Consider the following 120,895-nt stretch of genomic DNA (forward strand, 5'->3'; position numbering starts at 1 on the left):
AATGATCTTGGCATCATTATCATTGAAGATGAAGGTTATAAATCATTTTGAGAGCAGCAAATCTAAAGTAGAGAAATTTTCTCCAAGGAGACAAATTTAGAAACATAGAATTGATAAACAGCAGTACATGTATCTGTAATGTCTGAGCATATCCTGTTCATTTTCCTCTTTATGAAGTATAATCAAGAGCATTTCTTGTTTTTCTAGAAAGCTGTAGCTAGATTAGAAAGCACAGCTAGGTCAGTTCTTAGTCTGATAATAACATAATAGCTTGAAGTCCCAATGATGACCACTGAAGTGCTTCTTCAAATGTCTCTTTTGAACAGTCTTGGCTGTAATGACAACAACAATCACTCTTGGAGGTCTGCATGAGGAAAATATGTCTATGTAATAGGTCAAATTGGAGTTCTGTTTCTCACATCTCTTGTAAATACACATTAGAGCAGTAGTCACTGGCTAAATTTATTATTATGATCTGTTAGTAAGAGCCTCTAGATTATTCACACAAATGATGCTTGTTAAGGCCAGCCTTGTGGGGCTAGGTGTCTGGTTGACCAAATATTGTGTTAATGGAAAGAGTTGTCTTCAAAGAAATTGCATCTCTTGACCTTTTTGTGAAGAAAAGAACAGGCTTCAAAGATTAGGCAAAAAATGCAACCATCACAATGTACAAGATTGCATTGCTTAATAGTACAGTGTTCCACAGCTGGAGAAAAATGACTATGATGGTTTGCTGAAAGAAAAAAAAAAACAACCTACCCAGACCTCTACCACCTCTTCTGATTGATAGTCATAAAATCTCAAACAGGCAGAAAAGTTGTTTGGCTCTAAAAGCTGAAAGAAAATAAGCGGGTGGTGAAATGAGGTGGCTTAGGTTTTCTAGAATTCTGTGGAAACACTTTTGTCTTAAACATTAATCTTTAAGCACCATTTGTCAGGTCTCATTGGGCAGCGCCTCATTACTGACTCCATAACTGTATTACTGGTGGTGCTGGTTCACCTCCAGAGCAAAGGCACCTTTGCACATTTCATGTGTCTGTTTTGAGCAGTGACTGTGACACTAACCACAGCTGCAGCCACAACGGGCTTTCCACAACTCTTAATGGCACCATGCGATTCAAAAGGCATTGGTCTTTTTTCAGAAGCTGCTGTAATTCCAGGTGCAGAGGCAACCCTTATCTAAAAGGTTGAGCTCAGCCAGGTTACATATGGGATGAGGTGCTGCTGGTGCTAGTGTAGGCTAAAAGACCTCCATACCTTCTCACGTCCCTCCTCTTAACCTCTCACATCAGATGCTACCTGGTTTCTGGCCAGCTAGTTTTCTTGGTGACTCTATTTGTTTCCGTAACTCATACTCTTATTTTTGTCAGATTCTGGGCCTTTTTCCTGAAATGTCCTTCTTAATATAGCACGTCACTGCTTTCCGTCATGTCATTCCAAACTCTCGGCTGTACTGTCCCACGGGTCCAAGCCCTCTTACCTCTCTGTGTTTGTTCCAGTTGAAGCTCGAACAGTGTGTGTGCCATAGGCTTTAATTTTCTTGCTCTTATAGGGCAGAACTTTTATTTAACATAGCCCACCTTGCATTAAGGAACCATTTCCAGTGACGGCCTACATAGGGAATCTGATGAAGAATTTGAGGAGGCATTTGATAGGGTGAAGAGAAAAGACTTCATGCTCTTTTGTACAACATTTTGGACTATAGCTTTTTTTTTTTTTAAAGAGAATAATTTATTTTAGAAAGTTTTCCTCTTCAGATATTTATATTGAGAATCATTCAAAAAAATTACCTATCTCTCTTAAAAATTCATTTTGAATTTGAAAAACTGTTTTAAATCCCATTTTGTCTTGCTTTTTTCCTGCTCACTCCTCTTTATACATACAGATGTGTATATATATACGAAAATGACAAATGGAAAAATAAGCCTGTTATGTCCATGTGAAAGGATCTCTGTTAATATAGGAACTAGTAAAAGGCAGTATTTCACTTTATAATTTCAAGTTCTACTTGTAAGAACATGAAAGAATGTATTTTTGTAGTCCAGAGATTTTTGCAAAAGCTTGTTTTTACAAATTCTCAGGAACTGAGTAGCACTAATTTGACAATATTTCTTCAAAACTGAACTGTTGAAGGGATAAAAAAGGAGTTATGTTATCTTTGAGCTTTTATGGTTACTTTTCTTAGGCATTAATATGTAAAATCCAGTTACCTTCAAAATGCCTCACAATCATCATCAATTGCTTGACTATCATTATATGAACTATTTATTTTGGCTGATGTTAGTTATTATGCAGCATCTTATCTAAATAGTACCTGATCTTAGTAAAAAAAAAACAAAGCAAAACAGAGAACCAAAACTTAAAATCTGGCTTTTTTAGGAACAGAAATTTCAATTCCAAAGGAAACACCATAATTTCTAATGCATGTGTCTGAACTTCAAAAGAAAAGCCAAATATTGTGTATTTCTTGGAAAACCAAAAATTGCTTGGTCTTCAAGTAAAGAGTATGAAAGTATTTAGATACAACAGTGCCAAACTGATCCTTTTTTTTTTTACAGTGTTTTTATTTATTCTGTATGCATTTACTTTTAAATTATAGCAAGATAGCAGTAATATTAGATATTAGTAAGGGGATATCTCAAATTATGCTATTTAAAATCAAAACTATGTACCCACTTCCCTACTGCACTTTTTTCAGGATGAGGCTCTACAGAAACAGTGTGGGTTGGTTTGGGAATTGATGTCATGGGCATCAGGAACAGAAAAAGGGTCTTCCACAGACCGATGACATCTGGGAAAAATCTGTGGCTTATAGCAGAGTGCTGAGCAGATAGCCACAGTCCTGGAGTTCAGAAAGGCGCTTGACATACACATGGACTCATAATATGATATTTAAAATTACATGTTTATCCTAAAGTAAAAGAGAGACATTTCAGTAGTGTGCTGAAGAAATACTCCCACTTTTCCTGCTGTAGAATACCTTTCTTATTTCTATGTGTCTTTTGAAATTTCTCTGTTCAGAACATCCCGCAGTTGGAACATCACAGGCGTGCCTGCAACCCTCCGGAGAAGACAGAGTGAGTCAAAGGACCTTCTTAAACTGTAAGGTGAAATGGAGAACCAGACTTCAGGTGTAAACTGGAGAGGACTTTACTGCCAGCAAGACATCCTTTGAGGTAGTTGCAGCTCAAAAGATTGTTGAAATGAGCAGAGCTGGAGTTTGACTAGAAGCCAAGAAAAAGAGTAGCTCAGGTCAGTTAATCTACCATGTTGCATGTGGGGGATCTATGATACTAAACTGTCTCTGCCTGCTTTGAAATAGTGTAATTGAAGGGATATGGTCTTCAAACAGATCCTTGCCTGAACAGTAGCTGTTAGAGCTTGCTACACATCACTGATGTAGGACTTTTTGCCTCAGTCTTCACCGACAAGAGTTCCTGTCCCACCACCCAAGCTGTAGAAGGTGCAAGCAGGGACTGCAAGGATGAAGAACCGCCCATTGTACTCAACGAGCAAGTTCGGGATCATCTGAGGAACCTAAAGGTGCACAAGTCCATGGGACCGGATGAGATCCATCCGCGGGTCCTGAGGGAACTGGCGGATGAAGTTGCCAAGCCACTGGCTATCGTATTTGAGAAGTCGTGGCGGTCTGGTGAGGTCCCCGATGACTGGAAGAGAGGGAACATAACCCCCATTTTTAAAAAGGGGAATAAGGAAGACCCGGGTAACTACAGGCCGGTCAGCCTCACCTCTGTGCCTGGCAAGGTCATGGAGCAGATTCTCCTGGAAACCATGCTAAGGCACATGGAGAGCAAGGAGGTGGTTGGTGACAGCCAACATGGCTTCACCAAGGGCAGATCGTGCCTGACTAATTTGGTGGCCTTCTATGATGGGGTGACGGCATCGGTGGACAAGGGACGAGCAACTGACATCATTTACCTGGACTTGTGCAAAGCTTTTGACACTGTCCCGCACGACATCCTTCTCTCTAAACTAGAGAGACATGGGTTTGATGGACAGACCACTCGGTGGATAAGGAGTTGGCTGGATGGCCGCACTCAGAGAGTGGTGGTCAACGGCTCAATGTCCATGTGGAGACCGGTCATGAGTGGCGTCCCTCAGGGGTCCGTGCTGGGCCCGGCCCTGTTCAACATCTTTGTCAGCGACATGGACAGTGGGATAGAGTGCACCCTCAGCAAGTTCGCCGACGACACCAAACTGTGTGGTGCCGTCGACACGCTGGAAGGGAGGGAATGCCATCCAGAGGGACCTTGACAGGCTGGAGAGGTGGGCCCGTGCCAACCTCATGAAGTTCAACCAGGCCAAGTGCAAGGTCCTGCACCTGGGTCATGGCAATCCCAGGCACAAATACAGGCTGGGCGGGGAATGGATTGAGAGCAGCCCTGAGGAGAAGGACTTGGGAGTGCTGGTGGATGAGAAGCTTAACATGAGCAGGCAATGCGCCCTTGCGGCCCAGAAGGCCAACCGCATCCTGGGCTGCATCAAGAGAAGCGTGGCCAGCAGGTCGAGGGAGGTGATTCTCCCCCTCTACTCTGCCCTGGTGAGACCCCACCTGGAGTACTGTGTCCAGTTCTGGAGCCCCCAACACAAGAAGGACATGGACCAGTTGGAGAAGGTCCAGAGGAGGGCCACAAAGATGATAAAAGGGCTGGAGCACCTCTCTTATGAGGACAGGCTGAGAGAGTTGGGGCTGTTCAGCCTGGAGAAGAGGAGGCTCCGGGGAGACCTGATAGCGGTCTTCCAGTACCTCAAGGGGGCCTACAAGAAAGATGGGGAAAGGCTGTTTAGTAGGGCCTGTTGCGATAGGATGAGGGGCAATGGTTTTAAAATAGAAGGGGGTAGATTTAGGTTGGAAATTAGGAAAAAAATTTTTTACAATGCGAGTTATAGAACACTGGAACAGGTTGCCCAGAAAGGTGGTGGATGCCCCATCCCTGGAAACGTTCAAGGCCAGGCTGGATGAGGCTCTGAGCAACCTGATCTAGTTGGGGATGTCCCTGCTTCTTGCAGGGGGGTTGGACTAGATGACCTTTGAAGGTCCCTTCCAACCCTAACCATTCTATGATTCTATGATTCTATGACTTGGGAAACTACCTCAGAAGAACCATGGAACTGTCGAGAGAAATAGTTGTGTGGCAGCTTGTAGAGCTCATAGGGAGGGGTCTTTGGGGAGGGAGAGAGAGAGAGAGACCAAGCTGTTCAAAGGCATGAAACAACCTCTGTACAAGCAGCAGCTGAGCAGTTAGACTCTTCATCCTGTCATGAAGAGTCATGTCATTCTACCATGAAGAGACTGATAAAATCATGAGTATGAGCTGCTTGATGACTTGAAGGTGACTTCAAATTTTGTTATTATTCTTAGTTGATATTTAGACACTCCCAAACCTGAGCAAATCTCCTTTGCTTTCCATACAACTTTCTTGACATGTCTTAGCTATAGCTTAGTATACTTATTTTGCAGACACTTATAAAATCATGTTAGGAAGGGATGCAGGAAGCAGAAATGCTCAAAACTAAATGGATGATGGAGCTTGGAATAACAAGCATTCAAAGGGGTGAACTGAAACTATGGGCAACACATTCACCATCACCTCTCCATTCTAAAGAGATTTCAACACCAAAGTGGTGGTATTTCAGTACTCTGCTGAAATGACAAAAATAAAAACAAGCAGAGAGAACTGTAATTATTGAAAGAGGAAATATTTAAAAAAAAAAAAATCTCACTTTCTTGGAAATTATCCTCTCTGTCTTTTCCTCCCTTTCATCACACACACACTCTCACACCTATCCACAGTCTCCCTCCCCCAAATCCTAAAGGGAAAAATCCTCAATGGATGAAGAAGAAATTGAGAAGTCTTAGCCCAGCTGCACAAGAGGATATCAGCTGATATCAAAGTACTTGTCTGGCATCCAGAAAGGGTACAGGGTTGATGTATTTCTGGAAGATACCTCTGTGTTTTTCCCTTAACCTCCTCTGACTTCTGAGAACTCTTGCATAATTGCTTATTTCACAAATCTCTAGCTGTACCAGAAAAATTTGTTGCCCTGCGGTCAAGATTCAGTTGTGTTCTGTCATCACTGAAGCATGTTCTCATTTCTGGTTCTGGCAGGCTGGCTACCTGGCTTCAGAGAAGGTGATTTGTGTGAGCCCCAGATATGAAGACTTAAGCAGAAAACTCACAATGGTGGAACTGGATCATCTGAATGCAAATCTGAGCATCACAGATACATGTCTGTAGCTTCTTCCACAGATTTTTGGAAACGTGATAGACATTTCCACTGAAAATTTTGGCTGATTCATAACGGTTACTGCTAGGGCTTGAAGTGGGTCTGCTGACTGGATTTGTTGATCCCTTGAGCAATAAACTTTGCAGTAGAAACAAGCAGAAAGCAGGAGGATTCTAATGGAATTTCTACCCATAAAATTTCATGTGAGTCTAGGAGACATGCACAGCAATGGAGAGTCTGATCTTACAAACAGCCTACTTTCTTATTCCTTCCATCATATTTGATGGTACCCAGCACTTTGTGTGATCAGCTAGTCATGAATTTCTTCATGTCAGTAAGAGGTAGCATCAGCCAAAATTTTCCTCCATAATAAGTGATGATCCAAATGAAGTTACTCTTCCAATACTGTTGTTATTCTTCCAGTACTGTTGTTACTGGTCCCATGTTGGTGAAACAAACATTTGCTCTGAACAAAATTACTTGGCTCCTTCCAGACAAAAAAAAATTGAGCTCTGCCTGCCCCCGATATGCTAGGGTTGTCATAGTGTCTCAAAGGACCCAGGAAGAAGGTAGAGAGAGCTCCTAAGTAATTTGGCACTAAGAAAACTGTCCTCATATGATAAGGTTTTCCTTAGCACTCTAGAACAAGCTCCATCCATCTGACAAATAGTTTATTCTAGTTTAAAAGGTAAAGACAGGTTCATGTTATTTTACTAAACTTCTTTTAAATATACAGCAATATATGTCCTGTGTGGAGATAGTCAGACAAGGTGTGTTGCTTATGAGACTTATTTATCTCAAGTCTCATTCTTGGGACATGCTACTCATATCTGGATTGAATTTACATGAACTTTTCTCCTCTGTGAGTACTGGACCACATCACACTGAAATGGCAAGAGCTGGAATTATATTTAATTTTCATCAAGTATATTTGAATGATCTTTCTTACCTTGGCAACCGTATCAATGTTTCTTGTCAATCCTTCCAAAAGCATTTTCTCCTATTGTTGTTTCATGGCTCTTCTAATTGCAAATTCAGCTAGGCTAAATTCTTACTCAGCTTTCATTTGGGAGAAAACTCCCACAGAAATGCCTTTGTGAACTTGTGTAAGTGGGGGCTCATTAAAAATGTAAGCCAAAATATTTGCTCTGGTTAAAGAGCTATAGAAAGCTGCATCTATCAGGAGTCCCATCCCTGTGCTATTACTGTTTTCCCCAAATGTTGCAAGTGATGAGCTTTTTTTTTTGCATGTCCACTCTTTAAACTCTGCCATTCTTCCTTGAATTCCTTCATGCACTGAGTGTCAAGCTGAAGCTTTTCGCAGTCAAGGCCCTTTACTACTACACTGCTGCTGACATTATTGACCTTCCGTCTTACTAAATGCCCTGTGTTGCGTGACACTTCCATCCTCTTTTTGGGTGCTGTATTTGTAGGTCTCTTCTGGGCATTGCAGTCCAGAAAGGCTGTGTGAGAAGCCCCTGAAGACTGTCTCTCCATGATCTTATGTCCCTCAAGTCCTCTGTATTTTTTCCTTAGTGGCTCCAATTAGAGTACACAGCTTCTTTTTTCATGTGTGCAGCAAGGACTTGTGGACTTGTGGAATAGGTGGCATCCATCAGGATAGTAAGGTGTCTGGCTCTCTTTGGGTGCTGTCTTTAGGGTGCCCTGAGTTTCTGAGACACCCTGAGGACCATCACATGGGCATTTCTTGGGAAACTCTGAAAGAGAAGCCAAGACGTGGCCACTCTGGATTAGTCACCAACCATGCATGTGATCTGTATGGAAAGAGTTTTGATGCTGGAGTATTTTTGTCCTGTGAGTGTATGTGCACACAAACACACTCGGGGACTGTGTGATGCTGTGGTTGGTGTAGGTTTATATGTATTACTTGGGCTGTGGCTTTGCCAGTTGAATGGCTTATAAACCACGTGGATTTTCCCAGAACGTAACTCAGTAGAAGTAACCAAGAACTATTTTAGACAGATTTTGAAAATATGTTGAAACTGATTTTCTCTGTTCATAAAGACAAATACTTGAGTTAGAAGTTCTAATTTTTAGAGTTAAAAGATTACCATAAAATCCCAGAAAAAAAATTAAATGACCTCATGACACTAAATGGAAGCTTCAGGACTTTCCGGGACTTAGTTAAGTCCTTTCTGCAGCCTGGAAAAACAGAAAAGTTCCCCATATCCTTTGTCACAGAGCTCTTATTTCAGTATTGGCAGGATGGGAGAAAGGAAACTATGAAAAAGTCCCAAGTCTCGGGCTGGAGGGTAGGCAGCTCATTTAGAGCAAGAAGGAGAAAAGCTTTACCAGATAGGCTGATTTATATACTGCTACTGTTTGAAGCAACCTGTAGGATTGGGATGTGTTATCCTATAAATTGCAGAGAGATGGATGACTAGACAAAAGACGAGGAAGCCACAGGAGAGATTTACTTATTAAAAATCTCTATGATTTACTGTGTTGTGATCCCAGATAACCCAACGGACATCACCTTCACATGGTAGTAAGGGTCATGTGATATACAACTAAAAGGTTCCTGTAAATCTGCAACGGACTGTTACTGGCCATTTTCCTCTCTAATTTACAAACATTTGCCCAAGAAAAGGCAGTAAAACCCTTTAAGTGAAGCCCTTTTAACAGTGGCAAAATATTTCAAGAAAATACGTTTGGGGCAATTGCTGTTCTAAATCTCCTTGAGTTCTTTTCTTTCTTGTTTTGTGAGATTACTTTGTTATGTTTGTGGTTTTTTTATCAGTATAATGCTTGTGTTTGGTGTGAGGAAAGGGTCCTATGGTTAATATTTTATTCTGGCAAAGCTCAGATCAATACATTGTGCTCTCTTTTTTAAATTTAATTTCATATAGGCTGCTGCTTTTCCGGGGTTGGCAGTTTCCTCCACAACCTTTCTGTCTACAGGTCTTTGAAACCGATGTGAGTTTATCTCTCACAACTTTTGACTTAATATTGATGTTGTGACTTGGAACGAGAGCTCCAAGAGAAGGCGAGACGAGGTGTCCAGCTTTTATTTGCAGTGCAGCCCTTTTTGGCATGTGAGTCTCAGCTCTCGTAAACTACGTGGAGTCCAAATTGACCCCAGCTTGTCAGGAAAGCTGTAACCTTCCTGCACATCCTCACTCCCTCAAAGAATACTCAGGAGAAGACACAAGCAGGGAAACAGAGTAAGGAATTTTTGAAGGGCACAAACATGTGACCTAGTTTTCACTGCCTTTTGGTGAAAAGTGTTTGTCTGACTGCTGTTTCTAAGTTCATAATACTTTTTTCCATGAAAAAAATAGTCTGAATTGTGTTACAGAAAATCCCTTTTCCTGCTGTCTGCTTGTACATCTACCTGGTAGAGAACTTTCTGTTGCAGTGTTCAGCCAACAAATGGAAATATTTAACAGCAACACATATTGGCTCTATTGACATTTTCATTTCATATATATTCTATTCCATTCATTTATGTAAAAGTCGAAAAGATAATGATTTTATTTAAACAGTGCTTTCAGGCTTTTCAAAAAGCATTCAAATGAAATATTTATAGAGGATTTTGTTTCATGAAATATTTGGAAGTTTTGACTTTGAAAGGTTGTTTTTAAAGCACTGTTTTAGTTTTGGGGTTTTTTTTTTGTTTGTTTTGAATAAATCTAGATGTTGGTATCTTGGAATTTATTGCATGACAGAAAATTCATCTTTTAACTAGCTTTATTTGTAATTAAGAAATTTCCCATCTCTTTTTCGTAAGAATAACAGTGTTCCCTCCTGTTAAGTGACTAAATTCCACTTAGCATCTTTCAGGCTGTAAGAAGCATTAATTGAATGTGATATTCTTCTTCACTTCTTGACCTATGATTACATGTAGTCAAACAGCAGTGTTGTTTTGCCCTCCAGTTGAATGCATTTTAATTCCAGATTAAATGAGTCATTGTACATGGTGATACAGAAGTGTTTGTATTCTATAGATGTTAATAATACTGATGCGCTAAAACGCAGAGCTGTTTAATTATCTGCATTTATCCTGCATCATTAAATACCTAATTTCTACTCAATCTGAAACCTGCTAGGTCTCTCAAGAATCCTCAATTATCCAGAGCAAGAGCTAGAAATGGAAGCGCAGTACTGCTGAAAAGCAGAGATGACCAGCATTACAACATGCTGTACAGCTTTTTTTTTTTTTTTTCCCACACCAGAAGATTCTGAAATGAAAAGCTAGTTTATCTCATTTTTGGTGATGTTTATTTTATTATCTCCTTCTTGTTCTTTCTAAGATCTGTAGAGTTCGTAAGACAAACAGCATGTTGCCGAAATCATTCCAGTAAAACAGAGGTGATACTCTAAAAAACTTGCTTAGCTTTAGTTCATCCAGTTATATATCTAGAATGTGCCTGTAAACTTGGGGGCAGCTTAAAAGCTTTTCTGGCAATTGTTTGGGGTGCCCTTCCTAATGGGTCAGTCTCCTGGTGAGAGACAGGATCAGACATCATAAACCGATTGCCAATAAAATTTTTCTGAGGTTCTCAGTCTCAGGGACCACTACTGACCTGATGCAGTGATGACCCTGCAGCCCTCTGCTTTGTGCTACAAGAAGGGATGCAGTAGGGTTCCCTTTTGCTGGGAAGGTACCACTGAAGAGAATCCCACTGTGAAAAAAAAAGCTGAGGACTAATGCTTTCTAACACCCCAGTCAGTGTGGCTGAAGAGATTGGAAAGCTCTCAAGAATTTAGGTCTCGACAGTTTTTGTGTTTTTTCATCGTGAAGAACAGCTTTGTAGTTTTCAAAGGATGGCCTCTGCAAGCAGATGTCACAAACTGACAAATATTTGCCTGTGAACTTCCTAGCTAAATGTCAGGCTGGGCTTCTACCTGTGCTTCTGAAATGGACTCTGCCAGAAGAAGAGACAAAGGACTCCGCTTTTCTTCCTGATTTTTATCTCCCTTTGCTGTTTTTATCCTTACAAGGATCTTTCACACAGATTGCCCTGCCTTGCTGCACTTGAATGTAGCAGGAAGAGCAGGACAGGCTCTCAGACCTAGCCTGCTGCTCATCTTGTGCCTTGCTCTTCTCTGAGCTCTGAGGAGCTGCCCAGGAATGTCCAAAGAGTGTCTGTGGCTTCATCCATGTGAAAACCTGTGTTGTGTAGACAAGCTGATGAGATTTTAAATAAATGAAGTGAGTGCAGGTAACGATTGTTATATTTTATCTTCTGAAGATCGTAAAGGTAAGAGCAAGATGCAAGAATCAACAGTTTTAAAATATTTATACTCTGAAAGAAGACAGATATATGTGTGCTGAAAGGAACAGAAAACTTATGTTCACTGATCTTCCAAATAGCTCTTGTAAGGGTATAAAATACTTAAGCAGAACGGACCCTGATCCTTGACTGTCACCGACTCACCTGGAAGCTTGTGATTTGGAGTAATATGCAAAGTGGGCTTTTAAGCTAGGGATAAACTGCAAGTTTATAAATTTCTTAGTTTATCTTCTCTTTCTTTTTCCCTGCCTCCTGACAGATCATCATGGACAGACTCTCCTTCCCACCATTGGTCACATTACGAGCGCACTGAAGGCTGCTCCTTCTTCAAGTCTTCTAGTAAACACAGGAATCAGTTGCTAGAAATCCCTTCCCCATTTGCCCTTCCTGGTGGATCACATGCAGCACTCCACTAGGAAATACCTCACTCTTCCAGCTCAATCCCATCGTTCTCATACACGTGGCTAGGCTCTGTCCTTTGCTTTTCTGTTGCCTTCCACAGCACATCAGTGAGGTGCATGATGGTGGCCTTTCTTTCGCTCACTTTGTGAGTCATAGCATGATTTTACTAAGAACCACGTATGGTAACTCAGCCTGGCATTGGTTTGCTATTTCAGTACTTACTTTTTCCCTGCCATTATGGATAGTCTGACAACATATTTTGGTGGTCTGTCATACAGACTCTTTTTCATGTTTGCTCAGCGGGCTAGGCATTTATTGATTTGTTTGGGGTTTGTCACAACAACTGGGGAAAAATATTTTTAACAGTATTTTGGACAATGTCTGCCTGAAAAGCTGTACAAATTGGCAAGGGAATTAAGAGACCTGAAATAACTTTTAACTCTATTAACAGCGTCTGAAGGAATATACTTTTAGATAGACTTCTAAAATCAGGAGAGGAGATTGAATTATTTTGTGTTTATAAGTAGGACTCACTGTCAATAAAGATATGCAGTCTCTGACTTGACTGTGCATTGCTTAGGTTGGACTCAGAAGGAAGGGCAAAAAGGAAAAATGAGACTAGATGTGGACGTCAGTAAAGTCTTCAAGATTCCCATTTACATGCCTGGTAAGAATAGGCCTCCTAATGATAATGATTACAGAGAGAAGAATCAAGGCAAGGAGGAAAGTACGAAACTATTAAGGAGAAGCAGGCTTTAGAAAAGCTGAATTTGTTGATTTATGAAGGACACAATCTTTTCACTGAATGAAGACAATATATAATATTTTTGTATTTTTGTATTTTGAAGATTGGGGTGGGGAAATTGAGGATCAATCTAGATTTATCTCCTTTTATTAATGTCGTGGTTTTGTAAGAATATATAGAGATTTCTTTCTTATAACAGGCATTCTGTATTACTTGCAAAATGATCAAGAAAGGATTCCCTCCATGCAGAAAACACTTACTTTCCACACTCAAGGTTCACTTGGCAAGGAGAGAGAATCAACTGGTGCTGTAATGACTTGCTGATTCTAAAAAAAATTAAATAAATTGGAAGGGCATGGTGAACAAAGAAAGAAATGTTCATAAATCCAAGGTGTCCTTGAGGAGAACAAGGCTTCTAAAGCTTAGAAGATAAAGCAGCAAGCTCTGAGACTCATGGGGGCAGAAATTAATGGCAAACAGGAAAAGAATTAAAAGGATTCAATCGTTAGTAGTTTCAAAGGAACAGTTTCCTTTGTTTTCCTTGCCTTAAATGGAGGCTGATGTGGATCCTGGAGAACTAGGCTTAACCTTGATGCAGAGTCTGAAAAGAAGTTTGAAAGAAACATTTGTGGCTGTTGACCCAAATAATAACCTAACATTGAGCATGATGTTGCACAGAACCCCACAGACCAGTGCTGAATGTGCCCTTATGCTCCTCACAACCTCATGAGGACACCAGAAATTACCACCCCGCACTGCCTTCAACTTGAAAGTGAAAATGGAAAGGAGAGGACATCTGAGCTTCCAGAGAAGTGAAGCTCTGGGTAAGTCAGTCAGTCAGTTTCTCTCTTTCAGATCTTTATTATTCGTGCTGTAAAGGTGACACTGCCAAACTGTAGCCATCTGAATGTCCAGCTTCCCATTTTAGAGCTTGCTGCTTGACCAGCTGCTCTCTATAAGGTAATACCTTCCCCTTTTTCTGGCATACCTGAATGCAGTGGGATGAACGGCTCTCTGGAGCTGTCTCCATTTACTGCAGAGAAAGCACAGAAAACTGATTTAGGCTATGCCAAACTCCTAGCTGTGGTGAGGGCAGAAGTATCCATCCAACTCTCGCTCACTTGGGCTAGGTCTGAGTATGATAAAGAAAGAGGAAAAAAAAGGAGTGAGTGCTCCAGTAAAGGCAAGTGAGAAGCAGCTAGGTGGAAATAAAGGCAGCAGATCCTTACTGCAGGCTCTGTAAGTGCAAAATGTGATGTGTGGATGTGACTGGGTTAATGGTACTTGCTGTGATACCGTTGCCTACTGAAAGCTGGCTGTCCCAGAGGACAGAGATACAACTAGTGCAAGAGTTATTCAAGGGGCTAGCAGAGGAAATGCCATATGAATGAACATCACATCTCATTCCCTGGTATCACTGGATGTGGTGAGCTCCAGGATGAGTTTCTAAGGGAAAGGAGAGTTGCGGGCAAAGAGGAGATGGAGGTCTGCTGACCAAGAAGGTGGACAGCGTAAGAGATGGCAGAGTGAGGAAGTGTCCAGTGAAGTCAGGGAAGTAAAAGGGTGCAGCCTTCCTGAAGAAGCCACCTTCTAGCAGGGAAGTTTAGACGTGCTCAGCTGAGGGGAACCATGTTTATGTCTTGTATCAGGCCCCCAAAATGACTTAGTGAAAGAGAGAGACAAGATATCAAAGATATTTTCAGAATGATGTGGTGTTGAGATTTGGGTCATCAGGCTGAGGTCCAAAGAGCTGAGCAGCCCCAGGAAGAAAGCAGGAGATCTCTGCCTTGAAGTTCCCACTCCCTTCACAAGGGTTGCAATATAAAGAGAGGACAGTACTTCTCCCTGGGAGAAGCAAAATTTGACTAACCAAGTACTTTGGTGCTCTGTTAATATCTGTCCTTTTCTTTTGCCTGTGATCTCTTCAGACAGTTACCACTTGAAACATGTTGTGCTGCCATTTTAATAACTTTCTTTCCTTGGAGGTGGAAGATGTGCAAAACCTGTTGAAGAATGCATGCATTCCAGAGGTTTAGGTAGCACTGGTGATTTCTTTGATAATTTTTAAAATTTCTGACTATCTCTACTTCTGCAACCATTCTACAAATGGAGAGAAGTGTCTATAATTCTCAAGCAGGGAGGTGGGGTAACCAAAAGATTTTCAGAGTTCACACCATATTGAAATAGGCCACTGGGAGTCTATGTTGCGAACATCTAGCAGTTTCCATTCTCATTTGGAAACAGTCTCTCAGGATATCTGATTGGTCTAGTACAAAGCTATTACCTTGGACAAGAACCAAGATGGCTGGTAATCCAACATCAGCTGCATCTATGTGAGTGGAAAAAGTAGATGAAGGTGGTTTGGGCGTAGTGATCCCTGAATGCTAATGAAGAGAGAAACATATTTGGCACCATTACAAGTCAGGCACTCTGAGGATTTCAAAATTGTGTCCTTTTTTATAACAATAATAAATTTGTTAGTTATGTGGGGAAACATTGTGAAAAATGAATGTCTTTTACTGCATTCAGAGCCATTGCTCCACATCCAGCGAGATAATGGCCAATAAAACTCTGAGCTGGGAGGTTGAGTTCTGCATTGCTAAAGCCTTCATTATGTGTGGTTTTAGAAAATGTACACATGTGCCAGAGTGTCTCATTGTTCTTTTGCTGTTTTATTATTTTGTCAGTATGAAGTGGCTCTGATTCCAGCTATGAAATCCAAGTTTATCTTATATTGATCCTGCTGTCCGTGTATAGGTCCTTAGCAGCTTTGCAGGATGCTGTTAAGAACAGTCAGGTTTTATTTGCAGCCGAACCATACTGTACCCTGCTCTCTATTGAAACAAATCACATCTCAGTCCAATTGTAGTTGATTTACTGGTTTTTTTTTCATTGTAGAGGTTTGTAATTGAGACACCCATTCCCACCCCCCCCCCCTCCATTTTTTGAATGTTTAGAGGGAGTCACAGGCCAACATACTTGGGCATCCCAAGGGGAATATGACTTTGCGATTCGCAGAACTGCATTGTTAAATAGCAGTCTCTGCTGTGGGCCCATAACATAGCATCCATAGCCTGACCAGACTACTCTTGTCTTTATAGTATATGCCAGATTCTTCATTAGATGTTAGGCTGAAACTCACCATTAGGTTATCTGCTGCAGCTTCTAGGATAATATAGGTTTCCTTTATATCTTTGACAAATCCAATAACTCCTTTGACAAGAGCTTATATTTGGACAGGCTGGAATAAAACTATGAGCTCTTCTCTAACCAAGTTCAGTTTTCAGCACTCAGTGAAAGTACTCCATCTCATGAGAAGTTACCATCTGAATCTGTAGGTGTGTCACATTATCAGTCCACTTGTTGGTTCTTTAAACCTTATAAACGCAATTCACAACAACAATATTTCCCATGTAGTGCCTTTTTTTTGTTCCTAACTGGTGTATAGTTTACAAAATGATGTATACGCTAGTGCCCTTCATCAGGTCTTCAGAGGGATGGGGTTACAGACACAATTACTTCAAACAGCATTGGAATACTACAGCCTTTAGGATGGGATATGTGCGGTCTATTTGTAGTGCAACCAATGCTATGCTAGGAAAAAGGTAACACTTCAGGCAGAACAAAGCCAAAAGACAAGGACACGTGCTTGCATAAAAACTCTACACAGACAAATCACAGATTATTTAAAAATAGAAGATAGATGTGGTACCCAAAAAACGAATTAAGAGCTTGTCGGTTTAGCATAAACCTGGCGATGTTCTGGCAACATCAAGGGTCTTACAGAAGATCATTAGAAGTGTGTATTAGTGCAGCATCATTGATATATCTCATCAGATCCAAACTGAACTCCTTGAGGGACTGTGCCTTGTGTTTTCTCAGTGTAGAGGGAAAAATGCTTGATGAAATGATGTTTGTAGACAGCATCAAGCCTTGGCAGGGGAACTGGGCACAGCACACTCTTTTTCCTCCACTCCTTCCTTAGTCTTCTGCTCCTCCTGCTGCTGGCCAGCAGGCTACAAAACAAGTGGTCCCTTCCAGGTTACTCTGTTTGCTGAAAACTCTGGTAAGTCCACTCAGGCCATGTGCTGGCAGAAGTCTTCTCCTCTCTCCTCACCCCCTCATCTCTGTACTCCTTTCTGGGGACAAACACAGGAACTTAAAGGGCTTTAATTACCTCCTACTAGGGCTTGCCATGTTTCCAGCTCAGGAAACAGCATCTGTAGAAGAGTGCCACTGAAGTCCTGTCACATTTTTTTGGCAAAGGAGCAAAGGGGAAGGCTCGGTTTTAGCATGAGAGGTTTAAAGCTTCTGTGCTGGTCTCCAAAGTCTCTCTAGGACCAGAGTGCTCGAATGGGAGTCTTGTGTTGGGTGGGTAGGCTTGGGTCTGCACCAAGTCACAGGATGAGTGGTGGGAAGATGGAGCGGGCTTCAGCTGGGGACATGCATCCTCTAGGTTCATTATTTTCTGATGAGAGGTTAAATGTTTAGCCCCTCTCCTTTTTTCTTTTTCCAATTGCTTTGCCCACTGCTAATTTATATCTCGGGGATAAAAGATATCTTTGCATTCAAATGAAAAACATAAAGCTTCACTCTAGAGACAATTAAAAATGAACAGACAAAATATAATATACTGAACAATATTCAAATATTTTTAAACTTTTTTCCAGAAAAATACATCTGCAGATCTGTGTGCCACTGCAGAGATTAGTCTAGAGGGATTTGATCCATCAAACAGAACAATATAATGACTTTTGATCTCTACTGAAGTGGTGAAAGAATGGAAATAAGAAAAAAAAAGAAGAAAAGTAGCACAGAAGGTAGAAATTGTGGAGAATACACTAGGAATTTCTGGAACATTTTACAGTTGAAAAATATGTACGTGTGGGTTGTGAACTGCTTCATAACTGTTATAGGACCTGCCTCAAAAAGTCTGTTGGAAATACTGGGAGGCCAAGGCACTGATTTCTTTTTAAACTGGACTCTGACAGTAGAGCAAACCCAACAGAAAGGACCCCAGAAGTGTTTTCTAGACGTAGTGGCCACTCACTACAGAGTACTGGTGCCACAGGTATCATTCAGGCATCTGTCTCCAGATATGGTTCAAATGTCCAAAGACTGTCTGAGGTCAGAAATGGCAATGACAAATTCTGTGCCGGAGCAGATATTACCTGTACTTCAGGGATGAAGGCTAACTTGATAGAAATGCAGACTTCTGCCCAGATCCAGTCCAGATCAAACTTGTACTGCTGAGTGCTCTGCTAGTGGAGAGACCCAGAGCCTGTGTCTGTGAAATCCTGGTGAGAGACTGTTTTACCCCTCTCCTCCCAGTACCAAATATCCTGGTTTTATGTCACATACATCAGGCAGTAGCATAGAAAGACAGAGCTAATGGTTCCCTCTGTCACCTGAAAGTTGTCTATCTGGTATATGGGTAGTTTCTCAAAGATATGCTTCCTGCTTTTCTTACAGCCAAACTACACTGAAGAGAAAGGATTTATTAAAATACAAACCGAAGAGAAGTGGGAGGATGGGGGGAGCCACTGGGATGGGGTAACTTTCTCCTGAAACAGTACAACTAGGTTGTGTTGTGATTGGACTTTGTCATGGAAAATTAGGCTTGAAGGGCATCTTAAGAGACCATTAAACCAACTTTCCTTCTGAAGTCAAGTGCAACTATATCAACGTCATCCCTGACAGATGAGTGTCTAACTCTTAAAGGTATCCAGAGATGGAGGCTTTAAGCTGAGGCCTCAAAGATTAAATAAGCATTAACAAGCTATAGCAATGAACAGCTGTGATTACTAGAATTAAGCCTGTATTCTAAGGAGCTGGAAAAATTAATCATCATTTTAAAATATCAGTGCGTGGGCTAATTAGCCAAGCCACAAAGCTAATTCATAATTAAGCTCTGGAGAAAGGTGAGACAGTAAATATCTTGGTCGTGCTTTTTTGTTGGCCTTTTTTTTTTTTTCCCCAAAATTGAGTGCTCTCTCTGTCTTTTATGATATTGATTTGTCAAAAGCTGCATAAACATCTTAATACCTATTGGAAATGGGGAGGGAGGGACGAATGCAGTCAGAATTTAAGGCATTCCGTGTGGTTTTATCTATGAGTTACCTTCTGCCTTCATTTCACATGGGGTGGAGGAGAGCAGGTGGTGTGTTGTCAGGCAGTAACTACTTAAGGCTCTCCAACTTCTTACCTGCCTTGACTTAGAAGCTGCTAAGCTTCCCACTATGGGTTTGCAAAAACTGCTGCTGAAAATCTGTATTTATTACTAACTTGAGTTTATCTGGTTCAGATATCTGGCCAACTGTTTTTGTCTCTTTTATGCTTACTATGGTCTTCTTTTAGCATCCTTTCTCTCCAAAATTGCTGAGGGATGTATGGGGAAAATTATTTGTGAACTGTAGTCTTAACTTCAGAATTGAGTCATGAGTTATTGCCTGAGAATTTGGTCCTTAAAACTAAACTGTCAGCAGGAATCACTGAAATTGCTAGGAAATATGCTGTTAAAAAATTCAGTTTGTTTTTACCTGGACAACTTCTTATCAAGCTCTGCTGCAATTTGATTCCAAGCCTAGTACAGCCAAAGGAGGCTACTGTTTGCACTACAGCAAGGCTGGGATTTGGACATAAGTTAGGCTTCCTTTATAGTGCAGACTTAATTCTGTCACATACCTTCATCTCTCTGATATTTTGCTCCAGACCCGATGTAGTGAAGGCTACAAGGTTTTGAGTCAAGTACATCCTTTACAGATAGAAATCCCTTTTCTAAAACAGGAAAAAGAGAAGTATATTGTGACTGACAGCTCAATCTGAGCTTTGCATCTAAGCAAAACCCCAGCCCGCTTGCGAGGCAGGAAGTGAATTGCAGAGCTTCAGAAATAGCACAGAAACCTACATTCTGCTTGCAAATGCACCTTTCATAGCTCCCACAGGGGCTGTAGCTCAGCCCCCTGCAACAAAGGCAGCAATCTGGGTGTGGAATAACACGTAAAAAGCTGTGTTATGATATCTGCTCACAATAAAGCTAACTTACAGCAGGTAGGAAATCTTCTAATTGCTTGGAATATGTGTTGGAAGGTTGCCTCAGTGCAGAGAGTTTGCATGGAAATGGAGCTGAGGGCGGCAAAGCGGGGCTTTGAAGGTTCAGTCTGGTCCCATGAAGCTGCAGTTAGCTCAGGCTTGGGGCATGCTAAAGGGAGGTGAGCCAAAATCCAGCACCTTCGGCTGAGCATGGGAAGCAAGACCTTGCATTTATGGCTAATGAGAGGTGTCAAAGTAGCTCTAGGCAGCTGAGCTCCATCCAACAGAGTCTGCTTTGCTTAGGTTTTGTTTCTTGTACAATGAGACTGGGTTTAAATTACAGTGGGTGCGTGGAGTGAAATCTGACTTTTCAAAAATGATCCAGAAAAGAGATTCATCTGACCCTGCATGCTTTTTCCCAGCTCCCAGAGTTGTCACTTCCTTTTTTTTTGCAGAATTCTGTCATGTCTAAGGCATGGCGTGGGTAAGAATACACAGGTACACAAGATGCATAAATAAATACATGCCCGCAGTTTACTCTGGTAGTGGTGGTGTCACAGTATGGGACAGGGCATGGTGAAAGCAAACCAGCTGTCAAATCCTGCTCTCTCCACACCAGTGAATGATTAGGATCACAGGCTGGATTGTGCTCCAGCTGTCCCCAAAAGATCACACAGGGTGCAGTCTAGCTACGTGCGTGTATCATCCTAGTCCAATGCATTGCCTTTAGGGATCAGTGGGAAGACAGGGTCCAAGGGTCACCAGGCTGTTGATGGTGGGAAAAGAGATTGGAGGGCTGGTAGGAGGCTGCATCCTAATTCCATCAGTGCGGCATAGGTTGTTTTTTTGCAGCTCTGATGTAGTTTGCTGCATCAACAGGCTGCTGAATCTACCAGGGAGTGTTAAGACCATGGAGGATCATATTGCTTTTTTTGGAAGGGATGAGTTTCTAGCACTTACTGTGAAAATTTGCAGATGAAATCTTAAAAATTTTGAAATTTATAAAAAAGTAGTGAGAAACAAAAGACACAGGAACATCCATGCTGTGATATTCTGTCATCATGTTTAACACAGTTCATAGCAAATGTGTGTGTGTAAATAAGTATATACACTTCTGTTTATTAAGCAGTTTTTTCTCTCTGCTTATGATTCTAGGATTTTTTTCTTATTAAAATGAAGAAAATACATAGTTTTATATCACCTATATTTCAATCCCATTGTAAAACAAAAGTTTTGTGGTAGCTTCTGTTGGTGCATCTCAAGAACAAATATCTAAATCTGGTTTATTTAGATACGCCAAACACATTTTGCCACAATGACAGAAATTGTAAAACCTTTTGGAATGTCACTTTTTATTTGCCTGAATGGAAAATAAACAAGCTCCTTGTTCATCCCCACCTCAAACAATAAAGATCTGGAAATTGTTTTAAAAGGTGGAAAATACCTGTAGGAGATACAAAATGAGGAAACAGAAGTGTCAACTTTCCCAAATGATTAATCCTGGATTTTAAACTAGACAAACAAAATTTCATTTCAAACAACAATTTTCAGAAAATCACGACTAAGTGAGAGGACTGCTTTCCATTGGCCCAGTTTAGTTTATTTTCATCTATACTGCATGGTATTCTTTTCCGTGATTAACCCCATGGGAGATCTCAATGTGAAGCAAATTATGGGAAAAGAATCTAATGAATGTAGTTTTGCAACTTTAAAAACACAACCACTCCCAGGTTTGCTGTTCAGAGAAGGCAAAGGAGACAAGTGCAGGATGTTGAGGGCTGGACCTCCACCCCCCATCAGCACCTTCCTTCTGTGCTATGTGCTACCACCATACAATGGCAGAGCCATAGGTTTGGGGTGGTGGTGGTGCTACCAACCTTATTTTAGTAGAGCGGTGCAAGGATATGTCTGCAGAGCAGACTACAAATGGGAATAACTTGCCATTGGCGGTTTCCATCAGTAGGAGAAGTTTTGTACTACTTTTCTTACTGTGCGTAACAGTTTCCTCTGCCAACAGCTTCATTGATCAAGGTAAAAATGAAGGTAGGGAGCTGACATTTGCTGTCCTCTCCACAGAGAGAGGAATGCTGGCTCTGCAACCTTGTGAATGACGGAAAAAAAAATGAAATTGCCTTGCTCCCCTTCTGCAGAGCACTCATTAACCTCGCTAACGGGGAAGGAGGTAGCTTTTTTAAACACTATGCCTGGGGGATTACACATGCGACACCTCTTAATGTCAGCTTTGATGTTTCTGAGTAAGTACGCACCCTCCTGAAAACGTAACCCAGGTGAGTAGAGGTTCCAACTGCAGATTTATCACAAGGGGATGGAGGAGAAAAGGGGATAGAAAATAAGGCCAAACCCAGCCATGTTTATGACAAAGGAATATCTACTTGTTTATATTTGTAAGTGTAAACTTCAAATAGTAGATATATATATTATTCAGTGTGAAAAATAAAAGGCTATTCACCAATATTTTAATACTATGCTTTAATAAAATGACACTTTCTAGAGCCAGCCATGACTTTAAGCCATATCATGGCTAAAAATATTAAGGAAAAAATCACCACAGCAACAATCATATTGCTCCCCTTCTGCAGAGGCAGTGGAAAAACACTCAAACTTTGCCAATCTGAATAAATTATCCAGATTGTCAGAACTGTAAGGAAAGCTGTATGTAATCAGCTCTGTCTATGTGTGCGCCCGTCGGTGTGCACACGTGTGTTAACTGGATTGCAGCCTATTAAATACGTATGTCAAAGGGGACAGTTCTGAAAATATGCTCAAAAGAAAAAAAATTACCATTGTCGTACCTTAATAGGCCAGCAGATACCATGCACAGCATGGTGCTCACTGCAGCACTGAGGGGCTCCAGTCCAGCTGCTTGGCCAGCCTCTCCTGCCTGTGGTGGCCTGGAGATGGGACAGGAGGACACCAGTGCTCTCCTGGTCTTGCTTCAGCCTGAAGCTGGGAAAGGGCTAGTTTGCTCACTCTGATTTGGGAGTACAGACGCACTCTTATTCCAGTCTGACAGTTGTTTCTATGTGTTGGGTGCAGCTTGCCAAAGAAAATAGTCTCGCTAGCCAGGGAAGGAAGAACACAGGTGGAAGGGTGAGGGGTGGGAGCAATATTGTCACTGCTTGACTTTAAGTGCCTTGTGCAGGAGCCCGCACTGGAAGCTTCCTCTTACCAGGCTGCCAGTATGGTCAGGAGAGAGAGGCTAGCTTTTTTTAGAGGCAGCCCAAGGGAAGGATGTGACTTAGAACAGCGGTAATGATGTCAAAATCTTTGCCAACTTCAGGATGCATCAAAGACTCCAAAATCATGTTAGGGAAGCCCAAATGCACATGGAGTTCGAGGACAGACAGAAAAGGCTAGGCTTGGCATGCAAAGGCTGCGTGTTTCCATTCCTGCTTCTCCTGTCGGTAGGAAGGGCACTTGTTTAGCTGTTTGTTGGTTCTGCACTAAAAGCTGGATTGTCATTGTTTTCTGGCTTGGGTTTCTAGCTAGAAATCTCCCTCAGTTTTTCTGGGACCATACATTTTAAATAAACAGTGTGTGATTGGTCTCTGTTCTTTAGCCTTTTATACTTTTCAGGCTCATAGATGTTTTGTAAAGAAGGTGTGTGCTCCTGCTGAACAAATTTAAATCTACTGATAACAGACTTTCTTCTCTTTATTTTCTTTCATGCAGGCCTGTGCAGACTCGGGCTTGGCTGGACGACCTAAGTAATGCTAGCTGTGTCCCAGCCCCATTTAGAGCACATACCAAATGATGGGCCCAGTATATACAGTAACGTTGTTGCAGACTGAATTTCAGTAATCACCTGTACCTGATAGTAACGTGGCTGGTTAAGGTGGCTGCTGTCAAAAGCGTATAGGGCTTTCTCCTGACTTGCAGTACGTGCTGTTCAGGGCCCTCAGGTGCCAGCAGCAGAAAAGGGTACATGAGCAAGTGGGAAGTTTAAGTTCGAAGAGCATCTGTGACTTTCACTGCCATTACCTTCAGCTCGCTGTAAAGAGCAGTTCATGGCAAGATTCATTACTCTGCGATATTCTGCTTTTCATTTTTTAAAATGCAAGTTTTAAAATTTGCTTGCCAATTCATTTCAAGAACCTTATGGGTCCATCCACTCCTTGCTCTCTTTTCTGTCCTTTGCTATCTGCCACCTTGCTGCGCCCACTGTGGCTCCAAGGATGGCAGCCTGCTGAACTGCAGAGTCTTGCCACACGGCATGCGCTTTTGGGCAGAATTTTGTGCTGGCTGGCAGTGGCACTGAACCATTGCAGTGGGGAAAAGCTAACAGCAGCAGCTGGAGTTAATGAATCCTACATCACCCTGCAACAGGGATGGGAATCCCAGAGCTCAGGGGGTTTTAATGGAGGACTGTGGCAATCTTGATGTGTGAGTGACTGGAGGAGATGAAAGCACATCTGGATGGGCTAAGGAATACATATGCGCTGGAATTTTTTTGCGTTACATTTTATTCAATGCTTGTGCATTAGTTTTTTTTTTTTCCCATCTCTTTTTAAGGTTCACTTGTTTTTCTGGGTAAGAAAAAAGAGTGGTGCATATGGTTAGATGAATGTCTACTATGATTCTGTTATTGTGTGCTGGACCTTTAAAAATAAAGTGTTCCCGAGGCAGTAATCAAGGAGGGATTGCTATGCATCAATGCAAGATGGCCCTTACAGTGAGCTACACACTTGTTTTTCTCTCATGTAGCCGTTATTTCTCTCCTTGCTTGTTTGATTTAATTTGAAACAAAAGCCATTCTGGTTGCAGGCAATTTTGATTTAGGTGTTCAGGAAATGGAAGATGATTAGGTCTGTGGTAAAAACCACTGAGGAAATCCTACAAGAATAGCATGTTGCTTCACCCAACAGACCGTTGCTTTCATCATCCTGTCAAAGCCAGGTCTGGTCAGGACATCTTCTCTGCACCACACTGACGTACCTGTTAGGACAACGGATTCTGAACTAGATGATAATCCAGGTTGATTTTCTTTCCCTCCAAACTAAGGTCTGTATATTACAACCAACACCCTGGTCTACAAAGCTGAATGGATTCCTAGCTGCAAAACTCACATCTGGGTTCCTGATAATGAGATAATATCTAAGAAGCCACCAAATTCTTTCATCCAGATCTACTGGCTAAAAGTCTCAAATATCAAGGCTGTATCTAGAGCAGCTGCAGGTCAGATGCTTCTACTGCATATGTATTTTTGTCACAGAATAGGCTTGCTTGTGATATAGTTTGGGAAAAAGAGACTCAGCTGCCTCTAAGCTGAATGTGGCCTGACAGAGTGCCTTCCTGGAGGCCTATTTTATTCTCTCTGTTGCACCTTCCTGTCAAACGTGATGGAAAATCAATGATGAATAGGAGATCCTTAATCTCCATGGATACTTGTCCCTGCATGGTGTCAAAATCTGAATCGGTTGTTTGTTTTCTCATATTTTACATATGACTAATTTACCTAAGAAGGGGAGGGGAAAGAAGGCGGCTATTTGGAGTTGAGGTGAAAAACGAGAGAAAGGAAATTTGGCAACGGTTCTCAGCTGGAGCTACTGGGAGGCCTCCAGAAGCCTGTCCCATACCTTCATCCCCTGAGCTTGTAGTCAGTTCTCATGCTTTGTTCTGTGCTTACAGCAGGATCTTGGGGGAACACAGCTGCTGCAGCTGCTCGTAGATGAAAAGGTGACCTTTTGAGTAGCCAAAGAATGATGCACTATTTAGTGCATTCCTGGCTAAAATGGAAATGAAGTTATTTCATGAGCAGAACAATTTGTTTGTCCTTTCACTTGGATGCATCCTCTTTGCACTACGTAATAGTATGGCATACGCACCACTCCTTGTGGTTTATTCTGGGTAAAGCTTTTGATAAGACAGGTATTGCACTTTGAAAAACACGGACTGTTAATTAGAAAGACTCTACTAGCCAAATGTCATAAACTTCAGTTTAGAGGCATTAAGTTTGCAAAAAGACAGCTTCAATTTAAATTATGTGTAGGAGTGAGAGCTTCCTGGTGAAGATTATGTCTCTAAACTATCAGCTGATACTGGTAAGTATCATAACCAGCTGTTATTTCAACATGAAGTATTTTACTTCTTTCAATTAATCAAGAGTTTCTTGGAAGGTGCCATAGCAGGACATTCATTCTGGGGATGTTTAATGAATAGAGCATTTGTCATAGCCAGGTACTTAGACACTCTGTCTATCTGTTGGGCGAAGGAGGGGAGGCAGATGGGAACAATTTTTCACAATGTCTCACTTTAAATTTTCTATGTAGTCTTCCAGACAGAGATTCAAAGAACCTGAGGCTAGAGCCTACCTCTCCTGCTGACTGGGAATGAAGACTGCAATATACTCTGCTGAAAGTCCATCTGCTTTTGAACTTTATAAATACTTTTAAAAAGATCTATCTAATAGTGTTTTTTTTCCTTTCAACACCATTTATGAAGGCTTGAAAGCAGTAGTATTCACATGTTTCAGAAGAGAGCTGAATTGTCAAGGTAACAACTACTTTGAGACCGGCCAGTTTTCTCTTAGAGTTAAGCAAGTGGATGGACCTGGGGGAAGATCCTGTGCTTACCAGGGATTTCACTGAGCTCAACAAGCCCTGAAACATAGGCTTGTTGAGAAGAAACCTGCACAAATGAAGAGGTGCTTAGCAGACCATGCTATCTCATTGGACAACCCAATCTCCAGTGGTAAAAATTCTCCATAAAATGATAGATATCTGCTTCCATGGGATTATTTTTATTAGTAAAAGATTAGATGGGGTAAGGCAAGTAAACAGGGATTCCGTAAATGACTACAAGTGTTTTGGTTGCCTGTTTGCATTGTCTTGTTACAATAGACAGCACAGGATGACAAAAAATGACCACGTTTCTACTCAGAAGATAAACTGCCTTTGAAAAGAAAGGATTGAAACCCAGCTCTATGATTTCTAGGATCCCAGTTAATTAAAATGGACGTGACTGGAGAAGCACAAACACCTAAGCAGCTTTCAAGCCATTTCTCTGGCATGTTCTTACTGACTCTGAACCCTTATTTCCAACCATTGTGTCTGCTCACCCTGTTGCAGCATCCTTCATAACCAGCCTCCCCCGAAGGATTCAGCAGACATGGTCTGAGAGAAGAGCTGAGCACAAGCTGCTAAGCATTCACTGCAGGGAGTTCTAAGTGCTGTGGGATTTAGTCAAACAGCAAAGTACAAGCTTCTACTATGACTCATCTGGTGTAAAACTAGTGCTAAGTATTGTACATAATTAAGACAACATTATTACAGTGAGATAGCACTTCTTTTTTGGCATGGTTAAAGTCTTGAAAAGGTGTAATGTTTTCAGCCTTCAGAGCTGTGAAGATGATGAAGAGTTCTGATGGGAGTTCATTTGAAAAGATATCATGGCTACAGTGAATTTAGACCATAATTTGTGTTATTCCTGAAGCTCCGAGTATATATTTCAGTCACCTTCATGAAAGGCTGTGGTTTTTGTGTGAATAAACACAACCTTAAAGTAGTATTCATTAGATAAGACTTGCAACAATGGCCTCTCTAGACATTTAAAGAATTTGCTGGGTTTTATGCCCACAAATCACGTATTTTATTTTAAGCTACATTTCTTAAGGAGGTGTTATTGGTATTTCAAGCAACAGACACAAAAAATTGTATTTACCATTGAATGCAATAGAAAATGTAGGCAACAGTGGTATCAGAGAGCTATAGATTCAACATTTGAACACTGACTGTCAACAGGTACGGAACAGAAGTGTTAGTCAGCCAATGTCTGTACCAATGGCAAGAGTTAAACAAGTAGGTAATTACAATTTGCCTACTGGCCCCAACTTTTTCCTTCAGAGGTTCACAGATCAAGTTTACTGTTTATGAATGCATGTTCTTGATTAAAATTTATAGTGGTATAATGCAAAAAAAATTCAGCTTATTGGTTGCTCAAAATCCATTTATTCAGGTTACTTGTTTCTCATTATCCTTAACTAGTAACTGTTCTTTATGATGTTACGATGTTGTTTCTGTTCCTTGATTAGCTGTCTGACTTGCAAGCAAGAGGTGGCAAATCACACTGCAAGATGGTGACATGGACCATTTTAAGGGTAAGGATTTTGAATGAACCCATTTCCATCTGTGTATTCCACTGGATGCCTTTGAAGCATGTTTATCCTCTTGCTCGAAAATGCATTGGCTACTTCTTCAACCTATTGTTGTTACCACTCTTCTTATAATTTACTAACATGCTGCTTGTACTCCATTTTCATGCATATCTCTAGGGAATTATTCAAGTAAGTTACAGGAACTACAGGGTTTCAGGAGGAATCCCAGGCAAACAAGACACTTTAGTCAAGACATCTGACCTACAGCCACTGAGCCCCTTCTTTTTGTATGAGTTGAACAAACTATAATTTTTTACAGTCTCAAGATTACGAATTCCAAAGGCCTTTCTGAGAAAATGATAGCTTAATATCAGAGATAGATCAATTCCCATTTTGTTTGCACTGCTGTTTTCCGGATGAGTTTCCAATCTATTAGTGAAGTAGTAAATGCTCCCCCAGCAACCAACCATTGATGTTTTGAAAGGAAATCAAAAGCAGTGTAAGGTTATTGAAGAAAATGGCTTGAAAGGAAAAGAGTGAAAGATCATTTCTATGATAGTTGCAAAAGTTTGTGAAGATTACAGCTGAGAGAGAGAAGGGCTGGAGAGGGATCAAGGAGTCAAGGAGAAGATACTTGCCTGCAGAGCTTTGTCCTAGCATGCCTTCTTGCAGGCTCACAGTCTAAAACTTTGTAGAGGTTGATCTGTTAGGGGCACACAGACAGAGGTAGAATTGTGGAAGAGGCTGGATAAGTGTCAAATGTAGAGGGCACCTATTGACCGTGGTTATTACCTTGGACTTTGTACGACTTTGACAGGATTTACACAGCTTCTGGACACATGAGAGAAATACAGTTATTCTTCATAACATGTAGGGTTTTAATATTAGCTGAGCAGCCAGGGACCTTGCTGTGGGTGTGTGCTGCAGTTGCCCTCCCGATGCAGTGTCTCTCAGCTAATGTGACTTTTATCTTTACTCCAACCATGAACTCACTATCATAGAATCATAGAACCATAGAATCATAGAATGGTTAGGGTTGGAAGGGACCTTCAAAGGTCAACTAGTCCAACCCCCCTGCAAGGAGCAGGGACATCCCTGACTAGATCAGGTTGCTCAGAGCCTCATCCAGCCTGGCCTTGAATGTTTCCAGGGATGGGGCATCCACCACCTCTCTGGGCAACCTGTTCCAGTGTTCTACAACTCGCATTGTAAAAAAATATTTTCCTAATATCCAATCTAAATCTACCTCCCTCTATTTTAAAACCATTACTCCTTGTCCTATCGCAACAGGCCCTACTGAACAGCCTTTCCCCATCTTTCCTGTAAGCCCACCTTGAGGTGAAGACCGCTATCAGGTCTCCCCAGAGCCTCCTCTTCTCCAGGCTGAATAGCCCCAACTCTCTCAGCCTGTCCTCGTACGAGAGGTGCTCCAGTCCTCTTATCATCTTTGTGGCCCTCCTCTGGACCTTCTCCAACTGGTCCATGTCCTTTTTGTGTTGGGGGCTCCAGAACTGGACACAGTACTCCAGGTGGGGTCTCACCAGGGCAGAGTAGAGGGGGAGAATCACCTCCCTTGACCTGCTGGCCACACTTCTCTTGATGCAGCCCAGGATGTGGTTGGCCTTTTGGGGCACAAGAGCACATTGCCTGCTCATGTTGAGCTTCTCATCCACCAGCACTCCCAAGTCCTTCTCCTCAGGGCTGCTCTCAATCCATTCTCCGCCCAGCCTGTATTTGTGCCTGGGATTGCCACGACCCAGGTGTAGGACCTTGCACTTGGCCTGGTTGAACTTCATGAGGTTGGCACGGGCCCACCTCTCCAGCCTGTCAAGGTCCCTCTGGATGGCATCCCTCCCTTCCAGCGTCTCGACGGCACCACACAGTTTGGTGTCGTCGGCGAACTTGCTGAGGGTGCACTCTCTCCCACTGTCCATGTGGCCAACAAAGATGTTGAACAGGGCCGGGCCCAGCACGGACCCCTGAGGGACGCCACTTGTGACCAATCTCCACTTGGACATCGAGCCGTTGACCACCACTCTCTGAGTGTGGCCATCCAGCCAACTCCTTATCCACTGAGTGGTCTGTCCATCAAACCCATGCCTCTCTAGTTTAGAGAGAAGGATGTTGTGCAGGACAGTGTCAAAAGCTTTGCACAAGTCCAGGTAGATCGTCCCTTGTCCACCAGTGCTGTCACCCCGTCATAGAAGGCCACCAAGTTGGTCAGGCACGATCTGCCCTTGGTGAAGCCATGTTGGCTGTCACCAACCACCTCCTTGCTCTCCATGTGCCTTAGCATGGTTTCCAGGAGAATCTGCTCCATGACCTTGCCAGGCACAGAGGTGAGGCTGACTGGCCTGTAGTTGCCTGGGTCCTCCTTGTTCCCCTTTTTAAATATTGGGGTTATGTTCCCTCTCTTCCAGTCATTGGGGACCTCACCAGACCGCCATGATTTCTCAAATAAGATGGCCAGTGGCTTGGCAACTTAATCCGCCACTTCCCTCAGGACCCATGGATGGATCTCATCAGGTACCATGGACTTGTGCACCTTGGTGGAGAATGCAGGCACTATGAGCACAAAGGGGAAAGTGTTTGTAGTCCACTGTGCACTTTGACAGTAATTTTGTGGATGTGACATGGCAGAATAGAGAGACAGATATGTGAAGCATTTAGAAGGCATTAATTTCTTCTTACGTTCTCCTTTTTCAAACCATACTGCAAAAGGTTACAGTGGGAATAGCAAAGGAAAGAACTTGCTGATTTCACAAAAATCAAAGCCTAGAGCTTGTGCTGGACAGGTATATTTGGCACACATCTGTGATTATGAAATGACTTTTAAATTGCTTTTGAACATCATCTGGATAATGATTCATCCTTTCAGTTTCCTTTCTCCCTCCAGAACATCCGCCATTAACAAACAAACCAGTTGTGATGTTTTACAATCCACATTTGAACCTGTTTCTCAAAACATTGTGAGTGCAAATTATTCCTTAAATAAGCAATTACTCAGCTCATTTGCACAAAGATAGGGTCATTCTTGGGACTGAAAGATGGATCTACAACCCACTTTAGCAACCATCTTTGAAACGAGTCAAGAAGCAGTTGCACTAGATATTTGTTAAACTGCAACATCATGTTGCAGAAATGCAACATCAACAGGCAGCTTAAGTGTTTCTGTACAAACAGATATTGTACAGCCTTGATTTGGTTGAGCTGAGCCCATTACAGGATTTAGGCATATGCCTAAAGATGGAATTACTAACATGACTGAAGTTAAGATGTGCTTAAGTGTTTTGTTGTCTACAGACCTACACACCACATCTGTGTTTGTATTAAGAGGAAAAGCTGTTCTACAAGACATTCAGGCATTTTAAAATGTATTTTTGTTCCTGAAATGAAATTTAGGAAGTCTTTAATTCCAGAAATCTTGTAATTGAGCGTACTTGAAGCATTGTGTGTCAGTAATGCTGAAATGCTTTGTGACGTTAAGATTGAAACATTGCGTGTCCACATATGTTAATTAATTAGAACCAACTGTAAACTAAGCATGCCGGGCTTGCCTATTACCCACCCCATGGATGCAGGAAGAGCACTGGTCTGATCTAGCTTCTTGGCTGAGGTGCAATGCTCCATGAACACTGTTGTTCAAACTAGCAGTAAAACAAGGATATTCTTCAGGTGCATGACGTAGAGCTGGACATACTAAACCTTGCCTAGCCCAAATGGCTTTATGTAGGGACATCTCAAGTGTCTTGTATGAGGTCTTTGATGTAAATGTTTCAGGGATGCAGGGCACAGACCTTGTGCTTGTAAGTGATTTGATCTTCCTTGGCTTATCGGTTTGGCCTGGATGTATCTAAGATTGCTCCACACTGTTCAGGAGCCATGGTAGTTTGGGCGCAGCAAAAATGGATGACCCTCATTTGCATCTATGCTGCATGTGTCAAGCAAGCCTCTCTGGAGCTGAGGGCTGCAGCTCTGCAGCAGCCAATTTGGGTGCAGGACTGAGCTACAACTACTTAAACTCAAGCTGGGTCTTGCAGAAACTTTAAGGTTGGCTTCCCTGAGCTCCCCAAGCCTGTCCTGCCATAGGGGACTGCAGCCTGGCTGCAAACTTAAAAGCTAAAATGACCAAATTGAAGCTTAGCATGTTTTGGTAACTTCTTACTCCCTGTTTTACCATAATCAATTGTCATTTTCTTCAAAATGTTTCGGTGTTGTGGAATCAGCATTCACTATAAGGAGGCTGATGCAATGGAAAAAAACTCAAGCAGCTCTGTGAGTATATAGCAAGAATGACAGACAAAGTCTTACCAGACTGAATATATTGTTTGCTCTGCCCATCTCTAGATACAATAGTTGTTCAAAAGGGAGCAGGTATCTGTCAATGTCAATATGTCAATATCTGTCAATGTCAATCCCCTCTGAAAGGGGATCATACAAATCACCTGTTTCTCCTGCTTTGCAAGTTACCGTGCCTTTTCTCAGTCTCATTGCCTAATGGACTAAGTAGGGTTGATCCCTAGGCCAAGAACTTCTCTTTGGGTACGTGAGCTTAAGAAGACAAAGTGATACTGAAGCAGTTGTTTTAGAAAAGTCTCCTTCTTTTGCCCAGACATACGGCGTGTGTGGTGAAACTTATTCAGACAGATGTTTTATCTGAAACGGCTTTTCCTGCTTAAGTCTCTGGATAGTTATGGCTCTACTTTGATATCCTGTCCTTTTCTTTTGAGGTTGAAATAAAAATCTAAGGTCCACAGCCTTTGTGTATCTATCAGCTTCTGAGTCAGCTGGCCACAGCAGAGAAGTTGTCCAATCCCATTTTTGAGAGTTGTTCTTTCATCCTTTAAGGCCTGAGCTCCAGCAAAACATAAACCAGTAAACTTAGCTGGAGTCTGTGAATATAATCTCTTATGAAAGACTCATTTGCCCTGGCTTGGCTTCTCTCTTATGGTGTTAGAAACTAGGGCAGCCCCTGGTACCCAACCAACTGAATGCTTTGTATTCAGATGTCAGTAAGGAGTGGAAACCTGCATTGTATGCTCATAGCAGACAATATGATTGTTTTCTTATTTTGCTGCAGTTATATTTATGTCTGAGGAAGCAAAACGCCTTCACAGACAAGTACAAAAAGATGCATCTGTTTTCTCAAGCCTGAACTCATGAGCTTGTATGTACTTTACTGTAATCTGACACTTATTGTAAGAAATATATTTTATATAATTGGCAGTGGCAGACACATATTCTGAGAGAAAAAAAGTGTATATAGTGTGTATCACTGATAATGATTTGCAGCGGTATCTTCCATAAAAGTAAAGGATAATTTAGTACTTGAAAGTCAGGCCTCAAAACCAAAATAAAATCCTTTTATTTTTCTGTGCCTAGGCTAGGCTTCATCTCACCTCACTGTAGACACCGACAGTGTAGACGCATATGGTAGGACCCATCACCTCAAGCTCCCTTTGCAGTCCATACAGGGAACAGGCACTTTTAGGCCATGATTCATCTGACCTATTTACATGTCTGCTGTAGGAGGAGATGAATCACTGCCTAGACTAGATCTGTGTGGAGGATAAAGGGAGCCTAAGATGGCGAGCTCAGATGTAGATGCTTATACAGATCAACAGTTTGAATTTAGACTTGCAGTTTGGAACAACAATTTTTCAGATAAGAGTTAAATTTTCTAAGCCACATTTTCCTAGCAGAATGTGTGTATGAATATATATATATATATATGCTTTTTTTTCTTCCTGCAACAGAAATATTTGCAACAATATATTTTGAAAGCTGGCCCTATATCCCCTTCTCCAAATGTTCCACCATCTGAAGAGCTGCCATTTTATCTCTCTCTGCCTCTGCCCCTCTCTCACGCATACAGACGTGTGTACACATGCAGTGTTTCAGAGCTGGGCCTTCTGAATTTTCAGCATTAACTCAAAATACACTCCTGTTTGCGGTAGCCAGAGCTGTTACACGCAGAGAGATATATTAGCTGGTTTTCTTTTTTATAAAACCCAAAGTAAAATATGCAAACAAAAGCACCAAATGAACATTTCTGAAATTTGCTTCTGTTTAAAAATAATATTTTTTGTTCGTATTTTCTGCTAGGATCTGCTCTACTCTGCCTGCAGCCTTGGTGAGGCAGGGCATCGTAGGAAGAGGAATATCAGTTTCTGGGAGACAAGTACTGATGCAGAGGGAGGGGGTAGACAGACTTGATCATCTAAGAAAGCATGCAAGTTCCCAAGTGAAGCTCTGAGAAGACAAGAAAGAGGTAATGTTGTATTGTTATGTACAGAAGATCAGACTTGAAAGAGTTTGGTTTATGGGGAGTGAAGATGATGTCCTCGCAGGTACACTTGTGCACATGCTGTAGTAAAATATCCCAGTACATCTGAACACCTATCCAGACTGCAAATGGCATGAGGAAGAAAGGAAGCCCTGTTGTCACCCTGTTGCAGAACTTTACAATGCTCAGCTGCTGCCAAGGAGTGCTTGCTGCCGCTACAGTAGTGGTAGGCAAAATATCCCTCCTATCCTGCCCTTGGCACACGGCACCCGGCACAGCAATCCATTTATGTAAGCACCTGGTTGATCAGTTTGCTTGTGACAGATCTTGGCACACCTTCTCCTCTGGCTGTAAAGCTTTAATGACTCTTGTGTCTTGCAGGATTTTTTTGCCCCCCACAAACTCATCTGGCATGGGACGACTTGGAACAGAGCAACACTGGCTCTGGAGACAACAGGAAACTGCATTTTGGATAACCCTTTACAGTGAAAGTTTTGCAGCCATTTAAGGGCTTTTCTGTGGGGATCAGGAGGAAGGGCTGTCCATCATCCAAAGTCCATTGCAGTGGGAAGGGTGCCTGTGACTGCAAGGGTCTTTGGGAAAAGCCACGATCATCTGAAGGCTGTCTCTCAGAAATGGGCATGGGCTCACGGTTCCCCACAGGGTGCAGTGAAGAAGCAGCTTCAGGAAGACAGAGTGCTCTTTCACCAGTCATCCAAGTGCATCATTCATTAAATATAAGGCCCTACAGGAAAACCAGGGCTTCGTGTTCTCCATGCCCACTTCTGCATCAGCCTTGACGTCAGTATTTTCGAACCATGGAAGTTAAATTAAGGCCAGTGCAGTCTAATAGGCAAGGGAGAACAAACACTAAGAAATCAAGGTAATGAGAAAATACCTGCCATCTGGAGCTGTCATAAGTGCAAGTTTACACTACTCCCCACAAAATAAATAAATTACAACCTGCAGAACATTACTCTCCCTGGATGCAAAGCCCTGATCCTGCCACTACCACCAAAACTTTTGGCCTCCCCGCTTTCCCCATGATTGTCAGCTTCTGCCAAAAGCCCCGGAGAGATGTGCATGGGCGCGGCGAGACATCTGCAACCGCTGGCTGTTTAAGCGCAACGGCTGGAGTGGGATCTGTTTGGCTGCATCCGCTCGCTCCCTTCCTCACTCTGACGGAAATTTTTCCTCCTGGCTCTGACAGCACTGCAGCCACTTGGGGAAGCACATGACTTCCTCGGGAGACGGCATTTCTTGTTTGTGTTGCAGGCCTCCAGCAGGCATGGCACCGAGGCAATATTTATATCAGTTTTTGTAACGTCGTCGCAGCAGCTGCAATTTTGGGAACTAAAGCGCTGGCTGGAAGCAGAGAGAGAGGCACAAAGCACACCACGCCATGTAGAAATCAGGGTGGAAGGAAAAAAAAAACCAAAACATCAGCAACCAGCCTCCTCTCGCAGAAAGCTCGCTGTGTTCCCAGGTGCCAGGGGTGCCGCTTGCCCTCCAGATGGTTACCGCAGGGCCCGTCTGCATAAAAATGAGTCAATGGAAATCACAGCTGAGGATGCCAGTGATGGGACCAGGTCTGTCCCGGCGTGTGTCTGCACTCCTGGGGGAGCAGGACAGGGGAAGGGGAGTCCCCCAGCGAGGTGGCTTTCTGTGCTACAGGCCTAGGACTTGCTGGGGGAGAGAGGAGAGACCTCCAGCGCTTTGGCTATGAGACAGCTGCCTCCAAAACTGCTGCAGCCTGATGCTGTGCCTCAGCAATCAGCCCTAGCAAGCTACGATGTCATGCAGGTGCAGCCATTCTGCTCCCAGATCTCCAGCTGGCATCTCTGCCCCACACTGTGCAGGTGTCCTGGCTTGTGTGGAGCTACCTCGCTGTGGCCTTTACTAGGAAATCCCCAGGGAACTGGGATGGGGATTCCAGACGATTTACCTGCTGCTTGATGTTACAGGAATGTGACCTGATTCTCTCCTCTTCTACCTCCTGGCTTGATTTCAATGGTGTTAATCCAGCAGAGGTTTAAGGCTTCACTGATGCTATGGGCCTGGAAGCCACAGCTGGATGAAAAACAGTGGAGTCCTCTTCACTGTGTCTCCTCGCTCCTTTGTCTGCCCTGTAACTGAGGCAAATTAGTCACCATGGCTGGTTCCATGTGTGTAAGAGGGGCTCTGCACTGCCCATGCATACTCTTAGTAGGTGACTTGCACCTCTGTTGCCAAACAGCAGTGGCTGGCAGGACAGTGGGTCTGAATTCTTCTCTGTATGCTGCTTTTTCTCCATGTAACCCCACTGGTCTGTGGAGTTATGTCTGGCAGAGGAGGTGTTGTGCCATCCCCGGTTATCTTTGAGCTTGGTAGTACTGAACAAAGCTGGCGTGGATCTGAAATGCTTCCACGAGGTACTGCTCCAGACCCTGTTTGTTAGATGATGCACATTTTATCATGGGCAAGAGCTGAAGGTAATTTGCCCTAAACATAGCTGTTTGGTGCAAAATACCTTCACTCTCCTGAACTGCACAGGATCTCAAGAAAAAGGTCCTCTCTGCTGGGCCACCAATGAGCTCTCCATGTCCATGTGCCCCACAGTCCTCTGAAAGGACAGCTATGAGGCACCAGGCAGGGGAAGCATTGCTGTGTCTCTAAAAACCAGCACCTGAAATTGCATTGCAGACACCCTGAGGTAGAGACACTGTTAAAGACTGGCAACATAGTGAGCATGGCTTCTTGGACTGTGTCCCTCAGAAAAATCTCCTCCAGTCTCCCACTTCGTATGCCCTTGTGCCATGAGCAGCTCTACCCATCTCACTAATAACGGAAACTTTGGTGCCCAAGCTGTTTCCTTAGCCCAAGCGCCCTGAAATGCTCCTGGTGAGCAGGATTGGGGTAAGACAGGGAGGGAGAGGGAGGGAGTAAGCAAAGATGTGCCAGTAGTGGTGGCAGATCTTCGGAGGTGGTGTGGGGAGGGCTTGGCAACCCTTTCAGCACTGTCCTATTGCAACAGGAGGGAGGAGGATATACAGAGCTTACTTAAAAACCCCCAACTTTTTCCAGGCTTCTATCGCACTTCAGAAATTCTGCAAGGGAGAAGAAAAAAAAAAAAGACTATCTGAAAAGAAGGTACCCTTGCTAACTAAAAAACTTCCTTTAAGAGCTTACTGCTATTAAATAATTGCTACATTTTGAATTGCTGTTTTCAGGAGCTTTGGGAACAAGTTGTGTTCTCAGCCATGAATATTTGCTTAGAAGGATGGCACAGCTCTTTCTTTCCTACATGCTTACACTGAAACAGATGTGAAAGCAGTTTTGACTAGCTCAAAGAGAAGTCTCTGATCAGCCTACATCTGAGATTTCCCTTAAGGTTGTTAGAGGGAGAGAAATAAGTGGATAAGTGCTTTTTTCTTTCCTTTTTTCCCCTTTCTGTCTCCTTCTTTCTTTCTCTCTCTCACTTTTTTAAAAAGTGAATTTTCTGGATGCAGGAGTTATCCCTTCAGATGTTGGGTGTTTGTGTGCACAGGGACAAAATTACAAATCTGCAGTAATCATCCACAGACTGTTGTAGACTGTAGTATTTGGGATGATTGCAGTGTAACTTAGAATGTCATTTTTATTAGGGGGAGGTAGTGTGTGATGCACTTTCTGGAAATACAGTTTGGTATTTTGGCTTCAATAATGCTGTCCTGGAGAATGGGAGAGTGAATGATTTTCCAGTTCTTTTACCTGAAACTCCCTAATGTTTTTAATGTCCTACTTCTCCTAGGCAAATATTTCTGTGTTAGGCTTCCGTCTCCTTCTCCTGCCTCCCTTCTTCTCTTATTCATGTGTTTTGACAAACACAAAATGCCTTCTAATCCTTGGAGAGCTGTACTCCATCATTAGACTGATGTTTTCTGCCTCTCAGTTTTTATTTATGTGAGTCTAAAAAGGTGTAGCTCACTGGCACCGCACACTGATTTTGGTTTCTCCCATCTTACATGTGCCATGCTGGCTTGTGTTTGCTTTTTCCTTGCACTCTTTCTTTCTTTCTTTCTTTCATGGTATTACAACATCTTTAATACAGGATGTCTGAAACAACGAACACCAACGAGGAGAAGAAGAAACCTCCTCTGAATGGGAGAAGAGCCCTTCCACCAAATAACTCCAATGATGAAGAAAATGAGGTCCCTGAGATGGAGGCTTTTGGATTGATACCTAGAGGATTTAATCCAAAAGGTACAGTGTACAAATAAGACATGAGTCTATTTTCACGTCTTCCATACTCACCTCTGTGCAGGTCTGTGAATTAAAACCAAACCACTTTTTGCTTAGTATTGTAATTTGTGTCCTGCATACTTCTAGAGCTCCTTACGTGTTTTTATCTCGGGTAGCTTTTATTGCTTCTCATTGAAAAAACTTATTAAAAACACCTGTGTGCATGGAAGTGTTACCTGAGCTTATGGGTAGGGAAAGTGAGGAGCGGAGAAGTTCTCAGCTTGAACTGTGGGAATGATTAAAAAAAAGGCAAGAATGGTTTTTCCAGTTTGATCACACAGAGTTGCTTTAGAAATTGTTAGCTTCAGGCATGGCTGTGGCAGCACTGGGGTGAAGGGGGCAGAAGGAACCTCCTCTCTTAAGGACCCTTCTGGTTTCTACAGCCTTAAACTGACTATGAAATCGCTGCAAAATGCTAATTGGCAGGCAAAACTTTTGCTACAGGTTCAACTCTCTCATAAAAATGACTGCAAAACTAAAAGGAATCCCCATAATTTTAATTATTCTCCTATGAAAAGTGTTTCAATCATTTTGTTGGGGAGTCAAACCAATATTATGTAGGGGATGGGCAAATCAAACCACATTCTCAGTGCCAACTTTTTGGAGCGAACCTGAAAAAAAAAAATAAAATGAGATTTGGTTTACAAGAAATCAGGATTGGCTTCTGAGTGAGTCACCAACCAAATTATGCTGATTTTTTTTGGCCTATTTGAAATGAACAGCAGAACTTGTTGAACATGGCAACTCAGGGTAGCCAGATGTAATAATACTTAATGCTCATATGGGACCTTTCAGCCAGGGTTGAAAGAGTGCTTAATAAATGTGGACAAGCATTAATTACTGCCTTTTACACTGCCTTAGGAAACAGGCAAAGAGATGTTAAGCAACAAGTTCAGATTTTTATTGCAAAGCATTATTTCTGTAATCCTAATAATGTGCCTTAACCACACCCCCCCTATTTTAATACACACATTTCTTTAAAAAACATTTATTTTTAAAAATGCCTGAGCAAACATTAGGCATCTTAAGACTGTAGAAACTTTGCTTGAACCTTTTCAAACAACCCTGTAGCTCTGGGGTAAGTATGTGCGTTTACATTGTCAAATGTAATGCAATACAGGTCCTGACTAGATATCATTTCAAAACCAGTATGCTCACAGATGCTGGAGCTGTGTAAGGGTGTGGGATACCTTTAGATGGAGTGCAGCCTGTAGCTAAAGCCCACCAGTACCAGAAGAAAGATTCCTATCGCTTTTTGATGAGCTTCACATCAGGCTCTGAATGAAGTGTGATGCTGGCAAGTGGTAGCCTCTTGCTTTTCAGAAATGCAATGCAAACTTAGGAATGTCAGGTCAAGTGAGTTGAGGCAGGAACCCAATATGTGCTTAAGGTGACGCTGCTGGTGAGAAAAACAGCTCTTGTCCAAAGCAAGAGTTTGTGTGGCCATGGGATGAACCTAACTATGGGTCTGGTATGGCAGAAAAAATAAATTTGTGAGTAACAGCAAGACTCTTTTTGTATAGCTGGATCAGCTCTGCTGTGCAGTTCAGCCCTGCAGTGCTTGTAGCAACAACACGCAAGGGGTAACCTGAAGGGCAGGGACTGCAGGAACATTCCTATTTCAGTGCACATCAGCTATGATCTAAGCCTGTGATACCAGGTGATGTCAGGGTGGTCCCTGGACACCTTGTTTTGGGGTAGGATGCTTAAGTCACCTGTCAGACCATGTTAAAGGTTTATAGCCCAATGCAGCTCAGACAGGGACTCGCATTCAGGAACTGAGCCTGCCCAGAGCACTTGCAGTGTTGTGCTTGGGGGCTAAAGTGAGTGTCTGCAGGCAGAGCAGGAGTGGCAGAGTATGAAAGGGCTCTAGTGCCTCAAAGACATCCTTGCAGAGGACTGCTTGTGCCACCTCCTTCCCCTTCTCCTGCACACCTCTACAATTCTGGGTTGTCTAAATCTTTTGTAGTGGTTCCCACATTTCATTGCCATCACACACTGAAAAAAGCATGCTAATGGTTTTATCCCTGCTGTTACAACTGAGGTGTTTTCTAGCCTTTGGGGTAGGATTGGACACCTGCTATAAACATCTAAATGTCAGTGTCTTCACCTGTGTCAGATTGTAGTCAACACAGAGCCATCCAGTGAGTGGAGGTAAGGGCACAGGCTGCCCGGAGAGGCAGCGGGTGTCACTTCCAGGGTGATTTGTACTCTTCTCTCAGCTCCACTGGCTGCAGCAACTGGCTGTAATAAGAGGTTACATACCAGGCTCTCATCATTTAGATGCCTAAATTTAGCTGAATCTTGCCCTTGATCTGTGCAGTGTAGGTGTCTACAGCTGAGCTAGTCACCCTCATTTCCCTTGACAGCCAACAGAGAGAAACAGGCATTTTTAGGGTGTGATTCATTTGACCTATTTTAGCTACTACTCTGGGATGAGGTAAAAACCCTGTGCTTGACTAGCTCTTTGCTGACACCCACTTCTACTCCGCTGAATCACAGCAGGAGCGAGTGGCGGAGGCTGCTGGGGACGGCTGCCTCCCCAGTCCGGTCAGTGGGCTGCCTGCTGCAGGAGCCCAGCTTGCTTGTGGGAGGAGATGCTCAGTGAGGAGGACACGCAGCCCCTGGGTGCTTCTTCAGCAAGAAGCTTGTGTCTCCATGAACATGCCTGTGTCGTGTCCTCCTCCTGGCTCTTCCTAGCCAGCTCATCTCACCGCAATGTATTATGAGTAGGCCTGGCGCTTACAGCCACTGGGTGGGAGGACACAGGTCTGTGGCCTCACGGTCTGCAAGCTCTCCACGCATCCTCCTTTGCAAAGTTCGGCAACTGGCCGGGGAACCGTGCTTCCTCTGTTAGCGAAGTGATGGGCACCTCCTTTGGAAACTCACACTCTTCAGTTTGTAATCCAGAGCCCTTTCTCTCTGGTCCTCCAAGAATGCCTGATGTTGGAAGGCTATTCTTGTTATTTGAAAAACAGCTCAAGCTTGTGCTCACTTATTTCCATGCAAGCTTAATGTTGCAAAAGCTTTAAGAAAGTGTTAGACTGCTGCTTCTCGTGCAGCAAACTTGCTTGCACTAAACGGCAGACCAGGCTATGGGCACACTGTCAAGCAGACCTGACTTCAAAGGAGCCCTCAATGGCCCCCTGTCCCTCACAAACAGATGAGCAGTGACGTGCGCAGCGCCTGGACCCTTCATTTTGATGCTGTTGGCACATCCCATTGCCCTGCTCGTGTTTTGTCCTCTGTAATTACCATTACTGTAATTAGCACAGGCTCACCAGGAGTGAAAGTGAAATGTGTTTTCTGCAGAAGTCTATGGCTATGTTTTGACAGAATCCGTATAAACTCTTGAGATAAAACGAAGCAAATGCTGAAGTTATGGCCCAGTGTGGCTTAGCTTTGCAGTTCCTTGAAGGGGCTAACATCTGAACAAAGGGCAGGGTCACTGTTGCCTTTTATTTCAGAACATGAGATGAAAACACAACAAACTCTAAACTCCATTTCTATGCCTCCTTGGAAGGAGGGAGAAACTGAGCCTGACTTAACAGATAGCTTCACCCCTCGCAGAGCCCCAAGACAGGCGGCTTTTACATGCAGTGCTTTCAGCCTGGGAGGGGTTGGGAGAGAGAGTCTCCCCTGCCCCTGCTTTACCCCTCTCTGAGAAATTCCTGCCTCACATAATTTAATTGGGAGCTTCGTCAGCATTATTGTGAGTGAGAACTGGTAAGTGTTGCAGGGAGGGAGGCAAAAACATGGCCCACTTCATAGAAGGGCAATGAGAATGATTTCTGAGCAAAACGCATTTACTGTTTCACACAAAAACTATCTCTGTAACTTCAGCTAGCACTAAAGCCAGTGGGGATCTACAGAAGTTACTCCAGAAGCCTGGTGAATTGAGCAGAGAATAACAATAACGTTGCCATGGGACTTTAGGCTTGCCTCAGGATTGAACAGAGTATTCCAGCCTTTCTGCAGATTAGGGTTAGCAGGAGGCAGATGCTTTTGGGTTCAGTTCTCCAGGGCTTTTCCATGAAAGAATCATCATCTTGCCTTGTTCTTGGGCAATTCCCTTTCCTTCTGTTTCCTGCAGGGTAGGGCTAGGCAGCTGATGGTGACAATGCATCAGAGGGACCTGCTCCTGCCACCCTTGTTTCCCCCTCTCCGTTAGCTGTCACCCAGAGCCCAGGCTGAGTGGCTTGGCCAGGGCAGGAGAAGGACCATGCTGGTGTCCAGGGGCGTTGCTGCCTGCGAGGCTCTGCTGATGTCTTGAACCCATCCCTGCAGAAGGGCAGCACTAACACACATGCTGCTGTAGCCTGGAGGCTATAGACTCGAGACAGAGCTGGTCTTTATGCAGTGTTTCCCTGCCTTCATGGAAAAGCAGTACACAAAGCTGTTGTCTGAGCTTCTGTGAAATGGGCCGCATTCAGCCCTCGGTGACTTGAATATCCGATTCATTCGCTGAGCGCATCGTTCCTGCTCACAGTGTACTCAGTAGCAGGCCAAATTAGCCACCATCATGAGTACGCACAACTCCAGCAGCTGCTGTAAATGTGCACCTCTTTTTGCCAGGCATGAGTTTGGCTCTGTCATCCTCAGTATAAAATGCAGAAATTAGCTAGTTTCTAACTGTCAGCACCTGGAAAGACAAGCTGAGAGCTGAAAATCAAGCTTTACTCTGTCTCTCTCCTGGTGGTGAGCAGTAACGATCCTCCTGGCAGAGGTTTTGTGATTATCTGCACAAGCACGTAGGTGAAGGAATGATGTCCAGTTCATTTTCCTGTGGTTGCTTGTTGTGTCAGAAGACTCCCATTGTGAAGATTCCCAGTATGGTACAGTCATGTAGCTCATGGTGACTGTAAGTGCCTTTGGCTATCCCAATGCCACCCCACACTGGTCATTAGCTGAGCAGACTAAATTCTAGCAGTGGTAGGCTATAACGCTTTAGGCAGCCCTAATTTGAAGGGAGCTAATCTTTACATGTTATAGATACCTACTGCTGTTTGCCTGTAACTCTATGCTGTAATTATATAGTGTAATGTTATATTTAGTTTTCATAAGAAGACACTAATAGCAGTGGAGGTGTACTGAGAAGCTGAGTCTAGACACATGCAGTACACCAAAACCTTATTTAATACAGACAATCCAAGCTCTCAGCTGAATGCAAGATCATTAACTGCCTCTCAGGCTCTTCAGCTCTCGACAGTAGCAGCGCTTTGCAAGCATTAATGTATTTAAGCATCACAAAACCCCTGCAAATTTGCATTTTACAAATAGAGGGCTGCAAGAAGGGACACATGAAGCCATAGCTGTAACAGACCCACTGATTGCACTGGGAAACTTGTGACAGCGAGGCCCAGACTTGCAGAAAGCCAATGCCAAAGGGAAGATGGAGCCCAGTTCTCCTTGGGGACATGCAGCTTTCCACCCGCAGCAACCTGCCCATTCTGCAATTGCTTTCGCCATTCACTAGAAACCTTGCCGCCTCTGTGAAAATGGCAGGTGGACAGAGAAGTGTCAGTCCATAAGTCCCAGCGCAGCCAGGAGGACATAAACCCCAAAAAGATCCAGCACACTCCGTTGCACAGTGTTTCTCAATGAAGCAGTGCTGGGGAAGGGGAGGACAGGGCCTCTAATTATGTTGGTATCAATACTGACATTCTAATACACTGACATGTCTGTTCACTTGCATGCCTCTGCAGATTACCTGCGTGTTGTGGACATTCATATGTTCAAGGAGCCCCATGAGATTAACAAGCAACAGCACCACACTGACAAGTACTACAGCCCCAAGCTGATAGTGCGTCGGGGACAGCCTTTCCAAATCCAGATTGACTTCAACCGACCCTACAAGCCAGAGACAGACCACTTCTGGCTGGAGTATTTGATAGGTAAGTGCCTGGCAAAGGCTGTGTCATATCAGCAAAGTAAGGTTGAAGAGTGTCTCATAAACAGGAACATAGCAGTACTTAATGGCTGGATCTTTTCCTGTTATGATTGATAAACCATAAAACCAGGCTTAACCGTAGGCAAAGAAGTGCTTTTTCTAAACAGGGTCTGAATCCTTACTCAAGAAAGGCAGCAGAACAGCTTGTGAGAGAAGAAGGTGCAGTATTTTCTGTTTAGCAAGAAGCTGTACTTCATTGAGCTTTCAGAGTTATCTCTGGTTAATGCTGTATGGCAATGATGAAAGATAAGTGGAACAAGAAACACCTTTTATTAGTATTTAGGACATGCAGGGAGGAGGAGTCTGTTGTTTGAGGTGGGAGAGATGACTATGTATGAACTAGGATAACAAAATGTTGAGTATGCGGGGCAGGGAAATTATGCAGGGTGGAAGAACAGGAGGCCTTGCAGCTTCGCAGCCTGCATTTACAGCCAACCTGGTAACACGGGAGAAGGTTCAGAGATTGTAGCTTTGGACCAGAGACTTACTCAGGGCCCATCAGAGGCTTTCTTGATTTACTGCAAAAAGACCAAGAAAGCATTTTTCCTTTCACTGAGAGATTTTCATCAGAGACCCATGTTGGCACAGGACTACAGAAGGGCAAGATCTTGCTAGAGAAGGAGCAAAGCAAGCAACAGAGTGAGGCTTCCTGCTATGCTCCAGAGACAGCCCCACCGAATGCTGCTCCCTACATCACACCTCTAGGAAAGCCCCAGCTTCATCTAGAGTAATCTGGGACTTTACGTGTTAAGACATCAATGTTCCCCTTATAAACCCTTTAAAGTAGATTTGAATTGATGTTTTAATTTACTTTCCTGAGTGATGCCATTCTGAAACTTGTAACATTGATTTTTTTCCACTGTTGAATTATGATGATGTGGCCATTTATTAGATTTGTTGCCTTTTAAAGCTAGATAGGCGTTTATCTCTTAAACATATGTGCAATGAAAAGGTTACTGTCTGCACATTTTTTTTCATGGGTCTCTTCTTTCTAATTTAAATTAGGATTGGGAGGCATGTTATGACAGTCCCGTGAATGATTGGCTGAACAGCCACAAGTGCCTTTAAAAATTTAATATGCATAAATATCATTAGTTCTTTTGGGATTTAATTAAATTCAAGACTGTTCCCTTAATCTTTATATCTTTAAAACAAACAGCTGTAGTGAGAAGAAGTGGAAAATGGAACATTTGTTTTTTATTGCATTGTGTGCAGTTTGCATTTGTTTTAATCAGATATTCTATATTGGAAGAAGAAATTTAACACTTCTTTTGACATTGCACAGTCCACTTAAGAGAACGTATTAACTTATTTTCCTGTTGCTCTTTCCTAACACATCTGTTCATGGTTTGTACCTTGAATCTCTAAGCATGGCTAAAAATCCCTTCATGCTCAGCCATGGTAGGAACGGGGTTAAACGCAACCTGAGCCAGGGCAAACTTTGCAACAAACTCAGCTCTGAATTATTACTTTAGAGTCAACCCTGAGTCTATGGTTGACTTCTCTTTCCCTCCTTGTTCTTCACTATTACTGTCCTTTCTGTGAAACGGTAATCCCAGTGTCCCATGTGTGGTGGCTGGCAATCAGCTGAAGGAAAGTGCTGCATAAACAGGATACTATGTAATGCTATTGCCTCCCCTATTTCGTAAGCGTCTGCTTCTGCGAGCACCACTGCTCTCTTGCTACAAGGAATTTAGCTCAGAGATTCAACTGGGAGATGTTCAAGCTCCTCTTCTAGGAACTGGTTAATACTCAGTGCTCCACAAATGTTTCTCTTTACACACATGTGGTGAAAACACAGTACATTTGTTCTCAGAGGCTAGCAACAGAAAGCAAAATTAAAACAGTCCACAAAGGAGAAGGAAGTTATTCAGAGATGATCTGCTTGACTTTTGCTACTTCTCCTTTAGTGGCAAGTCCAATGTCTAATGCCCTGACAAAGAGAAATAGATTTGTACTTAGGAAAGGACACTGAGTGCTCAAGGTTTCAGTGCTGTGCTCTCAAACCTTTGTTATGGGGAGGCGTGGCCATGTACATCGGGTTTTATCTGTTTGGGTGCCTGAAGAGCATGCACTCTGCCCTGAAAACCAGAGGCCAGCCCAAAAGCTCTTGCCTGGGCTGCCTCTGTGAGCAGCGGAGGGAGGCAGGCACCTCCAGGTGGCAGTTTAGCCCTGCTGTCTTGAAATGGGATGAACTTCTTTCTGATTTTTTTTTTTTTTCCCTTCCTCTGTTGACTCTTCCCCCACAGACCAGGCTCTGCCTTTAAGATCACCAAAGAAAAGGGAGGTGAATCCTACCCTTCAGTACTGTCGGGCAGAAGCTACACCTAGGGACTGTCTCAGGCAACATCCATACAGCAGAGGCAGCTTGAGCTCAAGAGAATCTTTTTGCACTGAAACAACAGGTATACCTTCTAGGAGAGTGCTGAGTTTGAGACATTAAGATGATGAACGCAAAGAAATATCAGCAGGCTGTGCAAAATGACATTTCCAGAGAGCTCTCTGCATGCCTGAGCAGTGGACTTCAAACTGCAGAACTGTAGAATAGCCTGGGCTGGAGGGACCTCCAGAGGTCTTGAGTTCAAGCCCTTGCTCCAAGCAGGTCCAGCCCTTGCTCAGGAGCCCACCCTGGGGACAGGTTTTGGGTACCTCCAAGGGTAAGGAGGTTACCCCAAGCAATATGGACCAGGCTGTCCACGAGCTGTAGAATTTCAAGGTGCTATTCTCAGAAGGTACAAAGATACTTTTCGTAGGGATGGCTGGCCTTGGCTCCCAGGAAAATGAGCTGGAGCTGGGAAAACTCAATGTCTCCTTTTGCAGGGCTGTGCCTACAGTGAGGACTATTTATACAACAGGACCACACAAAGCTATTCAGAAATTATTAGTTCCCAGCACTGGAAATTTCCCAGCATTGACGTTAATCCATCACAGAATTTTTATCCATTAAAGACTAATTTTGCTCCTGAAAAATGTGACAATGGTAATGACTTGATCCTGTGCGTGTGCAGAACTATTCTATTTCCTTTATTCCCTAAAATTTAGTTTTACTTCTCTTTTTTTTTCTCCTATTTTTGCTTCTTTTGCATCATTAAAAAGATGATTAATGAAACAAGTAAAGCAAGTAGAGACTGATTAATCTTTCTAATTGACAATAAATCAAGGGTACCTGGGACAAATGCTTCTTGTGTCATGTGAAACTAGGTCTGAAATGCTCACAGAACAATCTTTAGTAACAATTTTTTTAAATCTACAGTCCACTTAAAGACTATTCGCACAGAGTCTAGAATTCATGGACCAAATTGTATAATTGTAAATATATAAATAATTCACCCCAATCTCTTGAAAGTCACTTTTACTGATATTCTTCTGAGATGGTTCCTATGACTAAAGTCCTTTTTGCTTTAACAGACTGTTTTCTGTAGAACGTCAGCAGTGAAACTGGATGAAGTGCTAACATGTGAATTATTATAATTCAGTTTTGCACATAATGCTTCATTAAATTAGGACCATACTTGTCTGCCAAAGTATGGAAAACACTGAATGTGCCAAAAAATCCACATGGAAAAATATCCACTCATAAAGAGTAATGGGATGTTATTCCAGTTCTTGTGCTGGACTACAGCCCTGTCTCAGTACCTGTGGGTTGGGAGCTGCTCCATCACCCATCACCACATATTTCCTTCCTCGCAGCCCATTTCCTGGCTTTAATGAGAGGAAAGGTGAGCACCACCCCTTGGGAAATACTCATTTTATTGGTCTGGGGTTGAGATGAAAAAGCCACAAGAGAAGTGTAGATGCTGTGCTTACATTCAGTTCCTCACAGCAGGCACAATTCCAGTTTGCTTGGAGCCCCAGGAATTCCAGAGGACCCAATGACTCCTTCACCCATGTTGATCTCTCGTGACTACCGCCTTCATTGTGATGCGGAGGGATACTTTGGGCTGCTCTTGGCTTTCCTCAGTGTGGGACTCAGCCTATCTGAGCACAGCTCCTGCACCTAGGGCAGCCAGCTGGGCATGAGTGCTGCAGTTTCCACAGTCACTGCTGCACTGGCAGTGATTTCTCTGAAAATCAGATATATGATTAAATGGGCTTATATGGCCTTCAATCTTGCTTTTAGTAGTAGTTTTCTGTACATGGCTGTAAATCCTAGAGAGATTGAAGGGTTTATGTGGTGCATCCTTACTCTAATGATGTATTTCCCCACACCCACATAAATTGTTGTCTATTTGTATTTTTCTTAAATAGCTTCATAAATCCATATATATTGGTCTAGCCCTAAATATTATTATGAACACTTTATTCATTGGCATACTTCTGGAATTATCATAAATCCCAGTCCTCCAGGCTACTATCACCTTTCCACGTGTGTATGCGTGGCCACCCACACACTTGCCCATATGCACTCCTCAGTCTTCTATAAATCATTGGCTTTTGGCCTGAGATGAGAGCAGAGGCTTACTGCTCCTTTTTCTGCAGTCTTCCTAGGCCTGCTCTAGAGGAATAGCTATAAACACATGAAAGCAGCTAAGAAGATAAAGATGTTAGAGCAGATCCCATAGGGCTTATTTAGGTGACACCAAATTCCCACTTATCGTCAGAGGGGCATTTGAGTACAACCAGGGATCCAATTCAGGGCACTCATGCCAGAATCAATGGAGCTCTTCATACAGTCCTACAGTGTCCACAGCATTTCCCTAATTTCACAGCAGTTGAAGTTTTGTTCCTTTTGTCAGGCAGTAAATCTGTCTCAGTGGGAAGTATTGCTACCCATGCTGTCACCTGTCCTCTTCATCAGCTCTGAGGGAGGGCAGGTGGTAGCTAATGGAGTGGCTGGGACTTGAGGTGTCTCCCAGCACCTCACATGGGATGTCAAGCTGAGTTCTGCCTCTGGGAAAAAGTTGCTGATTGGAAAAAGTTGTATCTTTATTTTTTTTTAGGAGATTTCTTGGCGTTATACGACAGCAACTAACTCTGGTGCTGGCGGCAAAGTCTGTTGGTATTGGTATGTAACCCAATGCTGACAGTTTAATAAACCACTATATCTCTGTTTAACAAAGAACAACAAAAATTGAACAAAGATACAGAAACATCTGATCATCTGAACATGGAGTTCTATTTTGAGGGAGAAATAATAATTTATTAGCAGTGGAACACATTTCCTAGAAATTGACTCCAGACAGAGAGGAGACCTGTTTGCCAGCTCTTAGCAAAAAACAAACCTCTACACTTCCTGAACAAAGGCACTGGAGTATTTTTTTCCTCCCCTCTGGAATTCCCAGCCAGGCCCTGGAGGAGCAGAGAGTCCCTCAAGGTGCTCCATGAATGCAATATTTCATGCAAAGGAATCTTTGTCTTTATTATGCTCTCCTTTTGCACTGCTGCAGCAGCATCAAGTGGCACATAAATTCTAGCTGTATTTTTTAATGTTTTTAATAGCTAAGGTGCGTGGCTCCGATGTGTGTTTTACAACTGTAAAGTACTAGAAACATTCACTCTTGGGACAGAGTGGTCAGATGTTAAGGATTCCTAACTGGAGCCATAAGAAAAAATTATTTCAAGTTATTTGAGTTTCCTACATTTCCAAGTTTGTATGCAGCATTTCTGAAGGCAATGGGATTGGAGAGTGAAAGGAACTCAGATGTGATATTAAAGCAATGCCTTAAAGACACTATTTAAAAAAAAATAAAGATTTCTGCTTCTTGCTTGTTTTGATGGTTTGGAATTTTATTAGAGCATCTCTCTTCTTTCTTTTTTCCTTGTTTCACTTCCCCCCTCCCTCCATTTTTTTCTCTTTTCTTCTCCTTCTCGTCTTTCTTCTCCTCTTTTTCCTCCTCCTCCTTGCTCTTTTTCTTATTTCTCTTCTTCTGCTTTCTCTTTTTCTTCCTTTTTCCTTTTCTGACATTTGCTGTAGTTATTCATAGTGATTAGTAAGGCATGGTCCCAGTACGCTAACGCCCATCCCCAGGCTGCTTGCTACAATACGGCCTACCTCTGCTACACAGCTACTGCACTGTGGCCTCCAGCTCCAATTTAATTTATCAACACGTCACAATTATTATACTTCTAGGGCTGGCATTGAAATAGATTCTTTACCCCTTGTATGAAAGAGTGTATCTAGGTAAAAGAAACGAACCTAACAGGAAAATTGTTAACCTTGCTGTGTGTAATTTAAGTCACAAAGTGAGACAGATTCCTCAACTCCTTTAAAAAAAAACAATCTTCTAGGGAAGGTTCCTGAAACAAGTATAGAGAAATAGCTTTGTTCACTTCTCTCTCTTCTGAGGTACCCTACTTCCATCAGAGAGGAAATGTCCTCTGAAGCTCACTAGATCTCATCTCTGTGCTACTAAATTTTCCTTCCTCTCTTTTGAAAGTAAAACAGTTATTGACTTGCGCAGGGCCTATCCAAGGGCGCCCATCGGTCCCTACCCTCGCTGTGCTAACTCAGCAGTGGCAATTTGGGCTCTGCTTAATGCACACACACATACAGCAACGTGTATGCCTGCTGGGGACCAAGGGAAAAACGAAAGTAGTTGGAGATCGGGAGCTTCCAGGGACTGGGCAGGGGAGGAGGAGGAGGAGGAGGAGGAGGAGTATCATCTGAGCAAGGCCTGGTCCCTGTTAGTCACTGGGAAGGAACAGCAGCAGAACAGGATGACTGGAGGAGGAGCGCTCGTGTTTCGCTGACTGAACTTGCTGTACCTATCTCTCACCCTCCCTCTGTCGCTGTAGATCTCTCTCTGTCTGGTGCGGCAGTTTTACCCAGAATTAAACACAGCTTGCCTACATGCCTAACAGGCCCGGAGCTGACATGCTAAGGAGCTGAGGCATGTCTTAAAAATAACTCACTGTGAATGCATGTGTGTCTGGCCACAGTTCTGTTTTACACAGTGCATTCTTTTGCTGCTGTGTAAATAGACTTCGGTAAGCTTTAACAAACACTGCGCTCTGCTTTTTGCCCCTGTAAAGTGTGTGTGGTGTGGGGGGCATCCCATACATATCCATATCCACACATGCTGCAGTCCTGGTGCATTTCGCCACATAGACCTTTACTCATACTTATTTACTTTCAAAGCCTCGTGATGCAACACTGAGGGAGACCTGAGCTCCTTTAACAGCAGCAGCAGCTGTTTTTCCCCTCTTTTCCTGGGTGCCTGGAAACCACAGGAGGTGTGGAACTGAGTTGAAGTGAGCAGGAGCTTTAGGAGCCTGCCTGGATAGCTACAGAAACCAAGGTGGGATAAGAAAAGATAAGAAAGAAGTATTAAAGGGTTGCGGTCCTGTGCACTGTGCAGCAGGGGAAATAGATAGGTGAGTTCCATTAAACCTTCTTTATAAGGGAGGCTCCTGGAAAAATAATGTCTTCTGGCAGTATCATAGCTCAGAACCTAGCATTGAAATGCAGAGAGCTGGAGGCCCATGAAAGGGGGTCAATGTGCATTCTGTACTGCCTCGAAGGCAGGAAGGTCAGCGGCCCCTCTTCAGTGCCTCATATCTTCTAAGCTGCAAAAGGAGCCTGTAAGAAATTCACCCTGTGCCTGATGGTAACAGTGCAGCAACCTCTGAGCTTTCTGATTTCTCAGGCTGGATTTTCCCATTTCCATGTGCTGTTAGAGAGAATGGACGGGGACATCCCAACAGCGTGATGCCACGCAACAACTTTGTCTTTCATAGAGCAGTTGGCTGTGAAACGTCCTCAAGTGAGGGCCAGGGCCTCCTACACTCAAAGCACATGTGAGCATCAAGGAGTGAGGCAACCACAAAGAACTGGCTAGAGAGTGTGGTTCAGGCTGCCAACTCCTGGGTCAAGTAAGAGCGAGAGGGATCCTGAGCCAGCTGATGCTGCTGGCAGAAGCACCCTCCTATCAGCATAAAAAGAGTTTATCTTCTCTGCATGGCTCCTGGTCCTGATGTGCACCCAAACTCCTGCCTCTCTGTGGGCTGGGTTAGCACCAGGGATCCTGCAGAAAGTGCTCTGCCAGGCATTCACAGGCTTTTGGTAATGAGTCTTTGGATAAGACTGAATCTTATTCCTTAGAGACTCTAACCCTGAAAATGAAATCACCATTATCCCTTCTGAGAAAGGGCTGACATTACAGATGTCCCAAACATGAGCCAAAGTTGGCCCTACTTTTCCACTGCAGCCAGAAATGTGTGCTCGAGATGTAGATAAAAGTTAAATGGCCAAGCCATCCTGAGAGGACTTCCCTACGATATTAATACACATAGTACTGAACCTACATAAGGATTCTTTTGCCAGCAACCTTAGCATGTAATGCCAAAGTTATTCAGCTTTGCAGCACTCTAGTATCAAGACAGCAGACGTGTATATGGGACTACTGTGGCTGGTAGTGTCAGGTGTCTAGATATATGATTACAATTCAGCTCCACAAGTCCTGTCAGAAACAACAATTCCCTTGCTCTTCCATTTGCATTTTGGTTTTTGTTTCAGAAGATTATGGAACCTGTCCTCTCTTCAAAGAAAACGTTTGAAATTGCTCACTGTGCTCTTGAGGGCTCTGCCCATCTTCCCAGGCTTCCTTGTGGGTTCAAGATTTATGCAACTGTTAGCAAGCATTGAACCCTGCTCCTCTGTCAGAAGCAATGTTATCTTTTATTTACTGTTTATAATATCTGCAAATTATCCTGACTTCTAGGATATTCCTTCCCATGCATTCCTGATAGGTCTGCGGGGATGCAGGCAATACCCCAGAGCACCTCCTCCTCATGGGTGAGCAAGACAGTGCAGTGGCCCACCTCTCTTTCTGCACAGGAGCAGCCATGTGGGGCGTGCATGGCCTCTGGGCTGAAAGGACCTTGCACTCCTCAGCAGCAGCTACAGGTGCTCCCTTGTCAAGCAGCAGGTAGATTAGGGTATCTTGTGACTTTGTAAGCAAAAAGGACCTTTGTTTGGAAGGGCGAACACATTTTTATTGTTGGGGCATCGGAAAAATGAGAATAGCAGAGGCTTGGTACTTTGCCAAACTTACTATGAAGTTCCGGTGAGGGGATTTCCATAAGGATGTCTTGCAAAGGCCTCATGGCCTCTTTGGGATCCTATCTGGTTCCTATAGGCAGATGTACTGGGGAGTGATTCTGCAGCCTACCCATGTGCACGTGGCATACACGGACATGGGGGTGCAAAGCCCTCGCCACAGCACGCCTCCTTCTGTCCTTCTGTCCAGTGGGCTCCTACACTGACGTGCAGCTTCCAGTGAAGATGACAGTCTCAGTGCCTAACCACATTAAACTAGTAATCTCTCCCCCCTCCCACCTTCCTGAAGGAGGTAAGGAAGGTTTTTTAAAAAGTAGCACTTGTTAACAATTTTCAAGGATGTCAGTTCAATTACTGGGTTCGCTCTGCTGCTTTGTTCGTGTGGACTGCTTTGTTTTTTTTTTTTAAAAAAAATTATGTCAAAACTAGAAGTAAAATATCAACTGTAGAGGCAAGCTGGGTCACAACCAGTTGCACTGCAAAGAACAAGAACATGTTCAGCTCTCAGATCGCAATTGTTAGCAGACACAAGACTCTCATCTCTGTTACCTCTATAGGCTCTTCTCTCTGGACAGGCTTTACTTTGATGGCTTATATTTGAAGTGTCCAGTGCTTTATCTTCTAGTGTTTTCTATTGATTTTGCTCTCTTATTCTAGTCTTTTTTTCTTCTGTAGGTCTGTCCTTTCTGTAGCATCCCTTACTGATCTGAATGGGTCTCGGGGGTTACAGCATCCCTGGCTGACAGGGCAAAGTGGGCTATTTATGTGCACTGAACATTGCAAAATGGAAATTCATGTGCACAGAATCATCTCTTGGATGAAGCACAATAGCCCCACATTTCCTAGAAACATGGATGTCATGGCAGCTTGCAAGCTTCAGATGCAAAGCTGGAGTTGTCCTTTCCCAGAATGTAGCAGTGTTCAGTTCTGGGATTATCTCTACATCAGATGTATAAAAATAAGCAAGCAGGAAAATCAACGCCCTTGTGAGTTTAATTTTGAAATTCCTGAATAGTAGGAATGAAAAATATAGAAGTCTGTCTCTCTGTCTGCCATCGTTTCTTTTCATTGCCCTATTTTTGAATGAAAGAGTCTGACTTTCAGCCTAAAATATGAAACGAATAATAGATCTGAGAATGAGATAAGGAACTCAGGCTTCTCACAAGTATCTTTTCTGTCTCCACTGCTTGTTGGTTTCCAGATAGAGTTTGGCTCTACCTCAGGCTCAAAGGGTGGATCCTCACACAACTCTGAATCCTGGCAGTGTACAGGTTTACATGTAGCCTACCCATCCAGATGCTTTTTATAGTTGGCAGAGTAAAATAGGCTTCTCTGGGGTGTGATTTGTCTTACTATGAGGTAGGCACATGGGGTACTTTGGAGGTGTGTCATACTTTGAAACCCATCACTTGCAGAGAAAGTCTAGCTACCCAGCCCAGATGTGCTCATCTGTACTCTGGGTGTCCAGAGTTGGTTCCCACTCTGTCCATGAGAAGCGGATGCTCGGAAGGAACTGAGTGTTGGATATCTGCTGGTGGGGTGACTTGTATTTCCTCCATCTATGTGGACTTACATGAAAGATCACTTGGTCTGCGTTTGCCAACTTAGTAGTGCAGTGAGAAGAACAAAATTCTGCTCTGCTAAAGACCCCCAAGGCCGATGTCCATGCCCCCGTGGGCACTTGTGTACTAGTGACAAGAGTAGTGGGTGCATCTGAAGGGCTGTTATCTAAACTTACCAATAGTGTAGCTGACACCAAGGCAAGGAGCAAGCTGGAGTGTAGCTTGCTGCACTAGGATAAACAGTGGTGAGCAAGGAAAGCCTGGGACAGCCCCTGCTCATGCTGCCATGTCTACACTCCTGGCAGGGCCTGACTCAGTGAGACTGAAGCTTGCTGGAGCGAGGTGGGTGGGGGTGTCTGCACGGGCTGCCTGCTGGGAGGTGTTGCATGTAGTTGTGTGGCTGTACTACCAAGTGACCAGGCACTATGTGAAGCAATGAGGGAAGCAGGTGGTTTCCACCCACTAAAACTTGCCGCCTCCGTTGAAAATAGACAATGGGATAGAGAGCTGCCAGGAAATGAAGAGACTGTCAAAACAAGGTGAACTTCATGGAGTTATCCCCTTCTTTCCCTCCAGGTCGCTATCCACAGCAAAACAAAGGCACCTACATCCCGATCCTCGTAGGTGATGTGCTGAAACCTGGTGAGTGGGGAGCCAAGATTACCCACAAGGAGAACAACTCTATTCACCTGTCCATCATGTCTTCTGCCACCTGCATTGTTGGAAAGTTTCGTCTGTACGTTGCTGTCTGGACTCCCTTTGGCATCCTCCGGACACAGAGAAACTCAGCAATCGACACTTACATCCTGTTCAATCCCTGGTGCCAGCGTAAGTACCTCATCAGAGTCAGAGGTTCATGTTTTCCACTGCTGGGCTCATTGGGTTTTTGGAGGGAGTGGTCCAGGAAGGGGAGCTTGGTGCCAGGGAGATTGGAGACATGCTGGTTTGGGTCTGCAAATCACATGGTAACTCTGCGAAGAGGCAAGTCTTTCAGGTTGAGGAATAGCCCTGTGTGAGCAGGGCTCCATGCTGCAGACCTGTGCCTGTGCTGTAGCTACACTCTGCAGTTTCATGATGCCAAGTCTGTGTTTAGCAGCTCTGACAGTGGGATGATCCTCTGTTTCTTGCAGTAAATATCCCCCAAGGCTTTGCTCTGACTGTAACAGGCATTGGCATGAGCCTCCGTCCTGCCTGTGTGTGCCTTAAACTGGCCAGTCAACTGACGAGCATGTTTTTTTCCAGGGTCTAGTGTGGGGCAGAATGCATCCCACACTCTGTTGAATTATATTGCTGATTGCCACATTTAGGATTGAACATCTGCCGCTGAAAGCCTGCAGGAATTCAATGGGAGCTGCTGGTCCTGCAGAGGTTGGATGGAGTCAACCTGCTGTGGCATCACTGGTGGTGCCTTCAGACCGCTACACAACATTTGCCTTTATAAATTCCCCTTTACTGGTGACTAATTAGCAGCAACCCTTTCCTCTGTAAGGAACAGAACATTTTGCAAATGAGCCTTTTTAATAATCCAGTGGGTTGAAGAACAATTTATCCATTTTAAATCTCCCTCGGTCCCTGGTGAAATCGGCCATTACACTGACAGAATTGTATTTTACCCAATGAACTCCAAGTGTGGCTTTAAGGAGAGTGCAAGGAGGACTGGAGAGGTTTGGATCAACCTTTTGACAGGCCGTAGCATCGTGTCTCAGCTTCTGACACTTCTAAGGGTCCAAGTCTGGCATACATATTGCTATAAATCTAGGTTACCAGCTAGCTTTAATATTCTCCCATCACCCTTCCTTCATCTTTCAATGTTTTTACCAGAGTATTTGCATCAAATAATCCCGTACCAAACCAGGGCCATCCTACCAACTGACGAGTAAGTTTAGCGTTATAAATAGAGTCCATTATTCAGCTGCACTACTGTCAGTACATCGAATGATTTGTGCTGAATTCATTACTTGCCCCTGGTCCAAGGGAATGTAAGCAATGATTAGCTTATGCATTATTTAGGAAGATATATGTTAATGCTGAGTAAAGCGGAGTTAGTTAAGTAGGAACAGGAGGGAAGGGAAGGGCAGGGCCCAAGGCTCCATGATGCTGTGAGATATTTCTGAAAGCAGCATAGAGGTAGGTACCTCTTAGCAGTGTGCTAAGAGTTTATTCTGGGAAAGGAGGGAGAGTGTTTAACAGAAAGAGAGGAATCATTGCCAAGTTATGACCCACTGTGAGCAGACAGAACTGCTCAAGGTTTGTGAAGGCATCATCAGCCTGTCACAGCTCCAGCTAGGGAGGTGTAGTTCTCATTGGAGCACCCCTTGGCTTCAGTCGTAACAGCCAGTTTGTTAGCCAGCGCAGTGACTTTGCAGTGGCTCAGTACCTCTTTGAAAGGGATAAACGCCAAAGAAAAAGCTTCTTAAATTACCTCATGTTGCCTCCTGACTAGCATACAGCCAGGTAGGGCTGCTTACAAGTGTAATGTGGAGGAAAAGTACGATGTGGGGGGATTGGCTGCCCCACTCTGGTGTGACTGGGACCACACAGGCTGATTCAAGGTGCTAGTCAAGGAGTGGAAGGGAAAAATCAATCCCTTCTTCTCACCTCCTTCCCCACCAGCTCTATGTGCTGACTGGTTCACATCTGTTCCTGGCACATGGGCACATTGCTGTCCTGTGCAGTCCCTCCTTCACACCTGAGCTGAATGAGACCAAAGGTGAGCAAGGTTAAAACCACAGCATGTGAACAAACCCATAGGGAGCAAGACATGCAGCAGTTGCCTCCAGTGGCAGCCGTTAGCAAAGCCAGCTGCTTCAGGAAAGCAGAAGAGAGTTTCTGGGCAGCAAGGATGCACTGCGTGTCCCCAAGCCCAGGGGAGGCAACTTGGGGTCACCCCTGGAGGACCACATTTTTGTTGCCAGCTTATGTGTTCAGGTGTGTCTCAATGACTTCAGGTCCTAGCCCTTGCTGGCTATTGTACTTTTCGTTTTCTGTGTGTTTCTTTTGGATTTGGATTTATTCTCATTTCTTGCCCCTACTTTTACTCCTAGGTAGTTAGGGCTAATTGGCTCCTGTATTTGCCTTTTCCCCCTTTCCTTGTGTTAGAAAACTCGGGACTGTTTCTCCACGCTTTATGCCCTGGCTGGAAAAGATTATTCAGTGGCATGACAAAAGAGTATAAAAACTCAGGCAGTTAAAGTGTAGAGAAAACAATAGTTTGAAAATCTCCTAGGCTTGTTTGCTGGGTTAATAGCTAAGCAGAAAAGTCTGAGTGAAAAGCCTCATTAATAAGAGAGAAGGCTGGTGCCGGGAGTGAACGGGGATTGTTATAGCAGGGAGCGGAGTACGGGCTCTGTCAGAGTCTAGTGCAGCTTTCCGACTCATCATTTTGGAGAAACATCAATGTGTCGCTATGAGCTTTTCTTTAAGACAGAGGCATTTGTGCCCTTTCTTATTACTCCTTTTCTCATTGTAGTTTGTTTTTGACATATCTTCCTAGCCAGGGACACAAGTTTTTTCTGCTGTTTCAGAACAAGTTTGAATACTTTACCAGTCAAGCTACAGAGTACTTTGCTTCCTAAATCATCAGATACTTTTATGTTTTAATCCCCTTAGCTACATTTAAGGCTGATCACAAAGAATACTTTAAAGATGAAGATGCAGAGTCTGATCCTGCAAAATTATATACACCAGCCCCAAAGATGTGGGAATTCAGCAAGCTAGTGGATTGAGATTTCAGATACAGGTGAAATTTGCTTTACTTAATAAGCAAAGTAAAGCCTGTGAGGAGAGGCAGCATCCTTTCTTCAGTCAGCTGACATAGTTTGGAAAAACAGATGTGATTTTGGCCGTACAGAACCCTCTTCAGTTCTGAAACAGAAGATACAAATGCCAAGCAGTTAAGGATAACTTCTTGGAGTTTAACTTAACTCTTAGCAGTATCAGACTACATGAAAGCAGAGAAGGGCTCCTTTGATCTGGATACTGTGAGCTCTTTCCAAGGAGGTGCTGAGCCCCGGCAACTTTCTGCTGGGGAACATTCAGTGCAGGAAAAGACCTTGCATTGACTTGTGTGGCGCTCTCAGAGGTGGAGATACATAGTGTATCTGAGTAAGTTGCAGAGTCCATGAGCTGAGGTGTGTGTTTCCCTCACCCAAGCCTTCTGCAAGGTGCATTATATTTAAGCAATTAAATATATTGCAACTTTATTGAGTCAAGTGCACGTTTCTTCAGCTTATGTACCTCAAATGTCCTAATACAGTTTGAGGTTTAGTAACATGTGGTTGACTTTGGACTCCCCTTATGCGTTATCAGTCATCCAAATTTAGCCCAATAACTTTTTCTGGCGTTTGCAGCTAAATCTTAAATTTTCTCTCTTGTATCATAGATTCCATGTGGGTGAAATTCATACAGAAATTCGTCCTTCTGCTACACTAATGTAGGGAGGCACTAGCAGTTGCAGGGCTGCATACGTGGTCCCAGGTGGAGAGGGTTTTGCAGATAACTGTATTTAGTTCTTGCTGCTCTGTGTTTACCACAGCACTGTCCTGTTCCCAGCAGGAACCCTGGAAGCTTTGTGGTTCCAGCGAAGCCTAGGTGCTCATTCCTGGATTCCCATGGAAGTGCGTTGAAGGGAGGCTGGGTGCTCAGGACAAGCCTGCTGCCTACACTTCCATTCGTCTGCTGGTGCTGCCGTGCTCAGTGGTCACCATCTGCACAAAAAAAATAGCATTTCCCACTCCAGCAGGTTGCTGTGCTGGGGATGGGGTCCTGTGCTTGTTCACTTTTCTAAATCGAAAGGGCTTCTCTGCACTCCTTAACTCTTTTACAAGGAGCCTACATTCAGTGGGATTCCTTGTCTGCAGTACTATCTTCATGTGAGGTATATTTTTACTTTATCCATCTTCAAACAGAGAGGTATAGAGGCCAATTTGATTCTTTGTAGCATTTCTAGTGTCTTAATAATTTCCCAGGATAAAAGAAGTGAGTAAGAAAACCCCTAAACTGCTAGAAAAAAAGAACAAACCCAACACATTTCCATGGAATTCTTCCGTTTGTCAGATGTGAGCCTCCACTTGCACAAAATAATTAGGAGTTGTACTATGTCAAGCATGCTTAGCTTCAAAGTAGTCACAAATGCCTCATATTTCCTTCTAAACAGTCTCAAGGGCAGTGAAAACTGTCAAAAATCAAAGCAGCTGGCTTCTCTGTGAAACAAAAGCCCTTTTTACTTTATCAAAACCCACAAATATTTAAAAATAATTGACGGAGAAGTTAATCAATTTTCATCTGATTTAGCAAAGATTACACAGTCTCAGAATAACATAAGCATCTCAATTGATACCAGCCAGATCAATATTGATATTTTTAATCCCTGAAATAAAACAACAGCTGTCAAGAAGGCATATGGAGACACTCCACTGAATGCGTAACTGTACAAAAGAAGTTATGAGTTCTTCTTTGAATGCGTCCTCTGTACCGTTTGTACAGATGTGCTTTAGTAAAACCCAAAACTCAGTGAGTCAATGCATATATAGTTGTTCAATCAGAAATCAGGCAGAACTAGCCTAGTGAAACAGAGACTACACAATTTGCAACATTTTTGGTGGAATGCTATGCAGAACTTATTTAGAGCTGGGAGCTGGACCTCAAAAGAGTCATGTAATATACAGTTTCATAAGTATGAGAATCCCTGCTGGCATAAATGACAACAGTTTTTTGATTCACGATCAAGTATAAACACTTTCTTTCACCAGGTAGCTTCTGAATGTAACAAACTGCTTTGTGCCTGGGTGCAGGTTGACTACATCATGGGTAGTGACAACCCTATAAAGAAACTTCTTGATCACCCAGCCCTTAGCAGCTGGGTGAATACCACCACCCCATCAAATGTAAGAGTGGGTCTCAGACCTGCCCACCTTAGGGAAAACCCAGTGAAACCCACCGCTTCTCTATGTGCTCAGATTTGGACGTGGTCTGCAGAGCCTGTACAGCAACCCTCTCAAAAACATAATGGCAAGCTCTAATCTCCTCAAATGCAATAAAGGCTTCTTACATCTAACACCTGCTTCCCTATCGTTCCTTGCACACCACTATGGAGGTCATTATGTTACATATCTATGCATAATCCCTTCTGTATGTATAGACATAGAGATATAAATATATCTTCAGAGAGAACAAAACTTTCAGCAGGGTCAGGTGTGTAGACTGGCAAAATCCTTCCCCTAGCTGAAGCCAGTGTGAGTTTTACCATTGATTTTTTTAAAGGGCTCAGGTTTTAGTTTATTTTCAGCCAAATTGCAGTTTTATGGGCACATGAAGAAGCTTTTGAGGATGAGGTTTACAAGGAAGTACAAATCTGATTTGCATTTCAACAAAATACAACAAATCAATAAGCTTTTAAAAGTGAAATGATCCTCTAGTAATTTGTAGTGGGACACTGAAGAAATTCTTTATGGCAGTAGTGAGTGGTAGTTTTGTACTTGTCCATATCAAACTCTCAGAGGTTATTGCTTCTCTTTAATTTGCTGTCTGGTACCACATTACTGATTTCCTCAAATTAATTAATTCCCATAGTATTAATTGTTAAACTGTATCTCTTAATCTCAAAATATAAGCATTGGCACAGGAAAGAAATCCTCAACTGTTCTAGCATCACAGAATCACAAACTGCTTCATACTTACCTGTGAAAGTCTGAATAGTTTCATGTAATTCACAATTATATATGAATATTAATAATGCGTTATTTACATATATGAATTATGTTTGCAAGGTGAGAGTCCACATATATGCTCTTGACTCTTGATATAAGACCAGTCTAGGATATACCCTTTCTACATTTTTTGATAAAGACCTCTTCCAATTACTTCCAATTTTCACTTGGACACATGAATTTCTCCTCATATTAGCTGGTCAGACAAGCTTCATGGGGGAGGGACATTCCAGTCAATAGCTGACGTACAGAATTAGCAATCAAACTCTCCTGTTAATACACTATAAAAACTGTATTCCTTTTTTTTTTTTTTTTTATGCACTACAGATCTTTCTTTAGATCTCTCAGCTTGAGCTGTTCTCCATTAACATTAATAGGTTTGAAATTGTTCTTTGATCTGTTTGTACGGATGCAGAATTGCATCATGGTGCTCCGACTTTTAAATTAGTGGTACACAGTAATCATAAAATTCTTGATAAGATGTGACATTTTAATCATACTTTACAAATCCTGGGAAAACAGGCACGAGTTGTCAGCATTTTTGCATCTTGTTGTGTATCATTTTCCTAACTGGGGTCACTGCCTCCTTATTTTTGTACTCTGTTGCAGCAAGTAATGCTTTGTTTGATGGAAGAGAGGTACTTTTCATCAAAGATGACTGTATTATATGTTAAGATTTTTTTCTCTGTCCTAAAAATTTAAGTGACTGTGTTAACATTCATTTTCGGTAAATTGATGCAGAGGATGCCGTGTATCTGGATGACGAGAAGGAAAGGGAAGAATACGTCCTGAATGATGTTGGTGTTGTTTTCCATGGAAACATCAATGACTTAAAAGTAAGAAGCTGGAGTTACGGTCAGGTGAGCTATTTAGACCTTCTCTGGCTTGTCCCAGCAAGACAGTTAATTGACACCAGATTGTGGTTGAGACTGTGGGCTGTGCAGTGCATTATTGTATCTTCTTCAGAAAGCCAAGGGGCATAATTTTAAAATTGTATGAAGCGGGTATATGCCTAATCCAGAAAAACAATGTTACAATAGCTAGTATTTAAACAGCTTGTTTTATGGGCATATTTCAGGTACTTACAGGCTGCCTGTTGAAAGTCATAATCGTTCATTACTGCTGCTTCAGGATCAAACTGCTTTGGTGAAAGAGCAGAGTTTGTTTGTTTGTTTGTTTGTTTGTTTGTTTGTTTTTCATTTCTCAGCAATGGGTTGTATTACTTTTTGAGTCCTCCTTTTAGTTCCAGGAACTTGGTGGAAATTATTCTCATCTGCTTGAGGTGGGGTCAGCTTGTCACAGCATTCCTATGAAAAACTGTGATTTAACCCCAGAGATTTAAATTTCCTTGCCACAGTGATAAAGGGGAGAAACCTCTCCCTTTGTTGCCTGGACTTGACAACATCGTGGCCTCTTGCAGCCTGGGGGAAACACCCTGCACCAGGCTGAATTGCGGTATTGGTCTGCTGTCAATAACATCAGACTCCTCTTGCTTGCTTGTCTATTTTACTTCAATACTAACAACCCTGGAAACCCCTACAGAATGAAAGAGTTAAATTGTTGTTTGAGAATAGGGAAAAGGCATTAACGAGCAGAATCGAAAACGAGGAAAACTAATCCTAGCTGTCACTCAGAGGGGCTCCACTGGACAGTTATTGGACACGCTGAAGTCAGCTCATCTCACCTCCTGGATTTTCACACCAGCACAATTAAGAAAGTGTTGAAGTATTTCCTTAATGCTGTGGTGATGGATCCATTCAGTTTTCGTGGCACTCTCTGGCGCAGCCTTGCAGAAGGATGCTTCTTTCTTTGCTTTCTTTCCCTCAGCTAAAGACAATCTTAAAGCTTGAACTGGATGGATTGCCAGTGAACTCGTCCTGGAGAGATCTTTGAACTTGCATCTCTCTTTTTCCCTTGTTTAAGGGTACAATTTCATCTTTTTTTCCCGTGGCAGCACTGCCTTGGGGGAGTTCTTGCCTCTGCACCATTCCTTTGGTTGTGTCAGTGCCGTTGATTGCATGGTCTGACTTTCATCCTGACTGAGATAAAAATAACCCTTAAATAAGGTGGGGAGGGGAGAGGCAATTCCATAAGCTGATGGGGCCCCTGATACAAGAGATGTGGAACCGGATCCTAAGGCCAAAGCTGAGCATGTATTTAAGTTGACCAAAAATGCCCCCTCCTGGCCCTTCTTTCCCCCTGCAAGTGCTTGTACAGCCATTCAGTGAATCAGACTGGAGAGCTGATTAGCTGAATAAGCATCTCATTGATTTTTTTCTTTTTTTTTCTTCCTCCGGGTTATTTTTGGGGCTTACTGTGTTCCTAGATCTGGGATTTGCTCCCTGACAGATGTAAGGGGGAGGCAGAGAGTGGAATGAATGGCTAGAGGTGGATGGTGCTGCTTAAACCAGCTGCTGGATTTATGTCCCAAGATGCTGAATTTATGGCTTATGGTGGCTTGGCCTGAGGTGCTTATATTCTGCAAATCTGGCACCTTCCTGACACAAATACCATCCTCCCTTGAGAAACTGCCTTATTTGTTTAGTTTTGCTAGGAGGTAGCTCTGTCTGGGAGCTTAGGGCTGTTCCATAGCCCTTTGTCATGTACTCTCATTCCTGTGTTGTCTGAAATTGGAGGACCCGGTTTCTGCACTGTGTTGTGGTGCACCTTTTGTTATCACTTGCCCATGTGAAAACTGAGTGCGGCAGATGCATCTAAGGGGATCCAATCCAAGAATTTTAATGGGATCAATGGTTTTGTACAGGTATAACAGACATCTCAAACTGCAAAGCAACGGAGAAGCATTCTTCATGTTCCCTTGCTTTCAGTGAGATGGAGGATGTGATATTCCTGATCTTACCCTGACAATTTCCAGCCATTAAAAACATGCATATTCCTCATTTTCAGTAATCCTGGATGTTAAGAATAAGTGTATTGCTGTGAGTGAGTAAAAATACTAGCAGCAAGACCTAAATTATGGGTATATCATACATGTGTGCATTTTGTATTTATAACATATAGCCCTGTACAGCAGTGTCAGTGACCTAGTCAGGGATGTCCCTGCTCCTTGCAGGGGGGTTGGACTAGATGACCTTGAAGGTCCCTTCCAACCCTAACCATTCTATGATTCTATGATTCTATGATTCTAAATAGCATAAGGCCACATGCAGTCACAGAGGTGGAAGGTATATGGTCATATCCAAAATTCAGATAGACTTGTGCATGGTAATATAAATAGGCTGAAGAATGGCTTTGAACAATGACAGTTGGAAGCTTTAACTCAGGTTGTAAGTTAAAAAGGAACATACAGTTCAAAACTGGGTTACTAGTGGGAGATGATTCTCACAGCTGCTGTCTTTAATGAGCAGCATCAACATGAGAGGAGGAAAGGAAAGAAAAATGGACTGAGGAAGAAAAAACAACAGGCTGGTTGAAACATGGCTGTAATGAATGAGGATGGAGGTGTTCCTTGTAACATGACTGTGATTCCTTTCTTCTAAGAAAGCATAAATAGCCAGTCACTCAGAAAAACCCACAGGGGATTCAGGGGAAATTTGGCTTTGGAAGAAATCTAGACACATAGGAATTCTCTAGCTGAGAAATGTCAGAAGTTGGATGCTATATTGATCATTTAAGGTTGGGGGTTTTTTTTGTGAGAAAAATAAAATAAAACAGGTGGGCATAGAGTTCTTGTTGCCATTGTGAGTTGTTTCATGTCCACACATTGAGCTGCACTAGCTTTGTCACCCGCTGTGCAAATGTAATTTTACGACACGTGCATTTGCTCAGATCAGACCATAGGCAACGTGAGAGCACATCTGCCTGCAGTTGACCATGAGAAATACAGCCCTGATTCAACCAGTGCAAAAGGTGATACAGCACCTCTTACTTTGATTTAAATGGAAGGTCATCTATTAGAAACAGGTCAGCATGAAAGAGGATGCCCACTGAAGGCCAGCCCCACTAAATGCGTTGCTCTGCAACACAAAGCACGTCTGCGTGCAGACAGAACCCTTTTGCCTGTGTGTTTTCTCATGCCTTATTTTCCACCTGCAGTCTTTCCCAGGAGGCTCTGCCAAACTTCCTTGGTCCTGAATTTGGTTTATTTCTATTTCAGCTTGTGTTGAGCAGGCAGTGCCTGCGCCTTGCCGAAATTCACTCACCTGCCCTGGTTGCCTACTGCTGCTCTTCTTCCTCTGACATTTCAGAGGTGTTCAGCCTTACAAGTGCTATGTTTCTATTCCAATTCCATCTAGATAGCATTTTCATGCCAAGATTGAGAACAGGAAACTGATTTAGTTTGATTTAATGTTTTTAAATCTCTGGATAGTGAAGGAGGGCAAAACTGGCTTTAGAGTTAAGGCTACTCTGCATGCCTACACTGCTGCAGTAGTGTAAGGCAGACAGACTTTACAGCTTGTTCTGTATCTCTTTTCCTGTTAATCCAGTTATTTCACAAGCATTCATGTCATTTTGTAAATACTAAGGTGGAAGGCAACAACCCTGAAAGCAATTTCTTTCCTCTTTATTCTTCCTGTATATGCTGGCAAGATTGACAGCATCTCATAAACTGTAGATGAGAAAGATTTAATTTGCAGAGTAGACTTCTTATTGATTTAACTCAGGTCTTAGGCACTGCTGATGACTTGAAGTGCAGAAAGCAGATTTTCATCCTGGTGAAAGTGATAAATCATTGGGCCAGACCAGAAGAAAAGTGAACTTGAAGTAGGAAGCATGGCTGTGAGGGCCCAGAGTTTACATTATCTGTTGCGACGATTCTCCTTGGGAAGGAGGGTCTCCACAGCATGGTCATTCACCCAAGATTATTTACATCACATACCAGTGGAGTGGACTGGAGAGTCTACCATGCAATTATTCAGCTTTCCAGGAATGATACGATACTAAGAGTGGGTCCCTGGGAAGCACTGATCCCTCTTTCCCTATTTGCCGAAATACCATGAATTCACTTTTGCTCAGACCGTAAGGTGTTACTCACTAGTGAACATCTGCTCCAGAGAAAGTAATTCAATGCAAGTGTGGGTGATGAGAGAGGTGTGCTGCCTTGGAGGACATTTGCTGAAAAGGATCCGTATGACAGTGGTATCCTGAGCAATGAGAGCCAGACAGGCTCGAGGCAGAGGCAGAGACTTTCCTTGGCCAGGAAATGGCTGACAGTGGTGAAACATGGCGGTGTCTCCACTTTCTTGGCTTATGCCAGAGCTTGACTACTGCCTGGAATGTCATCCCTATCCTTCCAAACTTCCCTGCAGCATCAGCAGCAGTCTTGACTCTTTGGGGCTTCCTTTTCAGCTCTCTGGTCTCATCCTTCCTTCTCCTCTGCCTCTGCCTGGGCTGCTGAAGCAGGAGCTTGGCCTGGGATCTTGCTTATGTTCTTCAGGAGGCAAAACTTGGTTCACCCTTATCTGGCAAGGAGCCCTAAGTCAGACTGGAGACAGCTGCAAAATCAATCCAGCTCTAGTAGCAGCCTGAGAGCAAAAATCCTGTTTGCATGAATCATATATTTAAGGATGCAAGCGTAGAACATAAAGCATAATATGGCAAGGCGACAAACTCTGTGAAGTTTCTGTAACAGCCTTGAATGTTAATGTAAGACTGTGTATCTAGAAAATATTTGGTTTATTACTGTGCAATTCCCTGTCTCCTAGCTTTTTCCCAGGGACAGAGATATTTTTCTTTGCTCTGCAGTTTCTCCTAAGGAAAATGAAATACATCACAGGGCAAGTTCTGTGACAAATGGTTTCTAGTCTATTTAGGCACCTCTGCCCTCAATTCATTCTTGTGCTTGTTCGTGCTGGATCGAAGAAACTGTACCTTTTCACTCTATTTTTGAAGAAGACTACTTTAGGTCACTTGGTATTTTTGATGTCTAAGTTTTGTAGACCAGGATAAATCTATCTAATCAGCTTTTGGGTTGTCAATTTTAAGCATATTTTAAAATTAATTTTAAAATGTAAGTGTCTTCAAATTAACTTTGGCAAATCATTTATTGTTCAGCTTCCCAGCATTGCATTGACTGTGTCAGAGAAGTCCTGAAATTAACAGGTCTCTAATCTGTGAAGGACATCGAGTCCTTCATGAGCAGACTTGCTTCTTGTAGTTATTATTATAATATCTTCCTATTATATACTTGTTAGCACTTAAAATTTTATGTCCTGTCAGAAAGGCTGTGTTGTCATTTTAACCTTCTGGAAACCAGACTGAGATTGAATTGAAAATGACACTCTCTTTTCCCTCACAGCATCTCACATTTTTTTTTGCTATACAGGGGTGATTATTCTAGAAGAAAACTTGCATTTTTAAACGCAGAACTTTGCCTTGACCAGCTAACTTTGAAGCTGATCAGTTATTATAACAACAATGAAAGATAACTTTTCCTCTACTTTCCAGAATAAAAAGTAACTCAATCTTCCCTCTGTTTCCCTTTTTATTTTCTTTTATCTAGTTTGAAGAAAACATTCTGGATGCTTGCCTGTTCCTGATGGACAAGGCAGAATTGGAGCTCTCTGGGCGTGGAAACCCAATCAAAATCTGCCGTGTTGCCTCTGCAGTGGTATGTAATAGATACCTAAGGTGTGTCAGAAGTGACTCGTAAATCAAAGCCAAGCTGGTTTAACTGGTCCTCATGTCCCGAAGTGCTTACTCCAGCAAGTGTCAGATCAGTTGTCCATTCTGACCTCTGGGGTTTGGTATTTTATTTCACTCCACTAAAGGTGAACTATTATGTCAACTCATCACCGCTTCCTGAGTGGTACCTCACTGGTAGGAAAGCCACTTTTAGGCATTGCACTCCAGGCATGATAACATTTCTTGTGACACTGTGCTCACTTTCTGGTAGCTGAAGGAGAAGGCTTCCCACACCTCCATTCTTTCCAGCTGCTAGGCATCAGGAGTCATGCTGTGGGTACAACAGCAGCCCCATCCCTGGTATGCAAGATAAAAGACTCATCCAGGATGTGGAAAGCAGAGGCTGCATCCTCTTCTTGGCCTTACAGAGGTCTGAACTGATGTCTCCTGCTTCCCAGAATACCCTAGTCATAGAACATTAGATGTTCTCCAAAGTCAGCTACTAAAATAGACTATCTGCAAAACAAGGCTGCTGGAGATGGATGATCCTTTAATCCACTTGTTACAGCATTTGCCTAGGCTTTAAAAGAATGAGCTCTTTGTCTCAGACAACATTGAAATGAGATCTCCAGCCTCTCACTGCCACATGCTAGTTTTTGCATAACATTAAGTTAGATAGAATAGCTTCACCAAAAATTATTGAGAGCACACCGACTTCTCTTTCTCTTTTAACCTTTTGGTTAGTTCTTTCACCCCAGACATTAGAAATATGGCTTCAGACTTTCAGACAGAAGTAAGAATTGAATGTGATTCCCTCATCACTGAGCTAGTAGATGTAAAGGGTCCCTCATGCAGTGACCCTGGAAGCCCTATGGGCAGAATAGTTTATGAACCCGAAGGAGGCTTGGATACTGTTTAGGTTTTGAGCCTCTCAGTCATTTTGGGGAGGTGGAGAAGTTCACCTTGAAAATCCAGGAGTCAATGGACTTCCGGTCTAATCTGCAGGATTAAGCCATAGCTGGGTGGCAATTTTGGCTATCTGAAATCTGGGCCTCAGTAAGAAGAGTCCTGCTCATGTTCCTTACCCTCATTCTTGCTCAAGATGTGACGTGGTAGAGTTGAGTTCAATTGAAGCGGTGCCCTGTGCTAGGTTCCTTCTGAGGATTCCTGACATTGCAGCACAGGTAGAGTCGCCCCCTTCTTCATCCTTTGCAGCCAGAGGAGAGCCTGAAGATCAACATGCTGCCCTGTCCTTCAAGTGCCTCTTTTCTTGGTATGTTTCCCACAACAGTGAGATGGGCACAACCCCTTAACCCTTTTGGTTATGACTCTGAATACTTGTCTTTACTCAGTCCTAAGGTTCACAGGAAGTGGATTTTCTAATTATAAAACAGTAGTTAATCTAGCCAAAAGCTTTTAAATGAGAATTGTGATTTATTTGGCTGGCGCGTAGCGGTTCCACATTAGCATAATTAAAAGGTACAGAGCGAATGAGCTTTTTGCACAGCCTCAACTGATTTGGTTCAAATTGCAGCTTGGAGATGTATTGCTCGTTAATGCCTATCAGTATAGCCATTAGTCAGCAAAACTCCTTGCTTTGTATAATCTTACCAGGGGAAAACTTATCCAGCAAATTCCTTCTTGTTTTCATGTGTGCTGGACCAAAGAAATTAGTTTGTACTCTAAAAATAACAGTGGACTCATTCTCCTCTCAATCTGCTGCTGTAAATCAGTAGTGATTTTTATTAAAATCTCTGAGCTAATATGGACAGAAAAAAAAAAGGATGATTTTAGGCAAGAATCCAGCTTAGTATTTCTGAGACTTGCTTATCAGTGTATAATTAATTATGCTTATTATAAACACAGAGCAGTAAGCATGTTTAATGTTAATAAAACTTACTAAACTGGCAACATGGATACTCAGTGTGGTGATTTAATTTTACCATTATTTTTAAGTATCTGACCTTCACTCAAAATTGTTCAGTGATGGAGAATAGATGGCCCTCAGCAAGATTGTTCTATTCATCTCCTACCTTCATAATTAAACATTTCTGTCTTACTTCTAGCCTGAACTTGGCTATATTCAGTCTCTCCCATCCTATCTTTGTCTGCTGAATTAAAGAGCTCTTTATTATTCAGTCTCTGACATCCCTAATGCTCATTTCCTTTGTCTTTAGATCAATTCCAGGGATGATAATGGTGTGATTGCTGGATCCTGGGACAATACATACACTTATGGAGTTCCACCCTCAGCCTGGACAGGAAGCGTGGACATACTCCTGGAGTATTACAGTTCTAAGCAACCTGTGCGATATGGCCAGTGCTGGGTCTTTGCCGGTGTCTTCAACACATGTATGTATCAGTGAGAAGAACTCCACACTGCTATGCAATTCTTGCATAACAGAGAGAGATTTTAGGTTAAACTAGCTAAAATACTTCCTAGCTCTGTGGTGCTCAGGAGTGAATAGTAGAGATACTTAAAAATACATGGCTAAAATAGATGCTCTTTAAATAAACATCTGGCTTCTCCTTCAGTTAGGCTGCTCTTTCACACAAATATGTTAACTATTTATTTTTTCAGTAAAATGTATTCAGTGACTCACAGAGGGTAAGTCTGAGAGAGAGAAAGTTAGTCTTTTGACACAGTCCACATTTCTGTTAGGAAATCTGAGATGAAAGAGGGGGTTCTTATCTAGACCTGCAACATGAAACTATTACCCAATATGGAATGTGGTGTCTCTGCTCCAGAAAGGCTAAATCTCACCTACCGAGGATTGTTCCTAGCAAGACTGACATGCACTGTGCCAGAACCTGTTTCCTAAGCACTATTAACATTTTCTATGGAGTTTCTGAGCAAGAACAATGAGGAAAATCCTGGCCTGGTTTATGAATTCTCTAGCACTACAAGGTTAAGTCTAAATAGACTTGCTTGAACTAAAGCTCCAATGTTGCAGCAAACGGGGTGTTGCGGGTCGTAAAACACAGTAGGGAAAACAGTGTTGGATTGGTCCCTTTTTTTTACTGTCTAGCACTCACTAACAGCACCATCCCAGATGAACACTACTAATACCCTGGAACCACTGCAGTGTATTAGAAGTCAAGAAAGACTGAGAGTGTAAAAAATGTGCATTATACAGGTAATGGCGACCAGATATTGGGTGCAATGCTTATGTCAAGCGCCAATGTAGAGCCAGTCAAGCAGTTCATATGCTGATGGCACTGGCCAATAGGAGAAGCTGAACAGAATCTAGAAGTAAGTGTCTTTCTTAAGGCCAGATGATCTTCCTTAGAGGCACTTACAACACATGCATTTAAGTATCAAACTGAGGGGGACCAGATCAGCTTAGGACCAAGGGAATAAAATGGGTATTTCTGCAGGCTTGGAGCCTACTTTGTATCAAGTATTTTTCAGCCACAGCTGAAAGTCTAAGTTTTGGTACTCATATTTAAGATGTGAAAAGGAAATTACAGAAAAAATCTCTGTGAAACCTTTCCCTTTTTCATCATACTGTTGCAAGTTGCTGTCTCAATAGCATTATACTTCTCTTTACATTATACTTATATCAAAAATGAAGGATATTAATCACCCATCTTCTGCAGCAGACATGGAAATTGAATAATTAATGACAAGTTACAGGACTAGTTTTTCACCCTCAGGCATCTCTTCATTTTCACTTTATTTTTTCCTGTTCTGTACATGTATGTATATAATTTTCCTCCAATCTGGATAATTGAATTTCATAACTCATTTTGGTCACCTGAGGTAGTTCAAAAGCTATTCAAAACAGTAGGGTTCTCAGAAATGAAGCTGTCTCCTGACTACCTAGTAGTCTGCTGGCACACACTTCTTAACAGCTGTAGTGGGGCATGCAGTTTGAGGTTTCGCTTCTTCTCTCTCATATATCTGGAGAGGGTTCTGTTTTCATTTGGGGACGTGTTGGCAGGGGCTCTGTTCTTCGACACATGAAATGGTTCATTTTTTTCCTGGTGCAGTGGGATAGTGAGCAATCACCCACATCCAAAGAACCTGAGAGACATTTTTTTATATATATATAAAATACTTTCTTTACTGCCTGAGGTTGCATGGTCTGTACTTGCTGCTCCTCAGCCTCTGCACAATGCAGTGTGTTTGAATAAGGCTCTTGCAAATGTTTCCTATGGATGCAATTCCTCACCAATGGCTTCTACGGGTCACTTTGTCTTCTCTGCCCATTGCCTCATCTGGATTTCTCTACATCACAGACACACACATCAGTTCTCCCACCTTACCCCAACACTGGCCCCAAATCACTGCTACGTGGTATTTTGCCTGCAGGCCACTGTGAAACTGAGGCAACACAGCAGAGGCTTGGAGCCTGCTGTGTTAAATGGAGAGGCATATTTATCTGGGGCAAAATGAACCTTAGTTTGCTGACTAAGTTAGTCAAGTCACTTTGTTCTGCTGTAAGGGCTGCTGAAGTATAAATTTTATTGAGTGTTATGAAATGAAACTATTGTCCAGTGGCTGATCTGATACATAGCCACTGACACGTCCAGCTGCTGACCACCACATAGAGAGGACAGCAAAGATCCGAACAGTCATGTGCAAATAAAAGCATTGTTTTGAGCTGATACTGAGTCTTTCTCAACTGCCAATATTTAATCATTTTGTCCAGTCCAGCTTTCCAAGGTTACTGTTTTGTACACTCTGGATAGTCATCCGTTAAAAATGCTAAAACATTCTGAAAAATGGTCATTAATCTTGAAATTGTCAGACAAATTATTTTCAATGAGCCCTGATGGGTCATGTGCTGGAAGCCTGGGAAGGCGCTTGAATTAAGTTTAATCAATAGGTACATATGGTATTGGATGCATCCAGGTAATTTGTCATCCAGGAACTTGAAATGAATGTGCAGCATTACACTTTATTGGGAGTCACAGTAGTGACACTAATGAATATACAAACCCCAGTAGAAGCAGCAAACATTGCAGCATCGGAAGTATTTTTAACTAGGATTTTCAACAAAAATGTTTTCTCTTTCCAAAAAAACCTCTCTGTTTTCTGTAGAACTGTATTGGCTCCTAAATTGGAAAACAGGAACTTTTTTTGGCCGAGAGACAAAATATTTCATCTGCAGAAGCTGAGATGATGTGCCACCCTGTGGCCCCACTACCCGCTTGGGGCCATGCTCCACGCCTGTTTGTCAGCCAGGGTACACCACAAACACAGAAGCCTAATGATACACTACTGCACTTCAGACATAGCCATAGCTTTTCCACATATCCCAGACTTACCGCTTGTCAGATGGGGAGAAGAGTCATCCATGCTACATTGTGATGGTCTGAGATTTAGGGGTAGGGGCTTTTCCTTTGGATCTACCTTTTAAGGTCCTTTATGGGAAGGGACTATTGACTCTAAAATAGTATTACTTAACAATCAATAAAAATTATGTAATGCATTTCATTCAGACTCTCTAGCTCTGATATTTCACTTGCAAATAATGCAGCTTTCCCCTTGTTAGCAATAATTTTCTGCTTTATTCTTTGCCTTCTCCAGATCCCTTCTGACAGCAAATATCAAACGGGAAAACTCCAAATCAACTAAAAGGAGACATTTTTTATTAATTTTCTTTTTAACACAGTCTCATGATTCTCCTGGTTTAGTAATACTAGGAGACCTAATATATTTTGCATTTCTTGGAAGCTCAAACTTGTTTTTCTTTATACCACATTTGGTCATGCAGTGGACCCATTGCACCTAGGTTTGCCCTGAAAAGCTACAATGTGGTCACTATGCAAGACTTTTTTAAAACTGTTGGTAATCAGCTGCTTAGGTTATAACCATTGCATTACATTTCTTCAATGGTCATAATTTTGGGACCAAATAAAATATTTGATATATCCTATATAATTTTGGGCTTGATTTGGCTGAGTTTTCCCATTTTATTCTAGTTATTAATAGTTTCTCTCTACTCATCCTGTCATCCATGAGCATAGTCTTCGTATTTGTCCTTCTCATCACACTTCTCTCTTTGCCACAGTTCTGAGGTGCTTGGGGATACCTGCGAGACTCGTTACCAACTATTCTTCTGCCCATGATAACAACGCCAATTTACAGTTGGACTTCTTTCTGGATGATGAAGGGAAACTGGACACCAAAATTACAAAAGACTCTGTCTGGTGAGTTCTCCTGGCAAATACCTTTAATGTGTCAACTACATTAAAAAACATGATAGCAATGTCTGTGCTTTATTTATTTCTCTATGCGTTAAAGACCACTGCTAGCTTATATAAACAGAATTAATGGACTGTTAGTAGGCTGACTAATATGAAGTGCTTGTCATGTAAAGAGACAAAACCTAGGTGATCTATGAGATCACTACTAATGTTACCATTTGATATAGTGAACACTTAAGCACACTGGAGGAGAGCTGGGATGGATTTGTGCTCTGTAGGGCCAGGCCGTTTCTCAAAATGGAAAGGGGTAGGATGGGCACTTCCATCAGTCTGGAGCGAGGCTGAAATGGATACCTCAATATCTATGGAAAAACACCCTTCTTGTTCTGATTCTTCCTGGTTCCTGTGTTTGTAGGATGGTTTTAAATTGTAGTCACTGTCACAAACAGGTACTTTCCAAAATAAATCCGGTTCAGATCAAAAAGAAACAAGCCAAGGTATCATATAAGTTACTGAAATTTTGTCACCAGATTTATAAAAGAAAACCTCCTAGGAGTAAGAAATGGAGTCTATGTATTCTTTTGGAGAAGATAGTCCTTTAACTTCCTTCTCAAACTCTTACTGTCTCTTGTCTGACAGGAGAAGTGTAGTATATATGATTATATGCTCTGTTCAAGTAGAAATTATGTGTGGGTTATTGGGTCTCAAGCCTCTCCTCCTCAGAGTGAAGCAGTGAATGTGACCTCTTATATATATTCCTATATTCAGGAGATACTTGTCCTATTCAGTGCTAATATATGTGATTTGTGTCAATGACATCTTCAACTCATCAGCATAGCTGCTCATCAGCATGTTTCATTAACAACTCAATCTCTGTAAGTCTTTATATCAACACTGTAATAAACCCATTCTGTGGTGGAGGAAATGACTGAACCTGTTGCTGTAACCTCTTTTATGCGATTTCCATGATCTGTAACCAAGAGGGAAACTAACTAAGGAAAACTGTTAGGTTAATTTACATCTGAAGCTTGTATCACAGCATCACAGATTAGTTAAGACTGGAAGGGACCCCTGGAAGTCATCCAACCTCCTGGTCAAAGCAGGGTCAGCTAAAGCAGGTTGCTCAGGGCTGTATCCAGTTGAGTTGTTAATTATCTCCAAGTATGGACACTCTCTGGCCAACCTGTACCAGTGCTCAACCATTCTCACAATAAAAAGGTGTTTCCTGATATTTAGATAGAATTCCTCATGTTTTGGTTTGTGCCTATTGCTTCTTGTCCTGTTGTTGGGGGCCACTGAAAAATGTCTGGCTCTGTCTTCTTCCCCCCAACTTCCTCATCAGGTATTTATACTCCTGGGTAAGATCCTATTGAGCCTTCCCATGTCCAGGCTGAACAGTTCCAGCTTTCTCAGCCTCATTTCATGTACAGCCTCTGGTGTATCAGCCATTTCTTCCAGTTTTCTATATCTGCAAACTTGCTGAAGGTGTAGTAGGTCTCATCACCCAGATCATTAACAAAGATGTTAAACAGTATTGGATGCAGTATCAACCCCTTGGGTACACAACTAGTGACCAGGCTCCAGCTGGAGTTCATGCCACTGATCACAACCCTCTGATCCCAGTAGTTCAGCTAGGATCCTAGGACTGTCCACTTATCTAGTCTATACTTCAATGGTTTGTCTATGAGGATGTTCTGGGAGATGGTGCTAAAGTGAAAAAAAAACCAACAACCCAACGCACTGGTCTCGCCTTGCCCACTCAGTCATTCATTTCATCAGAAAAGGCTATCAGGATGGTCAGGCATGGCTAGCCCCTTGTAAAGCCATGCTGACTACTGCTAGTCACCTTGTCCTTAATATGTTTGGAAATGTTTTATGGAAGAATTTGCTCTATAAGCTCCCAGAGGTCAAGGTGAAGCTGACAAGTCTGTAGTTCCCTGGGTAATCCTTCTTCTTTTTCTTGAACAATGGAATGATATTTGCTTTATTCCAGTCTTAGGAACCTCCCTCAGTCACCGTGACCTTTCAAAGATAAATGAGAGTGGCCTTACAATGACGTCGGCCAACTCCCTCAGCACTTGTAGGTCCATTCCATCAGATCCATTGGACTTCAGTGTGTCCAGTTTGTCTAAATATTCTCTAACTTGTTCCTCCTCTGCTGATGGTAAATTTTAATTACTTCAAACTTCCACACTGGCTTAAGGGGCCTCTGATTCCTGAGGGCAAATCTTAGCAGTAAAAAACAAGGCAAAGAAGACATTGAGTACTTTGTCCTTTTCTTAGTCCTTTGTCACCAGGTCCTCTGCCCCATTCAGCAGCAGATCTACTTTTCCATAGTCTGCTTTTTGATACTTTTGTAATTGCTTTTCTTATCGCCTTTCATGTCCCTTGACATGCTCCATTCAATCCAGGGTTTGGCTTTCCTAAACCTATCCTTGCATAGTCAAACAATGTGTCTGTATTCCTCCTGGACACCTCTCCTGTGCACTTTTTTTTTATTGTTTGACTTTAGTTGGACCACCTTGTTTACCATGCAGTCCTTGTGCCACTTTTCATTGGTTTCCTGCACATAGGGATGGACCATTCTTAAGCTTGGAAGAGGTCATCCTTGAAAAACAACAAGCTCTCCTGGACCCATCTTGTATCCAGAACTGCCTCCTGTGAGATTCTTCCAAGGAGGACCTTAAAGAGGCCAAAGCCTACTTTCCCAAAGTCCAGGGCTGTGGTCTTGCTATTTGCCTTGTTCCTTCCTGTCAGGATTTTTGTGGGTTCCCAGTTTGCTAAGCTAAATCTGGTCTATGTGACAGCAGGACCTCAGTACATCTCATGGGGCTGGTCCTTCTAGGCTTACAAAGCTGTAAAGAAACAGTTACTCTGCTGAAATCTCCTCTATCTATAAATTATGTGAAACAAGACCTAATGACTGGCCACATAACTGCTCAGTGCATATACATCCAGTAATGGGTCATTGCCACACTTCAGACTTTTCAATGTCTCATCTCTTCTTCTCCTTCCCTTCTCCTAACTTGATCCATTAAATAACTCTCACGCACTTTTGACATTTCATTTTACTTTCCTGCCTCTCCACTTCCCAGCTATTTCCCAAGACTTTTTAATTCAGTTCTGTTTTTTTCCATTCCTTTTGGGCAGAGCCAAAATCATCCTTGCCCCACTGAAATCCATACGCAACTTCACACCAGCATCTCATCTTCCAATCCTACATTTGCTTTTCTTTGGCTTGATTACTTTTTGAACTGCCTTGTTCATCCTTTTATCCTCCTGGTGCATTTGTTAGTACATGGTGCACATAACCCTTTGGGCATGACTTAATATATTACACACCTCTTTTCATTTATCCTCTGTGTCCTTTCTCTTCATTACTCTGTAACACTCTATGGCAGCCCACATGCCGACTTTAAATGGCTTGTGTTTTAACCTTGATTTTGTTTTTAATGTCTCTTTTATTTCTTTTCTTTTTTTTTTTTTGAGAGGACAAGCTCAAAGTATTTATAATGATTTTTTAAATGTGTTCCTCACTTTTATTTATAATCTCCTGAAAACTGGAAGTAAAGCTCTTTTTCTTTATTAATATATCATTTCTATTGCCTTGTAATGCTGGAGCTGATCTGTCTTCTGGTTTTAAATACCCTCAGATTTCAGGAATACTTGGAGACCGGATTTTTAGTCCAATCAATCGCTGAGTGTGGGGCTCCCTTTGAATGTTATCTGACATTTATTTATTTTTATTAAAGATCATCTTCTCCCTCAGGATAGGAAACAACAACAACAACAACAACATCAAAACACATATACAAAATTACACAGACTTTGCAAAAAGTTATTTTTAGAAGGCTGACCAGATTTGGGCCCATCAGTACTGCCTCTGTCCCCTTACTTTGTTCTCCTTGTCTTTCTTAATGATGATGTAAAGACACTTAAAAATTATTTCTCTTGGATGGGAATCAAGACTCACTCCTGCTGCAAGGTCCAAGCAGCCCGACATCAGTACCTCAAGAGAAACTTTCTCAAAATCACCCGACCCTATGGGGATTCCTCCATGTCCAGGCATGTGGAGAAAGCCCTTCTGAGACCTCTGCTCTCCCATTCACTTCCAGCTCACTGTTCTCTAATTTCTCACTGATGTTAGTGCCTCTCTCAACCCCAATGCTTGAGCTTATTAGCTAATGAAAGGGCAGCAGCTGTTTCCAGCATGTGCCTGTCTCATAAGCAATACAAAGTACCCTGCTTAAATTGTCTTCCAGGCACAAAACCCACCTGGTCATCTTTTATTAATTTCCCCATCACTTTGTTTAGTCTATTCGTAATTATCTCTGTAAATATTTAATGGTCACTACATTGATTGGTATAGCCATTCTTGTTTTCTTTAATGTCTCAGGCTTGCTGTAGAATACATGAGCTACAGAATCAGTTTAACAAATTATGGCTGTGGAGCCAGCTCCTCAGCTGTGCTCACTTCTACCAGAGAGAAGTTTCTGCTACGTTTTGGAGAGGCAAATGTTCCCCTCATCCTCCTCCCCTTAGTGTTCATGTGCTTTACAAGAATGTACATTTACAAGAATGTCTTTCTGTCCATTCACATTCAGTATCCGTAAGTGCATTTGTTATTTGCATGGCAGCAGACCTAAAAAAATTGCCATCTTGTTGCACTCAACACTACACTAATAGAAACCGGTAAGAAGGGTCCTATCCCCTAGGATGAATATAGAAAAAAAAAAACATAGAAAAAGCTGCATTACCTAATTATAAGATTGAAGCAGAAATGCCATGTTCACACTGTTATCCCCCTCCTTGGTTTTATCATCCTTCCCTCCTGCCTGCTCTTCAGGTTCTTCTTTCGCAGAACACAAAGCCAATGACACATCTGAGTTTGATTCAAAGTGAACCAGTGAAGGCTTCAGGGCAGGGATTGTCTCTTTCACATGTTGGCATAACAGTTTTCAAAAACCCACCTACCACAAAGTGCATGCCCATTCTCTGGTAGCCCTCAGCAAAGCTCTGTGAGCATGATTCAGCATTGACTACTCTCAGCAGCATCAAAAATTCTCCGAGTGTGCATCATTTTCCTTGAATAATTCTTTTTTCTGTAGTGCTGCTTCATTAACTCTCCTAACTGACAAGTTTTACCCTGATCCAAGCTTTCATTTCCACTTTGAAATGTCTTGTTAGACAAGCCTCAGATCCTTCTGATTCTGCTCTATGGCTGGCTTTCACCTATTATTAATGAAATGGTCAGAGTTTAACAATCCTCATTTTGGTTGCTAATATAATTGCGTGTACTAGGGGCTGTATCAGCAGCTACACAGATGTAATTTTATTGATATCTGCTGTAGGATATGTATAATTTGCAAGAAAAATTGCCCCTTTCTCTACTCCTTCCTTCTTTTATTTTTTTTGCAGTAATGAAATTCAATCACTCTACTAGCTTTACTGCGAGACCCTCTTCCTAGATTGTCTTTTTTTCTTGCTTGTGCTCTCTCTTGAGCATCAGTAGGATTGCTGGAAGTTACCAGAGCTGTCTGGTTTTTTTTCTGCTCATCTTTGAAACACTCTGGGAAGACTGTGATGGTTCTGTAGTGGTTTGTTTTTTTTCTTTTCCTGAGCATCCAGCCAAGCGAGAGCATTTTAAACCTGAGTGCCTAGTTGAACCACTCTCAGAAATTCACCTTCCAGCATACTGTCCTGGGCCCTAAAGGCAAGACTCAGCCCACAGTGGTTGTAGGTGGGTTTTATGGAAAGCTGTATTTTCCAGGAGATCTGACCTCCCTAATTGGCATGACAGACTGGGAAGATCTTAAAAGAAATCCACAATGAGGATAGTCTTACAAAGTATATGCAGAGTCTTCTCAACCAAGATGGCAACTAGCTAAGCATGTTTGTTTTGAGCCATTAAATGAAGCTACACACTGTACTTTACAGAGTTGATCCCAAAATCTCTTTAGAAGATGCATCAAAGCTTCAGTCTTAATAGTTATAAAGCAGACCATGCTTCAATGGCTTGAAGAACATTCAAAGCTCGCTTTAGCAGGCAGACTGAAGTAGAGGTGTCTGGCTGGAAAGGGACTGTAGTTTGTGTAGCTCTTCGTACACCTCAACAATCTCTAAGCACTGGAAAGTTTTCTCAGAGACATTTGCATTCAAAACACAGCAGAAAAATAAAAAATCTTCTTCAACTTGCAGTCAAGAAACTACAATAAAGAATTGTGTCCTTCAGGTTTTAATAGGTAGGTACCAAACTTTTAGACCTAAAAATCTATTCTCTAAGAAGAGCAGATCTTTTTATGCCTAAATTGGCAAATGTTGTTATTGAAGCAATGGCAGGACATAAATACACAGGTTTGTTTTGGTCTGTGTGCTTCTTTCCATGAATTTAATATTCTGGTCTCATCTCTTATCTAAGGAACTATCATTGCTGGAATGAAGCGTGGATGACCAGACCTGATCTTCCTGTTGGCTTTGGAGGATGGCAGGTTGTTGATGGGACACCCCAAGAAACCAGTGATGGTAATATTGCTTGAAGTCCTCCTTAGCTCTCTTTCCAGCGCTTGGGTTCTTTGTGGCAAATGATGAGCTGATGATAGTTGAGCCAGTGCCACCACATGAGTGGTGTCAACTTCTTGCACTAGATAACTACACTCACCTGTGGGCAGGGCCTTGTCCTGGTTTGTTTTGAGCTCTAAATAAATCTGTCCTCAGTATAACACTGCTCATGATGCACATGCACAAAATCCTGCATGGGAAGGGCCCTGCTTGGTACAAATGAGATGGAGTCTTCTAGTCAAAAGATGGCTTCTAAAATTTTAGAGAACCTATACAGGAGCCTGATCAAATTAATTCTCCTTCATTACGCGTAAGCCAGTTTCTGCAGCCCTTACTAAACTTCCTGAGCAGGCAGTAGGCAGGAAATGAAAATTGAAAAGTCACTGCTATTTCTTCCCAGTCCTTAGTTTTCCAGTTAGCAAATTTGCAGTGAGATCTTTCTCAGCCTGTGGTATGACTGAGCCATCCCAAAATTATCTGCTTTAAGCAAAACCAGCTTTAACTGCATTTCAAGCACTGGATGCTTACAGTGGACTTCACAGTGCCATTAAGGTACCGAACCTTAGGTTGTTTCAGACTTGAATCTGTGTTGTTTAGAGGGTTGGCAACAGAAATTAATCTTTTCACCTCTTGGTCAGGAGTTTCCGTAAACTATTAAAAGGGTTCACTGAACCCCAAGAATTCTTTTTCTTTGAGAAAATACAACATCTTGACATGTTTTTTAATCATTTTAATATCTCACTTTATCTCTGTTCTCACCACAGGTATGTACAGGTGTGGCCCAGCCTCAGTTCAAGCCATTAAGCATGGTCATGTTTGCTTCCCATTTGATGCTCCTTTTGTCTATGCCGAGGTACATACCTGAAAATTTTTAGTGCCTTGAGTGATATCAGTGGTTAAATAAAATCTGTCTCATAGATGAGACAGAAGGTAGAGCTCCATTGCAATTTATGGACTAAGAAGTTACTTCATGTACACTCTGTGTCAAAGAAAAATCTCAACTATATTTTGACATGCAGGCCATTAGATGTGGTATGGCTCTAATGAATGACAGAAATTTCTCTAATCTCTGCTCACCAATGTACAAAGCAGAAAGAGCTGCTCTGGCTCCAATGAAACTTCAGGCTGTGGTCATTTATCCTTCCCAGATTCCAGCTATGTTGGCAAACGAGTCACTAGCTCTAGCTGCTCATCTTCATCCTTTGATAGCTATTACCTTCTTCTCAGGCATGCCAGCGAAACCACTTATGTTAAGGCTCCCTTGCTTATTTCAGTCAAAATGGATGCAGTGATTTTAAAGAGGTGTTTGCTCACTGTATTCATTTTGGCTGCAGTGGGTCAAGGAGAGCTCACGTGGGTGGTTTGACTGGCAGATCTGAGAGTGAAATATCTCCATGAGGAGTGAGAGGGCCTGGTTTTGAGTTTTAACCTCTTGCACCACCGGAGCTGCTGTTCCCAGAATTGCAGCAGCTGTAGAGCAAGCCTCTCTCTAATTCAATTGTATCTAGATTAGGACAGAAGAGAATAAAGATGTTTTATCTGTAAAGCATTCCCCTCTCTACGATCTAAAGCTTTTTGGTGCAAGGAATATATAATCATGCTCCCCAAGTCCAAATGGTATCTCTATAGCCTACTGAAGTTTACACTGTCTGTTGTTCTGGAGCTGCAAATAGTAAAATTAATCTAGTCATTGTTGTAGCATATGACTCATTTTAAACATGTGACGTCAATGTCATTTGGACTTCAAGTCAATGTGTCACTCTTTTGAGGGGAGATAGGCTGGCTTCCCTTCCTCTCTCTACTTCCATATGTCTCAATCTATTTTTATTTAATTTTATAGGTGAATAGTGATATTGTTTACTCACGAAGGGAGAAAAATGGAACTCAAGTGATAGAAAAAATTGATACAACCCATATTGGGCAGTTGATTGTGACCAAAGAAGTTGGAGGTGATGGAATGATGGAGATTACTGAGGAGTACAAGTTCCAAGAAGGTAACCTGAAATGGGGTGAGACCATAGTGACTCCGTCAGATCTTGGATGGTGGATTTACAGACCTCTGGCACTGAAGGAGCTGCATGAAAAGCTGCCAAGGTGCCCTCTGTAACTCCATCCCAGAAAGACTGCAGATGCCTTGATAGCAGCACAGACTGCTACTCAGAAATGCTTTGGACTGAATAAGCTGTAGTGAAAACAAAGAGTAGTTATGGAGTAACCCAAAACATTCAAAACAATTCAAGGATTTCTGTGCAGCTACTTAGACATTTCTTACTCAGGCCAGATGTTTGTACAGAGTAAATCATTGTAGCTCCATTAACATCAATTAAGCTAAGTCAAGTTATCTGATACAGCTTGAATCTTTAAGATCAGCACACTTGGAAGTTGTGACGTTCTCGTAATGTTAACTTTAACATGGGGAAGTTCACGGTCATCATCCATTCATTTCAACTACCACAAACTATGGAAGATGCACCCTTGTGACTGGTGAGTGGGTTAACGCAGTACTCCTGTTTCTCTTCTAAATTTGACTTTCATTCTTTTCTAGGCTCAGCAGAAGAGAGACTGGCTCTTGAGACTGCTGTGATGTACGGCGTTAAAAAGCAAACTACCCAAGATACCAGGTATCAGCCACAGATGGATGTTGACATGGACTTCCAAATGCAAAAAGCAGTCCTTGGCAGTGACTTTAAAGTCACTATAACTTTCAAGAACAGAAGTCACAACTACTACACTGCTACTGTGTACCTCTCAGGCAACATCGTTTTTTATACAGGAGTCACAAAAATGGAATTCAAGAAACACACTTTCAGTGTGCAACTGAAACCCTCTTCATGTAAGACTTGCATAGTTGTTTTCAAACCTGCTAGCTTTTTTTCTCTGTGTCATTAACTGTCACCAATGTCTGTACCCATAGGTAGAGCCAATTCTAGTAGCTAGGGGTAGAAAATTCTGTTGAGTATCAGGAGGCTCCAGTCCCACCTCTGGCCCTGCTACCTGTGTCATTTAGAACTGAGGTTGTTTTCTTCAGACTGTTGCTCCCTGCATAATGCTCCCTTACACCAAGCTGCATGTCTGGGAACTGTTCACTTTTCTTATTTAGTAAAAAAAAAAAAAAAAAAAAAAAAAAAGCAAAGGAGTGCTTTAAATGAAACTGCAAGGTACTGTTTTTTGTACCTTTAGTCTCCTAGCAGTATCTCAGCAAGTAAAGGAAAAATTCTGGTTCCCCAGAGTGTCATTTACAGGGATGAAAAGGTGAATATCTTGTCTTACCTGAAAGAGCTGACAAGCTCTGAGTGGGTCCAAGTGCATACCTGGCTTTGGAGGGATGGATGGTTCAGGATTTTATATTTACAGCAATGTAAAAAGTTGATCTGTAACTATAATATGGCACTATAGAGCCAGGGGCATTTGTCAGCTGGGCAGGCTGCAGTTATCTTTACAGATGCAACACTTGCTTTTCCTAGTGCCCTCTGGACTGTGGTGGGGAGATCCTGCCTCCCTCTTCTCATGAGATAAGAAGTTCCTGGCAGCTTCGCTCACATGTCTGAGTACAGGATTTTTCACTGCTCAAAGTAGGGAAGAGGGAAGTTTTCCTTTTTTATTTTGGACATAACCAATTTATTTCCTGTCAGCCATGGCAGCCCCATTCAGAAAATAGTCAGCAAGTGTTGAGGACCTCTTGTACTCCAAAGCTTTACGGAGCACGCTGGTTGTAGATCTCTGGCTTCTCCAGCAAGAAGTGACTGCCAATCAGTTGTTCTTCTGACAGGCCTGTGCTCTTGGGTCAGTGCCTCCAACTCAGCAAAAATGATGAGAACGTGCTCTGATGGAGGCTAAGGGAGAGGATCCTCTACTCCAGTTCCCTACTGAGAAAGTCGGGAGCAATTAATTTGCCTTCTTAACACTGCTACTGGCAAAAAGCAAGCTCTGCTGAGTGCAGCAGGAGTGGCAGGACTTTGGGAGGCCAGAGGATGTGCCTCCTGATCTGGGTCTTCTCCTGATCACAGCAACCTTGGCTGACGTCTGAGCTTTCTCGTCTGTCTTGTCTATTTCATCCCAGCTCAGGAGATACTGTAAGCCTTCTCTCCTCAGAGAGGATGGATTTTGTCTCAGTGAGAAGCTTCTGTGGAATCATGGTTCCTGCCATGCCATGAAAAAAAATCCTCCACTTCGAGTGTCATCTAAAACTGCATGTTTTGATTTGGAGCTCATTAATCTCCATAAAATAGGAGTCCACTTACAGGGATCTACAGGTGAAGGTTAATAAAAATCCTGTCTCTAGTCCATAACAAAGCCCTGATAGCTGCTTGCTGGTTCTTTCTAACTCCTTGACTCATTTGCAAGGGGTCTGGAAACTGTCTGACTCTGGGTTGCATTGGGTTGTTCCAACACAGCCTATCAAAACACAGTATGGGATTTTATATTGGCTTGCATCAGTGTCCTGATCCAAAATAATGCAAAACTTTTTTGAGACTTGGCTAGGTACAGTAAAAAATCAATTTCAAGTGATCAGTCTAAATTCTGTGCCACTTCTTTGACAGGGGAAAATTCAGTCTTACATCTGCTTTTGCATCAAAGGTATTATTACCTAAAACATAGCTTCTGCAGTGCTTTGAGGCTCATCTATCTCCTCTGTGCAAGAAATGAAATGAATAGATCATCTTTAAGCAACACTGATCCTCATAATTCATGTTTTCTAAGTTAAGTAAATGGTTTGTAAAAGCTGTGCTGGAAACTCTGAACTGACCAACGGTGAGTGAATACAGACCAGAGAGAGGCAACAAAGAGAGAACAGAATATGATTTTTTTGTGTGTGTGTGTGTACCAAAAATACATCCCCATGACTGCCTGTGGCCAAGGAGGCATGTTTCAAGGTATTACCACCTTTCAGTGTTGAAATCAGCTTATAGCTGAGCTACAGTCATCAACTTGTGGTGCACTTTGTCCCCACAACAGGACAAAAAACCCCTCACCAGTTATGCCATCTCTGAAGGTGACACATAAAACTTGAACATAAAGTCTTTCATCTTTGCCTTGGAATGGAGTACCTGTGCAATCCGGAGTGGTGTCTGAGCAGATGGGCAGCACGAAAGGAGGCAGCATGATAATTTGCAACAGTGTGAGAATACTCTGTCAGGGATGTGATGGTAGGATACCTTTCGAGGCACTCAGGTAGAATCTGTAGGCTTTGTCCATGGCAAGAAGTGTATGTGTGTGTATATATATATATATATATCTGGTAACAATAAATTATTATATGATAAAGATGTGTCAAAGGCATTCTTCCAGCTTATGCTACTGAAAGAATGAAGCAAACTAAGTTTTCAAACAGGAAGCAAATGCATGGTTTTCAGAATAATGATTAAAGGACTTGAGTGGGTTGAAAACATCTTTGAGGATTTGAATAGCTTAAACCTTCCACTGCCTTCAAAGGTGCTCTTGTATCTACTCAGTTATATTTAGTTTTCTCTGGTTTTTTTGAAAGGCTGTAAGGCAGCTTGATGCTGTGTCTCCCTTGGCTTTCCCAAGTGTGGTAAGTGGTACTGGCAACTTGCCAGCACAGCCAGTGCTAAGGAAATGGAAGTCTATTATTCTTTTTCTCCCTGTAGTGATTAAATTTAAACAGAAAAGTTCATCTTTCCTTCCACTGTAAAGTAAATTTCTCTTAGATTGTAACTAATCTATTTATTTATTTATTTGTTTGTTTACTTTACTTTACACTGATGAGAAATACCTTGCCTGATTTATAATTTACAGATGGAGCATTATGGGAAATTATTTTACACGAGATACAGAGTGAGAGGGAGGGAGGGGGAGCACATCAAGTAAATTTAAGGCTGGCCTGGTAAATCCAGGTCAGGTGGTCACCAAGGGAATAGCTTTGAAACCAAATCAAAGAATGGGTTTTGATGTGTGCAGATCAAAAAAGCAAAAACAAGTGATGTCATTTATCCAAGTTCAGTTATCCCAGTGTGTATGGCGTATATCGCAAATACAATACAAATAATGGATAACAGTAATAATCATAGTTAAGAGATGGGAGATCTTGATATGTTTATTAGGGTTATAATGAATATTTGTAGAGGAAAGAGCTCCAGATCTATATATTCTTCCTGGCCACTTAGTTAGCAGGTCTGCTTCTCTGCATCACATTCTCACACCATTGTCAGCCTGGGAATTGCAGTTCAATATGGTTAAAATTAATGATTCTCTGCATCTCAACCATCTAGCCTAGGGGGACTTGTTCCTTCCAATAATTATTGTCAGGGAGCACGTGAAAGCTCTCTGGAAGGCATGCTGGCAACAGGAGGACCTTCTTGCTAAATTTTGCCCGCAAGTCCAGTGTAGGACAAAGGATGATATCCAGATATGTCTTGGAGGGCAAGTGGTCTCCCAGGTAGCCTACATAGGATCACAACCCCCAGTGGCTGCTAGGGTGTCATCCCTGCTGGCATCCCTCTGACAGGAAGAGAGGCAGAGAAAGGACAGGAATAAAGTGAAAAAGTAGACATTTACAGGGGTGATACTCAAAAGCTGTTTTGGACCTTCATGCCTAGTAGCTATTTATTGCCAGTATTGCTTCTCACTTATTTTGTGGTAGTGCTTAGAAACCTTCAACAGTAACCTGGGCCCATGGTGATAGGCACTGGGCAGAGCCTATGCACAAACCCAGCCCTTGCCCTACGGAGCTCACAGCCTAAAGGGAAAGAGGGCAAGATAAGATGGGGAATGGTTAGGCAAAGAAATGAAGTCAAATTTTGGGAAAAAAAAATCAAAATAACTCTTTGGTGGTAGGACGCCTTTTCTTCCAAAGCACTCATGTGACTGACACTGGCCCTGAGGGGAGGAACAATTAGCCATTAGATTGCTTCAGATGCCTTTTTTCTTTTCTGTTTCTCCTCTCAGCCAGTGCTTTCGATGTTGTGATCAAATCGAGTGAGTACATGAGTGACCTGTTGGATCAAGCCTCCTTTCATTTCTTTGTGACGGCACGGATCAACGAAACAGGGAAGATTTTGGCCACACAGAAGGTGATGGTTCTGGAAATTCCTGCCCTGCGGATCAAGGTAGCTCAGGGCTGGGGTGGAGGGGAACGACCACCATGCTCCGTGTGGGCTGTTCTCTACAAGGCTGCCACATTGACCTCTGGGTTGAGGGAGTGTATGTGTGTATGGACACATTGGACATTCAGTCTAACATGGACCTTATAAAGCAGTGGCTGGATGAGTGTACAAGCATGTATAGATATGTTGTGTATTGTACTGAGTATCCCTACATTAAGGTCTGAGGCTGGCAGCATCAGCGGTAGTAAACAGCTGAAGTGATCTTAGTGGAGGAAGGTGGGGAAAAAATCTGAGAAAGCTGGAGAAACTCAAAAGGTAGGAGAGATTACTCAAGTCTTTACTTCAGAAGTCTGTTATATTTAGAGCAACATAGCACAGAGGCCTCTTGCTGAAGAATGAAGGGCACTGCTGTTGAGGTGAATTTGCTTGGAAAGCTCCTGCAGGTGTTGTGGAAAGTTTCTCCAATCTTGGACGGACAGCATCCATTTGGGACAATGCTTTCAGGATTTCAGTGCTTTGCTGCCACTCTGTGAATGTACTGAGTGGAGTTCCCTGGAGTTCAAGCATTTCTACCAACGGTGGCATAGTGCCTACAAAAATATAGAAGTGTGATGTTTGTGATAGGACAAGGATCCTCTGTTGTGCAACAAAGGCAGGGCTGAGATTTAGAGTTCTCAATTCATAACTGGGCATCAAAATAAATTCCCTTATTTTCAAAAGTGCTGAGCCTTCATCTGCTTTGAATGATGTAATTTGTATCTGCTTTTTTTCCTAATACTAAAAAAAAAAAAAATTGGAACATCAGTTTAGGAAGCTTTATATAAACGTGAATGCAGTTCCCTAGAATTAAGGACCTTGAAAGAAATCTAAGCTCATAGACCTTTTTTCTGTATATTTATTTGAACCAATGTTCAGGTTTACATATAATAATTTATGCAGTAACCTCAGCCTTCTGCAGAAAAAGTTTTTTTAAAAAACATAGGTCAAAACTACAGTGAAGTTTGCAAAAAAAATCTACTCCATTTCATGGTTTGCAGATATGTCACAATGATCTGGTCAGATTATTGGTATTTTCAAACAAAAGTTTTTTGGTTTACTGAGCATTCTGAGAGGAGGTAAACAAGACAGATAAACTCTACTTCAAATATCTATCTTCAATAATCAAATTTTAAAAGTAGAGAGTTCTTTCAATTCAATACTTAAACAGAACATCTTATACAGCATCCCAAATTTCAGCTTAAAAATAGTTTATCCTCCCTGCTTTTATGAAGAAAGGATGTTTAGTATATAGGATAGGTTGCTTGTCCAATAACCATGTTGTCTAGTAAAACTGTGTTTGTCTCTTCTCTGCATCTTTGTGATGTGTAAAAATACAATGAAATTTTAATAGCTGGATTTTTCTAAGTGTGTGTATACATGTGTATACCTATGTATTTATATGGGAAACGTTGCTTTATTGGTTTTTTAAGAAATCTGAGGAAGCTTATTTCCCTAGTTTTCATATCAGATTTCTTCACTGAATGTGACTGGCAGATTGGAGTTCCTAATGTGAGAGTAAGAGAGAAGAATGGAAAACATATTTCCCCTCATGTCTCCGGGTATACCTTTGACCTTCCTCTGTTGGTCTAAGGAGATTGTCAGAATTAATAGTTGAGAAATTATACCATATTCTAATTTAGCTTGAGACCAGGTTACAAAAATAAGCTCAGCAAGTACATGTCGTGGTCTCAGTTGCGTGTGTGGGAGTTCAGGATGATTTTGAATCCTCCCATGTAATAGTGGACTTAAATGGGCAATTGAAATAAGGAGGACATTGGGTTAGGACTTCTGAAAATGCCACTGATGTCTGTTTGCAAATTCAGGCAGCTAAATGCTGTTGAGAGCTTATATGTGAGTATCACATCCTTTACGCCAGTCAATATATCCATATTTGGTGCAGAGTGATCCCTTAGACCAGTCTTTCCAACTTTTTGTGACTGTCATACCCCTTAAAAATTGCAGTAGGGCTGCAGACCCCAGTAGTACACTTTGAATGTATTGACAAGATACCTGTTTTTCTTAGTTACCTTTCTCAAGGCCCTTTAAGGTAGTCCATGGACCAGCTGAGATCTGCCAGTCATAAGTTGAAAACCCTTGCTTGAGTCTTTTATATTCTGTGAGAAATGTCATGTTTCTAGGAGAGAAAAAAACAAATATCCTCATGCATGAAGTCATTGCTTAAAAGCACTTTGTTTTTGGAAGTGTTTTGCAGACAGCTGTACTGCTGGCACTGATCTGAAGGGACAGACAGATCCCTTCAGGAGTGTACTATAATACATGTGGAAGTCAATGTGATTGCTGTTCATTAGTCTGGCAGTTTAATGTTTTACAGTGCAAAATGTGTTGCTTTTTTGCTATGTAAGGGTTTTGGAGGACAACTGGCTCTCAAGTCTACGTAGAGCACATATGCAGGGTTAGAAACCCTTCAGACCACAAGAGCCAGTTGCAAGGCAGGGGGAAGATGGGCACCACACTTGTGGGAGGTGCAAGCAACATGACCTGGCATTTCTAATTTACGGTAATAAGACCTGCCCTTCTCTTCTGGAGCTTATGTCCCAAGCGGGCCTTGCACTTCAGTGCTGGTGAGGAGCCTGGGGAGGGGAGCAGAATCTGGGAGAGAGGCACCTCTCATCTGGACTCACCCTCACTTGGACATTCAGCTCCAGGAGTGTGCATGCAGATTTCTGGTTTTATTCTATGGAAATGAGGGCCTGCCTCTTGACCTGCCGTGTGGCTTGAGGGAAAATTGCAATGGACAGAAAAATCTCCAGGAGTACCTATGGGCCCATCAACAATTTTCTTCTGACTAGGATTTCTCTGCCTCATGCTATTTTGCTGTGTGGCCCATTCCCCCTACTCTCCTTCCTTGCACGTACTGTGTATTTAACCCTACAGATTTTGCCGTGGGGAATTTTATTATTATCAGCTTGTGGTGCATTGTCCTTTCCTTGTCTTGCAGACCAAAGGTGAGATGGTAGCTGATAAAGAAATGTCTGTGATCGTGGAATTCACCAATCCTCTGAAACAAACCCTGGAGAACGTCACGCTCCGCCTTGAGGGACCTGGTGTGCTGAGAACAATGAAAAAGGAGTTCAGGTAGGGAGGAAAGCAAAACTAGCTGGGAGTTTGTCCCCTGCTTGCTCACAAGAGACACTTAACTAATGCCATGCTGAGTAATTCAATTCAGACACTCTCTCTTTACTTTAAAATTCAGTACACAGGGGAGCTGTAGGTCTCAATAGTCAGAAAAAGTCAGGCTGTCCAGAGAGACTGTGCAGAGAGACTGTGAGAGCATTTCATACATTCAGTACCAGTGTTGGAGGAAGAGGTAGTGTTGTAGGTAGTTGCTAATGCAGCCTGAGTTTACTTTTTCACTGTATTATATTATTTTTAGCACTTGACAATAGCACCTACAAGCTGCTATCACAGAAAGACAGATTTATCCTACACATGAAGTGTTTACTGCCTCTCTCTCAGTATGTGCAAATCAAGTCCTGTGCTGTGTTTCAAAAAGGGCTTTTCTCCACTTGTGTTAATCATGATTATACAAGGCATTCAGGTACCTCAGATGATCTTTGCAAGTTTGCGCCAAGACACAAAACCTGTATCAGATGCAGCAGAGCCTGTTGGGATGGCTGCAGCAGGTGTGCGAGCACACAGCTCCTCCCAGTAACACCACTGCAGAGGGCTGCTCTGGCACAGAGGTGTGTTCCCAACACAGGGTGCTCCCAAGCCTGAGGAAAAGGAAAGTCCTTCAGCTACCTTCACTATACTCAGAGCTGCACCTCACGCTGACGTAGCAGTACCCGTACGTTACACAAATTGTTTCCTAAACCCTCTTTTAGTTCTGTCTTATAAGCTCAGCATTAGCCAGTTCCAGGATATATAACTGAGATCCTTGGAAAAAATTTGCAGCCATTGCTTAGTCTTGGGCAGCCAAAGCAATGTTATCTATCATTACCTGAGCTGATGGTCCCCAGGTGTGTGCGAAAGGAGTTTGAAAAATTTCCTGTGCTTCAGCAGCTTCATAAATTGTCAGCACTATCTGCAGCCAGGATGGGAGGTCTGAGCCTGATTGCACCTGGGCCGGGGATAAAAAGATCAAAACCAGTCTCCAGAGTGGAGCTGGATAGAAAAATGACTGTGAAAGGGCATCATACTGTGCTTGCTTTGTGCACGTGGTATGTCACAGACGCTGCTGAACATGACTCAGCACGGTCCACACGAGTTACACAAGCTGCAGCAATAGACCTCGTTGCCGCCCAGCCGTGCCAGCCTCCCCTGTTGTTCTCCATCTTTCTCGATCCAAAAGCTGCCGTGGGCTGTTCTCACTTTAAGGATGCAGAAGTTGTTAGGTGCATCAAAGGCACAGGAGTTGAGGAGAAAAATGACTCATGGAACAGACGTCATTTTCCTTCAAGTCACCATGTTTTCCCCTTTTCATAGTGCCCTTGGCATCATTTAAAATGGAAATGGATCAACTTAGTCATTTTAAGATTTAATGTCTCTGAGATGAAAGAAGGCTGCAGGTTATTCACATAGAGGACAGAGCAGGGGGCAGTTGTAGTTTATTTAAATAATAATCGCATTTGCCTTCTTGCATTCAGAGTGATAAATGGCTCTGATGTGATGATGGCTCAGCATATTACGCAGAACCATTCATCACTGAATTCTCTCCCAGGAAAATCAGATTAGGGTGGCTCTACTGCATTTGCAAAGAGAGTTAAACCTATCCTAGGCTTTCCCCACCCATCCACTGCTTCCCTGTCCATTGAGGACTGTCACATATGCGATGTGCCTTTTGCAATATTCTGGGGGATGAGACTTTTGACCTCCCAGTACTTTTAAGCTAGCTTTTCTGTATCACATGGGTGACTCCACAAAACAGGCGAGTGTGATCCAGCTGATACAACATTTTTCTGGGAATGAAGTAGCTTGGGAACTTCAGTCTTAACCATTCACAAGTGCTGTATATAGAGTAATATTTAGCTATTAGGCTGAGAGAGATGAGGAGCATGACTTATGGAAAAGCTTTTGGCAGCTGCAGTTCCTACATGGAGCATAGTCTTCACATGACAAAAGAGAATTAACCAGGCTATGATGGATATTGTTAAAAGGATTTTAGCCAAGCATGCATTCACACTAGCAGGTAAGTCACTTTAGGTGTTTCTACATGTCCAAGCTTAGCTAGTATTAGCATTTGTAGAGAGAAGCAAGTTGTCATAGAATTAGGACAGTAGAGAAACAGGAAAAGGTTGGTTTGGTTTCCTAGCACAGCTGTGGTCTTCCTGCGTATGCATATATAGATAAATACATATATATATATATATATATAAAAATACATACATGTGTGCGCAGAGATGCTAGCACTATAAATCAGGGATGGTAGTGCTACCCTCTCTCACTGGGGCACTGTGAAGATGTGGTCTGGAAACATTAATCTTTAGAGAATCTGTCCCCCAAGTGCTCAAGAAAGTAGACCGAAACTTGCTGCCCAGCCATCTTGTAGAATATCTTCTTCACTTTCCATACAAATCATCCCTTGCAGATCATTCTCATAAACTCTAAATTTAAAAAGGTATTTAACCTTGTGCAGCAATTGAAGTCATTGCTTTAGCAAGGTGCCATTTTAGTGGGCATTTGGTGGAGCAGGCAAGCCAGCTGAGGGAAATAGAGTATGTCTCACTAAGAACAAAGATAAAAATAGGGAAGACGCTTGCTGGAAGCAGCCTGCAGATGTTCACAAAAAAAAAATATGACCATCTTCTGTTTTTTCTTTTCTAAAACTGGGTACATGCCTCAGAGTACCTAAGACTGTATATGCAAAATACAATGCAGTGCCATGTGGAGATACCTAAGCTAACATCTAAGGAGCTGGAATACCTCTCATTTTAGCAGGGGCAGACTTACACTGAAACAAATATCCAGGTGGGAGGATTGCAGGCTAGCTCATTTAGAGCTAATTAAAGTTTCTTGTCTTGTGGCAACTTGTGCTAAGCCTGGACCGTCATTTCTGTCCTGACTCTGGCACAGGACATGGCATCTGAGCCAAATCCTACCAGATGAGAATTTGAAACTGTAACTAAAGTTTACGCTTACTTTACTCTCACTTTGTTCAGTTGTTTGCAGAATACCATGGCCATGTGAGATGAGAACACTGGCTAAATTCATAATCTTCTCACTTAATGCTGAAAAAAAAAAAGAACATTCATTTTTATAAATAGCTCCCCACTACGTTACCTTATCCATTGGTTTTTTTTTTGAGCAGCTGTATCGTGACATCCCCCAAACATAATCAATCCATCAATATCAGCCTTCAAAACCTGCACACAGAATGTAGCAAAAGCGCTGACAAAACACAGAAACCCAATACTTGAGGCTCTCCATGCATCTTAATTGTAGCAAAATTGAAAATCAAGAGCGGCAGAGAATACAGTTACTTTATAAGTTATCAAGAGTCATACATAATGTAAAAGAGTATCTGCTAACAGCAGGAGTCCCAAGAACACTTTGACTTATTTGTATGGATGTGAAGAAGTCATCTGAAGTGGCCAGCAAAGACATCTGCTGATGTTACAACTGTGGCAGGGTGGTACAGGGTAGTAGCTGGCCAGGGACTCAACATCTTACCAGAACTTCTTCTGGTTTGCATGGAAATGCCCTGGAAACTTCGTAACAAGGACTTATTTAACCTTTTAGGGTATCACCAACAGGCTATAGACTATAATAAACAGGTAAAATGGAATTACAAAGTAGAAAAATATGTATGTTATCAATAAAGAAGATAATTCTGAAAGTAATTATGAGAGAAAGTGACAGGAGGCAGAGAAAAACAGATTCATTTTGGAAATTCAAAATTAGCCTGGAGGAAAGGCTAGAAAAAGCTTTGACAGAGTCAGTTCTGTGACGAACAGAAGATTAAGGGAATAATTTATAGGACACTTATGAGACCGAGTGAAACAAAAAATTTCAGACGTGTTATAATATCCACCTTCAGTTTCTCCAGTTGTGGGTCAGTTTGAGAGCATTGGCTAACTGATCAAAATATTGTTATTTTTCTTCTTCCCTGCAGGCAAATCCCAGCAAACTCCACCTTGATCTGGGAATTAAAATGCATCCCAAAACGACCAGGGTTACGAAAGCTGATTGCAAGCCTGAATTGCAATGCTTTGAGGCATGTGTATGGTGAGCTGAATATCCAGATTCAGAAACCATGAACAAATGTGCTGCCTTCATCTCTCGTGTAGCTATATTTCAAAATATCACATTAGAAGGAAAAAAAAAAAAAGAGGTAGAAATCTACTTATTGTTAATTTGGTCATCCTTGTGCTGAACAAAATATAATAAAGAAAAGTAATTGGTAACACTGGGGAGAACTTGAAAAAGCACCTAGATAATGAATGTTTTAAAATTAGATACACGTAATTAAAGGCAATCCTAGGCCATATTATTCCTATAGTTCACTTGTATTTATGGTCTTTTGCATTAGTACTGCAAGGGAATCCGGAAAGCTCCATTCACCAAAGTAGTCTGAACTTTAGTTTTAATTAAGGCCTGATATTTCACTGAAAAAGAGCAAAAAAGAACCTAGTGTTATAAATTCTTAGACTGAATTACACAACCTTATGGTAGATCATTCAGGCTGCAATAAAAACAGATATTTCTAGCTAAAAGGACTACTTTATCTTACAATATTATAATTTTCCAGTTCATGGAGAGCTCACTTTCCTGGAAGCCTCTCTCAGGATATGTTACCTCCAGAATTTTCCCAGCTCTTTGTTTCTTCTTGCTGCTTCCCTGTGGTTTCTGTTTTACTCTTCCACGTCTGCAGACACCCACACATCCTTTATTTCATGCTCTCATCCCTCCCCATACGCTGTTGATACACTGTTCCTCTCCTCTCATGAAAATTCAGTCTTTCATGCGCCTGCTCAGAGTTCCTCACACCAAACTTGCATTTCCTGGTCACATTTCTTTTGTATGGTGTGGTCTCTCTTCATCCTTTTTTTGCCTTTTCTCTCTCCTGAACCTAGCCTGTAGTCCCATTTCCCATATATATGTGTGTGTGTCGGTGGGGTTCCCTGCCCCAGAGCAGTCCAGGCTCTGCCACGGTAAACAAGGTAAAGGAGGAAGGAGTGGAGGGGGCAGCATGAGGGTCTTCTCCTGCCAGTCTCACAAGCCTAGCAAATATTCTGCACTGGAGCCACCACATGGGGATGAGTCTAGACTAAACCATGCTGGAAAGTTTCCTGGGAATCACAGTTACTGCAGAATGAAGTCATGTCACATGAGCAGCCCCAGGAAGACACAGGGGCAGAAACTCAGACACAAAAGGAACAAAGATGTATCCTTAGAGTCAGAAACTCCACAAGCTGAGTCTGCTTGTGGAGTATATTCCTCTGTGGGGTGCAATGGAGCCTCCTAAGGCATCGCTCCTCCCCTGATGACTTTCGGGCCCACAGGCTGCTCTGAATCTGTGGTTTCCGTTAGTCTTCCATGTGGGGTATTGCTCCACCTTAAGCCATGTACACCAGTGTGCTAGGGCAGCAGGAGGGTATGAGTGTGTTCGCTTCTCATCTCCCCTGAGATCCTTCTCAGGATCTTTTTCCACAAGGCAATGATGCACGTGCCCCAGGTTGCAGCAGCTCCTCTTCACTAACCACAGTGTGTAAGAGCATGCCCCGTACTAACAGCACAGGTGAGCTAACGTCTTCCAAAGAAGTTAAAAGGAGCCTCATGCTCATAAAATATTGGGACTTTATCGTGCTATGTATGGACGTGTCACTTTGTGGTCTCATCAGTGAGAAAGCAAGGGAGATTACTTGCCTTCTGCTCCTCTTCTTGCCACACATTGCCTCCTGCAAAACCTGTGACCAGCTTTTAAAAATAAGCAAGTCCTGGGAGGGGAGAAATGCAGGCTGCTATTTTGCTGAAGAATGTGAAACAAAGCAAAGATTCACACCACCTCACATGCTCAGTGAGTACCCCTGGATCCAGGAACACCAGACTTCTGGGGGCTTTCACTTCAGGCATGGATAGACACTCATTTTGTACAAGCTTATGTGACCACATTAGAAACTCCGCATTGTCAGTCTCCTAAATAAGTCCTCTGGGGTACAAGGGACTGAGCAGTGTGTCGTAAATGCAAGATGACAATCTCTGTTAAGTAATTAAGGAGTCCTACCAGAGTCTATATCATCTAATAAAATTATCCATTTTTGGCTCTTGCATATAAACTTGCTTTCCATTACAGACTTTTTGTAACCACAATGTAATAAGAATTATAAATAAAGCACGTCTGATTGCACTTGTGTCCTGTGTCTGTATTTTGATCAATCACTTCTACATAGCAGCACTGTAGACACCACTTGCTGCATCTTCATTGTAAAAGTTAAAAAAATTGCTACTGAGCCATGCTAATAAAGGTGCATTTTTTAGGTGCTAAAGAGAAAGCCCTATCTTTATTTAAACAAACAAACAAACAAAATAATTACAGTCTCAGTTTAACTATTTGTCTTTGTTTTTCTTTCTATTTTAACAACCGACTACCTAATGCATTGGAGAGGGTGACAATTTCCAGAGCACATCACAGTGTCAGCAAAAAGAATCCCCACGTTCCTCTGGAAATTGCTTTAACATGTCAGAGCCCATTAAGCGGCCAGTGTGCTCCTAATGAAACCTTACCTACATCCCACTTCTGAAGTGTGCTTCTCTCATCTAAATATTTCAAGGCATTTTACTAACAGTTGTTAAGCTGAACAACGTTCACCAGGAAACAAGATGTATTTTTATTTATAGTTAATAGAGGGGTATATTGAAGCAAAGAGTTCAGTGATTACTGTGAAGGAGGCCTGGGAACAAAGGCCAAGGATGTCAATGGTCCTTGGCATCACCAGCTAAGTCACTGTATACAGAGTTGCTCACAAAAAGCTGAAGACAAAATGAGGACAGCCTCTAGGATTTCAGCTACTCCTCACTCCATGGATGAATTGTTGCATGAATCACGGGTAAAATCTGACTGAAGATACACTGAGTGCTGTGATAGCACTATATGTACTCATAGAAAATAATCACTCAGTAATGAGGTCAGATTGGCAACCCCAGATCTGAAAGATGTTTGAACCTGAAAAGAGTTGGAGGTCAAACTCTTCAGTTGAGGGTCTCCTTTGAGTGGGGTGGACTTGTGTCCTTGGAAATGGACTGGGGAGAAAAGAGTCCAAAACCAAATCCCTGCTTCTGCAGATCCCACATTCCACCAATTGAGAGAAGCCAAGTACAAACAAAAGTCTGTGCATTTGTGAAAGCATACCTCATTTGTTACCAACTTGTTGCATCCAAGCTACGGAGCACGTTACTTCCAGTCCCATCAAGTTGTCAGATTCAAAATCTTGTTATGGGCAAAAGGAAGCACACCTTACATGCAAATCTGGAAGAATATATTGTTAGTGTTATTAAAAATAGTCTAATCAAAGAATTATTATTAGCTGAGATAATCACAGTGATACTACCAGTTATTGTCCAAATTACATAAGATAAAACTGATATGCATAAAATTTCTAGCATATTCCCCTTTCTCTGCTTTTATATTCACCACTGCACTGCCCCTCTGATGTCTTCAGTCTGGGGTGGGAGTGTGTGTAACAACAAGTCATCAGTCTCCCAGGTCCTCCACCAAGCAGAATCTGATATTACTGTGTTAATTTTCTCTTCCTCTTTGCTGGAATAAGCACAACCAAAAATTCCTTCCTGCTCGCTGTATGATCCACCAGAGGTCAATCTGACGCGCTTGCTCAATGCACTCTGCATCTTGTTCTTTCTTCATTGGTTCACAACTCCACAGTAGATCCACATTTGCTATGTGATGCATTTTACATGTGTTGGGTACTTTGTTCTCCTTTGTTACATCTAAAATATGTCTTACCCACCTGCTAAGGTTGCACTCTTTGATGATCAGTAATTAACCACTGATGAGCTATTTGTAGCCTGAGGCCTCCAACATCATCCTACACCTGTAGTGCCAGGGCCCTTGTTATCATCCTCATGCTGGTGAACCTTTGTGCTGCTTTATTTTATTATGGGGTCATAAATAACTTGTTCTACGTGGAATGACTACTTGCTATTACTGTCTATTAGTTACAAAAAGTATCTGTAACAGAAACCATTTCACCATGCAATTGGATAAAGCAAAGCAAAAGCTAGTACAAAGTCAGTAGTAAAAATCAGGTTGTTAGATAATTGCTCTAATAGCTACACAAAGCACAGAAAAAACCTTGACAAGTCCTGGTGCCTGTGCTGCTAGCTTATCACCACGCTGTGACCTTTCACAAGCAGTGGCAGCATCTTATTTGTGGACCAGAATCAGAGAATGTGAGTGAGCATTGGCTTTTCTAATGACTGCTGCTGCCAGTGGTAATTGGTTTGAACTGAAACTAGTCAATAAATGCTATGCCAAATGGGTGACAACCCTGGCCCCTAGCCATTTTTCTCCTTTTGGGGACTTACATACTGCCCTTTCCTCAGCATATTACTTTCATGTTTGTCTTTTTTTTCCCCCTGAGGATGCTGGTGCTAGCTTCTGAACTTGAGTGATGGTGCAATGGAGGAAGATGACCAGGTCAGAGGGGGTGGGAAAAGTGTCTGAGCTCGCTCAAACCAAAATTCATAGCTCCATTATGAAAGAGAAAAGTCAAAGTACACTATGAGTGTTGATGGAAGGAGAGGGATTGTCCTGTATATTGGACCTGGCATGACAGTTGGTACTGAGTAGGGGTGTGATGTGTACATTGGAGAAGCACCTGTAACAGAAGTCTGGCTGAGAGAAGCTAGGAGGTTTTGACATGCAGGTGAGAGGGATTTAGTCGGTGCTTAAAGGCAAACCTGAAAAAGCTGAGTTGAATATTGAAGAAAGAAGACAAGTATTGCATGCTAAAGAGGGGAAACCATGGCTAAAATGATGTAAAGGGAAGGTTCCTGGTGAGAAGATATGAGCAGGATTAGCAAGTTGTGAGAGAGGAAGGCCCCAAAGCTGTGTTGCCTAATGCAGTAAATCAACGGGAGAGACTGGCAGTGGTGGCAGAAGGCAGACCTCCCAGCAGTCCCTGGAGCTGGATGTGGGCTGGCAGGTAGGTCTGTAAGCCACAGCTAGGCTCAGGAGCAAGCTTTGTCTGCAAGGCTGGCAAATCTTGGGGAAAGGAAAGTCAGAAGATGGGTTGGGTGCTGGAAACATGGGTGCTGTGAGATAGTCAGCAGATGCAAACCAACTGCATGGCTGAGTGTGCACTATGAGGAGATCTTGGCTGCCTTGGCATTTTCCTTAGGTCACCTGCAGCCCAGCCCGAATGTGGCTGTGTTTATCTGGCCTCTCCAGTATTAGTCTGGAAATAAGAGTGACCCCTCATGACTGCTCACTCAACTCCTGCTCAGGTTTTGGCTAACATGCAGCTTGCGCTAAGGGCTTCATGGATGGCTTTGACTTAATGACTGCAGCACAAAGACAGAGCAACACGTCTGCAGGATGTGATGGACAGGAAGAGGTAGAAGTCATTACACAGCTGTTATCACCTGCAGTCACAATCCTTGCATATTGGTTGTATGACAGTTTCTTCAGAATCCACTAACGTGGAAATGGTGTAGATCAGATTTCCAAGCTGTAAGGTATAAACACATCAGCTTACCCAAAAATCTTTTGAAGAAGATCCAACAGTAGCCAGACTGCTGAGGCTTTTGTGCTTCCAGATGTCATACAGGGGACACCCACAAGGTGATGGAGGAGGAAGAATGAGCACTCTCAAAACCAAACAAGTAACTATTTTGCTCATAGGCACGAGTCACGAGTTATGAATTAGAGAACTTGTGAGTTAGAAACATCATAAATTAAGTGATGAATCAGTGAACTCACATGTTAGACTAGTCTGTACAAAGGGAATTTAGCCCTTGTTTGAAATCTTTGTTTTGTTAGTGTGTTCAGAAAATAAAGTTTAATTTACAGAGTATGTCCTGAAAATTTGAGCAATCAAAATGGATCATAACAGCCCTGATAATGAGAAATAGGAAATATCTCGTCTAGCGAAAACTGTAGTAGCAATGAGTGGCGTTGCAGATGTATATATTTTGCTTATGCTACAGTAGCCTCCTTATTGGGCACAAATGCAGTGTGGTCTCTGTGTTTGGTAGCTTTGATGGTTTTTCATTTTGTGAGCTTTTGCAGCTTTGGTAGCTTTTAGCCTCTGCTACATGTTTGGGAAAGGAGTTCCCCAGATGTGCCACCAACAGATATGAAGAACCATCTCATATTTACTTTACTCTCAACCTCGTTCTCCTACTGACCTCCCTTGACACCATATATCTCTGGAAGTGGAAGAGTCAGGGAAAACTTATTCCTTCTCCTACATGCGGTCTATAATTTCATAGACCTCTGTACTGTATTTGCCATAAATAATTTTTTTTTTCAAACTTGAGACTCCTACTTTAGTCACTTCCAACACAGAAACTGTTCCACACTTGTGACCATTCTTGTTTCTCTCCTCTGAACTTCTGCCAATATTACATCATTTTAAGTACCATTTGAAAACAAGACAGCTGTTTTAAGCATATGTGTTTTGAAAGGACACTGCTAATGAGTGAATGGCTTTCCTCTGCAGGGAAAATGTGGGTCTGTTGGGATTCCGGTTCATTAGGTTCAACATGGACCCAACTGTGGTTGAAACAAACAAATTCAAAACCTGCCCTCATTGTAAGCTCTGTACAGTCAAATTTTAACATACTTTCTTCTTTTACATGAGTACTTCATGAAATGCCCTACTATCTCATGCAACCACCAGTGTGACTGCCCTTAAAAAGACCTTGGATCAGCTTTCTACAACAATTTACTGATGAGCATAGCATTAATGTTTGAAAACCAGCTGATTTTTCATCACTATGTAGATTCATAGGGTCCTGAGATGCTCTTAAATGTAATCTGCATTCTGCTCTTCTTCAAAGTAAGTATGTCTTGGTACCACAGTGGTTATATGGTGCCACTCAGGTTGTTTTATCTGATTACAAAATTCCTCTGTTTGGAAATCGCCTGCAGAGTAATAGTGAAATGCTGCTGTGAACTTCGGACAACTGAACAGCTGAAACCTCATGGAGTGAGGGGTAAATCTAGTGAGCTGTAACTCAGTTTTGGTATTCTTTGGATATATTTGCATTAGTAAGTTTAACAGGAGCAGATCTGTAGAGTGAAGCAGCCAGTGTCAAGTACCCAATAGCTATACTGTATTTTGGAAGGTTCATATTGGACTTGCCCCTCTGGTCTTAATGGCTATGAGCACTTTGAAGACCCTTTTGTGCACTCTTCAATCCCCTCTCTCAGACAAAACTGAGCTGAAAAACTATGTGTTTCAAGACCACTGTGATGCAAACCAAAGCACTCTAAGCTGTTGTTCAAAAACATGTTCCTGGTCAGAAGATGTGAGAGACAGTCAAGAGCTCAGCATCTGTGACAGCTGCATGGCAAAGTTCGGCCTGGGCAGCACAATCTGAGAGCATTGAAGCATTCAATATTTCCCTGTGTAGGCGTACTGGTGCAAAGGTACTCACACCACTACTGCTCATTCCTATAGGAGGCACAAACAGACTGCACACTGTAAACAACAGTCAAAACGAACCTTCAGAAGAAATGGTATGAACTCTTCGTAGCCTAACTTCAAGGAAAAAAAAATCTCTAGTCTCGCACATGTCCAGTTTCTTATCAACAGAAATTCCTTGTGCCCTCTACAGAGTGGCACGCTTTGATCCAATTTGATCATCCAAGGTATCTTTACACTAACCTAGCTGTATCTGTGCTTGTGACTGTACCAAGGTGCACGTTTTGGGATCTTGTCTCCTTTTAACCAAATGCAATGTGTGCATCATTAGTGATGCGCACTGGCTCCAAATCCCCTTTGCAGCAGTAAAAGTTTACCCTGATGTTTGCTTTAAAGTTTGTTGAGTTTGTTGTCCTTTATAAAGCAAACAATTTGAGCTAATTTAAGGACTGTTACAAAGATGATGTTCCAAAGCCTCTGCTGCCTAAACAATTTAGTTTATAGGAAGACATTTTCGTGTACTAAGATAAGCTTTGCACAGGGCCATTACAAACCCCACTGCAACATGCTAGTGAATTATTTTCTGCCTTTCAACTGGTTAAGTAAGGCAGCCACAGTTTTTGCATTATAAAATAATACTTTGTTCTCGAATAAGCTAACTCTAGAAGAGCTTTTAACTAATAAAACCTATTCCCAAAGCTGTGTTGGCCTCATCAGTGTTACTGGTGCCCAAAAAAAATGCCTTTGCGTTCAGAGACACTTAGCATTGGGGAAGTGTCATCATCAAACTGCAAATTAACTTGTATCCAACTGTGGTTACAACTGAAGGTGTGAGGTTAGGAAAATGGCAAAAGTCATCATTTTGAGGAAAAGGGGGAAAAAAAAAGCAGACTTCAGACTGTGGGGGTCAGGAATATGAGAAAGTAAAATAAATGTTAAATGTCTTGTTGCTGTCTTTCTAGTGAAGCTGTGTAACATCAGGATGTTCTTGTAAGAAATCAGTTTTTCTTTGTAACAGCATTTAGTTTGTTCAGCCTTTTGTTAGCTGAACTTCTAAAACCTCACTGAGATAATGGATCAGTTAAAGACGGTGCATTCATCTTTGCAGTTCTTTGACTCCTTACTAGGGCAGATAAAAAGATACCAGCTTCTTCTCTCTCCATCATCATAACTTCCACAGCTCCCTCCATCCCTAGTTTGCCTCTCAAGTGCAGCCCTGAAGCTGCTCCAGTATTATGCACCCTGTCCAGTCTTTGCCCTGGAGCACGGTGGGCTGTGCGTGCTGGGGGCGTCCTGGGTGCTGGCACAAATACCTACACTTCCTCACACATTTTTCAGTGATTCTTAGAGAAGCATGACCTCAATGCTTCATAGAAGAAGGAGATCCTTCTCGGGATGAATTTCTGACTGTCACCATATGCTAACCTGTGGCTGCAACCAGGTCCCTCCATGACCAGTCAACTTTTAAAGTCCCAAGAAAATAGTTTATGTGGTAGGCTAGTTGTTGACATGTATATTTCTTATATTCAGCAATTTGGCTGTTACATCCTATAGGGAGCAGAATGCTGAAAATCCCTGTGTGTGATTTTTAAGTATTAGATGTTAAGTGCCAGAGAACAAATAAGACAACTAGGGACAATAATGAGGCAGAAAAGGCTGTATCAAGAGCAACACAGAAATGCCAGCAAGCAAACTGGTTATACAGTTTTCTTTCTGACATCTGTAATTCCTGTCACCAAAGGGGTCTTGGTTCCTTTATGTCACTGCTCAAACAAACAGTGGTCAAATACCTCTCTACCTGGAGCAGTAAAGGGACTTTATGGCTCACCCCTCCTTCTTGTGTAGCATGAACATCTCTATTGCCTTCTGCCCCATTCAGTTCATCCTTTCTTCAAAATGCTGTAATAAGTGCTTTATACAGATGACATTATGAGTTTGGACTGGAAATGCCGGGAAACTCTGTCTTTCCCTCCAGTCTTCTGGAAGTGCCTAGGAAGTTGTCCACGCTGGCACTATCGCTTTTCTCCTTGGTCAGAGCTGGAGCTCCCCTCTAAGGAGAGGTACTAGGCAGCTGCCAGGACAAAAGCTCGGATATCAGGAATTTATTGGATTCATATTTCTGGAGATCGGTGTGGGGATTAGCTTCAAGGCCTCTACAGTCATTGGTGCTGCCTGGACTCCTCTACAGAGATATTTTCCTCTCTTGGGAAGGGCTGGTTTATGTTCATGGTAGCCAGAAGTCCCAACTCAGGCATCCAAGTTGCCTGTTGTGCAATATTCAGGACAGATGCAGAAATCCTATTTCACCCATTTCAGAAGATGCAACTCCTGACCATCCAAAATTAAATGCAAATCCTTTAAGAACAATTTTCTTTAAGTAACTTTTATGGGGATAAAAGTCTTAGAGTGAATGATGTTTCATTTTATTTCAGGTTTCTCCTACTTTGTGCAGATCCAATGTCATAACAGTGACAATATTATAGCAGAGCAGCAAAACTCATGGGAAGGTCTTGCTTTGCTTTCAAGCAGATCAGTTGCAAGCTCTTGGCCATATACTATCTCCAATAACTTTAGCATTTTAGTGTGTTAGAAGAGTGTGAATTTGTTCTATCACATCTTCTGTATTGAATACAGAACATGTATTACCTGGCCTCTAAGCAAAAACTTAAGTGCAGCACTATGCAATTAATAAGAAGTACACACAGCAGTACCTACCATATCAGATCTCAATAGGCCAGTTTGGATTGAAAAGAAAGTGGGGTTTCTTTTTCTTCTTTTTTCTATGTGAATGTCTTTCCTTGACAACAATAATTTTACCTAGCCTTTCTTTAGCTGCTTTTCATTATTCTAAGCAGGCTTGTGTTTGGAAACTCCTATAATAGATTGTGTGATTTCTATTTCAGAATTTTTTTTCTGGTATTTCTGCTTCTGATCTGGTTTTGAGAGAGAGCCCAATTTGTACCTGCCGATCGGGGTGCCAGTGTGCAATTTATTCACAGGGTTGATTTGTCAAATAGAGTGCTGTCTGATCAGATCTTGAACTAGATCCTATGCAATTAAGAAAAGTGTCATTTAATGGGATTTGAAGAATGAATGAGCTAAGACATCATAGAAAAAAACTGTGTGTGGGGAGGAAAAGTGTTGCATTTCAGTTATCTGCTTTGGTGACACTGCTATCTGCAGCATTGCTCACATCTCTGTATCTCCTGCTCTCCCAAAAGGTCTGGTGCTTCAACAGAAGCACAGAAGCAAAGTTAACAGTGTTTTTCCAAGCTGGACTGCAAGTCTTGGGAAAAGTATTCTCCCTGAACATGCTCATAGCAACTTAGAGCAGTGGTGGCCAAGCTAGGAAGGTGACATGGGTTTGATGGACGGACCACTCGGTGGATAAGGAGTTGGCTGGATGGCCGCACTCAGAGAGTGGTGGTCAACGGCTTGATGTCCAAGTGGAGACCGGTCACAAGTGGCGTCCCTCAGGGGTCCGTGTTGGGCCCGGCCCCGTTCAACATCTTTGTCGGCAACATGGACAGTGGGATAGAGTGCACCCTCAGCAAGTTCACCAACGACACCAAGCTGTGTGGTGCCGTAGACACGCTGGAAGGGAGGGATGCCATCCAGAGGGACCTTGACAGGCTGGAGAGGTGGGCCCGTGCCAACCTCATGAAGTTCAACCAGGCCAAGTGCAAGGTCCTGCACCTGGGTCATGGCAATCCCAGGCACAAATACAGGCTGGGCGGGGAATGGATTGAGAGCAGCCCTGAGGAGAAGGACTTGGGAGTGCTGGTGGATGAGAAGCTCAGCATGAGCCAGCAATGCGCCCTTGCGGCCCAGAAGGCCAACCGCATCGTGGGCTGCACCAAGAGAAGTGTGGCCAGCAGGTCGAGGGAGGTGATTCTCCCCCTCTACTCTGCCCTGGTGAGACCCCACCTGGAGTACTGTGTCCAGTTCTCGAGCCCCCAACACAAGAAGCACATGGACCAGTTGGAGAAGGTCCAGAGGAGGGCCACAAAGATGATAAAAGGGCTGGAGCACCTCTCTTATGAGGACAGGCTGAGAGAGTCGGGGCTGTTCAGCCTGGAGAAGAGAAGGCTCCGGGGAGACCTGATAGCGGTCTTCCAGTACCTCAAGGGGGCCTACAAGAAAGATGGGGAAAGGCTGTTTAGTAGGGCCTGTTGTGATAGGACGAGAGGTAATGGTTTTAAAATAGAGGGGGGTAGATTTAGATTAGAAATTAGGAAAAAAATTTTTACGATGCGAATTGTAGAACACTGGAACAGGTTGCCCAGAAAGGTGGTGGAGGCCCCATCCCTGGAAACGTTCAAGGCCAGGCTGGATGAGGCTCTGAGCAACCTGATCCAGTCGGGGATGTCCCTGCTCCTTGCAGGGGGGTTGGACTAGATGACCTTTGAAGGTCCCTTCCAACCCTAACCATTCTATGATTCTATGACACTTCTCCATGCAGTGCCACAATAGGGCTGGGTACCAGGTAGCCCCCCTCCTTCCCACATCACCCAAAAGCCTTCTGTCCTCTCCACTGCCTCAGAAGTACCTCACATGAGCTTAGCAGCAGAACTCAAAGGCCTTGAAAATATGGTATTTAAAGAGGGTTTCAACCACTACAATTTGTTCAGCCTATAGGTCTTCTTTGCACAAAACTTGTTTGTAAAATAGAGGTGCTTAGGAACAAACCATGGGCTAAAGTAATAGTGCTGTTGGGCTGCCCATTCAGCTGCAGGCTAAAACTGCAGTCTTTCCAGGATTTTAGCAGCTGCGTACCCCCTGATTTTGTCTGTTTTGTGCACAGCTGGCAGCTCTGACCTGGCAGGTCCAAGCATGTAAAGAGAGTCTGTGAAATTTGTCTGCCCTAGGTACCTGCCTCCCTCTACTCTTGCTGGGTCAGCATGAAAGACATTAATAGGTCACAAAGAGCTCAGAAACAAGAATGCATGACTGATCCCAAGTCAGCCCCTTTGTAGGGCAATCATCACCATTGTATATACCAATTACACTTTTTTTTTCAGCAGGAATAGTCTCTTTGTTGGCCAGGATGGATGGGCGGTGGAGCAGGAAGGAGGACTGTGAAGTGAGTGCAACCTCTGTCTGCCGGATCCCAGTCTCATCTCCTGCAGGAGTGAGGAAAAATGTAGTGGATAAGCGAAGGGATTAGCAGAAGAACAAGACGAGGATGACAGCTGGTTAGGCTGTGTGTGTCCCCACTGCGCACCTCTGGTGGTGGGCTAGTGGGCCCGTCTGGGATGAGTGATTAGATGTTTGCAGCTCTGGATGATTGATTGCAGGCACAAGGCTCCTCAATGCACAGGTAGCATACTCATCGCTGCGGGAGAAGTTAATGAGGGTCACACACTGAATCCATAAAATGAGGCGGGAAGTCTAACTGCTCTCAAAAATCAGCTGTTAATTGAGCCTCTCTATTTTCCTGATAACTTTTGGGTCCTCACCACTCTGTGCATTATGGGGTTTACCAGGAAAAAGAAGAAAAAAGTGAAGAAAAAAGAACTCTGCTTTCTAAGCAGTGTTTGAATAGCTGGTGGGGAGGGAAAGCAGGGCAAGCTGGGGCTTGTGGTGCATCTTGACCCCTTTGCCCAGCCTTTGCTGAGGGTCCCTCTCTCCTTCCTTGGCCTTACTGAATTTAGGGCAGAAACTTCAGACAGTTGCAGTGCCCACAAAAAAAAAACCAAAAGGAGGGGGTGTCATAGAGCTGAAGGGCAGAAGACAAAAATCCTGGCTGAGGCGCTGCTTATCTGTGGACCTTGTACCGGTGGTGGGATCTTCCCTTTCAGCCCTGAACATCTGCGATAACACACACTTGGGGTAGGCTGTTTGCACTAGCAGCTTGAGAGTGGGAGTATGCCATGCTGCTTTCAGTGGGACAACAGTGGCTGAAACGATGGGCCACTGCAATAGCTAACTCTACAAAAACTTCATTGTCCAGTTCTTATAATTTTTTATTTTAATGATTTGTTATATTAATTTATGTTATGTATCTGGACGGTTGAACATCTTTATTTTCCAGTAGGTTCAGGGCCTTCAGGCAGATCCCAGCCTGGTGAGCTTCCCTAGGGAAGGTCACAACCAGCAAGGCTGCTGGATTTGCACAGTCTGGATGTGCACGTTGCCCCACAGCAAGCCTACCAGCCTGGGGCTTTGGTGCAACACAAATCTGAGGTGATGGAGTTGAAGCCTGGTTTTGAAGGTTGCTGTAGCTGAGATTAGTTTAGCAAGTGCCTGTAGCAGCAGAGATTAGAAAATCCATTCTTCTCTACTTTGCTTGGACATAAAGACCCATCAGTGAGGGGAGAGAAAGAGAGATTTGACTTTGCGCTTCCCTCTCTGTCCCTTTAATATAAGAAACATAAGACCACCAAATAGTTAAAAAACAACAATTTTTTTTTCCTCTTTCTTGTTTATGTATGTCCTCTGCTTCATGAATTTTGAGGCATATTGTTAATGTCTAGCTGGGTTACAGCAGATTCATTCACTCTTGCAATCCACCCTACTAGGCTCCTGGTAAAGGACATGAGGCAATGAAGTCAGCTCCAGGGGCAGCACTTGTCTTCCTAGTGCTCACCAGAAAAGACAGATAGCACAAAGAAGAGCTGGTAAATCTTCTTCTTCAAAAGTCTGGCTGTTGCTTTTCTTGTCACATATACTGACTTCAGGGGGTTTCAAAAAATGTACAGGAAAATCAAAGGGATGAATGGGAATAAAATCAGGGAACCTGAACAAGGACCATAGCTCTGTACTGTAGGAAAGAACTGCACCCACTGTCGAAGCCAGAGTAATGGGGAAACATTTCTGCTGATAAGTCATTTGCTAAGGGAGGCAATGAGGCACACCAGATAGAGCTGGAAGGAGATTCAGGATAAATTAGCTCTCCAGCTGATTTTTGGGCATCCTTGAGCAAGTCAGTTCTCTGGTGTCCTGTTCTTGTGTCCTGGTTTTACAGCTGGGAAGGAGTCATACTGCTTGCAAGCATTGCTTGGAGTGAAGGACCAGTGCTGACCCACAAACTCCAGAAAGTGATGTTCACAACAACCACTGCTGTATTTTACAAAAACTTCACACTTGCAGGGAAACAAAAAATGATGAGAAATAATAAGAATAAACAAACTTTTAAAGCATGGGCTGATTCTTACTTGGCTTCAAATGAAAAGCTATGTTGCTGATGCGGAAGTCACGGACATTGCTCACGACCAATATGATCAAGCAAATGCCGATTTATTGTTGATACATCCCAGTTAATATAGCCCTTCTAGTTCCGTATCATGCGCAAGCTCTCTACTAATTGGCTAACTTTATCATGCACGTGCTCTTAGCTAAAATATGATTCGTTAAGTCTCTTTGTTCTCGCGCACGGTCCTCTCCATCTGCATCCTGCTTCACGTCCTGCTTTCAGTCATGTATACCAGCTGTTTTCCTTCTTCTCAAGGTTGCTTCTTTACTTTCTCACAGGCGGTTTCATTACTTTCTCACAGGCAGCCTCCGCGATATCCTTGAAGCCTGCAGCTTACAAACATAACAATTCCATTTGGTCTGGATGGTTCACTAAGTGTCCCTGATTCTCCAGATGTCCAACACCGTGTGGTGGTATGAAATTGGAGGTTTTTCCCAAAGACTTGCATTTGTTGTGGATTTTAAAAAGCCTTAGAAGCAGGGTACCATTACACTAGATTATTGTAAATCCTGTGTATAATGTAGAAGTAGGTAGCAGAGTTGAAGTTATCCTACATGTAACATCTCCAGCAACAAATGCCCCAGATGGTTGCTTTTGGTGGGGTTGATTTGAGAGAGGTATGGGGCTGGTTTTTGAACATACTGAGTAAAAAGTTCGTGGCTCCCACTGACTTCCATGAAAGCACATGGCCCCTCTCAGGAAGAGATGTGTCTTAGCAGAACACATACAAAAGCACTGATAATGTGCCAGCTTTTAAAAGTATCAATATTAACTATGTTTTGTTGTGCTGAAAAGACAGGTAAAAGTAATACCAAAAGCAGCTATGGTGTCGGAGTCGGACTAGCTTACATCAGGTCTTAGTTCAGCTTTGTGCTCTTTATTGACTAAGAATTAGTATTTGATTGCAACACAGAGATCTACTTTTAATTAGCCCAGGTTGTATGCTTGTATCCCAAGTCTTTGATAAATTTAATTTGATGCTAGTGCAAACACTGAACTCGACACCACGGTGTCATCTTGGACTCAGACATTGCTCTTAAGAAGTACATCAATTGAGCACTGCTGTGTGATAAGCACAGTGAAACAACACCTCCATACTCCAGCCACGTTTTATTTTTTTCATCAGAGACCAGAATTATTATTACTGTGTCAGCCTTGGAAACACTTTTCACCTGTTTCCTCTCTCCACACATTTGTAAGTCATCTTAAGTGTCTCACGACACTGAAGGCTGGTCCAGAGCGGCCCGGAATGGTACGGAGCAACACAGTGATACAATTCTTTTGGCACCCTAGAAGATCATCCAGTGGTGTTTTGATGCCTTTCATTCAAAATTAGCCACATCTGTATCTCTGTAAAATCTTGTTTCATTCTATTGCCACAGCCTTGACGGTTTTCTATTGCCTCTGAGTCAGTCACTTCAGGCGATTGATGCTAAAGTGTTACCAATTGTTTTCCCTTTAAACTGGCCTACTGATTTTTGAAATAGTAACACATATACAGACTATTGACGTGAAAATGAATCAACTTTGTGGCAAAGTACATTATATATCCTGTAGCTTGAATGTTAGCCTGGTCCCCTGGAGGTTTGACAGGAAGATTTGTAATACCTTTAAGCTCTGAGCCTGGCTCTGTTTGACTCAGTAGCCTTGAGTATGTTGTTGAGTTCTCGAAAAACTCAGAAATTAGGCACCGAGATGTGAGGGAAAGAGCACCAAAAGCCCAAGGATCTTTCCATCTATCTATTGCCAAAATCATTTCCCTGCATTCATTTTATCTTACTGTGGTGGGTTGACCCTGGCTGAACACCAAGTGCCCACCAAAGCCGCTCCATCACTCCTCTCTTCCTTCTGGACAGGGGAAAGAAAATATAAAAGATTCATGGGTCAAGAAAAGGACAGGGAGATCACTCACCAAGTACCATCACAGACAAAACTGACTCAGCTTGGGGAAATTAATTTAATTTATTGCCAATCAAAATCAGAGTAAGATAATGAGAAAATAAAAACTAAATCTTAAAGCACCTTCCTCCCGTGCCTCCCTTCTTTACTCCTGAATTCTCTACCTCCTCCCTCCTGAGTGGCACAGGGGGATGGGGAATGGGGGTTGTGGTCAGTTCATCACACATTGCGTCTGCCATTCCTTCCTCCTCAGAGGGAGGACTCCTCACACTCTTCCCCTGCTCAAGCATGGGGTACCATCCACAGGATACAGTCTTCTGTGAACTTCTCCAGTGTGAGTCCTTCCCACAGGCTGCAGCTCTTCACGAACTGCTCCAGCATGGGTCTCTTCCATGGGATGCAGTGCCTCAGGAACAGACTCCTCCAGTGTGGGTCCCGCATGGGGTCACAAGTCCTCTGAGCAAACCTGCTCCAGTGTGGGCTCCTCTCTCTCTCTATGGGGCCACAGGTGCTGCCAAGAAACTGATCCAGCACGGGCTTCCTACAGGGTCACAGCCTTCTTCAGGCACTCACCTGCTGTGGCGTGTGGTCCTCCAAGGGCTGCAGGTGGATATCTGCTCCTCTATGGACCACCACGGGCTGCAGGGGGACAGCCTGCCTCACCATGGGCTGCACCATGGGCTGGGGGGAATCTCTGCGCTGGCACCTGGAGTACCTCCTCTTTCTTTACTGATCTTAGTGTCTGCAGAGTTGTTCCTCTCACATATTCTCACTGCTCTCTCTCAGCTATTGTTGTGCAGCAGTTTTTCTGTGTTGTCCCAGAGGCACAACCACCACTGCTGATGGGCTAGGCCTTGGCCAGTGGCAAGTCTGTCTTGGAGCCAGCTGGCATTGGCTCTATTGGATATGAGGGAAGCTTCGGCAGCTTCTCGCAGAAGCCACCTCATTAGACCCGCCCTGCTACCAAAACCCTGCCATGCAAACCCAAAATACTTAGGTAGTTTTTCAAGTCATTCTGGTTAAATGTTTGGATGCCATCTACCAAAATGCCCTCAAGGTCTCCACATACATGCATTACACAGACACACAAATTCACACTTATCTTCAGGCGTCTCCAAAGCACTCAGATATAGAATCATAGAATAGTTTGGGTTGGAAGGGACCTTCAAAGGTCATCTAGTCCAACCCCTCTGCAAGAAGCAGGGACACCTCAAACTAGATCAGATTGCTCAGAGCCCCATCCAACCTGGCCTTGAATGTTTCCAGGCATCGAGCATCCACCACCTCTTTGGGCAACCTGTTCCAGTGTTCCACCACCCTCAGTGTTCCATGCCTCCAGTGTTCCACCAAAAATATTGTCTTCCTTATGTCTAGTTTGAATCCACCTCTCTCTATTTTAAAATTATTACCCCTTGTCCTATTGCAAGAGGCTCTCCTGAAGAGTTTCTCCCTGCCTTTCCTGTAGGCCCCCTTTAGGTACTGGAAGACCGCTATAAGGTCTCCCCGGAGCCTCCTCTTCTCCAGGCAGAACAGCCCCAACTCTCTCAGCCTGTCCTCATAGGAGAGGTGCTCCAGCCCTCTGATCATCTTTGTAGCCCTCCTCTGGACTCACTACAAGAGGTCCATATCTGACAGTGTTGAGCCCTGACTCTTTAGGATGTCCCAAGTTGGTAGGAAAGCAGCTTTTTTTTTTTTTTTAATGTCTCATTATGAATGTGCAAAGGGCTATTCACAAGCTACTGCTAAGAAATAATCTAACAAATCACAATGATCAGACCAGGTACTCACAGAAGCAGTGCCAGGATCTGACCACTTACTGCAGAGTTACATTTATTCTGCTAACACCAGTCCATACCATGGATTTTGCTTGTCATTCCTTCTCTTCTCTGCAGTGGAATTGTCACAGAGGTCCCTGTTAATCTCTCCATAGGGCCCCAGGGTACACTTAAATACCCCTTGCATGAGAATTATCATCTGGGGTGGAGCCCTTTGCGTTTGGTGCTCATTTCTTGGATTCCCTGTGCCAGTGAATGTAATATAGAGAATGCTTGCCTGTGTTTTAAAGACCTGCTTACATCTTAAAAATAACTTTTTAGAAAACAATTCTCCTTTCCCTTCTCCCCTAAGCCAGACAATTCACTCATATCCTGAGTTATATACATCACTTTTCCTCATGCTGTCCTAATAATGCCAATGGTATTTTTCTGGGAAAAGCCCCTTGTTTATTAACCATTCCTCTTTTCCTGCAGCTTATTTCCTCATTGGGATCATAATTCTCTGCAATATCTTCATTGCTTTCTTCTGGAAATGTTAATAAACCTTAGTTCTTTATACATAGTGATCTGCAAATGTAAATCGTCTGGATTTTCAAAAGTGACTAGCAATTTTTGCAAGTTCAAAATTAGATGCTGTAAGAAAGCTTATTTTTCCAGAGAATGTTCCTCTGCCTTCTGAAAGTAAGTTTTGCCCCTCTAAAGTGGTTGAAGTTGGATCCCCATAATGAAGTGACCAAGAAAATGGGTGCCTGCTACCAAGTAACTACCATTCACTGGCCTACGGGCCTGAGCAAGAAACCTTGTGTCCAGCTCAGCACGCTGGAAATACCTGCACTGGCCTCTACCAAAGCTATACCTCCCCCAGTCCTCTTTGCTGCTGGCACGATTGCTGCATGAATCCTTGCAAGGCTATCACCCCATCCTGCCCCCGACACACAGGTACACCTTATCATCTTCCCATACAAGCCTTTAACACTTAACTTTGGGTTGGTGAACCTGCCAACAAGGTTCCCAAACAGATGGCAAGTCTCACGCATGAGAAAAATTTCTATTTCTAGCCTCATTTTGCAGAACACAAGAGCTCTGGAAGAGGCTTGCTCACGGCCTTGCAATGAAATCATAGAGCTGCAATGAGCAGCTGGATGCTTGGACCTCTGAGAGCCTTCCTACAGCCTCAAGGCCAGGGTGGGACCTGCCTTCTGGACAAGAGCCCTGCTGCTCTTTCAACCACTGCTAGCCAGCCACTCCAGGAGTACAGGGCTTTGGGCAAGCTAATGGTCATGCCTTAAAAATTGTGTGGCCACAGGCCATGAGAGATGAATTTTCAGGCTGAGTCTGACCTTTAGCCCTGGGTTTCATATCCCTGCATTAGACCACAAACATAAAACACAAAGGAATGAAGAGTGACCAGAGTGTAATACCAAGTATGCATTGTCTGAAGTAGAGACCTGGACTCTCCTCATGTTTTTCAGGCTTTTCTTTTGTTTTAATCTGGCTCTCTGACACATTGAGAGGGTCTTGCTGTCAGGAGCTGTGGTCTCCTTCCCTCTTGGAAAGGGAAAGGTTGTGGGCACTGCACAACAGAGTGATAGCTTCATGCTGTCTCCATTGCTTGGAAAGTTGTTTTGTGTGGGGGGCTGGGCAGGTGATGGTCAACTTTGACAGCTAGGCTAGAAACAAGTGAGAAGAGGTCCTCAGTCCAAAGTATCACTGAGACCCTCAAAAGAAAGGTAGATGTCCCTAGCCTTTCTGTATAGGCTGAGTGGGGTGAAAGAAAGGGAAACAAGAGCTGGGAGAGACTGTCCTAAAAACCAAGGGAGACATCTTCCATTTCTTCAGGCAGAGAGCACAACAATATAGGTCTGGAAAGGAGTGTGGATTTAGAGTTGCAGGTGCAAGAAGCTATTGGAAGACCCTAGAACTGACCTGTTAAGGATCTCCTGCATAACCAAGACATGTACGCCATTGATTACTTTGGTGACCACAAGTGATTGATTGCTTTGGTGACCACAAGTGAGGGGGTCTACTGGTTGGACAGTCCTAGTGTAGGAACTGTTCCCATGCATGCAAAACAACATACCTGTACCACGGTGGTTTTAAAGCAGGTGTCTCATGGGAGTGGATCCTTCACAAATGAGTTTTTCCCAAGCTGTTTTAATAAACCAAGAAAGAAAGCATATTCTGACCAGCAACTCCTTGTTATTATTTCAGCTAACTGCGAACTCTGCTACTATTTTGGCTCAGCCACCTGCTCACTAAAGCTTAGTTTGTTGCTAAGTGTCAAAATACCCTAAATCAGAACTGGTGTCTCAGCTAGCAACCAAGCAGCAGTAACACTAATGAGTCTGCAACATGATTTACATATAGCATCTCAGTGCCTGCTACTATAAGAAGAGCAACTATAGAGACTAGTAAGTCTGCACGCACACAGATAGAAAAATCTATCATTATTCTGGTCACCTTATTTTTTTCTAATACATATTCAGGGGATTTAGAACATTTTAGTATCATCTATCCCCTTCTGAATTACCAAAACTTTATATTCTTGCTATCTAGGAAGTCCTAACTCAGTATTTTTCAGATATATTCTAGAGATAGTTTTTGAACTTTTTAGGGCTTTTTGGTTTTATGATTTTGAGTAGAAATCATAAAGTAGTAGTATTTTGACACAGGATAAAGAAAAGGTACAGGTAATTTCTGAAGTATTTGACTCCAGAAGTGTTACGGTCAACAGGTCAGAATTTGGCTGTCAGGATGTTTGGATTATGGCAGTGTGCTACTTTGCTTCTACTTGGTTTGCACTGCTTGGCTCTGGGTTGCTCTTCACAATGATTGGTTGTGAAGCTCATTAACATTGCTGGAAAATGTTCATGCATGTAAGGGGAAGAGGCTCCCAACATCCAAATACTCATCAGCAGTGACTCAGAGACCAGAAGACATTAACTTATAACAACATAAACCATGAGTCGGGTGCTCCCAAATGCAATTTGAAGCTTGGGGTGGCTGGAGGGGTTCATTACATAAACTAGACATTGTGGGCCAGTGCTGCTGAGAGTTGAGCAGTGGGACTGGCAGGGTGTGTGGGACATCTGCGGACTCTCACCTGGAGTTCCTTTCCCTGGTGACACTTGTGGTGACACTTGATGATGCGCACAGGAGACACTGACATTCAGTTTTGACCTTCACTATTTGAAAGCATAGAGGGAGATCTAGGGAAAAAAAAAAGAAAAGGATAATAATCTCTTTCTCTTTATTTTCTTTCTTAAACCAACAGGCTTGACCCATCAGGCTGCCTAAACAGTACAGGTCTGCTTTTCCTCTTCTCTCTCCACCCCAGCGGGAACCATCAATACCTCAAACTGTGCCGTGGTGGGAGCCCTGTCCGGCAAGACAGCTGCTCAGCAGCTGGGAAGTTTCAGGCATTTGCAACCAACAGGCCTAATTCAAAGAGGTTGTCAGAGCTACCAGAGACTGGCAGGATCAGGGTAAGAAGGGGAAGAGGGTCTCAGTGTAGGAAGGAGGGATGACAGATCAGAGCATGGGAGAGTAATGTGCAGCACCCAGAATCAGCTTGCTGCTACTCTAGCAGGGGAAAAACTATGTCTCATCAACTTGATACTTCAGTTGTAAAACGACATCTGGTTCTGGTTCAGCAAAGCATGAGAGCACTTGATGACATCTACATGTGAAGTAATCACATACATGCCAACAGGGTGAAGCATGTTCATCATGCCAGGTGCATACTGAAGAAACAAGGCCTCCTGGGAGGAAAACTTGAGATCTCCAACAACAACTCTGCTATTTGCTTGCTGGATGGGAAAAGAAAGGAAAGAAAGGAAAGGAAGAAAGGCAGAAAGAAGAGACACAGAGAGAGAGAGAGAGAGAGAGAGGGAGGGAGGGAGGGAGGGAGGAAGGAAGGAAGGAAAGAAGGAAGGAAGGAAGGAAGGAAGGAAGGAAGGAAGGAAGGAAGGAAGGAACCAATCCATTGAGGTGGAAAAGCAGTTTCAATAATTGGAAACAGTGCAACTGTCATCTAAGAATTACTTTTGGAGGTTCTCCCAGTCACACATGAGCCTAGATGCAGCTTGTCTTCAAGTTCAGGCAAGGAAAAAAACCCAAACAATCAAACAAAAACAACCTTCAAATTGTAATGCTGTGGAGGAGGAAAAGAATGAAGGAGGAGAGAAACCTGGAGTCACTCTTCTAGGAAAGCTGCTCCCTTGCACAGGAAGCCCAGAAGGTTTAGTCCTGCCAAGCAGTACTGATCAACATAAGGAGATCCTCAAAGAGAAATCCTGTTGTCACTGAAGTCAACTTCACTGCTGCTTTGGACTTCAATGATGCCACAATTTCACATACTCTGTTGCAGATGAAGTGCCTGAAAATTCAATGTATAAATCCTACCACGAAAGAATGGGCCAAGAGTATGGAGGGCCTATTCCTCATCCCTTTTTAAAAATGGATACTCTGCACTGCAGAAACATAGATAAGTATATTTTTGGCATGGTGCTTAGAAAGATAGCTTCAGATATAGCCATCAGTGAAACAAAGATTATTAATAATGCCAACTCTTTTATCCATAAAAAGCCTTACTGTAAGAACAGGAAGCTAAATAAAATACATCTACTATCTCCTTTCTCCAGCACCACATAATGTACAGTACAAAGGTATTTAAACCAGCTATAATTGGATATAGTGTTGCTTGAAAAAGTCCTGAAAGGGCATAATTACAATAATCAATGCAATAATGTGGAATGAGACCTTGTATTATAACGACCTGCACCCTGATTCAAACAATGTTCTCCCTAATGCAGAGCCCTGAAAGCCAGGTTGTTTTGCTTTCTGAGGCTGTGGCTGATAAACATGTGAAGCAGCAGTTCCTCCATCACTGCTCCATTTCAGATGTTGAAGTCTGACCCCCTGTCAGACCCACACACAGCCTCATGTATTCTGGTGAGGAGCTGGAGAAAGTGAATGGACTTTCTCAGCGTAGCACTGTTCATTCATTACAAAGTCATCTGTACTACCCACATCCATTAGACAGAGTTTGTAACACCAGGCAGAAAAGCAATTGCCTAAAATTTTCATGAACTGAGATATTAGTCCTTTTGACATGAATGGAAACAGAATCAGAAATGTGCTTGTGATTATGAGTCATGGGTTTAAAGGGATGCTGCCAGGTAAATATTTTTTTTGAACCTTCCTTGTTCTATTACCAGCACAACAGCTTGTCTTGCTACACCTGTGAAAATCTGCAGGGCTAGTTCCTTGCCTGGCAAATGCCAGCTGAGCGCCTCAAGGCACCATTCTCTGTTTCACTGTTTTAAACAGGCAGGAGATTCTCTCTGTTGCTCTTGGTCAGGCCCCGGTCCGGCCATGTTGGTCACCCATAGCGAGTCACCAGTCACCTGCACAGGACAGTCTTCAAGTTCTGGAGGAGTGAGGGAGGTGAGGTCTTCATCGACACGAAGTCTAAATGGTCACACCAGAATCGAGAATCGAGACCACATCATTGCCTTCAATGAAAAGAACACTTCACCAGCAGTCAGGTGGTGCTCAGCTCTGCTGGCTGGGGACACCATATATCTTGTTCCAGTGGGAGCCGAAGAGCACCCATCTACCAGCTACCCAAAGACTGAAGAACATGTAGACATCCTGATCCTTGAAGGGTTCATTTTAAGGAGTGACTTCTACACCAAAGCATGGGGTGTCCTGAAAAATGACGTGTAGAAGATGGTAGTAAATAGGAAAGCACATTAACTAGAGCTGCTGAGCAGGCCTTCAAATCTGGGAGATAAGTGAGGCCAGAATTTATATTCGGTTATACTGGTGCTGGGCTATTTCCTCCCCTCACCACATTCAGCCTTGACCAAGCCAAAAGCTCAGTTGTGACCTGATTATATTAGCTTGAGGTTGAAAGTCAGATCACTTTTGATTGCGTTCACATGATTCAAGCAGATTCTGTCCCTCTTGACATGGACCTTTATGTGGCAGGGAAATCCATCCAGATCACGGCAAACTGTCATGTGTGTCCTCCAGAATGGGCACCATGGAGCCTTTTTGGAGGGATTGTGAGGTAGGGGAGGGCGATTGGTCCTCACAGCGTGGAACTCCTCCTTCTGCTTCAGACAATGAAGAGTCTGAAAGATAATTAACATTTTTTCTCATAGAGAGAGGATTTCAGTGAAGGAGGCTGGGGAATCCAGACAGATTGGTGAGGCAGAGACAGGAGAGTCTGCTGTGAGAAAAAAAGAGTGGGCAGAGAAGGGAAAGCTATTAGAAGGGATGGAGTTGGAAGTGACGGAAGGAGAGAGGCATCTCGAGGGTATGCGGTGGCATAGGTGTTGCTAGTCATGATGCAGAGTGATACAGAAGGTTATGGAGAGAGACCTTGTCCTTGTACACACAGGTAGCACCATGTGCTGTTTATCCTTTGTGGGAATCACATTCACCAAGAGCAAAGGCCAGCTGGCTTCTGCTGCTTGGGTTGTCAGGTTCCCTACTGCCTTGGCACATTCAAGGACCTGAATGGCCTCAGGAGTACTACTGGCCTCCTCCAATGTAGTGTCAAGCCCACCATCAAGGTAGGTAGCACTAAGATACACCAAGAGTACCAGGTACATGGCCAGTATGGCCAGGATGTGTGCATAAATTGCCTGCGCCCATCAGTGGTGTCCCACTGGGCGATGGAGCGATGATCACCACTGGAGAGGACAATGTGCCCCACTGGTAGTTCCAGCACAATGGGGTATGTCCTACCTCCTGCACGCTATAGTGTCACTCTAGGTATCTTTAACAGCCACAACTTGTAGCTTGACCAGTCAGTACATGGCTTTGCAGTTCTTTGTAAAGTTCACCTGCACATGGACCCAGAAGAGGACATGAACACATATACTTACTTCCCAAAGTGGAGTCAACAAGAATCTCTTCCAGATATCACTGGGCCACAGTTAGGACATATGCTCCCGCAGTTGCAAGGTGCACATTACTGAACATCAGGATGATGTAGCAGGTGATAACAAAGATCTAGATGCCCCCACATCCTGCCTCCAGCAGTGACCCACAGATGCCTAAGGAATGCATACAGCCAGGGCAAATGTATATGGTATTTTCTACTGACACCTCCCCAGGATTCTACTACTTTTTTGCATGGCCTTTCTGAGCTGGAGGTTTCTATGTGTATTTAGTAACCTCCAATAGTTATTACAGTTACTTCAAAGAGCCCCTGAGGTCTAGTTGCTGCTGCATGAAGAACTGCCCCTGCTGCTTGGTTTGACTCTGATTCCCACCTGCCTCATTTGTGGCCCCTCACAGCTCTCAGGTGGGGTCTGCATGATACATGCACAAAGCTGCCAAGGTACAGTAGATGTCAGTCACCTAACGCCAAGCAGACACCATCCAGATGCCACATGTGGTGTAGCATAGGGCAGGGGCCTCCTCAGCAGGTGCATCTCGTGATGTGCAGTGTGGATGCAGACAGCAGAGTTGTGAGCTC

General features: G+C 42.9%; 1 protein-coding gene across 3 annotated transcripts; it reads left to right on the forward strand.

The window, feature by feature from the left end:
- Window positions 1–34,213: 34,213 nt before the first annotated feature.
- Window positions 34,214–97,271, forward strand: F13A1 (coagulation factor XIII A chain). Of its 3 annotated transcripts, XM_086740247.1 has the most exons (16): window positions 34,214–34,375; window positions 34,467–35,674; window positions 38,155–38,306; window positions 44,051–44,239; window positions 55,432–55,683; window positions 62,304–62,422; window positions 68,026–68,133; window positions 70,325–70,499; window positions 74,168–74,306; window positions 80,722–80,825; window positions 81,626–81,714; window positions 82,702–82,855; window positions 83,407–83,694; window positions 87,768–87,928; window positions 90,924–91,060; window positions 95,037–97,271. In XM_086740247.1, the coding sequence occupies exons 2-16, from the start codon at window positions 35,637–35,639 to the stop codon at window positions 95,179–95,181; spliced, it is 2,250 nt and encodes a 749-aa protein (XP_086596373.1). In that variant the 5' UTR covers window positions 34,214–34,375; window positions 34,467–35,636; the 3' UTR covers window positions 95,182–97,271. The 3 variants fall into 3 exon arrangements, with proteins under 3 accessions (XP_086596373.1, XP_086596374.1, XP_010118171.1); XM_086740248.1 differs by lacking the exons at window positions 34,214–34,375; window positions 34,467–35,674 and adding an exon at window positions 35,731–36,965; XM_010119869.2 differs by lacking the exons at window positions 34,214–34,375; window positions 34,467–35,674 and adding an exon at window positions 37,079–37,214.
- Window positions 97,272–120,895: the final 23,624 nt, after the last annotated feature.

The sequence above is a fragment of the Chlamydotis macqueenii genome, chromosome 2, assembly GCF_036417535.1.
Source record: "Chlamydotis macqueenii isolate bChlMac1 chromosome 2, bChlMac1.mat, whole genome shotgun sequence".
Classification (NCBI taxonomy): domain Eukaryota; kingdom Metazoa; phylum Chordata; class Aves; order Otidiformes; family Otididae; genus Chlamydotis; species Chlamydotis macqueenii.

Excerpts from the sequence above, each read along its gene's own strand:
- F13A1 (XM_086740247.1), top strand. The coding sequence starts at position 35,637 with ATGGAAATCACAGCTGAGGATGCCAGTGATGGGACCAG. Across the intron at positions 38,307-44,050 it reads TAGAGGATTTAATCCAAAAG|ATTACCTGCGTGTTGTGGAC; the intron begins GTACAGTGTACA and ends ATGCCTCTGCAG. Across the intron at positions 80,826-81,625 it reads ACCCCAAGAAACCAGTGATG|GTATGTACAGGTGTGGCCCA; the intron begins GTAATATTGCTT and ends TTCTCACCACAG.